General features: G+C 43.1%; 4 protein-coding genes and 1 long non-coding RNA gene across 9 annotated transcripts; 3 read left to right on the forward strand and 2 right to left on the reverse strand.

Annotated features, from left to right (window-relative positions):
* Nucleotides 1–1,508: 1,508 nt before the first annotated feature.
* On the reverse strand, nucleotides 1,509–3,587 carry LOC124000697 (POU domain, class 4, transcription factor 3). Its single transcript, XM_046307264.1, has 2 exons — nucleotides 3,365–3,587; nucleotides 1,509–3,075 (listed from the first exon to the last, which is right to left on the reverse strand). The coding sequence occupies exons 1-2, from the start codon at nucleotides 3,482–3,484 to the stop codon at nucleotides 2,179–2,181; spliced, it is 1,017 nt and encodes a 338-aa protein (XP_046163220.1). The 5' UTR covers nucleotides 3,485–3,587; the 3' UTR covers nucleotides 1,509–2,178.
* Nucleotides 3,588–14,370: 10,783 nt separating this feature from the next.
* LOC124000017 (RNA-binding protein 27-like) lies at nucleotides 14,371–35,430 on the reverse strand. Of its 5 annotated transcripts, none has more exons than XM_046306102.1 (21): nucleotides 35,177–35,430; nucleotides 34,342–34,460; nucleotides 34,060–34,187; nucleotides 33,868–33,950; nucleotides 33,411–33,607; nucleotides 32,344–32,646; nucleotides 31,263–31,493; nucleotides 29,269–29,430; nucleotides 27,283–27,429; nucleotides 26,894–27,035; nucleotides 26,495–26,678; nucleotides 26,044–26,271; nucleotides 25,748–25,879; nucleotides 25,482–25,610; nucleotides 25,293–25,367; nucleotides 21,992–22,153; nucleotides 21,737–21,841; nucleotides 17,683–17,901; nucleotides 17,387–17,470; nucleotides 17,149–17,268; nucleotides 14,371–16,892 (listed from the first exon to the last, which is right to left on the reverse strand). In XM_046306102.1, exons 1-21 carry the CDS (start codon nucleotides 35,233–35,235, stop codon nucleotides 16,812–16,814), a joined length of 3,090 nt encoding a protein of 1,029 aa, XP_046162058.1. In that variant the 5' UTR covers nucleotides 35,236–35,430; the 3' UTR covers nucleotides 14,371–16,811. The 5 variants fall into 5 exon arrangements, with proteins under 5 accessions (XP_046162058.1, XP_046162056.1, XP_046162054.1 ...); XM_046306100.1 differs by having other exon boundaries at nucleotides 25,748–25,876; nucleotides 27,274–27,429; XM_046306098.1 differs by having other exon boundaries at nucleotides 27,274–27,429.
* Nucleotides 35,431–36,806: 1,376 nt separating this feature from the next.
* LOC123999977 (leucine--tRNA ligase, cytoplasmic-like) lies at nucleotides 36,807–59,722 on the forward strand. The gene is made up of 32 exons (XM_046306036.1): nucleotides 36,807–36,948; nucleotides 37,203–37,324; nucleotides 37,428–37,515; nucleotides 37,626–37,706; nucleotides 37,795–37,935; nucleotides 38,050–38,211; nucleotides 44,578–44,690; nucleotides 44,783–44,846; nucleotides 45,423–45,490; nucleotides 45,683–45,908; nucleotides 46,068–46,155; nucleotides 49,349–49,425; nucleotides 49,549–49,602; nucleotides 49,718–49,858; nucleotides 50,058–50,135; nucleotides 50,323–50,408; nucleotides 50,616–50,681; nucleotides 50,832–50,914; nucleotides 51,400–51,538; nucleotides 51,855–52,067; nucleotides 53,003–53,060; nucleotides 53,233–53,296; nucleotides 53,926–54,109; nucleotides 54,239–54,329; nucleotides 54,429–54,569; nucleotides 54,692–54,832; nucleotides 56,279–56,389; nucleotides 56,859–56,969; nucleotides 57,380–57,484; nucleotides 58,191–58,286; nucleotides 58,559–58,691; nucleotides 59,042–59,722. Exons 1-32 carry the CDS (start codon nucleotides 36,943–36,945, stop codon nucleotides 59,245–59,247), a joined length of 3,537 nt encoding a protein of 1,178 aa, XP_046161992.1. The 5' UTR covers nucleotides 36,807–36,942; the 3' UTR covers nucleotides 59,248–59,722.
* Nucleotides 59,723–60,335: 613 nt separating this feature from the next.
* LOC124000320 (PLAC8-like protein 1) lies at nucleotides 60,336–67,021 on the forward strand. The gene is made up of 6 exons (XM_046306594.1): nucleotides 60,336–60,445; nucleotides 60,799–60,851; nucleotides 61,046–61,287; nucleotides 61,646–61,782; nucleotides 66,348–66,512; nucleotides 66,687–67,021. The coding sequence occupies exons 1-5, from the start codon at nucleotides 60,437–60,439 to the stop codon at nucleotides 66,477–66,479; spliced, it is 573 nt and encodes a 190-aa protein (XP_046162550.1). The 5' UTR covers nucleotides 60,336–60,436; the 3' UTR covers nucleotides 66,480–66,512; nucleotides 66,687–67,021.
* A 66,766-nt stretch (nucleotides 67,022–133,787) lies between these two features.
* Nucleotides 133,788–134,948, forward strand: LOC123999679. The gene is made up of 3 exons (XR_006832491.1): nucleotides 133,788–133,910; nucleotides 134,333–134,405; nucleotides 134,615–134,948. It is a non-coding gene; the product is annotated as an uncharacterized LOC123999679 (long non-coding RNA).
* Nucleotides 134,949–144,179: the final 9,231 nt, after the last annotated feature.

Here is a 144,179-nt window from a genome sequence, read left to right on the forward strand (position 1 = left end):
AGGATAAATAAGCTGCAGCCACATGTCACATGTTCCCAAGACACAGAACAAGAGAGAAAATGTCCATTAGGTTATCCTCATGAGCAAGTAGACGATCTATTATGTTGCTTTTGCCCCTCCTTCAAATGATCCTTTACTAAAATAAGTTACGCATTGCCTAAGAAATTAATCACATTTTAAGATCAAAGAGAACATTACAAATCCACTGATTTTATTTTCAAATGCAAAATATTGATCCTCTGGCTAAAATATCCAGAGAGCCTATTACACTTGGGAGAATACCGTGTGTGGCCTGTAACTTCAGGTTATAGTGAATAACTTACAGTATATTTAACAATATGTTATTTTTGTTTTTACTTAAAATTAATATATACATCGAATTTACACAAATTGAATCAAATAATGATTTTATTTAAAGTCTCGACCTGCTGTTCCACTTTTACAGAAAAAGTATCCAATACTAAATGACTCATACAACTGCACTTATTCATCAGGAAGAGAATAAAGACAAATATAATGAAGTGAGTTGGTATTATTACAAGTTCAAACAATAATAGTAGTTTCACATACTATTTCAAACTCCTATTGCATTGTTATTAGTATAATAATATATTTAACTTGAGCACAAAAACGCAGAATATAAAGGGGCAGGGGGAACGACACACAGATAAAAACCGTGGAAAATTCTCTTGACTTTCGTACTGGTTTAAAAGATACATTGAAATCTTCAAATCCTTACCTGGCATTGTGAGAGTCCCCTCTATCCCTCGAGTCACGAGCTCCCATACACTGTCAGCCCTCCACACAGCTCCAAGCTTCGTTTTATACCAATATATAATTAATATTGCATCATCATTACTTAATAATTTCAAACCCCACGATATAACCCAGTGACACAAGGGCATTAATTATTAACCAATCTAATTAGGACCAATGTCCTGGTAACAGTGCGTCAATGAAAGGAAAACATCAATTATATGTGCATATAATTGTTGCATTGTGTTTGACTTTGGTTTATCATTCAGCAATGAAATATGTACTTTTTTCAATCATATTTATGTGCTATATGAGTCGTTTTTAATCGCAGCAGAGAATTGGGAATTCCTAAATGAAACAAGTCATGTTCTCTGTGAACTCATGGTTTTACAATGATTGTATCGCCTGTAATCTTGAGGCAGGATTTATTCAGACCAGAAACAAACCCTGAGTTAATACTCCCCTAGTCCAACCCGAGAAACAAAATACATAGTTAAATACAATACTATCATAACCTCACACAAATGGCTAAATTATTTTAAGCTCAACCTACATGTTTTTAAATTGGTAATAGCCTGTTGTAATAGTGGTAATGGCCTGCAAATGTCTAATTCTCTACAGTTGACTAAAACACAAAATAATCATGCAAAATTTTATCGAAATAATAAATTGCTGATTCAATGGAATTTGAGAAAATATTCAATGATTTATTAATGAAGTTTGAACTTCACTCATTTTGTCAAGTGAAATCCAAGAGTGAAGAAAAATACTCATAGTATTTCAGTGATACTCCAAACTGTTTTACATTTTTCACATCAAAATAGTCCATGACAAAATATTCCGGTTTGACATGCCTTATTTAAAACTAGCCTATTAAAAAAATCAACTCGTGTTGCGTCATAAATAATGTGAATAGTATTTGCCTCGTTTACACATAACGGTAAATAAAGTTCAACTAGTTCACAAAGAGAGCACATTTATTATAATTTTTTTTGGTGGTTGTGTTACCCCTATGCAGTGAACACACATTCATTCCATCTTAAATATGAATCCTAAACGTCAAAATGGTTAGTGTAATTGATTAAATTGTCCAAACAACTAACAGGTTTTATGATCATTCAACAGGACATATCACACGAGAGAGAAGTCATTTTCTCCCTCTATTTGTTAGGCCCTATAGTTTAGTTCTGTGATTGAAGAGGTGTCATAGACAGTCACAAAATCAACAACGAACATTTCCTCCAAGAGACCTTTAGCACGATACGTTTAATTCCAAACTAAACAACAGGACAAAAAAGTGAACGAAATAATTGAAATGTAAATAAATCCTATAGAGTCTCAGTAGTAAATTCCAGTCAGGCATGAGATGTTGATAGATCCCCGTTATCTGTTCAAAATGTCGTATTTTAGGCATTATTTGAACTAATGCACAGCAGAATATTTCATCCTTTTCTGTTTTTGCCGTTGGTTGCAAAACCACACACGAACCACGTTCTTTTTAAGGTCCAGTTTTTCAGCAATTGCAGCGATTTTTTCCGAAGAGGGACGGGGCTGGATAGCAAAATATGCCTCCAAAGATCGTTTCTCAGGTGCGGCTATCGACGTGCGTTTTCGTTTGCGTTCGTTGCCATTGAAAAGGTCTGGCTTGCTGTTTTTCTCCCGGTAAGCAGCCTCAGCCTCCTCGAGCCAGGCTTGGAGGACAGGTTTTAGCGCAATCATATTATTGTGAGAGAGGGTGAGGGACTCGAACCGGCAGATAGTGCTCTGGCTGAGAGAGCCCACCCCAGGTATCTTCAGGTTGGCGAGAGCTGAGCCAACGTCCGCCTGGGTCACCCCGAGCTTTATCCTACGTTGTTTGAACCGCTCAGCGAAGGCTTCCAGCTCCCTAGGATCCGACTCCACGTCGTTGACACACGACATTCCGTTGTGCACAGACAAGGAGTGCGGATGACCAATGCCCATAGCTTGGTGAAGGTGACCCATGGTCTGGAGGTGGTGCTGGTGGGCTTGAGTGGCCATCATAGAGGAATCCGGAGCCCCCATCCCGCTCACAGAGAGACTGGACGAGATGTGATCCAGGAGATCCCCCTCCAAGCTCTGGTTGAGGTGGTGGTGGTGGTGGTGAGGGGTCAGGGTGGTGGAGTGGGTGATGGGCACCGTAGAGGAGTTGGGGTTGCAGGGGACACTACTCATGGTATGGTAAGTCACGTCAGGCTTGAAAGGGTGACTCTTGCCGTGAGAGACAATGTCAGCAGCCGCCAGAGCTTCCGCGCGTGCCAGTGGACTCTCATCAAAGCAACCGAATATATTGCCCTGAAGCTGCAAGCAAGAGTGCGCATATTGAAGTCAGTGGGGAATTCTGTCAACTCAGGATTAAAAAACATTTCATGAACAGGGAGAACCCTCTTCAAAGCACAGGTCATAAAAATTAATATGAAAGTAGCAGCTTTGCTTAAATAGACATGTGGATGAGAGAGAGGGAGGGGTTGTGAGGGAGAGAGAAAGAACAAGGACGGTAGTGGATAATAAACTCCTTCTGATCCACTTAAAACCTTTAAATGTCTATTTTTTATTATACATTTGTCCCTCAAATAAATGACTAACATACCTGCGGGGCAGGCAGACACACCCTGCGCATGCCTTCCGAACTCGCGTGCAGGCCAGAGTATTTGGGCTCCTGCAGCACCGGGTGCATAGAGAAATGCTGCTTGCCGTTCATGGTCATCATCTTCGTTGCGCACCTTGCAGGTAAGTGGCCCTGACATAGAGGCAGGCTCGGTTCTCTGGCTCGCTGCTGTTACTGAGCTATTTCAATTGGCAGAACCTCCCGGTTTGTCTCTCTCTCTCCCCCCACCTGCCCCTTTACTCAACTTACAAGTTACAAATCATGGGAATGGCCTAGGTACTGTGCGCAAGCGTGATGCGCGCTTGGAAGTGAACGCAATTAAATGGCCCATGAAACAAAACATTTGGGCCTATTAGGCATGTCCCACTGGGCGCAGACGTCATTTCAATAATCTCAATACCTTACTGTATCTAGGCCTCTGTATGTCTACATTAACTTGTGGTTCCAGGCTTAATGTAATGAACACAGAGAATATAGGCAGTCTATTTTTCTTAATTTGGTCATGTTTCTTCTCTCTTTGCATCAATGATAAAACAGGAGAGTGGTTAGCTTCAGCACCAGTCTTGGCGTCTCGTGATTCTCACAGTTAAATGAGGGAACATGGGCGCTCACATATTCCACACGCTTACATTGTAAATTCGTTTTTGTTGTATATCCCCCTTCCATTGAGAGTGAGGTCACGGACAGGGCTCAACAATTGTTGACCGCGACCATGGAGCAATTAGAGTTAAGTGCCTTGCTCATGGGCACATCGACATACGTTTCATCTAGTGGGTTCCGGGATTCGAACCAGTGCCCTTTCAGTTACTAGCCCAACGACTCTTAAACGCTAGGCTACCTGCCCCATCCACTCTTCAACAATCGGAGGGTGAGGAAAATTAATACCACACAAGTTGTGTAAAAATAAAAAAACATTTTGAAGTGTGTAGATGAAATAGCCAACACAAATAGACTAACAATTCCCTTACCCAATCAATTTATGCTGAGAATCTGAGACTGTGCAAAAAACACATTTATGTACTAAACCTTTTTCAAAACATTAAAAGAAACAGAAATACATCAAAACATTGTCAAACTTTTCTTCATTGATCAAACTTTCTAATTATAGATGAAGAACAATTGTACTTCACACTACATACTTTTTCAAAAACGAAAGAGCAATCTATTTCGCTTGGTTTATGTATAAATCCCATGGCTATCTCTCAAGCAACAGCTGGTAAATTGATGTTAACATGTTAACGACATTATTTGGATATGAGTTAACAGAATATAAAGTTTAAAGTTTGATTTTCACTGGCCAGTTACTTTAACAATTATTCTGAAACCACAGCCCTCTCCTATTTGCTCATACAGGTAACTGCCAAAAGTAAAAGAAACACCAACATAAAGTGTGTTAATAGGGCGTTGGGCCACCACGACCCACCAGAACAGCTTCAGAGTGCCTTGGCATAGCTTTTACAAGTGTCTGGAACACTATTAGAGGGATGTAACATCATTCTTCCATGAGAAATACCATCATTTGGTGTTTGTTGGTGGAAAATAATCTCAATTAGGTTGAGATCTGGTGAGACACAATTCTAATATTTTTTTTCCACTAATTGATCTTTTGACACGTTAGATCTTTTTACCTCAGAGCTTTTTCAGAGCTGATCTGATTAGTCAAAAAAACCAATGAGTGAAAAAAATATCAGAATTAGGCTATTAATTGTTAAAGTTAATTGCTACTACAGGTAGCTGCCAATATAAAGGCAACACCAGTAAATTAGGTATACAAGTATACTGAAAGCAGGTGCTTCCACACATGTGTGGTTCCTGAGTTAATTAAAGGGATACTTCTGGATTTTGGCAAAGAGGCTCTTTATGTACTTCCCTGCAGTCAGATGAACTCGTGGATACCATTTTTATGTCTCTGTGTGGGGATTGAAGGAAGTTGCTAACTAGTGTTTGAAGGAAGTTGCTAACTAGTGCTAGTACAATGCTAACTAGCGTTAGCGCAATGACTGGAAGTCTATGATTATCTGCATGCCAGCAGATACCCATGGACTTCCAGTCATTGTGCTAAAGCTACTTTGCTTTGGCTTGTGAAACTACACCTAACGTCCTTCATATTTGACATAGAGACATACAATTGATATCCACAAGTTCATCTGACTCTGGGATGTAGATAAGGACATTGCCAAAATCCTGAAGTATCCCTTTAAATGAACTGTATTTTCCCAGATAGCCAACAGGCTAAAGCCAAAATTATTGTAGTTTAATCAGGACTGACCCAAATAGTGATAACTTTTATGCTGATCATCCAATAGGACACACACTTGTTATTTACAGATATGTCTGGTCTTAATCCTCTTCATTGCATTGGGATAGTGTCAGTTCATGATTATCTACATTGGCTAAATCTGAATACTGGATCTTGTAGATACATAAGGCACCTACACACAACAGCAATGTTGGCTGGGCAGTACCTTGCTCTGCTCTCTATCCCCCATCCAGGTGAACACCTGTTCTTAGTGCATTATATCTCATGTGGCAGGCTGACTGTCTCTCCCAGCAGTAGAAAGAAGAGCCAGGCAGGCCAGTGACACAGTGCTTCCATCTGATCCGAGCCACCTTTCCTCCGGTTCCCCAGACAGTGAATAATTCAGCAGCACAGTGGCAGGCTTCCATTACCACATTGGCATGTTATTATTCATTATAGAGATTAAAACAGGCAAGGTCTTTTCTCACAAGGACCTGTTGAGAGAGAGAGAGAGAAGAGAGAGAGAGCACCTTGGCAGGGTACATACTCTTTTTGTATACAGTAGGCCTACTTTAAGGGAAGTCAGACTCCTCGAACTCCCCTTTATACTTGTATCATTGTCAAGCTGAGGTGCAAAGATGTTCAGAGATGAGTTCTGAATACACAGGACATTGTGTTATAAATCCATTGTGTCAAAAGAGCACTATCCTAAAACTTGCTTGATGTTGTTGAGACGGGGATGGGGATAGGGAAGATATTTCATTGGGGTTCAACAGTGAATTCTGACGTCCCAGAACCACCCCCCTCTATACCTACCCAGTCTCCTTCCCGCTTACTTTGGGACCCAGCTGGGGTATTTTCTCTTCAGCCAGAGCCACTGGCTATCCCTTTCAGCAGCCTCTGACACTGACTTGATGGCTTGGCGTAAGGCTGGGCCGTGGAAACCAAGGTCCTTCAGCAACCTGGTGGTAGATGTTGCCACAAATCCACAACAGACAACCTCCACTGGGCAACGCCTCACTTTCCAGTCTAGTCTCCCTGTTCTGCATCTGCTGCAAGCTTAGCATACTGCAGCCTCTTCCTCTCGTATACCTCGTCCATATTATCCTCCCAAGGCACTGTTAACTCCACTAAGTAGACAGCATGCAGAGAGTTGGACCATAGTACCAGGTCTGGTCTTAGGTGGGTAGCAGTTACAGTGGCAGGAAAAAGTATGTGAACCCTTTGGAATTACCTGGATTTCTGCATACATTTGTCATGAAGATCAGATCAAATTTTATCAAAGTCACTACAATAGACAAACACAATGTGCTTAAAGTAATAACACACAAACAATTATACATTTTCATGTCTTTATTTAACACCGTGTAAACAATCACAGTGCTGGGTAGAAAAAGTATGCGAACCCTTGGATCATTAAAATCCAGACAGAAAATATTTACACAAGAAGCAATCTAATATCACACAGTCAAAACTCTCCGTCGTTTAGTTAAGTTCACCATTCTGCGATTCTCACTGTTAATAAACATCAGGCGTTTAGTTAAGTTCACCATTCTGCGATTCTCACTGTTAATAAACAGTTGTTGTTGTGACTTAGATGAAGAGAAAAATCACAATTTCTAACCAATTTATGCAGAAATCCAGGTAATTCCAAAGGTTTCACATACTTTTTCTTGCCACTGTATGCCTGATGAATCTGACAGATTTTCCAGTCTCGGGCCACATTGAGCTGTCCAGCCTTTGTCCTTGGAGAGAGCTTCCTTTGTTTTTGCCTACTATGGACAAATGCTTTTCGTTGCACAGGGTCATATGGGGAGCACAATTGTCCCAGCGTCGTCCAGGTTAGGGGAGGGTTTGGCTGGGGTAGGCCGGCAATTGTAAAATAAGAATTGTTTCTTAACTGACTTGCCTGGTAAAATAAAAAAATGCTGCCAGGCACTTCAGTGCTTTACTGTGCCTCCATGTGTACCTTTCTTGGGAGAGGCTCACTTTGCTTCCAGTCAGGATGTGTCTGAGGGTTGCTGGTGTTGAACACGGGGGGGGCATGATGGATCTTCACCCAACCACTGGTTGGGATTTTGGGGTGACGGAAGCACATTATGTCGATCTTGTTACGGTCTTCCTCCTCTTCATCTGAAGAGGAGAGGCGATAAGGATCAGAGGACCAAAATGCGGCGTGGTATGTGTTCATAGTGAATTTTAATAAAGAGAACACTGAACACTGCAACACTATACAAAAGAGTAACAAAAACAATAAACCAATGACGACCGTGAAGCTTCAAATGAGACCTGTGCTGACACAAGCCACTAACATAGACAATCACCCACAAACAAACAGTGCAACCCAGGCTACCTAAGTATGATTCTCAATCAGAGACAACTAATGACACCTGCCTCCGATTGAGAACCATACTAGGCCGAAATGTGTGTTGCCGCTTTCCATGTTGTCTGTTGTCTGTAGCTTGTGAGGTGTGGAAACACTTTGTTGCTTTTATGAATTTTGTTTTGCTGCTTTTTGTTCTATGTTGCTCTGTCTGTATGCTATGTCTTGCTTGTCCTATGTTGCTATGTCTTGCTTGTTCTATGGTGCTATTGTCTATATTGTAATTGTTTTTAATAACCTGCCCAGGGATTGCGGTTGAAAATTAGCCGGCTGGCTAAAACCGGCACTTTTACTGAAACGTTGATTAATGTGCACTGTCCCTGTAAAAATAAAATAAACTAAACTAAACTAAACTAAACTAAACATAGAAATCCCAAATCATAGAAAATCAAACATAGACTGCCCATCCAAGTCACGCCCTGACCATACTAAATAAATACAAAACAAAGGAAATAAAGGTCAGAACGTGACAGATCTGACAAGGATTATGCCCTCCATGTTCTCCCACCTCATCCACTGCCCCTGCTTGTAAGAAAGCATTGGCACACCTTGCTGCTTATTCCTGACGGCGCACTTCATTCTTAACTAGCTTCCGCCTCTCTGGAGGTGTTGCCTTGTGCCATTAGGGCCGACTTTCTCTAAGACCGAAGCCTCCACTTCTCTGTTGCACTTTCCCTACGATGTCCCCGTGTCAGAGGGCTGCTTTTGCTTGTTGAACTGCTTCCCTTGGAATTCACTTCTGTCCCGTTGACAAGGTTGGTGAAGCATCTCTCGATGCTGTTTTCCGAGACGGTCAGTGTCATCTCTAGTCTTCCTTTAGTGCATTTGAACTCTGCCAGACCAGAGAGAAGCAGCTCAAGGACTCATTTTCCACAGAGGCCAATGTTGCTGAGGCATTGTGGAGCTCCTAACTATTTCCTCGTGTAGGAGCAATTCATCCTCCCCATCTTCTCAACCTTTGTGAGGGCACTGTCGTACACAGTTAGCAGCCACATCAGATGGGGTAACAGTCCAAACTGCAGGCACCAAAGCTTCAGCTTACCAGGAAGCATGGATCCGTCAATGCTCTCGAGGCCTCTGATGGTCTCCTGCCTTGAGGCTTGCATCATGCCGTCTTCCAAACATTTTGATGGGCTGCTCAGACACCCTTGGCATTGGTTCATCATCGATGAATAATCTTTTGTCAGATAGTTTACCTTTGGTGACCGAGATGCTTATTGACTTGCATGGTTTTTATCTTCATTCTGGCCCATTTGATGTTATCTTGAGGCTTTCCCAGCCGACGTCTTGTGCATGCCGTATTATTCAAGATGTTACCTTGAATTAAGTATAATGTCCTTCTCTCACATCACATGAACTCTTATTCTTTGACTTCTTAATAACCGTATGCATAATTCAGTAGTCATTGTGGTGTATTGTTGGCTTGTCATCTGTGTGCATTCCCATTCTGAAAATTCTATCAGACATGTTTTATGGATTTGTTTGGGGTGAGATGTGAAAGCAGCATTCCTCTCCCTGTAAAGCTCTAAAGATTTCCTCCTCCAAATGACCCTCCAATTGTTGTCTGCCTCTCCGCTCTCCTCGTCTGTCTCCACTTTGGACTCTTTGGCACGTGCATGTAGAGTGCTCATCGCCCGGGCGACAGGGGATGTGAGGATGACGAGTGGCTGAGATTGGTGGTTGACGTTCCGTCCCACGGGGAACCCAACAGTGCTTGCATTAAATCAAATAGACTCTGAGTGTTTTCACTTGAATTCCTAAAGTAAGGAATGTTCATGCATTATTCATTAACATTTGAATATGTCAAAGTCACTGAAGCAAAGTTAAGTTCTCCCTGTGTTGGAATTCTGTTTGGGTGGGTGTCATGGAATAACCTGTTCTCCCATTGTCATACAAATACATCTATAATTAAGCAATAAGGCCCGAGGGGGTGTGGTATATTGCCAATATACCATGGCTATGGGCAGTCCTTATGCATGACGCAACGTGGAGTGCCTGGATACAGCCCTTATCCGTAGTAATTTGGCCATATACCACATACCCGAGGTGCCTTATTGCTATTATAAACTGGTTAACAATGTAATTAGAACAGTAAAAAGTAATGTTTTGTCATACCAGTGGAATACGGTCTGATATATCATGGCTGTCAGCCAATCAGCATTCAGGGCTCGAACCACCCAGTTTATAATGTGGTTATATACACCGTGTACAAGGTCTCGAAAGTGTTCCACAGGAATGCTGGCCCATGTTGACTCCATTGCTTCCCACAGGAGTGTCAAGTTGGCTGGATGTCCTTTTGGTGGTGGACCATGATACACACGGGAAACTGTTGAGTGTGAGAAACCCAGCAGCGTTGCAGTTCTCGACACACTCAAACCAGTGCGCCTGGCACCTACTACCATACCCCGTTCAAAGGCACTTAAACATTTGTCTTGCCCATTCACCTTCGGATTGTGTATGCGTGCCATTCAATCTCAATTGACTCGAGGCTTAGAAATCCCCTTCATCTACACTGATTGAAAAGGGATTTAACAGGTGAAATCAATAGTTTTCACCTGGTCAGTCTGTCATGGAAAGTGTTTGTTTTGTATACTTAGTATCTAGCAAAGTCTATGGCTGTCTGGAGTGGTTCTCAATCAGAGGCAGGTGTTTTTCGTTGTCTCTGATTGGGAACCATATTTAGGCAGCCATATTCTTTGAGTTTGTCGTGGGTGATTGTCCTTAGTGTCTTTGTTCCTGTGTTAGTTGACACAAGTATAGGCTATTTTCGTTGTTTACATTCTTTGTTTTGTAGTGTTTATTCGTGTTTACGTTGTTTATTAAACATGGATCGCAATCTACACGCTGCGTTTTTGTCCGACTCTCCTTCACACCTAGGTATTCTGTATTCTGACAAAAGAAGTCCCTCCTTATTGCTTAGAGGTGTTAAGAGTAAGTAAATAAGTAATATTGTGCCAGTGTAAGACAAGTAGGACTAAGGCATTAGGGACCTGACAGTGTTAGATGCCAGTCTAAACAGACAGACATTGCTGTACCAGTATGGAAATTATTGTAGTAGTTTAGTGACCTGTAGAACCACTGATTATCAGTGACACAGTTGAAGTCGGAAGTTTACATGAGTCTCAGCCAAATACATTTAAACTCTGTTTTTCACAATTCCTGACATTTAATCTTAGTAAAATTCCCTGTTTTAGGTCAGTTAGGATCAGCACTTTTATTTTATGAATGTGAAATGTCAGAATAATAGTAGTGATTTATTTAAGCTTTTATTTCGTTCATCACATTCCCAGTGGGTTAAAGTTTACATACACTCAATTAGTATTTGGTAGCATTGCCTTTAAATTGTTTAACTTGGGTCAAACGTTTCGGGTAGCCTTCCACAAACTACCCACAATAAGTTGGATGAATTTTGGCCCATTTCCTCCTGACAAAGCTGGTGTAACAAAGAGTCAGGTTTGTAGGCCTTGCTCGCACACAATTTTTCAGTTCTGCCCACAAATTTTCTATAGGATTGAGGTCAGGGCTTTGTGATGGCCACTCCAATACCTTGACTTTGTTGTCCTTAAGCCATTTTGCCACAACTTTGGAAGTATGCTTGGGGTCATTATCCATTTGGAAGACCCATTTGCAACCAAGCTTTAACTTCCTGACTTGATGTCTTGAGATGTTGCTTCAATATATCAACATACTTTTCCTTCTTCACGATGCCATCTATTTTGTGAAGTGCACCAGTCCCTCCTGCAGAAAAGCACCCCCACAACATGATGCTGCCACCCCCGTTCTTCATGTTTGGGATGGTGTTCTTCGCCTTCAAGCCTCCCCCTTTTTCACTCCAAACATAACGATGGTCATTATAGCCAAACAGTTCTATTTTTGATTCATCAGACCAGAGGACATTTCTACAAAAAGTGTCCCCATGTGCAGTTGCAAACCATAGTCTTTTTTAGATTGGAGCAGTGGCTTCTTCCTTGCTGAGCGGTCTTTCAGGTTATGTCGATATAGGATTCGTTTTACTGTGGATATAGATACTTTTGTACGTATTTCCTCCAGCATCGTCACAAGGTCATTTGCTGTTCTGGGATTCATTTGTACTTTTCACACCAAAGTACGTTCATATCTAGGAGACTGAATGCGTCTCCTTCCTGAGCGGTATGACAGCTGCATGGTCCCATGGTGTTTATACTTGCATACTATTGTTTATTCAGATGAATGTGGTACCTTCAATTTGGAAATTGCTCCCAAGGATGAACCAGACTTGTGGAGGTCTACATTTTGGAGGTTTCAGCTGATTTCTTTTGATTTCCCCATGTCAAGCAGTCACTGAGTTTGAAGGTTGGCCCTGAAATACATCCACAGGTACACCTCCATTTGACTCAAATTATGTAAATTCGCATATCAGAAGCTTCTAAAGCCATGACATTTTTCAATCTGTATCAAGGCACAGTCAATTTAGTGTTTGTAAACTTCTGACCCACTGGAATTGTGATACAGTGAATTATAAGTGAAATAATCTGTTATCAATTGTTGGAAAAATTTCCAACAACGCCCAACAACCTGCCCGCTCGACCCTATCCCCTCCTCTCTTCTCCAGACCATTCTCCCTTACCTCACCTCGCTCATCAACTTATCCCTGACCGCTGGCTACGTCCCTTCCGTCTTCAAGAGAGCGAGAGTTGCACCCCTTCTGAAAAAACCTACACTCGATCCCTCTGATGTTAACTACAGACCAGTATCCCTTCTTTCTTTTCTCTCCAAAACTCTTGAACGTGCCGTCCTTGGTCAGCTCTCCCGCTATCTCTCTCAGAATGACCTTCTTGATCCAAATCAGTCAGGTTTCAAGACTAGTCATTCAACTGAGACTGCTCTTCTCTGTATCACGGAGGCGCTCCGCACCGCTAAAGCTAACTCTCTCTCCTCTGCTCTCATCCTTCTAGACCTATCGGCTGCCTTCGATACTGTGAACCATCAGATCCTCCTCTCCACCCTCTCCGAGTTGGGCATCTCTGGCGCGGCCCACGCTTGGATTGCGTCCTACCTGACAGGTCGCTCCTACCAGGTGGCGTGGCGAGAATCTGTCTCCTCACCATGCGCTCTCACCACTGGTGTCCCCCAGGGCTCTGTTCTAGGCCCTCTCCTATTCTCGCTATACACCAAGTCACTTGGCTCTGTCATAACCTCACATGGTCTCTCCTATCATTGCTATGCAGACGACACACAATTAATCTTCTCCTTTCCCCCTTCTGATGACCAGGTGGCGAATCGCATCTCTGCATGTCTGGCAGACATATCAGTGTGGATGACGGATCACCACCTCAAGCTGAACTTCGGCAAGACGGAGCTGCTCTTCCTCCCGGGGAAGGACTGCCTGTTCCATGATCTCGCCATCACGGTTGACAACTCCATTGTGTCCTCCTCCCAGAGCGCTAAGAACCTTGGCGTGATCCTGGACAACACCCTGTCGTTCTCAACTAACATCAAGACGGTGGCACGTTCCTGTAGGTTCATGCTCTACAACATCCGCAGAGTACGACCCTGCCTCACACAGGAAGCGGCGCAGGTCCTAATCCAGGCACTTGTCATCTCCCGTCTGGATTACTGCAACTCGCTGTTGGCTGGGCTCCCTGCCTGTGCCATTAAACCCCTACAACTCATCCAGAACACCGCAGCCCGTCTAGTGTTCAACCTTCCCAAGTTCTCTCACGTCACCCTGCTCCTCCGCTCTCTCCACTGGCTTCCAGTTGAAGCTCGCATCCGCTACAAGACCATGGTGCTTGCCTATGGAGCTGTGAGGGGAACGGCACCTCAGTACCTCCAGGCTCTGATCAGGCCCTACACCCAAATAAGGGCACTGCGTTCATCCACCTCTGGCCTGCTCGTCTCCCTACCACTGAGGAAGTACAGTTCCCGCTCAGCCCAGTCAAAACTGTTCGCTGCTCTGGCTCCCCAATGGTGGAACAAACTCCCTCACGACGCCAGGACAGCGGAGTCAATCACCACCTTCCGGAGACACCTGAAACCCCACCTCTTTAAGGAATACTTAGGATAGGATAAAGTAATCCTTCTCACCCCCTCCCCCCTTAAAATATTTAGATGCACTATTGTAAAGTGGCTGTTCCACTGGATGTCATAAGGTGAATGCACCAATTTGTAAGTCGCTCTGGATAAGAGCGTCTGCTAAATGACTTAAATGTAAATATGACTTAAGTAGATGTCCTAACCGACTTGCCAAAACTATAATTTGTTAACAAGAAATCTGTGGTGTGGTTGAAAAACTAGTTTTAATGACCCCAACCTAAGTGTATGTAAACTCCCGACTTCCAACTATATATCATTCAGATCTATACTAAAGAAAGGACACAACACAGGTTTTAAAGGTAATATTTTTTGGGAATGGTTTCTCTCGCATCTTCGCAATGTTGAAATTTTAACGGTAAGTTTTTTTTAATTTTTTAAGTCTAATTCAAGTTGTTTATTTAAATGTATTTTGTTCCTAACACCATTCCTCCATGTTTATTGGTAAAAGCAAACATGCTAGTGAGTTAGAAATCCATTTTACAAACAGAATAAATCAAAAATACATACACTTCCTGAAAATATAAACAATAACAAAACCCCAAAAATATTCTTCCAATAAGTGTTTTACATTTTACACTACCATGTCATAGTAGCGTCCACAAGGTAGTACAAACATTGGGAGAAAATCCTCAAAGCAATTTCTGAAATCTCACTGAAGTAATAGTCCTGCCATTAGATTTCTCCTACTGAAGTTATCAAGCAAAGGGCTGTTCATATGTTGCTGTGAAATATGCAATCCAAACAGGAAAAGCACATAGCAAACAAGAAGGGTACTGTGCAGTGATAAACTACAATTTATTATTCTCTGCAATTGTCCTTCTAGAGCAGGGTTCTCCAACCCATTTCCTGGAGAGCTACCGTCCTGTAGGTTCTCACTCCTACCTTAATCAAACCCAAATCTAATCAGATGGTTGATAAGCGGAATCAGGTGTTACAGCTGGGATTGGAGTGAAATCCTACAGGAGGTTCGCTCTTCACGAACAGGGTTGGAGAGCCCTGTTCTGGAGTCTGACTGGCATCCCTTTCTCACATTCCAATGGGCTTTTTATTGATCTCCAAAAAGAAACATGTTGTGACCTAACTGATAAAGTTATCGCCAAGCCTCACACTGATAGGACAAGTCAAAGTCTAGAGAGGAGTCTTACTTTCCTGTTACTCTAATCTAACTTTCCCCAAGAAGACTGCAAAATGAACAAGGGTCAAAATCTTATAGGGGCTACGGCAACATAACCGTTTTGAGCACTTATATTGAATCCAATGGTTTAGTCTTGAGTTACAACAGGGTGGTTGGTCCTGGCCAAATATGAAAGCATAACACGCTATAGGGTTCAATATCTATACTTCCGGGGCATCTCTAAAGAATTTAAGCTCTCCCTCTCTTGAATAAATGTAAATACAGTATGGAAATATAGCTTTTGTTTTTCATCAATTATACAAGAGTTGATGTTAGTTAACACATTCAGAGCCACCAACGTTTCTCCACTTGCAGGGCGGTATGGGGGGGGATCCTCACTCATTAACATTAGGTGCCTCACTTATGTGGAAATGGATTAACTGCTGATGTATGTAAATTAAGATCCGAAACTGCATGGAAACATTACCAATCTGTAACAAATGACTGGTTATTTGACAACTGTCAAAACCATACATTTTCCCTTGAAGATGAATCCTGGCAGAGATGAGTTGGTATGAATGTGTCTTTGATGTTATGTGAAGTGACGCCACAAGGGTTGGTTTAAACACAAACCTATGTTAAATAAGCAGAGTAAGTGGGACCTCTTTTCCTGACAATGTCCACATTCATTCAAATGACTAAAAATGGGGGGAAAAAAGTATCAAAGTAAATCCTATTGCAAACATTTACAACATTTACAGAAGAAAATCACTCATCTCATAAAAAGTCAGCCCTCTGCTGATTACGTAAGGCAAAATTAGAGATACAAATCAAATGTTCAGTATACATTCAAACAACATTGTCTACAGAAATCCAACACGTTTGACAATAAATGACTAGCTCCTCATCCAAATATGTCTTTGGCTTTCAGATGACTAAGGGAAGATGACTTGGGAAAACAGTTGTTACACACCATCTCAAAAGTGCGTAACAGTCTTGGTGTTCATATGTACATAAAGTGGCACCACACATTTAGTCGACAGCAAAATACTCAGGGGAATATCAATTGTATCTCGAAATTCAAGACGGAGGTTGTATCTAATTTGCCAGGGCATTTCAACAGGGGACTGTAAACTTAGTGACCTCTGCTGTAGACCGAGACGGTGAGATCTGTGAGGGTGTGGCCGTCCCTGGACTGAGGACCTTTGAGCCTCAATTATAGACAACATTAGCCAAACAAGGGAGCGAAGGAAACCATAGCTTAAATATATATAAAAATAACTAGCTATTCACAGTAGTCACAAATGTTGTGTGTTACCGATTATCTAGTAACCACATCGAAACATACATCTATTTATAACGGTTTAGATTTTTTTTTCTCAGAAAAAGTGAGATTTGAATAATTATTCAGATGTTTGAAGAGACAAGACAGTCTGCCTTTTCAAGCTTCAAACGTATCATTAAAGGAACTGCTTTCTCTCATGTGTTTCATTCTTCAGTCTCAAAATACTGGAAATTGCAACAAACAAAAAAACCAAGTGATTTCGTCAAATCGGCTTGAATTTGTTTAAAAAAAATAAAGTAATTCCCACTAAAATGTGTGACGTTCGTATTGCATTCATCGCCTCCATGAACGACTCTCGTACTCATCATCCTCATCGTCGTCTTCCTCCATAAGCAGGTAGGGGCTGACTTCCTCCTGGAGGAATGAAATCAAAGAACATGCATTTTTGATGTCATTAAAACATTTGACTAAAAACGATCTATAATTCTGCAAAATAAATACAAAACTCACTAAATCAACCATTTTGCAATCGATAATTCGTATTCGGACACAGCTATGCTGCACTCTTATTTATATAATTTAATTCTGATTTAACATGACATGCTTTTCCAAAATGCCTAAATGTAAAAAAAAAAGGGAAATGTATGGGGAGAGATGTATAGTAACATACCTTATTGGCCTCATCCTTCAACCTCTCCTCTTCAGGCTCTGTGGACATGGATGGAGTCTTCGGCTTGTGCCATGAAATCTGTAGAACGCGACCTTTGAACTTTGCTCCTTGGTTTGCAGCCTATAAAATGTGAAAATGATCATGAAGGGTGAAATTCAATTCAAAACTTGTGTTAACTGTCTGTTATAAAGGCATCCAAATGTTACGAGCTACTGTGTGTCACATCTGCAGGACATACATTCTCTGCTTCACTCCGGGTCTTGAACGTTATGACAACGCTGGTGGCATCCTGATCATGAAGCTCCTGTATCTCACCAAATTTCTGTGACAAAGACAAGAATACGAAACAGCCGTAAGTGCCAGTGGAAACTCCTTTACACATCTTCTCAGGCATTGTTTTTACTACTATAACGATTCATGCTTTGTGCCACAGGATGAGTTCTAGCGCTGACTTTCCAATGTTAAAATAAGCCATTTTGGGGGAACCATGCAACTAGCTGGATAGGATAAGATGTGATGGTTGTATTTCCTTACCACAAAGTGAGGCAGCAGCTCCTCCTTCTCTTCCTGTGTGACTCCCATGATGGCAATGGCCCGGGGCCTGTGGTCCACCACCATGTGATTGCCCCCTCCTCTTCCTCCTCCTCTGTGTCCCCGTCCCCTGCCCCTGCCCCGGCCTCGGCCCCTGCCCCTGACGCCTATTGGATCGTCTACCTTCCCCCGCCCGGTCGGTATCAAGCCCAACCACGTGGCCTAGGGGAACACAGCCAACAAAGTCATCAGATCCACAGCTACTCCTCAACATCACACAAAATGAGGTGCCACCTGGCACTATTAGGAGAGTACCACAGAGACAGATGTGGAAGCAAGAAAGACAGTTGTGCCACCTGGCATGTCCTCAGCAAACAGTGCCATGCAGTGTCAGTATCTAGGAAGAAAATGTAATGCCACTCAGAACAAGTGTCCCCATCTTTAATGAGTCCAAGGGAATATGGACCAGCAGGCTGATTGTGATGGTCCTGATGTCTTGGAGCGGCAGGTAGCCTACTGGTTAAGGGCGTAGGGCCATTAAACAAAAGATGGCTGGTTCGAATCCCCAAGCTGACTTGGTGAAAAATCTGTCTGTATCCTTGAGCAAGGTACTTAACCCTAAATGCTCCTGTAAGTCGCTCTGGATAAGAGAGTCTGCTAAATAACTCAAAATGTAAAAATGGTGAACGCCAACACTCGTCCTTCCCCACCCCTCCTACTAAATGTCATCCCTCTATTGTCTTACAAGGAACACAAGCTCAAACTTTAATGAAATCAGATGCATCAATGTAGGATATGTGTTTCGTTAGGATTAGTTAGTGGGTGTCCTCTGGGCTTGGTAAGTGCCTGCAGTTTAATGTGCAGAAGAGGGATAAAGCCATGCATATTTCATGGAAGCTAATTTAAGCACACCAGGCTGGGAAAGCCATGCAGAGGTGTTGCCATGAGAAGAAAAAAACAACAACGAGTTTGTTGTTTAGAACCTGATCCTCTGACACCGAGGACGTGTTTTTCCTCTGGAATTGATTGTAGAATTTTTTCATGTTCCATATTTTTGGGGTGTGCCGGCAATGATTTTGCCCTGGCGCAGCACCCCAGCTAAATGACTGCAGAGGAGTTGTCTTGTCTGCCACTACTCTTTCAGCTTGCCAGAACACTGCTACATTCCAGACTAGCTTCAGAGTTCGTTCTTTTAGGTGACCTAAACTGGGATATGCTTAACACCCTGGCAGTCCTACAATCTAAGCTAGATGCCCTCAATCTCACTCAAATCATCAAGGAACCCACCAGGTACAACCCTAACTCTGTAAACAAGGGCACCCTCATAGACGTCATCCTGACCAACTGGCCCTCCAAATATACCTCTGCTGTCTTCAACCAGGATCTCAGCGATCACTGCCTCATCGCCTGTATCCGCCACGGAGCCGCAGTCAAACGACCACCCCTCATCACTGTCAAACGCTCCCTAAAACACTTCTGTGAGCAGGCCTTTCTAATCGACCTGGCCCGGGTATCCTGGAAGGACATTGACCTCATCCCGTCAGTTGAGGATGCATGGTCATTCTTTAAAAGTAACTTCCTCACCATTTTAGATAAGCATGCTCCGTTCAAAAAATGCAGAACCAAGAACAGATACAGCCCTTGGTTCACTCCAGACCTGACTGCCCTCGACCAGCACAAAAACATCCTGTGGCGGACTGCAATAGCATCGAATAGCCCCCGTGATATGCAACTGTTCAGGGAAGTCAGGAACCAATACACGCAGTCAGTCAGGAAAGCTAAGGCCAGCTTCTTCAGGCAGAAGTTTGCATCCTGTAGCTCCAACTCCAAAAAGTTATGGGACACTGTGAAGTCCATGGAGAACAAGAGCACCTCCTCCCAGCTGCCCACTGCACTGAGGCTAGGAAACACGGTCTCCACCGATAAATCCATGATTATCGAAAACTTCAATAAGCACTTCTCAACGGCTGGCCATGCCTTCCGCCTGGCTACTCCAACCTCGGCCAACAGCTCCGCCCCCCCGTAGCTCCTCACCCAAGCCTCTCCAGGTTCTCCTTTACCCAAATCCAGATAGCAGATGTTCTGAAAGAGCTGCAAAACCTGGACCCGTACAAATCAGCTGGGCTTGACAATCTGGACCCGCTATTTCTGAAACTATCTGCCGCCATTGTCGCAACCCCTATTACCAGCCTGTTCAACCTCTCTTTCATATCGTCTGAGATCCCCAAGGATTGGAAAGCTGCCGCAGTCATCCCCCTCTTCAAAGGGGGAGACACCCTGGACCCAAACTGTTACAGACCTATATCCATCCTGCCCTGCCTATCTAAGGTCTTCGAAAGCCAAGTCAACAAACAGGTCACTGACCATCTCGAATCCCACCGTACCTTCTCCGCTGTGCAATCTGGTTTCCGAGCCGGTCACGGGTGCACCTCAGCCACACTCAAGGTACTAAACGATATCATAACCGCCATCGATAAAAGACAGTACTGTGCAGCCGTCTTCATCGACCTCTCCAAGGCTTTCGACTCTGTCAATCACCATATTCTTATCGGCAGACTCAACAGCCTCGGTTTTTCGGATGACTGCCTTGCCTGGTTCACCAATTACTTTGCAGACAGAGTTCAGTGTGTCAAATCGGAGGGCATGCTGTCCGGTCCTCTGGCAGTCTCTATGGGGGTGCCACAGGGTTCAATTCTCGGGCCGACTCTTTTCTCTGTGTATATCAATGATGTTGCTCTTGCTGCGGGCGATTCCCTGATCCACCTCTACGCAGACGACACCATTCTATATACTTTCGGCCCGTCATTGGACACTGTGCTATCTAACCTCCAAACGAGCTTCAATGCCATACAGCACTCCTTCCGTGGCCTCCAACTGCTCTTAAACGCGAGTAAAACCAAATGCATGCTTTTCAACCGATCGCTGCCTGCACCCGCATGCCCGACTAGCATCACCACCCTGGATGGTTCTGACCTTGAATATGTGGACATCTATAAGTACCTAGGTGTCTGGCTAGACTGCAAACTCTCCTTCCAGACCCACATCAAACATCTCCAATCGAAAATCAAATCAAGAGTCGGCTTTCTATTCCGCAACAAAGCCTCCTTCACTCACGCTGCCAAGCTTACCCTAGTAAAACTGACTATCCTACCGATCCTCGACTTCGGCGATGTCATCTACAAAATGGCTTCCAACACTCTACTCAGCAAACTGGATGCAGTCTATCACAGTGCCATCCGTTTTGTCACTAAAGCACCTTATACCACACCACCCACCACTGCGACTTGTATGCTCTAGTCGGCTGGCCCTCACTACATATTCGTCGCCAGACCCACTGGCTCCAGGTCATCTACAAGTCCATGCTAGGTAAAGCTCCGCCTTATCTCAGTTCACTGGTCACGATGGCAACACCCATCCGTAGCACGCGCTCCAGCAGGTGTATCTCACTGATCATCCCTAAAGCCAACACATCATTTGGCCGCCTTTCGTTCCAGTACTCTGCTGCCTGTGACTGGAACGAATTGCAAAAATCGCTGAAGTTGGAGACTTTTATCTCCCTCACCAACTTCAAACATCAGCTATCCGAGCAGCTAACCGATCGCTGCAGCTGTACATAGTCTATAGGAAAATAGCCCACCCATTTTCACCTACCTCATTCCCATACTGTTTTTATACTGTTTTTATTTATTTATTTTTCTGCTCTTTTGCACACCAATATCTCTACCTGTACATGACCATCTGATCATTTATCACTCCAGTGTTAATCTGCAAAATTGTGTTATTCGCCTACCTCCTCATGCCTTTTGCACACATTGTATATAGACTGCCCATTTTTTTCTACTGTGTTATTGACTTGTTAATTGTTTATTCCATGTGTAACTCTGTGTTGTCTGTTCACACTGCTATGCTTTATCTTGGCCAGGTCGCAGTTGCAAATGAGAACTTGTTCTCAACTAGCCTACCAGGTTAAATAAAGGTGAAATAAAAATAAATAAAAAACATGGTCATTAGTTCTAGAGAGAGGTCTTCCAAAAGTATGGATACTCAGTCTACCCACCTCAACCTGCAGCTGACCCAGTTTCTGCTTCAGGTCTGTCGTGTCCTCTCCAGAACTCATCTTCTTGTGGAAATCAAGCTCTGCATCCAGAAGCTCCTTTTGTTTCTGAGGGAAAGCACAAATCAAACAGAACCATTGATATTATGTTTGGATTTCCACAATGCATGAACTACATAGTATAAGCAAATACTGTAAATGGCGGTGATGGCGCAATTAAGTAATTACAGCCCTATATGATATGGTAGGTAGACTCACATCTATCTTGGTCTTGGACTGGGCCGTGGAGTGGGAGGCTGGGTTCATCTCGTTCTGGAGCTGGGAGATCTTGTCGGTCAGATCCTTCAGAGTCTTCATAAGGTTGGCCCTCTCCTCTGGCTTCAATGTGGCCCGGTTCTTTTCAAGTCTGTTTATTAGAGCCTATAGGAGGAAGGACATGAGATTGACTAATCAGTGCTAGACGAGTATGGTTTTCCAGGACAACACACGGGCTCTTTTGGCCTTACCGGTATCCTTGGTTTTGATAGTGAATGGACAATGTGATGATGATCACTGCATGTGGCTTATGTGCAACTGTAAAATGGAAGGTGGTGATGGTGGTATCCTTTAAATTATTAACTACACTGGACAGAAATATCAACGCAACATGCAACAATTTCAAAGATCTGATCCGTTTATAAGGGAATCAGTCAATTGAAATAAATTAATTAGGCCCTAATCTACAGATTCACATGACTGGGAATACAGATACAATCCATTTGGAAAGTATTCAGACCCCTTCCCCTTTTCCACATTTTGTTACGTGACAGCCTTATTCTAAAATGAATTAAATCATTTTTTGCCCCTCATCAATCTACACACAATACCCCACAGTGTCAAAGTGAAAACAGGTGATTCGAAATTGTAGCAAATTCATAAAAAATAAACAGAAATACCTTATTTAGATAAATATTCAGACCATTTGCTTATGAGACTCAAAATCAAGCTCAGGTATATCTGGCTTCCATTGATCAACCTTGAGATGCTTCTACAACTTGGAGTCCACCTGTGGTCAATTCAATTGATTGGACATGATTTGGAAAGGCACATACCTGTCTATATAAGGTTCCACAGTTGACAGTGCATGTCAGAGCAAACACCAAGGTCAGAGACAGGAGAGGCACAGATCTGGGGAAGGGTACCAAAACATTTATGCAGCATTGAAGGACCCCAAGAACAGTGGCCTCCATCATTCTTAAATGGAAGAAGTTTGGAACCACCAAGACTCTTCCTAGAGCTGGCCGCTCAGCCAAACTGAGCAATCGGGTGAGAAGGGCCTTGGTCAGGGAGGTGACCAAGAACCCAATGGTCACTCTGACAGAGCACCAGAGGTCCTCTGTGGAGATGGGAGAACCTTCCAGAATCTCTGCAGCACTCCACCGATCAGGCCTTTATGGTAGTGGCCAGACTAAAGCCACTCCTCAGTAAAAGGCACATGACAGCCCGCTTGGAGTTTGCCAAAAGGCACCTAAAGGACTCTCGGACCATGAGAAATACGATTCTCTGGTTTGATGAAACCAAGATCGAACTCTTTGACCTGAATGTCAAGCATGGAGGAAACCTGACACCATCCCTACGGTGAAGCATGGTTGTGGCAGGATGTTGTGGAGGATGTTTTTCAGCGGTATTGACTGGGAGACGAGTCAGGATCGAGGGAAAGATGAACGGAGCAAAGTACAGAGAGATCCTTGATGAAAACCTGCTCCATATCGCTCAGGATCTCAGACCGGGGCGATAGTTCACCTTCCAAAAGGACAACGACCCTAAGCATACAGCCAAGACAATGCAGGACAATGCAGGAGTGGCTGTGAATGTCCTTGAGGGGAGCCCAGTCAGAGCCCGGACTTGAACCCAATCGAACATCTCTGGTTAGGCTTGAAAATAGCTGTGCAGTGTCGCTCCCTATCCAACCTGACAGAGCTTGAGAGGATCTGCAGGGAAGAAGGGGAGAAAGTCCCCAAATACAGGTGTGCCACGCTTGTAGCGTCATATCGAATAAGACTCAAGGCTGTAATTGCTGCCAAAGGTACTGAGTAAAGGGTCTGAATACTTAAGTGATAAGTGATATTTCCCCCAAAATGTTATACATTAGCAATAAATTCTAAAAACCAGTTTTTGCATTGTCATTATGAGGTATTGTGTGTAGATTGAGGGGGGGAAACTATTTAATCAATTTTAGAATATGGCTGTAACGTAACAAAATGTGGAAAAATGCACTCTATGCATCTGTTGGTCAGAGATACCTTGAAAAAAAAAAAGTAGGGGTGTGGACCAGAAAACCAGTCAGTATCTGGTGCGACCACCATTTCCCTCATGCAGCGCGATACATCTCCTTTGCATAGAGTTGAATCAGAATGTTGATTGTGGCCTGTGGAATGTTGTCCCATTCGTCTTCAATGGCTGTGTGAAGTTGCTGGATATTGGCATGAACTTGAACACGCTGTCGTACATGTCGATCCAGAGCATCCCAAACATGCTGAATGGGTGTACAGGTCCTTGCGACAAGGGGCTGTGCAATATCATGCTGAAACATGAGGTGATGGCGTAGGATGAATGGCACAATGGGCCTCAGGATCTGATTACGGTCTCTGTGCATTGAAATTGCCATCCATAGAATGCAATTGTGTTCGTTGTCCGTAGCTTATGCCTGCCCATACCATAACCCCACCATGGGGCACTCTGTTCACAACGTTGGCATTAACAAATAGCACTACCACACGATGCCATACATGTTGTCTGCCATCTGCGTGGTACAGTTGAAGTCGGAATTAATCTGTGTGAGAGCACACTTCTGCCAGTGGCCATTGAAGGTGAGCATTTGCCCACTGAAGTCGGCTATAACGCTGAACTTCAGTCAGGTCAAGACCCCGGTGAAGCACAAAGATGAGCTTCCCTGAGACGGTTTCTGACAGTTCTTCGGAAATTCTTTGGTTGTGGAAACCCCAGTTTCATCAGCTGTCCGGGTGTCTGGTCTCAGACGATCCCGCAGGTGAATTCAGATGTGGAGGTCCTAGGCTGGTGTGGTTACACGTGGTCTGCGGTTGTGAGGCGTGTTGGAAGTACTGCCAAACTCTCTAAAATGACATTGGAGGCGGCTAATGGTAGAGAAATTAAGTTAAATTATCTGGCAACAGCTCTGGTGGACATTCCTGCAGTCAGCATGCCAATTGCACACTCCCTCAACTTGAGACACGTGGCATTGTGCTGTGTGACAAAACTGCACATTTTAGAGTGACCTTTTGTCCCCAGCACAAGGTGCACCTGTGTAATGAGCATGCTGTTTAATCAGATTCTTGATATGCCACACCTGTCAGGTGGATGGATTATCTTGGTAAAAGAGAAATGCTCAATAACAGGGATGTAAACACATTTGTGCATACAATTTGAGAGAAAAATATGCTTTTTGTTCATATGGAACATTAATGAAATATTTTATTTCAGCTCATGAAACATGGGACCAACACTTCACATGTTGCGTTTATATTTTTGTTCAGTATATATGTAATATAAGCAACCATACCTTCTGGCATTCAATCTGTTTCTCAAGCATCTCCTGTTTTTTTTTCCTCATGTCCTGTTGCAACTTCAATGTCTCCTGAATGAACAAAGAACAAACCAAACAATTGATTAGAGTGGAATTTAGATTTTTGTATGAAAGGTGATGATACACTGAAGCTTATTCAAAATGCTAACAGCAAAACTGACTTGCCTGCTTCTTTTTCAAGATCTCCAGTTCTTCAAGTGCTTTGGCAGTTTTACCAAGTGACTTGGATGTTGCCTTGAGGACTGTGGACATGTAGGGTCCCTTCGGAAGGGCCCCAGAGGAGGCGAGGAGTGCCTAGGATGGAGAGAGGCAAACAGACCCTTTGATTACTACCTTACCCCCTGTGTCAATCCACTCTCTTTGCCATAATACAACACCGTGCTGCAGACATGTATAGGGGCACACTCAGACCATAGGAAATTACTGCTTACTGCTGCAGTGTCCGTGCTGGGGTGCAGGGAGTCCAGTTTGCCCCCGGCCACAGCCCCAACACCGTGGCAATGTTTGGGCACCGTCTTATTATTCAGCACATAGGCCCCTGGACTGTGCTGCTTTATCACCTGCTGGTTTATACAGAAAGATAGAAAGTAATGCATAGATGATGATCACTGCTGACCTGGAACTTAGAACTTCTCTGTTCAAAACCAAAACTGCTGGTTGAATGAATTAATGGTTTGACCAGCTAAGAAAAGTTTTTTTTTGCAGTAGTCACAAGTGTGCTGTTCACCTTGTGGACGTTGGGTTGCTGTTGCCCCATGGCAGAGCTCTGGCTCGGTCCGTCCCCCTGACCCTGACCCATGCTCTGTCCCTGCTGCTGGGTGTTGGCCTCTCGGTGCCAGTACACACGGATGAAGCGGTTGTTGAGCACCGCCTCAATGCTGGAGATGGCTCGCCGTGCCTCTTCGTTGGCTGTGTACTGGATTAGAGCTGCCTCTGGGTCACCACCAAACACCACCTATTGGAGACGGGACAGGTCAAAGAAGATACAGGAAGTAGTGATATAGGCAAGCAGGTGTGTCCTTGATTACCCTCGAAAGTATATAGACGCCCCAATAATGATCTAAAGAGTTCCTGTGTTTAGTGGTACAAATGATATCAAGAAATTGTGAGTAAAGTGCTGTCGAGATAAAAAATAAAAAAGCTAATGAAATAGTCAACTACAGTCATGTTACTCTTACCTGAATATTCACAATGGTACCAAACTTGCTAAAGTGTTCATTCAATTTGGTGATGTTGTTGAGATCTCGGGGGATTTTGCGAACTTCCAGCTTAGTGTTGACATAGTGATTCTTCTTGGGGAAGCCCCCGTGTTGGGGCTTGTTGTTGGGGAAGTTGAGTTGGTTGTTGGCCTGGTAGTTTGACCTGGAAGAGAATGACAGAAGTGAGTGACAGGGCAGAGGAGCCAATGACAGTGATCTGTGAAGCAGAGTTCGGGTCAAGTAACGAGTCATCTAAATCCAGGCTCTTACAGAGCTCAATTAAAACTGCCATTGAACTGGAATCGCTCACAATGCTGCAGTGGTGGAGGGTGGGTACTGTGAGTGTTCAGGGTGGCCCTTGTGTGTGTGTGTTCTTACTTGTCTATCCAGGGCTTTTTGGGCGGCTGGCCCTCTGTGGGCCCCATGGGCCTCTTCCTGCTCTCCTGCTCGGTGCTGCTGTAGCGGGACACACTGCTGGGAACACTGGCCACTGCCGGCTCTGTCTGGATCACTATGTTAGCTGCTGGGAAAAGGAGAAAAGCAGTCGGTCGTAATGACACAGTTCGAACCTGGACGACAATAAGGATACGTAAAGTGATTCTAGCTGTTCGATCATGTTCTCCAAATAAATTAACATATGGAACTCGTCTCATGTTTCGTATTGGTTAGGAGCAGAGGAAAGGACCAATCTAAATAACTAAAGTGACTGTGTTAAGTAAAAAGGATTGATTAATTAAAGTGGGACAGGATAGACCCACATGTGATACCTCTGGATCCCTGGCCATCTCCAGAAGTGAGGCCAATCAGGTTGGGTCTCTGGGTCTGGATGCGGGGGATGAACTGCCTGTACTGGGGCCGGCTGGCTGCAGTGATGCCTGGAGACTCTGGGTTGTAAGCCTCTGGGTCGTAATTATCTGGCAACACAAGGGATGGGACACATCATTAGAAGAACTAAAACAGCATTTTACACTGTGGAGAGTGACAATTCCCAAACAGGCATATCTGTAATAACACCTACTTTAACTGTATGCATGCATGCTTACAAGGAAAACCTAAGTATAACCATACTATTGAGCTCAATATTATAAAGTCTGATTTTTCTATATAATAGCCTATGGCTTGGGACTGTCAAGAATGCATGTACTAAACTAAAACATGGAGACACCCAGAGCAAGTAAAATAAATACACACACACACACACACACACAGAGTTCCTCTGTCAAGTGTCTGTGTTCTTTTGCCCATCTTAATCTTTTCTTTTTATTGGCCAGTCTGAGATATGGCTTTTCTTTGCCTAGAAGGCCAGCATCCCGGAGTCGCCTCTTCACTGTTGACGTTGAGACTGGTGTTTTGCGGGTACTATTTAATGAAGCTGCCAGTTGAGAACTTGTGAGGCGTCTGTTTCTCAAACTAGACACTAATGTACTTGTCCTCTTGCTCAGTTGTGCACTGGGGCCTCCCACTCTTTCTATTCGGGTTAGAGCCAGTTCGCGCTGTTCTGTGAAGGGAGTAGTACACAGCGTTGTACGAGCTCTTCAGTTTCTTGGCAATTTCTCACATGGGATAGCCTTAATTTCTCAGAACAAGAATAGACCGACGAGTTTCAGAAGACAGTTATTTGTTTCTGGCCATTTTGAGCCTGTAATCGAGTCCACAAATGCTGATGCTCCAGATACTCAACTAGTCTAAATAAAGCCAGTTTTATTGCTTCTTTAAATCACCACAACAGTTTTCAGCTAAGCTAACATAATTGCAAAATGGTTTCTAATGATCAATTAGCCTTTTAAAATTATAAACTTGGATTAGCTAACACAATGTGTCATTGGAAGACAGGAGTGATGGTTGCGGATAATGGGCCTCTGTACGCCTATGTAGATATTCCATACATTTAAAAAAAAAATTGTCCGTTTGCAGCTACAACAGTCATTACAACAGTAACAATGTCTACACTGTATTTCCGAACAATTTGATGTTATTTTTAATGGACCAAAAAAATGTGCTTTTCTTTCTTTTTCTTTCGTGGTCCTTCTGTAGCTCAGTTGGTAGAGCATGGCGCTTGTAAAGGGTAGTGGGTTCGATTCCCGGGATCACCCATACGTAGAATGTATGCACACATGACTGTAAGTCGCTTTGGATAAAAGCGTCTGCTAAATGGCATATATTATTATATTATTTCAAAAACAAGGACATTTCTAAGTGACCCCATACTTTTGAACGGTAGTGTGTGTGTGTGTGTGTCTGTGTGATATATATATATAATTATTGTTTTGTATTAAGAGTAGAGAAATGGACTGCATTTCAATTAATTCATTTTCTCACGTATGTGGGCAGGATTAGTCAAATATAGTTTGCACTTATCTCATGTGCACCTTACAGCACCAACAGTAGATTTCCAGTTCAGAAACAGTGTGACCCTCTGGTCAACATAAGTTATTGCACCCTAAATAAATGACTTGATCATGCAGGCAAGGCAGTTGGACACAAAAACAAAACTAACACCACCACCCAAAAAGGAAATAATTTGCAAAACGTGAATGAACCATAAACATTTTTAAACCAATATAATTTCTCTGTCTTTCCTCACTTACTACAGTCAAACTGAACAATACCATTTGGTTCACATAGATTTGAAAGATGCTGTATTTCAAAGAAAACGAACTGACAAAAAGTAAAATAACATGGGAGCTATGCTTAAAAGTACCACTTTTCCATGCCAATTGAGAATGCCAATTGAGATAATCATAGCTGCTTACATTCTGACTGAGAATATTGGGGGTGTAGAGAGACTGAAGAAGATGGAGGTGGTGGAGGAAGAGGAGGTAGAGGTCCCACTCCAGGCAGTCCCAGAGAGGAGGCAGAACTCGCTCCTGAGTTGTTGGGAGTATCTATCCCACTTGCTGGTATTAATGGGGGCCCTATGGGAGATACAAATCCAAGCTGAACCCAGTTAATACTAGACAAAGGCCATTTACTTAAAACTCCTGAACAGAAAAGGCTAGGTAAAGCACAGACATGCAGTATAGGGTGAGCACTAGTGAGGGTAAGACAACAACAAAGCCAGCTGTTTCTCTGAGGTGCGTATCTGCACTGAACAATTTCAAAGATTTTACTGAGTTATAGTTCATAGAAGAAATCAGTCAATTTAATTCAATTCATTAGGCCCTAATCTATGGATTTCACATGGCTGGACAGTGGTGTAGCCATGGGTGGGACTTGGAGGGCATAGGCTCACCCACTTGGCAGCCAGGCCCAGCCAATCAGAATAAGGTTTTTTCCACTAAAGTGCCCTATTACAGACAGAAATAATTCTCAGCAATGACATTGTAGGTAGCTTATGGTGAATATTACATTCTCTAGCAACAGCTCCGGTGGACATTCCTGCAGTCAGCATGCCAATTGCCTGCTCCCTTAAAACTTGAGACATCTGTGGCATTGTGTTGTGTGACAACTGTACATTTTAAAGCAGCCTTATATTGTCCCCAGCAAAAGGTGCACTTGTGTAATGATCATGCTGCTAAATCAGCTTCCGGCGGGAATGAAGCCCTCTACCTTAAACAAATGCTAACGGCTTCCTACTCAATGACGTAAACCAGTGGTTACCAACCTTTTCTGAGTCTAGATCACCTTGAGTCAAAATGCAGGTCGATTTTATAATATATATTTTTAAACGTGACTTAAAAAGACGTGAGCCTACGCAATAACCTATTAAAACAATTCTGTAGCAGAGGTTTGTATTAGGCTATATGCAGAATACATTATCCCTGCATATAGGCTATGCTTGAATTGCCCTGCCAATGTTCTTCTCAAACCATTTTGAAATGATATTTTAGGTATATGATCACACTGGCAATAGATAATTTGCTGAGCATAATAATTTTTATTTTACTGGACTGATGGCCTGCATCTGATGGTCAACCTGAGGGGAGGGAGAGCGTATCATTGAGGCTGCCTCTCACCCGACTCACCGTCCCTCCCTCCACTGAGAAAAGGGGACAGTCTTCCAGCAGATGGCGAAACTCAAGTCGAAGTAGGGAGAACGTTCAACACTTTTATAAGCCATAAAATGCACAAAGTGTTGACAGTGCTGAATAATAAGTTAAACATGAAGTTACTAATAAAATCAGCAGTGCTTTGCTGTATTCGTTGAATCTCTATCTAGTCATGGTTTTAAAAGTTTTAAAATCTCAGAGTATCAACTTTGCTGTGCGCTCAAGACTTATTTTTACAGTCTAAGAAACTGTGCAGTCACGGTGATCTGAGCTATCGGATTGGCCAGCAGTTGGCCTGTAGGTGCACTTGATTTGCACTCTGGGCCTGCCGGGTAGGCGGAATTCTACCTTCAGACACATGAAACGGTTCAAAATGGTCACACTTTGCCTTCCCAGCGCTAGGGCTGCTGAATCAAGTGCACCTACCGCCAACAGCATGAAGCGAATAAAAAAGAAAGAAACTTAATTGCCAGGCTTTATCGTTGTTTCTTTTTACAGAAATGTTTGGTGATCGACTAGGAACGTGATCGACCGGTTGTTGACCACTGATGTAAACAAACATCCATGCATCCTAAAATGACTCTCACCACATTAAGATCCAAAGTTAGGGCCCTGTGTTTTTCATAATTATGTGACCTGACCAGGAAAAACACTTGGCCTTAACCTATGTCAAACACAGACTGGTAAGTATTCAGGGATCAGGAGTGATGGTCGAATTGGAGACGGCATCATAGCAGAGACATGGTAACATTACTCACCAGGAGGAGGCATAGGGAAGATGCCCGGTGGGGGCGGCTGGCCGTGGGGGGGCATGGGCATCCTGATGGCAGGGGGCGGCTCGGTCATGGGTGGCATGGCCATCCGGGCCGGCGGTGGCATTCCAGGTGGGGGAAACGGGATCATAGCGGGCAGCGTGACGTCGTCCACAATCAGAGGATCATTGCCGTGGTCAAAGGGACAGAGGTCACCACGCACACAGAAACCTTTCTCTGCAGATGACAGACAGGAAGATCAATGAAAATTGTTTAAAAACGATCAATTACATTCTTACCATAATTGCACTCAGAATTGCTTTCCCCCAGTCATATAAAAAATGACATCAGGCCAAAATTAGATGCATCTACTTTGCAACCGTTTTGTTTAGAGCTCCTGATAACATCCAGGCAATTCTCTGAACCCTCAATGGTGGGGCAGAGTGAGAAATATCGCTGCGCTGTTGAGACTGTTGGATAAATATAAACAGTGTCCCATTGGAGAAGCGGCTCTAAGCCTGATCTGTACTCTCAGGGGAAGGATGTTGAACCTGGGTCATTAGTGGTGTTTTAAACCAGGCTCACACTTACTGAGGTTTAGAATGCAACCAACCTACCACATTTAATTTCTTAAACAAACAATTGGCTGATATTTGTACAATTTGACTACTGTAGACACATGAACTTAACACTCTACAGCTAAGGCTCCTAGCATATACAATGACTAGAAGGCCATCCAAGGCCACCTGCTTCAATTATTGAACATCCTTTCACAAGTTTTTGCATGTATATTAGAAACTATTTTGGATATGGATGAGTTAGTCTTGTCGTTCAGTCACTAAAACAGATAAGAGATGTTCAGCTACATAAACAACAGGTCATTATTGTAAAAGAGAATGGGTTCTCAATGACTTACCTGGTTAAATCAAGGCACAAGTAAAAGCCATATATTGTTGCTAGATTAACTGTAGGGCTAATAGACATTAGGTAACATCTAATTTCATAATATAGACCTAAGATCAGAGTGAAATAAGACTATTTCAGTTGAAAAGTCTTTCTCCGGAATAACCCAGAGGTGAGCCCTTACCGTCGTAGTCACGACAGCGGTGCTTGACTGAGGTGCTCTTGTTGAACAACTTGCCCTCCCTGTGATTGGAGTAGTAATTAGACCAGCTCTCCGTGGTGCTGTCGGGCAGGTGAGCGGGCGCTACCACGGTAACAGAGCTGGGGACAGCTTGGCCAGCAGAGGAGGGGAACGGGTGCTGCTGGGGGGTTGGCAGGAGAGGTGGCGGATGCTGGTGTTGCTGCTGTTGTTGGGTACCCAGGGACCCAGAGGTGGAGTTGAAACTCTCAGGCTCCTTCCTCTCCACTTCAAACTTTGACCTGTAATCTGTTGAACATACAGAGACACAGAGAAAAGCTTTAACCCAAAAGTCACAATGCGAACTTAACATTACTTTACACCACTGGTTCAAGGTTTAGTTTAAAAAACGTTGAAGTACTACTTAAGTCATTTTTTGGGGTAGCCATACTTGACTCCTATAATTATATATTTTTTACAACTTTTAACTCCACCACATACCTAAAGAAAATATTTACTTTTTACTCCCATACATTTCCCCTGACACCCAAAAATAATCGTGACATTTCAAACGCTGATGCAGAACAGCAATATGGTCCAATTCACACACCTATCAATATAACTTGTTGTAATCCCAACTGTAGTGTGCCTATCTGTACAAAAAAATAATAATTGCGTCGTCTGTTTTGCTTAATATAAAGAATTTGATGTGTAGCATTTACTTTTACTCAAGTATGACAATTTAGTACTCTTTCCACCACTGTACTTCAGTACATTTAAAACCAGATACTTTTAGATTTACTCAAGTAGTATTTTACTGGGTGACTTTCACTGGAGTCATTTTTTATTAATGTATCTTCACTTTTACTCAAGTATGACAATTGAGTACTTTTCCCACCACTGCCCAGAATTGATCAAAATCTTTATTATGAGACATCCACACCACAGAGGATCTCCCCAGTTTCTTGAATCTTGAATCTTGCCTCTTCTTAGCAAAGATTTGTTTTCAACCTTTTAGGTTAACATTTGAAGTGAAGCAGATTTATCCATGTCCGCGCCCCTGTGAGTCTCACCTCTCCCTCTGCTGTGCTCCTTGTCCCTGCTCATGTCTCGGCTCCCACTTCGGCTGCGGCTCCTGCTGCGGCTGTAGCTGCGCCCACGAGAGTTGCCTCCGCGCCGGTCATGCCTATCGCGGTGGGAATCTGTGCTTTTACTGTGACGGTCCATGTCACGCCGCTTGCGGTCGTCTCGTCTGCGGTCATCACGGCCCCTGTGTGGTCAGGCGATCAAGGCATGTTGGTTAGTTATTTAGCAGCACTTTTTATACAATACCAAACTTTTCATGGTAATTTGTACTACTGATGTGACTAGCATTTCAACAACAAAGACCTACATTGTGTGTCAAAGATCATTAGACATAAGGGCCTAATCAAACCAACATCTTGACCTCCAGAGAGCATCATCACTGTCAAGAGGTGAACTCACTGGAGAGAACCAGGAAAATAACAAAAACATAGATATCAGCCTTACCTTGACTCGTTGAAGTCAGAGCGGTTTCTCAGTGGACTTCTTCTCCTCCTGTTATCCCCCCTATCCTCTTCTACATTTTCAACCTTAAAATTAAGAAAATAACAATAATGAGCTATATCCCAACCATCAAAGACTGCAACATAAAACAACGGAAAGGATTCTGCATGAAGCCAGTTTAACAAATGCCCTTACCTTCACAGCCTCCTGTTTTAGTACAGGGAGTTTGGTGTCCTCTTTGGGAACTTCCTTAGCAAGTGGATTACCCAAGTAGTTTTTGGTGGTCAAACATTCAAAGAGCTTATCAACAAATCCAGTGGTTTCTGTAATAGGTGAAGTATCAAGGCATAAGACTTTTAGAAACATTTCTCTTGAATTATTTCAGACTATCATTCAGTCACCTAAATGTTTCCACAATGGAACTACTAGTTTATGTGATGAAAAACAACACTGACATTAATGAGTTGTGTGTCCTACCTTTTTGTAAGAAGACATCCAGTTGATCTGCACAAAGTGCTTTTAGCTCCTTCTCAGGTTTGTCCTTCTTTACCAAAGCCACAACATAATTGGCTAAAGCAGAGGGGTCAGCATCACATCTGCAAAAGCAACATTACCCATATTGCTCAGAACAGGGTTTGTATCAGACAATATCTGTCAATAATAATGTGTAGCCAAGCCAAGAAAGTTGCAATGGCAAGAAAGTTTGAGATTTTGAATTGAGGCAGCAGGTTAGACACTGATCTAGTTCTACCTAACATATGTTAGCAATGACAACACACACTTATATAAACTGGGATGTCAGGCTTTCTAACTGGCTAGCTAGCTGGTTGGCTACAAATGCTCGACGTCACCACTAGCAGTGTCTAGGGGTAGCTAAGCTACCTTAGTCACTACGCCAGTCTAGTTCATTTAATATCCTAAGTTACCCATACGTCACAAGCCACACTTGCTGTGCAATAGTAATATCAATGATTATCGTTGATTGGGACGATGTTGATTGAGTTTAACCAGCCAACTTTAGTTAGCTGGTAGTCAAAGTTAACTAGTTAGCTAGCTTTCCAGCTGGCTAGTTAGTTAATGTATTGCGGCAGCGACACCAAAACACATAACGTTATCTAGAATGCCTTCGTGTGATTAGTGTCTACAATTTGCCCAACATACCAGATATGCAGAATGTTTAACGCCGTATAATTTACACAAACGTTCAATTGGTATTTGCACTGCCACAGAGCAAGCTAGTGGTGGCGTAGCTAGTTAGCGTGCTAACTCGTGCAAGCTAGCTAGCTAAGTGTCATTTCAATTCATCACTCACATTGGCTCCAGGAGTTTTGCGAGCCACGACTTCAAAGCTTCCACATTTTCTATGATCATCGTGAAAACGGCTTAATAATACTGACTATAAGTTCAAGGTGTGTTGTGATATTCCTACTTTCATCGTCTATAAATGTATATTAAGCTTAGGCCTTTACTAATCACTTCACTTGCAGGTCGGACGAGTTGCTTTACGTTCAAACACAGGCATGGCAACATAAGGTTCATTGCTATTTTGGATCATTGGGACGTCCCAACTCTGACGTTACCCCCATTGAAATTGAAAATGTTAGGGTTTGATAAGGGTTAAGGTAAGATTTAGGGTAGTGATTAAGGTTCGTTCAGGTTAGGGTTAGGGTTAAAGGGTATGAACGTCCCAAGGATACCAGATAGCACTAACCGCGACATAACGGGCATGTCGTAAGCCAATCTGCTGGCCAAACCGAGGGGTTGTCACTAGTTATCACAGCCACAAGGTCTACAGAAAATCGTAAACATGAATGAAAACTAAAATGAGCTTTTTGGTCTTAATTTAAGGTTAGGGTTAAGCATACGTTTAGTAGTTTTGTCAAGGTTCGGTTCAAGGTTAGGTTTCAAATCAGATTTTAAGAAGACAAGTTGTATAAATAGGCGGGGTTTATCTATTTGTGGATGTGGTAACTAGTGACGACCAAACCAACTTTTGTAGTACGAAATATTTGTTTCTCTTTTGGTCCATTCAACAACAGAGCGATACGAACCTTGTTTCAGCAGGATGTTGTATCTATCTATACCTTATGTCATGCCTTATTGGAATGGATGTATTGATAATATCTGTTGGAAACAAGTTTGGATGTTGCCACACACATACCTACTTGTTAACAAAATTATAAAAGTTTCCTTTAAAATGATTCATAAATATTATCCTGCCAACCACTATATAAAGAAGTTTAAGGAAAATATCTACTAAAATTGCTCCTTTTGTAATGACCACCCAGAAACAGTGTTGCATCTATTTTGGCATTGTATTCATGTAAGAAAACTGTGGCAAGACATCAGTTGATTTATAATTGAACACTTTTATGAACGTCTTACACTATTGTGGGGAGATGTACTGCTTGGATTCTTTACCTACGATAGGAATAAGCTGAAACATTTTTATGTAATTAATTTAATTATTCTTTTGGCCAAATTTCATATTCACAAATGTACATTTACTAACAAAAAAACACATTTTCTTACCCTACAAAAATAAATTGAACTGTATTTTAAGACAATTAAATACTCTACTAATAAAAAATCTGTTAGAATTATAAGTGTATGTATGTCCCTTAAGGTCTTTGTGTAATGTGATATTGTACCCCCTAGCTCAATTGTCCATTGTATATAATCTATATATACTTGTGTTCCCTCATGTTCTCTCTGTATTGATTTGTTGTCAATAAAAAATAAAATAATAAAAACACTTTTGTAGGATTTCGCTCTGGGTTTTGCAAATTTATTTAAAAATTCAATTTCAAAGTTTCAATAATAGTGGAGCATTTATATGCATTTATATGCGTTGATATATGTGTGAAATATTCTTATTGTGTTTTTGTACTCCAGAGAAAGTAGTCTGTGTCCATATGCTGTAAAAGAGCCACTCGCTTATACTACATTTCCCAGAAGTCTGCATAGACTGTCCCTTGCTGTCGTGTAGATGTCATCAGCCAAGTGCCGAAGCTGTTGGCGTGGGTTTTCTTGACAGATTATCAGTTTTGACCGTTTTCTGCATATTTCTATATCAAAATGACGGTACGTCGTGGCTACTTACTCCACTTGTGCATGTATGATGCTTTTCAGGTTTAATGCTAGTCATGTTATGTATAACTAGCCAACTACTTTGTTAGCTAGCACTTAGCTGCATTAGCATTAGCTAACTTGAAGCTAACACGTTACTTAGAAAAGACGAAACTAGACCCCGGGACCTACGTCTAGTTAAGACGCCTATTTGATGTTTAATAATAATAACACATCTACATTTAAATGATACATTACATTAATTTTAGGAGCGGAAGGGAACAGCTAAGTTGGACTTCCTCAGAAAGATAGAAGAGGACATGCAGCAGAAATGGGAGAAGGAAAGAACGTTTGATTGTGATGCACCCACCACTATTGGGGAAAGCACCAAGTAAGTTACTGGGACTGTTATTTTATGATCATCAACGCTCTATTTTAGTTTTCATGTCTACTTTTCCCAACCAATTTCTAATGGGCCACCCTGTCCTTTGTAGCAAAAACAAATACTTTGTCACCTTCCCCTACCCTTACATGAATGGAAGGCTGCATCTTGGTCATACTTTCTGCCTTTCGAAGTGCGAGGTAAGATTTATATAGATTTGACTTACATTTAGCACTATAGGTCTTATGTTAAATATCCTCTGAAAGATTAATTTTACAATTTGCTGAGATATCTGTCTTTTTCTTTGTAGTTTGCTGTTGGTTTCCAACGCTTGAAAGGGAAGCAATGCCTATTTCCATTTGGGTTGCATTGTACAGGAATGCCAATCAAAGTGAGTTAATTCTAATCCCTTGTTTGTTGTGTACATTATACATGGTCATGGTTGGAAGTTAGACGTTAAAATGTATTTTAATCCACAGGCCTGTGCAGACAAGTTGAAGAGAGAGATGGAGGTTTACGGCAACCCACCACAGTTTCCTGAAGAGGAGGAGGAGGAAGAAGAGGAGAAGCCCAAGTTTGCAGATGAGTTCATCATCAAGGACAAAGCTAAGGGCAAAAAGGTGAACTTTAGATTAACATTTCAATTGATCCTCTGCGCTACTCATATTCTTGGGGGAAACTGTTCCCATTCATACACCATGTAATCTCATTGTGATCTCTTGTGTGATCATCAGAGCAAAGCAGTGGCAAAGGCTGGAGGGTCAAAATTCCAGTGGGACATAATGAAGTCTCTGGGGTTGAGTGACATGGAGATAGTGCCGTTTGCAAACGCAGCGCACTGGCTGGAGTACTTCCCACCCATGACCGTGAAAGATCTGAAGATGATGGGTGTGAAGGTGAGTGATAATGTCTCGAGGCTGCCTGCTGGTTCGACTTAGGAGGCGCGCACACCTCCAACTGCTTCCGAGTATATTACTTGCTAATGTTCAGTCTTTGGATAACAAAGTTGATGAGCTTAGAGCAAGGATTTCTTTCCAGAGAGACATCGGGCCTGTAACATACTTTGTTAAATGGAAACATGGCTCTCTTGGGATACTCTGTCTGTGTCGGTGAAGCCAGCAGTATTCTCAATACATCGCGCAGAAAGGAATAAATATCTCTCCTGGATACGGAGGGGTGTATTTCATGATTAACAACTCATGGTGTAATTTTAGGAACATTCAGGATCTCAAGTCCTTTTGTTCACTCGACGTAGAATACATCAATTAAATATCCACCTTATTATCTCCCAAGAGAGTTCTCTGTCATTGCCACGGCTGTTTACATTCCACCTCAAGCCAATACCTCGACAGCCCTTAAGGAACTTCACTGGACTGACTTTATGTAAACTGGAAACCACATATCCTGAGCCTGCATTTATTATAGCTGGGGATTTAAAAAAAGCAAATCTGAGGACTAGGCTGCCGAAGTTCTATCAACATATCGACTACTACTCGCGCTGCTAAGACTCTCTACGATTGCTTTTCAAACTTCCGGAATGCTAAGAAGGCCCTCACCCATCCTCCTTTTGGGAAAATCTGACCACGACTCCCATCTTGCTCCTCCCGTCCTATATGCAAAAACTCAAAACAGTGCTTCGAACTATTCAACGCTTGTCTGACCAATCGGAATCCACGCTTCAGGATTGTTTTGATCACGTAAGGTAGGTTGCGAATATAATCTAGATGCATACACAGATACGGTGACTGAGTTTATAAGGCAGTATATAGGAGATGTAGTACCCACTGACTATTAAAACCTACCCCAACCTAACCATGGATAGATGTTAGCATTCGCGAACCACTGCATTTAACCATGGCAAGGTGACTGTTTATATTCTGCCATATTACCAGTGTAGTTATTCACTCCGCCAGGCAATCAAACAAGCTAAACGTCAGTATAGAGACAAAGTGGAGTCGCAATTCAACGGCTCAGACACGAGAAGTTTGTGGCAGGGACTACAGACAATCATGGACTACAAAAGGAAAACCAGCCATGTTGCGGAGACCGACGTCTTGCTTCCGGACAGGCAACCGCAAGGCTCTCCAGAGGGTGGTGTGGTCTGCCTAACATATTACCGGGGGCAAACTACCCGCCCTCCAGGACACTTTCAGCACCCAATGTCACAGGAAGGCCAAAAGATCATCAAGGACATCAACCACCCGAGCCACTTCCTCTTCATCCAGCTATCACCCAGAAGGCCAGGTCAGTACAGGTGCATCAAAGATGGGACCGAGAGACTGAAAAACAGCTTCAATCTCAAGGCCGTCAGACTGTTAAACAGCCATCATTAGCACATTCGAGGATGTTGCCTTTAGGCATAGACTTGAAATCTCTGGCCACTTTAAGGAATGGAACACTTTAATGTTTACATATCTGGCATTACTCATCTACATTTACATTTACATTTAAGTCATTTAGCAGACGCTCTTATCCAGAGCGACTTACAAATTGGTGCATTCACCTTATGACATCCAGTGGAACAGCCACTTTACAATAGTGCATCTACATATTTTAAGGGGGGGGGGGGGTGAGAAGGATTACTTTATCCTATCCTAGGTATTCCTTAAAGAGGTGGGGTTTCAGGTGTCTCCGGAAGGTGGTGATTGACTCCGCTGTCCTGGCGTCGTGAGGGAGTTTGTTCCACCATTGGGGAGCCAGAGCAGCGAACAGTTTTGACTGGGCTGAGCGGGAACTGTACTTCCTCAGTGGTAGGGAGGCGAGCAGGCCAGAGGTGGATGAACGCAGTGCCCTTATTTGGGTGTAGGGCCTGATCAGAGCCTGGAGGTACTGAGGTGCCGTTCCCCTCACAGCTCCGTAGGCAAGCACCATGGTCTTGTAGCGGATGCGAGCTTCAACTGGAAGCCAGTGGAGAGAGCGGAGGAGCGGGGTGACGTGAGAGAACTTGGGAAGGTTGAACACTAGACGGGCTGCGGCGTTCTGGATGAGTTGTAGGGGTTTAATGGCACAGGCAGGGAGCCCAGCCAACAGCGAGTTGCAGTAATCCAGACGGGAGATGACAAGTGCCTGGATTAGGACCTGTGCCGCTTCCTGTGTGAGGCAGGGTCGTACTCTGCGGATGTTGTAGAGCATGAACCTACAGGAACGGGCCACCGCCTTGATGTTAGTTGAGAACGACAGGGTGTTGTCCAGGATTACGCCAAGGTTCTTAGCGCTCTGGGAGGAGGACACAATGGAGTTGTCAACCGTGATGGCGAGATCATGGAACGGGCAGTCCTTCCCCGGGAGGAAGAGCAGCTCCGTCTTGCCAAAGTTCAGCTTGAGGTGGTGATCCGTCATCCACACTGATATGTCTGCCAGACATGCAGAGATGCGATTCGCCACCTGGTCATCAGAAGGGGGAAAGGAGAAGATTAATTGTGTGTCGTCTGCATAGCAATGATAGGAGAGACCATGTGAGGTTATGACAGAGCCAAGTGACTTGGTGTATAGCGAGAATAGGAGAGGGCCTAGAACAGAGCCCTGGGGGACACCAGTGGTGAGAGCGCATGGTGAGGAGACAGATTCTCGCCACGCCACCTGGTAGGAGCGACCTGTCAGGTAGGACGCAATCCAAGCGTGGGCCACGCCGGAGATGCCCAACTCGGAGAGGGTGGAGAGGAGGATCTGATGGTTCACAGTATCGAAGGCAGCCGATAGGTCTAGAAGGATGAGAGCAGAGGAGAGAGAGTTAGCTTTAGCGGTGCGGAGCGCCTCCGTGATACAGAGAAGAGCAGTCTCAGTTGAATGACTAGTCTTGAAACCTGACTGATTTGGATCAAGAAGGTCATTCTGAGAGAGATTAGCGGGAGAGCTGACCAAGGACGGCACGTTCAAGAGTTTTGGAGAGAAAAGAAAGAAGGGATACTGGTCTGTAGTTGTTGACATCGGAGGGATCGAGTGTAGGTTTTTTCAGAAGGGGTGCAACTCTCGCTCTCTTGAAGACGGAAGGGACGTAGCCAGCGGTCAGGACGTAGCCAACATCTCATATGTATTTACTGTATTCTGAACTATGTTAGTCAGATTTGGGTATATGTTGAGTCATTTGTTAGATATTACTGCACTGTCAGAGCTAGAAGCACAAGCATTTCGCCACACCCGCAATAACATCTGAAAATCATGTGTATGTGACCAATACAATTTGATTTAATGACAAGAAACCAGTAAACTGGGCTTGATTCTTGTATGCAGTACCATGAATCCTGATGTTAAAGGAGCAAAAACGTAACATATGGATTTGTATTAGTACATGCATTTAAGTCTGAATTCAAGTTATAACTAATTTTTTTATTTTTCAAGTAATTACATAAAATGCCGATGTCATGCCGGACAATGTTTTTCCGTGGAGTGGGGTGGGTAATATGGACTGCCTTGCAAGCCAGCCTATTCCCCATACTGTGAACTCTTAACATAAATAACTTAAAATGTGTAACTTCAAATTAAACAATCGTTTGCGCTGATTACTACTGGTTTCAATAAAATGTTCAGGCAACTTACAAGCAAATACTTTATGAATTTGTTACAAATCAGCTCGCAAGGTTGTGAGCCAACTTGCCTGCTAACGTTAGCCCTACCAGCCAGTTGAGTCAGCCAGTTGCTATCAACACCTAGCTTACAGATGCAATAAAGTAAACCAAAGTTTAGGAAATGCATAATGCCATCTAACCAGTTATCAAGTAATGTTATATACAGTTGCCTTAACCAGCCAGTTAAAGTTAGATATTTTTGCCTGTTCGCTAGCCTAGCCAGCTAACTAGCCTAGCTAGCCAACCACCATGGTCGATATAGCTACGTAATAAGCCAGAAATCAACACCAACTAGCCTAGCAGAGGCAGGATCCCACAGAACACACAAAAGCCAGGCGATATAAAGCAGAGACTTACCGATTGACGGCTGAGTTAGGAGCGAGGCGCTTCAGAGCAAGAGACTGCTTCACTGGTCGAGGGAGAGTCAACTAATCCAATAGCGATATTGTGTGGTAAATCCAAGTAGATAGATTCCAGGGGCAATAATACATAGGAAGAACGGGTTGAAAAATTTACCAAACAAATTGGGGGATGAAAAATAAGTCCAGACAAGGTACTAAACAGTTCAATCAGGCAGGAATGATTTGCCAAAGGCAAGCCTGTTGCTGGTACAGGAGAAGTTAGAGCAACCCAGACTAGAAAAGCAGAGCAGGATCATCCATCCCCAATATGTGGGGAATCTGGCTGTTTAAGTCAAATTGTGATTGAATTGTAGCTCACCACTATCAATACTCGGTCTGCATGGCTAATGGTTAACGTTAGCCAGCTCAAGTTAGATAACGCAGAGTAGATTCTCCATATGATGAGTACATTGTGGGTAGTTTAGAAGATGTATCCTGAAATAAGTTAATAAATATGTAAAATCATAACTGTTTGAAGTTATAGGTAACCAGATCGTGACCAATGTTCCCCTAATTTTATAACTAAGCAAATTTCACGTCTCCTGGGCACTTTGTGGAAATTCTATGCAGCTTCCAGCTCACGCGTTTACTGTGAACACTGAGACTGTACCTGCTTTAAGTTAGTTTTAACAGTGGTCAAGTTGGCTACTGTCGCTATTTGATCATAATGTAGGCCTACCAGAGTGCCCTACCGTCAAGAACAATGGAGAAAATGCATCCCATAACAGCTTTAACATGGAAATAGCTGTTCTCATTCAGCCTACTGTAGCACCCAATGTATGGTGTTCAATGTAGGCCTACATTCCATGAAACTTTTGAAGAAAACACGCATGGCTTGATATTACCCTGTTTATCAACTTGTCCTTCAGACAAGGTGACTGAAAATGTTGTTTGATGCAAGAAACCACTTTCAAAATAAAATGGATAATTATTCGCATACCATTATCAGAATCTCATTATGCTACACTCTGCCTATAGGCTTCAATAAGCTAAGTGGCCAGTATGAAAATACAACACTGCCCCTTTAAGACAAAAGAAACGTCTCTTTACCGGACTCGCTTTTCAAAGATGTTTAGAAATGTACACATTTTGGCCTCCTGAGTGGCGCAGCAGTCTAAGTCACTTACAGATCCTGGTTTGATACCGGGCAGTGTTGCAGCCGGCCGCGAACGGGAGATCCATGAGGCGACGCAAAATTGACGCAGCGTCGTCCGGGTTAGTGAAGGGTTTGACCGGCTGGGATGTCCTTGTTCAATCGCGCTCTACCGTCTCCACTGGCGGGCCAAGCACATGCACTCTTGACACTGTCACCAGGTGTTTCCTCCGACACATTGGTGTGGCTGGCTTCCAGGTTAAGTGAGCATTGTGTTAAGAGGCAGTGCAGCTTGGCGAGGTCGTGTTTCAGGGGATGCATGGCACTTGACCTTCGCCTCTCCCGAGTCCGTGCGGGAGCTGCATTGATGGGACAATTGGATACCACAAAATTGGGGAGGAAAAAGGGGATACAAGAATAACATGCATGCACACATTTTATGCTCTTGAAGGACGCAATCACTCCCCTATTGCTGACTACAAATTATCTATAACTGGGCTAATACCTCAACTGGATAGAATATGTACAAAATGTGCACACGCGACTACATGCAGCTCTCGCTTTGATATCACAACAAGCGCATCTACTCACGACCACTAATGCTGTCAACACAGTCCAGTTCAAAATAAACGGCACCGATCCAGATCTGACAATGGTCTATTTGCATCTAGGCCTACTGCATTTCTGTTTGTTTATGCCGCACCGGTCTGTGTCGAGTCCGGGCTGAGTCGTGCCTGTCAATGCAATAGAATCCTACTTCGATGCTTTCTGCCTACAACAAAATATCTTGCATTGTTCATTTTGGTATGTTGCATTGAAAGTGGGTAATACTGCGTTGATTAGATCACCATTGCCGCAGTTAAGGGAAACGTTCATAGTGCTTAACAGGGAAAACTAGAACAGTGGTCACCAACCTTTTCTGAATCAGTGTAAGCCTAATCTAATGCTCAGATTCTTTTTAAACATGACTTAAATGTAAGCCTATGCAAAGTTAACCAATTAAAAACAGTACTGTAGCAATGACATCCATGTATGACTATTTGAAAGTTAAATGTGTGGTTCTCAAGTTAAGATTCAGACCTAAATGTACAGATCAACAACCATTACTTAATAATAATAATAATAATATATGCCATTTAGCAGACTTAACTTTGAAAGTATTTCAGGTGCTGTCCAGGTTCTTAAGCATAATTATAATCACAGGTGGACTGGCGACGCTCCTTCATCACAACCGATGTCAACCCATTCTACGACTCCTTCGTGAGGTGGCAGTTCATCACCTTGAAAGAGAGGAAGAAAATCAAGTTTGGTAAAAGGTATGTTTAGAACTTGGAAAGGTTTATTATAACCTTACAATGTGTAAACCTTGTAGCATTATTACATTGATTTACATTCAAACGTTTTGCAGGTATACCATCTACTCTCCAAAAGATGGACAGCCATGTATGGACCATGACAGGCAGACTGGAGAGGTGAGATTTTCTTGCCACTACATGAACTTTTATTCATCACATGCTTTGGAAAAAACGGGTAACAATGAAATTACAGGCCCTTTCCAACAATGCAGAGAGCAAGAAAATGGAGAAATAATAATAATAATAATAAATGTGCAATGAGTAGTGATAACTTGGCTATATACACAGGGTACCAGTACCGAGTAGATATGCAAGAGTATGAAGTAATTGATTTAGTACATATAACTTGGAATAAAGTGACAGATAATAAACAGTAGCAGCAGTGCATCTGATGAGTCAAAGTTAGTGGAAAAAGTGTCAGTGCATATAGTCCAGGTAGCTATTTGGTTAATTATTTAATCAACTATTTAGTAGACTTATGGCTAGGGGGTAGAAGATTTTCAGGGTCATGTTGGTTCTAGACTTGCTGTAGCAGAGGGAACAGGTTATGACTTGGGACACTGGAGTTTGACCATTTTTAGGGCCTTCCTCTGACACTGCATGGTATAGATGGATGGCAGCAACATAATCTCAATGAGGTTTTGTCCCTCTGTTGTGTAGCTGCAGCTCTATAATCAAGTTTTTACATTCTAGGGAGTTGGACCACAGGAGTATACCCTCATCAAGATGAAGGTTGTAGAGCCCTACCCTGCAAAACTAAGGTACTACATGTAGCAGACAAGACAGTGTTTTTTTTTAGCATGACCTACATTGTCATTGATATGATATACAATCAACTTTGTCACATTTTAGACCTAGCAGTTTTGCCTGATAGCAGGTAACATTTGTTGCTGGTTGGAGAAAGACTACCATTCACCTTCTGCAAATACTCTTCTGAAAACTGTTACCCTCAGTGGCCTTAAAGGAAAGAACATCTTCTTGGTGGCAGCTACTCTCAGACCAGAGACCATGTTTGGCCAGACTAACTGCTGGGTCCATCCTGACATCAAGTACATAGCCTTTGAGATGGCCTGTGGAGACGTGTTCATTAGCACGAGGAGGTCAGCTAGGAACATGTCTTACCAAGGCTTCACCAAGGAGAACGGCAAGGTTACAGTGATCATGGATGTTCTGGGAAAGGTGTGCACATTTAAATGACATCCTTATGTTTAAGTGTCTGCACACACATTTACCCAATAATGTACGTTAAATAGCCTGAGTTCCCTCTGACACACACGCACCTTGTGAGTTTGACCACACACACTCACAGTGGTAAATGTCTTTTTACCTTCTCTGTAGGATATTCTTGGATGTGCTCTTAGTGCCCCGCTGTCGTCTTACCAGACCATCTATGCCCTGCCCATGCTTACCATCAAGGAGGACAAAGGTATTGAGAATGCTCCAAATACCGCTTTTTTAACTGCATCCATCCTGTCTCTGCTAGAGCACATTGAGACGGCTTGAGGCAGTCCTCCTTTTGAAGAGCTAAAGTGAAGGAGACATAAGTCATTGTAGAGCACAGTGAACATTGCTGAAATGGACAACAAAGATGACTTTTTATTCGGGGGTAGATCAGCTTTAATATTACAGATAGATTATGGCTTCCATCAATGTAATTGCCTGCATCATTTCCAATCACCCATATTTTATTGATAAATATTTTTTTATGTGTCTTTATTATATTCCCCCAACACCACCACCCCTCCCTTAATTGAAGTAAACTAATGGAGAAAAACACTTACGCTTCTATGTGCATTCAGGAAGTATTCAGACCCCATGACCTTTTCCACATTTTGTTACAGCCTTATTCTAAAATGGATTAAATTGTTTCTCCCCCACCTCAATCTCCACACGATACCTCATAATGACAAAGCAAAAAGTGGTTTAGACATTTTTGATAAATTATAAAAATAAATCATATCACATGTAAGTATTCAGACCCTTTACTCAGTACTTTGTTAAAATCAAATCATATTTTATTGGTCAAATACACGTGTTTAGCAGATGTTATTGCAGGAGTAGCTCAATGCTTGTTTCTTGCTCCGACAGTGCAGTAATATCTAACAATTTCACAACATACACACATCTAAGTAAATGGAATTTAGAATAATGGAATTAAGAATATATATGGATGAGCAATGTCAGAGCGGCATAGATGAAGATACAGTAGATAATATAGAATACAGTATATACATATGAGATGAGTAATGCAAGATATGTAAACATTATTAAAATGACTAGTGTTCCATTTGATTAAAGTGGCCAGTGATTTCAAGTCTATGTATGTAGGCAGCAGAGACTGCTAGTGATGGCTATTTAATTTTGATGGTCTTGAGATAGATATAAGCTGTTTTTCAGTCTCTCCGTCCCAGCTTTGATGCACCTCTACTGACCTCAACTTCTAGGTGGTAGTGGTGTGAACAGGCAGTGGCTCAGGTGATTATTGTCCTTGATCTTTTTGGCCTTCCTGTGACATCGGGTGCTGAAGGTGTCCTGGAGGGCATGTAGTTTGCACCTTTGGCAGCGAGTCTTCTTGGGTATGACGGTACAAGCTTGGCACACACTGCAGGTCCTCTCAAGCTCTGTCAAGTTGGATGGGGAGCGTCGCTGCACAGCTATTTTCAGATCGCCGGAGATGAGGTACAAGTCCAGACTCTGGCTAGGCCACTCAAGGACATTGAGAGACTTGTCCTGAAGCCAATCTGGTGTTGTCTTGGCTGTGTGCTTTGGGTTGTTGTCCATTTGGAAGGTGAACTTTTGCTCAAGTCTGAGGTCCTGAGCGCTCTGGAGCAGGTTTTCATTAAGGATTTCTCTGTACTTTGCTCCGTTCATCTTTCCTTCGATCCTGACTAGTTTCCCAGTCTCTGCCGCTGAAATACATCCCCATAGCATGATGCTGCCACCACCATGCTTCACCGTAGGGATGGTGCCAGGTTTCCTCCATACGTGACGCTTGACTTTCAGGCCAAAGAGTTCAATCTTGGTTTCATCAGACCAGAGAATCTTGTTTCTCATGTCCTGAGAGCACTTTCGGCTCCTTTTGGCAAACTCCAAGCAGGCTGTCATGTGCGTTTTACTGAGGAGTGGCTTCCGTCTGGTCACTCTACCATAAATGTCTGATTGATGGACTGCTGCAGCGATGGTTATCCTGGAAGGTTCTCCCATCTCCACAGAGGAGCTCTGGGTTCTTTGTCACCTCCCTGACCAAGGCCCTTCTCCCCAAATTGCTCCGTTTGGTCGGGCGGCCAGCTCTAGGAAGAGTCTTGGAGGTTCTAAACTTCTTCCATTTAAGAATGATGGAAGCCACTGTATTCTTGGGGGACCTTCAATGCTGCAGACATTTTTTGGGACCCTTCCCCAGATCTGTGTCTCGACTCAATGCTGTCTCGGAGCTCTTCTGACTATTCCTTCGACCTAATTGCTTCGTTTTTGCTCTGACATGCACTGTCAACTGTGGGAACTTGTATAGACAGCTGTGTACCTTCCCAAATCATGACCAATCAATTGAATTTACCACAGGTGGACTCCAAGTGGTGGAAACATCTCAAGGATGATCAATGGAAACAACATGCACCTGAGCTCAATTTAGTCTCTGAGCAAGGAGTCTGAATACTTGTGTTTAATGTTTTATTTTTAAAATACATTTGCAAAAACATTCTCAACCTTTTATCTAGTTGTAATTATGGGTATTGTTGATCCATTTTAGAATAAGGTTGTAACGTAACCAAATGTTGAAGAAGTCAAGTGGTCTGAATATTTTCCGACTGCACAGTAATATGCATTTTACGGACACAGTATATTTTACAATAGGTATCTTTTGTTTTTAGTCCCATTATTCAGCTCCCCTCAACCCCCTCCCATCAATCTCTGAACACCATCCATATTTTTAGATATATATTTTTTTACTCTGCTGTGATGTTTCACACAAGTTCTGAACCTTCCTAATATTGTTTCTACAGATTGTAAATTAAAGAGATTTTTTTGCTAAGAGTATTATATTATTGATCGATTGACTAGGACATTTAAAGTCAACCAACAGTGCGATTTGCAGCGTTGGTTCCGGGTAATGTTGCAATTTTTCATCCATTCCTGAACCTGCGACCAAAAAAAATGCTAAATTTAGAATCCGGTGTCGTTTTGTGTATCAGTTCATCGCTATATGGCACAGAGGTGACATTTTTTTGTCCTTTTAAAACTGGCCTACCTTTTTGTTTATCAAACATTTCTTTAACCAATTTTGGTCTTGAATGCAGGGCCGACAGACAAGTTGTGACTTACTGATGTACACCTGAGGGGATGCTGCACTATGAGTCATTACAATTATAATTTTGGCCCGCTTTGCTCCAGGCGTTTACATCTGCATCAAAAGGGTGTGGCTGAATTGAAATATCAGAAAGCAGATATCTATGGCTTTGTTCGCTCTAATGCGCATCATCCTGTGTTTGATAGAAAAGGCAATGACTTCCTCAGAGGACACAGCAGGGGCATGTCTTGTGGTTTGTAGATGTTGGTTTTGTTTGTCATGTGACTCTGGTCCACTTGTTTTGTGACCCCCCCCCCCCCCCCCCCCACTCCCCCAGGCACTGGAATTGTCACCAGCGTACCGTCCGACGCACCTGATGACATCGCTGCCCTCAGGGATATCAAAAAGAAACAGGTGACACTAACTGTACAAAACTGTGCCTGTTTGTGGCTACTGGTCTATTTTAGTCAACCTATGCATTGCAAAATGTGTTTTGGTTATTGATGTAATTGGAGATTACTTGGATTCCTCTTATAGGCCCTGAGAGAGAAATATGGTATCGAAGACAAGATGGTCCTACCTTTTGAGCCGGTAAGCTTAAGTCACACTGACACCCTCGCCTTGCCTCTCACGTCCTTTTTCCGGTCCCTAAATGATCAGACAGTGCAGTGTGTGCCTAATATTCACTGCTGCCCTACTCCTCCAGGTGCCCATCATTGAGATCCCTGGCTATGGGAACCTGTCTGCTCCTCTGGTGTGTGACGAGTTGAAGATCCAGAGCCAGAATGACCGTGAGAAGCTGGCAGAGGCCAAGGAGAAGGTTTACCTCAAGGGCTTCTATGAAGGGGTGAGTCCTAATGGCTACACAGAACATCTCCACTATGCATACGTATAATACAATGCAGCTTTATTTATCCCCATAGAACAGTTCAGGATACTGGGGGCTATAGATGTGCATCAGAGGTATTCAACAACATACAATGATATATGAAAAATCAACATCTACATGTTCTCTGATTTTCTAATGAATGGTCCTCTTTTCTCAGATCATGCTGGTTGAAGGCTACAAGGGCCAAAAGGTGCAGGATGTCAAGAAACCCATCCAGAAGATGATGGTGGAGAAGGTACCCTGGTTGAAATCAATTATTTGATAGCAATCTATTTATTGCGTTTCTGTTTATTTTCTGCAACTATGTTTACAATGTGGTGCTGTATGCTACTGTTGGTTCCTTCTCTGACCTGTATGATGTGTTTGATACGGTTCTTTATGTTTCTCTGTTTTCTAACTGGGATCTCTACCAATGTTCCCAGGGCCAAGCTTTGATCTACATGGAGCCAGAGAAGCAGGTGATGTCACGCTCTTCAGACGAGTGTGTGGTGGCACTATGTGACCAGTGGTGAGTATGGGAGCCTGAAAATACTCCCTGATGTATGGTAGTTTTTCCTGTTTATTCACTGATAGCAATGGTGAAATGGTGCGATGTTCAGGGTGGATCCAAGGCTACCTGACAGCATAGACAAGTATCTAAGGGTAATTATTAGGGAAACTCTAAACTGAACATTTCTGAGCTGAATTCCTAAAGTATGTGGTGACTGTCTGACAGGTATCTGGATTATGGAGACAAAGAGTGGAAACAGCAGGCCATGGAATGCCTGAAGTCACTGGAGACGTGAGTCATTCCGCTGTTCTGTCGCTCAACTGCCCCAGCTCCCTCCAGTGACTATACCACTGCTAACAAGCTCCTTGTCAAAGCAATATGTCAGTGTGTTGACGATTTTGTTGGTCAAACTGTGCTTCCTGTATATGTTTGACTCTTTAGGTTCTGTGACGAGACGAGGAAGAACTTTGAGGCCACTCTGGACTGGCTCCAGGAGCACGCCTGCTCTCGTACCTACGGACTGGGTGAGGAGGGTGACGGGAGTTGGAGGAGGGTGACGGGAGTTGGGAGTTAGTTTGTCACAACACAGCGGATTCTGTGCAGAACCAGGAGGTTTTACTGACCATGTGGCCTTACAACTCTGGGCCTAGTTATAGCTATAAAATACAGTCTATAACTAGACCCCATAGAGTCACATTGTCAGAAAACATTCTGGGACCTCTCACGTCCAGAGCATCTTTTGAGACATCAGTAACCGTTCAGAGCCTTTTTGGAATTTGCAAGGACTTAAGATAAAGACAAAATACCCACAATAAGAAAGCATTTTTTAGTAAGTCATGTGCCATACTGCAAGGAAGGACACGTTTCACATGCTTAATGATCAGTTATCCATTTCATTGGTGGACCCAGCATGCTAAGACATAGTAATGATATGATAATCATATCCCTTACCGTTCACATTAAGTGTTTGATTGTTGATGTTTTTTGTACGGTGTGCTTGTTGCCATAGGTACAAGGTTGCCATGGGACCAGCAGTGGCTGATCGAGTCCCTATCTGACTCCACCATTTACATGGCCTACTATACCGTGGCTCACTTCCTCCAGGGGGGAGTGCTCAACGGACAGGGACCTTCTCCTCTAGGGATCAAGTATGGGCCACTCGACTCTCACACGCGGTTGTCTTATTTAGCGGCGATAGGCATCTTTAGATGCAGATGGAAGATATTGCAGCATGTTCAGATGTCCTTTTAAACATATTGCAATGGAGAAAGTTTGTATTTTAGTAGTTGGAGATGTATATGAACATCATGTACTGTTTTGCACATGTATTCCTTTTCGAGGAAGAGGATAAATGCGCTGTGCCAGATTTTTAAATCCCTATTTGGTTATGGATACAGTACTATTGGAGCCACTACATAATCTGAGTCTGTGCCTGCTCTCTCTCTCTCTCTCTCTCTCTGTAAGGCCAGAGCAGATGACCAGGGAGGTGTGGGACTTCATCTTCTTCAAGAGCTCTCCCTTCCCCAAGACGGACATCCCCAAGGAGCACCTGCAGAGGCTGAGGAGGGAGTTTGAGTACTGGTACCCCGTGGATGCCCGTGTGTCTGGGAAGGACCTGGTGCCCAACCACCTATCCTACTACCTGTACAACCACGTGGCCATGTGGCCCAATGACAGGTGAGACGTACCACCTTCCTGCCTCTGCCTGCCTGCCTCTCTGGTTCTAGGGCTGCTGCAGGGGTACAAGTCCGGTATTCTTCCTAATTAATATAATAGTTTAGATAGATTTAAACGTTTACATGCTTAGTAGCCTTACATAGAGCAATTTGAACTTTGAAATGAAACGAGACAACAACCATTCAAAAAAGTAGTTTTGTTTTTGTTTAATTTTTACCCCTTTTTCTCCCCAATTTCGTGGTATCCAATTGTTTTAGTAGCTACTATCTTATCTCATCGCTACAACTCCCGTACGGGCTCGGGAGAGACGGAAGGTTGAAAGTCATGCGTCCTCCGATACACAACCCAACCAAGCCGCACTGCTTCTTAAGACAGCGCGCATCCAAACCGGAAGCCAGCCGCACCAATGTGTCGGAGGAAACACTGTGCACCTGGCAACCTTGGTTAGCGTGCACTGCGCCCGGCCCGCCACAGGAGTCGCTGGTGCGCGATGAGGCAAGGACATCCCTACCGGCCAACCACTCCATAACCCGGACGACGCTGGGCTAATTGTGCGTCGCCCCACGGACCTCCCGGTCGCGGCCGGTTACGACAGAGCCTGGGCGCGAACCCAGAGTCTCTGATGGCACAGCTGGCACTGCAGTACAGCTCCCTTAACCACTGCGCCACCCTGGAGACCCAAAAAAGTAGTTTTATGGGTAATATTTAAAAAAGTAACTGGTGTACATTGTTATAAACTTATCGTTATCGTGATAATTCAGTACATTTATCATGATATGGCTTCTTGCACATATCGCCCAGCTTTAAGCCTAATGGCCATTCACTGCAGGGTCTAATCAGTTATGGGTTTGACGACTTGCCGATTGTATGGAATGTAAAGACAATCCCTCCAGAGAGCCCCATGATTTTCAAGGAGATTATCTTTGTGTACACAGCGGAAAATGGCCGCAGGCAGTCCGAGCCAATGGTCACCTGTTATTGAACTCTGAAAAGGTGCGTTTATTTCCTTCTCAAATTGATTTTGTTAACTGCAATGAACTCTCCTTTTCTGTCTCCTGCTCTGGCATGATGGGAGCGGTGTGTTTGTCTTAAGACGTCAGTGTCTTACACAAAAAGCGTGTGTTTGCGTGTGATCCTCCTAACGATCTGTGTTTGTATTCATCAGATGTCCAAATCCACGGGCAATTTCCTCACTCTGAGTGAAGCCGTCGCCAAGTTCTCTGCTGACGGTAAGCATTCCAGCCTCTTACCACAATGCTTCCTAATTGCTAGGAGGCTTGATGAGAGGAGCAGTCCTTTATTTCCGGAAGTCGTTAGCATAATCAATGAGTTATTCTTTACTTCTCAATGTTTCCTTCTGTTTCTCCTCTGATGGGAGGGTGGCTAGCTTTATTTGAGGAACAGAAGAGGAAGGGGGAGCAGAGCAGCGGGATAGCTTCTCCTGCCTTCCTTTTGATCTCCTCTTCCTACTTGGAGAATAGAAATCAATGCCATCTGTCCCAGAGTGGTGATGGGAGATGAATCATTTTGAGATGATGCCATGCCTGTGGCTGAGTGCTTCGTTCTGGTTATTTATGTAGAAGTTGGACTGCCTAAATACACTGCGCTCTTCACATACTTTTGTAGTAGACAGGAGAGGATGGAGGGGAAATGTTTTGAAGCTCTGATTGTTATTATGCATCATTTAACAAATTGATTGGACTCTGCTTTTTTAGTGTCAAAGTGCTTGTTTCTAGCAGTGCCACTGTAATAGTGTGTCTGTGTTTAACACTCAGGGAACGCACACAGTCTTACTGTGTTGTGTGTGTGCGCCCTGATTGTTAAACAGTCTTACCATGTTGTGTGTGCCTTTGCCCAGGGATGCGCATGGCCCTGGCGGACGCGGGAGACACAGTGGAAGACGCTAACTTTGTGGAGGCCATGGCCGACGCTGGCATCCTGCGCCTCTACACCTGGGTGGAGTGGGTCAAGGAGATGATAGCCAATCAGAACAACCTGAGGACCGGGCCAGCCGACACCTTCAACGACCGCGTGTTCGACAGGTACAGTCCAATGAGACACAAATTTGTGTGGATTCGTCATCCAAACTCCAACTAATTGATCTCTAGCGAGGATAAATGTCTGACCTTAGCATAATTCTAAGACTTGTTGACTTATTTCCCCCTGTTCAGTGACATGAATGCAGGCATCATGAAGACCGAGCAGCACTATCAGAGGATGATGTACAAGGAGGCGTTGAAGAGCGGCTTCTTTGAGTTCCAGGTAACAAGCTGACATCTGTCAGTGTTTGGGCTGTGTGCAGCATTCCCAATCACCAGTGATGAGACCCTAAACTGTATGTGTGTGTGTGTGTTCTGGCAGGCAGCCAAAGATAAGTACAGGGAGCTGGCCATCGAGGGGATGCACCGTGACCTGGTGTTTCAGTTCATTGAGAAGCAGACCCTGCTGCTGGCCCCCATCTGCCCACACCTCTGTGAACACACCTGGGGTCTCATGGGCAAGGTAAGGGGGACAGGGCTCACAATATGACAACCTCTAAAGGCCATACATCCATATCAGAACCTTGTCGGGATGGAAGGCTATGGTCATAAATATTGCCATAATACCCCCTCCTCTCTCCCCAGACTGGCTCTCTGATGAAAGCATTGTGGCCAGTGGCAGGTCCAGTAGACGAGGTGCTGATGCGCTCTTCTCAGTACGTCATGGAGACAGCACATGACCTAAGAATACGTCTCAAGGCCTACCTGGCACCCCCCAAGAGCAAGGTAAGACCTATAGCTACCTGGCACCACACTAAAATCAATGTAAGACCTATAGCTACCTGGCACCCCACTAAGAGTAAGGTAAGACTTATAGCTAGCTACCTGGCACCCCACTAAGAGCAAGGTAAGACCTATAGCTACCTGGCACCCCACTAAGAGCACTGTCACATTAATGTTCTGCCAAGGTGCAGAGAGATCTGGGCACACAGCCAACAGGGAACTAGCCATTTTATTGCAATGACAATACATTTGTACCAGTACCACAGTAATACCGTGAGTGAATATTAATGTGTGCTTTATGGAGCTGAACTAACCACTTTTGTGGTTCATGTTTGATGAATAGTCTTAATTGTTAAATGAGACACAATAGTCCTGCAGAATCTTCTCCCTTTCACAGAGCACATTGAGCCAGAAAACAAGTCACTTAATTAAACCGTGACAATACCAGCCTTGGCTACAGGCAAATCTCACTAAGTTGTGCAGCCATTCCCCATTAGTGACATGTTAGATCTCATTGTTTTAGTAATGTTCTCACAGCACTGCAGAGACTAATGAGCTCTCACACTCAAATGGATACAGTCCTAGACAGATGTTAAAATGTCAGGCTCCATCATCAGGTTATCCTGTGTAGTATTCTGTTTTAGGGACATGCGTGTATGGCGGAGCGCTATATAGTCATAGCTTCTAGCATGTATGTTTATTTTTCAACCTTGTCTACATTTTGACATTCCATTAGTAAGTGCCTGGAGGCAGCAGGGAGCACAGATCCTATAATTCATATATAGTTCTAGCTATATCTAATTCTTTGGCAAAGGAGAATATTATTAACAACTTGAAGCTCTCGCTTTCATACATTTTTTTCGTTGTCTTTAAAAAAAAAAGTTTTTTTTACTATACTTGAATTTGTATACTCAATCGGAAATTAACCCATACGTTTCAATCGCACTATATAGCTGAACGTCCGCGACACGGATTGAATCGTGCCCTTAGTGAGAACAGCTCTACTTCAGAGACCATTAGAGTAGCTGTAGCATCCTGCCTTGGAGACTAGACATATTTAATGTGTGGCTCACACACACCCTCCACTACTCATCTAAGAAGAGAGGGGGGGATGACCGTGAAGGCAAAGTGTCTAGTATGGTGACTGGAAGAGACGACAGCTGTCATGTAAAATGAGTTCACGGATGCCCGGCTCCACTTGGCACAGAGACTAGTTCACACAGTAGCTTTTAGAGCGGGAGCATTAACTAGAGTGACTTTTCTCAGTCATGTCATGTTAACCCAGGTGGTGTGATAATGGATGTCAGGCTGGATCAGGACTGCCTGCTCTGATGCACATTGCAGCCAGGGTAATGCTACTGCTGTTGTTTAATAAGACTGGACCAGTACTAGCAGACTGACTGAGCTCTCCGTTTTCCGTCTCTCTGTCTGTGTCCCTCCCCTCAACAGAAGGGTGACGTGAAGCCCACGGCCAAGCCCTCCCACTGCACTATCTACGTGGCCAAGACGTACCCCTCTTGGCAGCACAGCGCCCTCTCGCTGCTGGGAAAACACTACAAGGCAAGTACCAACCCCCAGGAATCTCCCTGATGGGGAATCATACAAGGCAGACCGAGGGAATCTGGGGGAAATAATCCACTATGAACCTGACTCAACTAGGTTTTTAACCTGAGTCCCAAAACATACCCTATTTCCTATGTAGTGCACTACTTTTTACCAGGGCTCATAGGCTGGGTCCTATAGGTTTCTGGTCAAAAGTAGTGCACTATATAGGGAATAGGGTGCCATTTGTGAGACATCCTAAGTCTGTTTAGAAATAGATAGTTATAAAATGTGAGTTCAAGCTGTTCCCTCCTGTTGTTTTGGGGTGGAGTTGCAACAGAATGGAGAGACCCTACTGTGAGCTGTGATCTGCCCAGAGGCAGAGAATGTCATTCTGCTGACAACCTGGAATCCCCTTGATGATAGACTCTGACCCCCTCCCCCTGTACGTGTGTGTGTGTTCTTCCCTGTGTGTGTGTGTGTTCAGAGCAACAAGGGCGCTCTGCCTGATAACAAGGTCATTGCCATGGAGCTTGGCGCCCTGCCGGAGCTCAAAAAGTACATGAAGAGAATGATGCCATTCGTGGCCATGATCAAGGTGAGGCTGAGGACAGGAGGGTTGGCCCTTTTCTGCTCTCCCAGGGCCCTGATCTGTGGTGGGGTGGGGGGGGTCTCACTATAACAGGGTTCTCTGCCAGGCTCTGCATTCTCACAAGGAGATTAATAAAAATAAACATCTCTCTGTACAGTTATTAAGCACATTGAGGACAAGATTTCCTTCATTAAATCAATTGTATTCATACAGGGGCAGCACAACAGTGATTTGCTAGCCTTACTCAGTGGTTCAGAGCTCAGCATGGTGTATTGCTAGAGGTATGGCTGTGCCAAAGTGATCAAACAAACAGTCTTCCAAGCCAGATGATTGCCTGTGTTGACTGTAAAATCGTGCTGTTTGTGGATGTGAACACGAGCGCTTTAAGGCTAACTGCTGTGTGTTGTGTTCCTCAGGAAAACCTGGAGAAGAATGGCGCCAGGGTTCTGGACCTGGAACTGGAGTTTGACGAGCGAGCCGTGCTGCTGGAGAACCTAGTTTATCTGACTAACTCTTTGGAGGTACACCAAACACTCTTCCCTCACTTTCTCCCAGTACTACACGTTTCATGGAATATGTTGTGGAGGACAGACTCCACAACCTGATGTTCGTTCTCTAACTCTTAGCCCCCTGGTCATCACCGAAACAAGTGTGTACATCAATCAAGCTGTTGTTTTTAAACATCCCTAGTTCCTGTTGACTTCTCTTTTTTTTAGTTTGCCTGTTCATTTATCCATCACCTCGAGGGTGGAATGCAGCTATTTTGTATCTGCTTACGAGCACTGCTGTCCATACAGCCCTATGTGTTTTATCAATCTAACCTATTTCCCACCTCATTCATTATCCAAGCTAATTCCCCACTAGAGAAGTGTACTTTATTAGTACTGTATTGACCAGAGTGATTCAGCCAGCCCCCTTTTATTTAGAGGCTTTTGACACACAAAGATCTAGTTTGTAATCCCCTCTGTAGCCAGTCTCAATTATACTGAAACGACAATAGTTGCCTTGAATGTGCAATCAGGGTAATTTTGCTGCAGCGCCAATCGCATCAGGATTTCAGGCCAATGCCAACACTCTTTTATTTGCACTCCACCTGTTCACCACAGTATGAATTCACAATGCCTCAAACACACTCTGCATGTCACACTGGCTACTGTGCTAATCGTTTCTCCCTCAATCTTTCTCATTCTCTCTCTTGCTCTCTCGCTCTCCTCTTTTCATCCCCAGCTTGATCAGATAGATGTGGTATTCGCATCAGAGGCAGATGACAAAATAAAGGAGGACTGTTGCCCAGGGAAACCGTTCAGTGTCTTCAGATCCGAAGTAAATCCTTCCACTATTTCTGCTTGATTAGTCCTCCACACAGATTTTTGCATCGTTGTAGTTGCATCATCTTTTTATTTTTAGACCTTTCATTATATTTTCTTAAACCACAATGTGCACTTCAACATTTGACAGCCATGGTAAATAATTCCTTGACACTAAAACATGTGATTTATGACAACATGCATATGTATGTCTATATAATGATATGAACACTTTGTGAAATGATGCATTCAGTTCAGACCAGTGAGCTGTGTGTTTGTGTCCCCTAGCCCGGTGTGGCAGTGTCCCTGCTCAACCCCCAGCCATCCAACGGTCTCTTCACCACCACTATTGACATCCGGCAGGGCGACAGCAGAGACAGCATCATCCGGAGACTATCCAAAGTCAACAGATTCATTAAAGGTATGTTATTAAACCCCTAAAGACCTTGCGACTTCACTGCTTTCCTATTGATACCGTGTAATTGAACCATATTTTATCAAGGTTTGTTAATAGCCTGCCCTGGGCTATTGCTGTTTCCTTGAGTTAACTCTTAAAGTAAACTTTACTGAGAGTATACATTGTTCTTTTAGATGTTCTAATTGTTTAAGTCTAGTAGTAATTAGATGAGTACCGTGCTCTTAGTTTCCGTACAGTAACTTCTGATCATACAATTAGCAGAATTTTGTTATTTTAGGTTGCTGTTCAACACGTCCCTTATGTCCTGTAGACCTGACGTGAAGTATTTACATTGTCTTCCTGTCCCCTTGCAGACCTGTCCAAAGTGAAGCTGATGCGCTTTGAGGACCCTGTCCTGGGGCCTCGCCGGGTGCCCATCCTGGGGAGGGAGGAGCAGGGCAAGCTGCCTATCTCTGACAAGTCGTCCTTCAGCATCAGCCTGGCTGACAGGAAGGTCCTTATGACAGACAATGGCCTCAGCGTAGACATAGGAGACACCCTGGTGTACCTGGTACAATAGAGCACAGGTCTTGGGTCTGTTTCAATACTTTTACAATGCTTCCATCCTTGAGGAAACTACTGGTCTTACAAGGGTTAATCTAGTCTCAAAGATATCGGTAATTACCTCAAGGAAGATAGGAAGGATGCATGTTAAAAAACATTTGAACAGGGCCCTGCTCTCTCTGTAGGGGTGTGGGACTGAACAGCAGGAGGCTGTAACAGAATGACAAGACAGCATTTTTCTGCTGTAGATGTTACTATGTGCTATGACCTACACAGCTCTGTGGAGTACAGCCAGGAAGTAGTCTTGCCTTCACCGTTTCTATTCAAGTGGTTAAAAGAAATAGAATGTACTCGTGTCTTCTCCTCCCATCGTATATGAAATGCAATTATGTTTCAGCGATTGTGTCTGTCATGATGTTTTAAAGAATGGACGAAAGAGTAATTGTACAAGGTGACGTGAATTTTCCTAAAATAAATCAATCTTTAACGTATTTGGGTGGCGCATTTCTTTATTTTCATCCATATTGGGATATATGTCCCGTATTATGGTCACATTGAGCTCCCTCTGCAGTGGTCCACTAGATCAGGGTTTCCCAAACTTGGTCCTGCCCCCACTCCCCTAGGTGCACGTTTTTTGCCCTAGCACTACACAGCTGATTCAATTATCCAATTCCAAAAACCACAACATGCAACGAGTTTGGGAAACCCTGCTCTAGGTTGCCAGTTGGGTGGGATGCTCACATGACCAACCTAGAAAACACAACAATGAATGAAATGGAAAAACATCTAATGGACTGAAGTCAATCTACTGGCAGTGTGAGCACAGCTAATTAGATCCCCTTTGGAAATCAGTCATGTAGTTGAAACGGTCTACCTCTGTCTCCTACTTTGTAGTGTGTGTTTATAGAAACATAATGCTTTTTTGCTTTCAACAGGAAATGTTCTCAGCTGTTCAGAGAATCATGGTGAGATGTTTCTTATTTGACCACGAGCCTCCCCAGCCCATTACTGTCATACTGTTATTACTGTCAACGACGGCACCAAGAAAAGCAGATGTGATCAGGACGATGTGCGCTCATTAAGAGGAAATGCTTTAAGGCAGCAACCACAAGAGTACATGCAGGCGCTCGCTTAGTGTGCGTCTTTGGTTGTGAGTGAGTCATTTGCCGTTACTACAGCTCTCTAGTAGCACGTAGCTGGTGTCTATGATTAAGGTAAGTCGTGTGTTTTCTTTTACAATGGTTTTCTTTTAGGCACTGCTGTCAATGCCTGGGTGAGTATTCTTTATCTTGGGAAGAGCTCTCTGTGTTGGGGGTATGAACCTTCTCATCCGCAGGCTCTCTAACTGGCTGGCTAGCTCTGGCCTGGCCCTGGCCCCTACACTGGTGGTGTGCCATTTGCACTGTATTAAGAGGGCGTTACGAGCCCCTAGAAAAGGAGGACCAAAATGTGTTATCTTCCCAGAGCAGCCACTGGCAGGGCTGCTGCGCTCCAGCCCTATCTGGAAGAGCACACCCCATATTAGTGGGAAGCTCACCCAGTCTCCCCCTCCCTCCTTCCCTGGCAGGGAGCAGTCAGCATGGAGGATACCACAGCCATAGTCACAGCCACCACAGACCAGTAAGTGTTAGTCCCTTATCACACCCAACAATGGTAATCTCTACTGATATGTCATTCCGACATGTTCTTAAGCCCTTTTTGAGGTGTTATGTTTATTTTTAACCCCTATTCGAGCCACATTGCAGTACTGCTAATCCTACATTAATTTCTATACTTTAAATGCCACTGCCGTTTGTTTGTCTTGTTTATCTCAGTTGTGCACCAGTCACTAAAGCAGCATTGCAGCAGGCCCCAGGTTATGGGGAGGAAGCCGGGGGCTGGGACATAGGAACAGGAAGTGCAGGTTGGAACCCACAGAGTGCTGCTGCTGCAATGGAACTTCCCGTTCTCACGCAGCCTGGCTTGGGGGTAACCAAGACGACAGTGACCACGATCACTCAGACTGGAGGGGACTGGAACAGCAGCCTGTTCAACGTGTGTGGAGACAAGACTACATGTGAGGCAGACACAGCCCTGGGCTTATCTTTGGTTGTTGTACACACACTCGGGCTAAGTGTGAAAGTCAAAGTTACCAGTTTGGGTAACTCAACGGGTCAAATGGTGGATGGCTATACTGCTGTCTTACATAGACCTACTCCCTGTTATGTTCTACCTTTGTTAATTAAGGAAACTCCGTGTTTTTTATGGAGGATTTATCATGGAGATGACAATTCTCTTGCATGATACCACATCAAATCTATCAACACTCTGTAGGGTTGCTAAACATGTATTTAAATTAAAGTTGTCTAACCGACTACTACTGTATTGCGGAGAACTAAACTAAGTCCTGTATTTCTCTCTTTCTGCCCATGCAGGTCTCTTAGGGGCCTTTGTGCCCTGCTGCCTGGACCTGAGTCTGGCCCACCACTATGGGGAGTGTCTGTGTTTGCCCCTGCTTCCTGGCTCCACGTTTGCCATGCGGGTGGGCATCAGGGAGAGATACAAGATACGGGTGAGGATTGTTACGCAATAGTGAAGATGTTTATTGGGTGTTATTGAGGTCGATGTCCGTGTGGAAATTGGTGATGTCATCACGTTTGATTAAACATAACACTGTGGGTCCATACTTGCAAGCTTTTCGAAAAAGTTTAAGTTTAAAATGTTTCTCCAAATGCATACCAGCCAATTAAAATCATTGACATAGTTGCACTTGATAAAACACTACATGTTAGCTGTTCCCAAAAGATTAACTGAGATATTTAGTCCGATACGAACTTCACCAGCCGGCAGTCATTATTTCCTGTAGAAAATTAAGCATCAGCCAATTACAAATGTTGATGTAGTTGGATGTGATCGAACACTTCCATGAGAGCGTCCTTGACAGATATCAAACGACACCATCTGCTAATCGAAGGTACTAAAACACGTACTAAATTTCAACTGGAGGAATGACTCAGTGTAGTGAGCCTGGCTCCTGGTAGTTTTTGCAGTTTGCTACAAGTTTGAATCCCAGGTGAGGTATTGTTTTTTTTCCTTTGAAATGTAGAATTACATTTAGTGTGTAGTGACGGGAAGTGCAGCCAACACATTGAAAATGAAGATTAAGAATACATGTAATGAGGAACTGCATCTTTCTATAGCCTTGTAGACAAGCACTGCTAATAATCAAGTTTATTAGGCCTACAAACACTGAGTGTACAAAACATTAGGAACACCTTTGTAATATTGAATTGCAACCCTTTTCACCTCAGTTGGCTGAATGTCCTTTGGGTGGTGGATCATTCTTGATGCCAGTTGGCTGAATGTCCTTTGGGTGGTGGATCATTCTTGATGCAAGTTGGCTGAATGTCCTTTGGGTGGTGGATCATTCTTGAAGCACACATGGGAAACTGTTGAGTGTGAACAACCCAGCAGCCTTGCAGTTCTTGACACACTCAAACCGGTGAGCCGGGCACCTACTGTACTACCATACCCCATTCAAAGACACTTACATCTTTTGTCTTGCCTATTCACCCTCTGAATGGCACACATACACAATCCATGTCTCAAGGTTTAAAGTCCTTCTTAAACATGTCTCCACCCCTTCAGCTACACTGATTGAAGTGGATTTACCAAGTGACCTCAATAAGGGATCATGGCGTTCACCTCGATTCACCTGGCCAGCCTGTCATGGAAAGAGCAGGTGTACCTAATATTTTTTTACACTGTATATTGCATAGATGTGCAAGCTACACCTACGTGTACAATGTTTTATATACATTATTAGAATCATCCACTTCGTCACATATGCGTAATTTAAATCGAGCGTTGAGGACCTCAAACCCACAGTTAATGTATCCAATTGAATAACAATTGACCTGTTTAGTGGTGTACTGTATGCCACCTGGCAGTGGTTGTAATGGAGCTACTTGACAGCTATTTGCCCTTGACCATAAGGCTCTTCCACCTTTTTTACAATGTAGGATACACTTCAATGTTGTATAGATCTCATTTGATCTTTTTCCCAAAAAAGCACATGGATGTGTTTTGAAACGGATAAGTAAAAACGTGGGATTTTGTCATATGTGCAAAAACCTGCCTCTTGAACATTAGTAGCTCGTAGCCTAGTCAAGGATGCACCATGAGATATTGTCACACTACAATTGTGATTGGCCAAGTGGAACAAAAGAATACCTTAAAATATCCCTCTTATGGCCAAGTTGACCTATTTTCAGAAATGGATAGCTTGGGGCTATAAGATTGTATCTGCATCTTTGTCAAAGTGTTGTTATTGACAGCCTTGTTCTGTCCAATGTCCTCTACCTATATAGTACTCTAAATACCCAAATTCATGTTAAGTTCAAGATAAAAATTGCAGCATTTAAACCAATAAGGGTTTGGGAACTTTAAAGCCAATTATCACAGAATCATCTTTTTGCAGATAGAACCTTATTGTCCCAAACTCTCAAAATACCATTAGTTGGTGGATTTAAAGTCTGTCTTTGATAGGCTGATGCAGAATTGTACATAATCACTGCCAGGAGGTCAGGTTAGCATAGGGCTAAATGTGCCATGTAATCTAATGGGAACAGATAACATGCAGTGTTTTATCACATTCTACTTTAATTGGCAGAATGTTTATTTAAATGTAAACTTTTTGTAATGTTCATAAGTATGGACCCCGGGTGTAAGCAAACGTTTGAGTATGACCTTGAGTGTGTTGACGCTAGAGACTTCCTGTTTCTTTGCATGGGCTCCGTCTCAATCCACTGAATCCGCTGGTGTTGGCCATTCGCCCTAGCGGTAGACAGGCCTTTCCCAAAATCGGTGTTTGTCAGACATGAGAGGATGCAGAAAGGTTACTTCTCACAAAAACATCTGAAGTTCGAACGGTTTGAGCCAGAAACGATTTGGACCCCACCATCAAACTAAGACTCTCAGGAACACGGATATGGCGGCTGTTTCGCAAGACTCTTCTGACTGTAACCCAGTACCGGACAGTGAAAATGAATAGGAGATACTGTAGAATGTGCCAAAACTAAAGGGGTCAAATTTGAAAAATAAATATACAGTGGCAAGAAAAAGTATGTGAACCCTTTGGAATTATCTACATTTCTGTGTGAATTGGTCATAAAATTTCATCTGATCTAAGTCACAACAACTCATATAGGTCACAACAACAGACAAACACAGTCTGCTTAAACTAATAACACACAAAGTATTGTATTTTTCTTGTCTATGTAGAATACATAATTTAAACATTCACAGTGTAGGTTTGAAAAAGTATGTGAACCCCTACACAAATGTCTTCACGAAAAGCTAATCGGAGTCAGCTGACCTGGAGTAAAATCATTGAGACGAGATTGGAGATATTTTTTAGAGGTGCCCTTCCCCATAAAAAATATTCACAAAATTTGAGTTTTCTATTCACAAGAAGCATTGCCTGATGTGAACCATGCCTCGAACAAATAAGATATCAGAAGGCCCAAGATTGTTGACTTGCAAAAAGCTGGAAAGGGTTACGAAGGCATCACTGAATGCCTCGATGTTCATCAATCAGTCCAAAGTTTGGACACTCCTACTCATTCAAGGGGTTTTCTATATTGTAGAATAATAGTGAAGACATCAAAACTATGAAATAACACATATGGAATCATGTAGTAACCAAAAAAGTGTTAAACAATGCAGAATGCTGTGGTAGCCATGCTGGTTAAGTGTGCCTTGAATTCTAAATAAATCACAGACAGTGTCACCAGCAAAGCATACCCACGCCATCACACCTCCATGCTTCATGGTGGGAATCACACATGGGGAGATCATCCGTTCACCTACTCTGCATCTCACAAAGACCAAAAATCTCCGATTTGGACTCATCAGACCAAAGGACAGATTTTCACCGGTCTAATGTCCATTGTTCGTTTTTCTTGGACCAAGTAGGTCTCTTCTTCTTATTGGTGTCCTTTAGTAGTGGTTTCTTTACAGCAATTTGACCATGAATGCCTGATTTTAGTCTCCTCTGATCAGTTGATGTTCATATTTGTCTGTTACTCAAACTCTGTGAAGCGTTTATTTGGGCTGCAATTTGATGGGCAGTTAATTCTAATGAACGTATCTTCTGCAGCAGAGGTAACTCTAGGTCGTCCTTTCCTGTGGCATCCTTATGAGAGCCAGTCATCATAAAGCTTGATTTTTTTTTTTGCGACTGCATTTGAAAAAACGTTCAAAGTTCTTGAAATATTTCAGATTGCCTGACCTTTATGTTTTTAAGTAATGATGGACTATTGTTTCTCTTTCCTTATTTGAGCTGTTCTTGCCATAATATGGACTTAGCCCTATTTGGTAAAAGACCATCTTCTGTATACCACCCCTACCTTGTCACAACACAACTGATTGGCTCAAACGCATTAAGAAGGAAAGAAATTCCACAAATTAACTTTTGACAAGGCACACCTGTTAATTGAAATGCATTCCAGGTGACAACCTCATGAAGCTGGTTGAAAGAATGCCATGAGTGTGCAAAGCTGTCAACAAGGCTATGGGTGGCTAGTATGAAGAATCTCAAATATAAAATATATTTTTTAGATGTTTAACACTTTTTTGGTTACTACATGATTCCATAGTTTTGACGTCTTCGCTATTATTCTACAATGTTGAAAATAATAAAAATAAAGAAAAACCCTTGAATGAGTAGGTGTGTTCAAACGTTTGACTGGTACTGTAATATCATTGAAATTATGTGGAAACGACGTTGATTCAATCAGTGTGTGCCCCGTGGGTGGTGTCATGGGCACAAAAGCAGTGTTCACTCACAGAAAGAACAATTCAGTATCACTGTCTTTATTTCAAGATATTTAGGTTGGACTTTGTGCTAGTGTACAATGAAATGTTTCACTCACATTTACTTTCGCTCTCTCTACTATCAGTGGATCACTTTATTTATTTTGTATGGCATGCGGTTGGCAATTCGTTTATGATTTGATTTGAAAATACTATGCCACCACATTTGTTCTGCAGCCAGGCTTAAGATAGCTAAGCACCCTTTCACCGGAGACCAAATGTGACCAGGCCCTGTGTGTGTGTGTGTGTGTGTGTGTGTAGGGCAGTGTCTGTGAGGACTGGACCACGGTGTACTGCTGCTACCCCCTGGCTGTCTGTCAGATGATCCGAGAGATGAAGAGGAGGATGAAGAGCCAGACCTACCAGGTGTCCACTGCACTGGAGTGCTCCTGACAACATGGCTGTGGACTAGGTTCATTAATCCAGGTTAGGACAACATCGCATTCATGTATGTTATGGGATATTAGAATATTCATGACCTACCCTTGGTATCTAACAACCTTGGCTGTGTATAGAACCTTCATAGGCTCATGTCACTTCCTTTGTACATCACGTGTCTGCATATTACTATGTCACAGATGTTTATGTTAATTATTGCAGGTGTCTGAGGGTCATCATACCACAGGTGCCCATTTGGTTTCTTATGAGCTCTCATTATCCAAGGTTTCTGAAGACTTTCCTGTTAAAGACAAGTCTGTATATGTGAAATGAATGGTGAGTTTGGTTGAGTCAAGATTCATTTGGTTAGTGATACTTTTCTTTATTTGCGAGTGGGGACTTGCAGTAGGTTTAGTGTTTTAGCCCATTTAGTATCTGTAACATCAGAGCTACTTTACCAGACAAGGGTTCTAGATGTTTGTAAATTAAGTTCACAGCCAAGTTTATGAAACAATCCATGTACGCCATGAAATAATAATAAACCTATTTGCATATTTGTTTTATTTTCTCATTTTATCTATGACAATACCCTGCGGCTGACAATCACGTTAATCTAATTTTGTACGTTCCTCTCTAAACCTCTTGCTAGTCAGCACCAGGATAGGAAAATAGTATTCATTTACAAAGCTGGGATGTATCTAAAGGCTGAGTATGCAATTTGTGAAATGTTATTGATGTTTTTTTTAAATTTGACCTTTTATTTAACTAGTTAAGTCAGTTAAGAACAAATTCTTATTTACAATGAAGGCCTACACCAGCCAAACCCAAGTTCCTTTGGTCTGATGTACATCGACTGTTTATTGCTTCCTACAGCATTATATGTCGAATATGGAACTCATTTTAAAAGTCTACTACAATGATTTCATAAAAGGAAGTGTAAGTATCAAAATAATCCTTGCCATTTAATCTCCCTGGATTAGAACAGCTGTCTTTACGACAGCCTGTGAAGAGGATGGCTAGCTGGGAACATGGTGATAGTAGCATGGGAATGCTAGGGTTGCAGAGCTACTGGTATTTTACCAAAGTTACCATCTTCGTTAATCTATGGTAATGTTGGTAATATACAATACCAGTCAAAAGTTTGGGGACACCTACTCATTAAAGGTAAAAAAAAAATGTTTTTACTATTTTCTACATTGTAGAATAATAATGAAGACATCAAAACTATGAAATAACACATGAAATCATGTATTAACCAAAAAAGTGAATTATATGAGATTCTTCCAAGGAGCCACCCTTTGCCTTGATGACAGATTTGCACACTCTTGGCATTCTCTCAACCAGCTTCTTGAGGCAGTCACCTGGAATGCATTGCAATTAACAGGTGTGCCTTGTTAAAAGTTCTTGTGGCATTTCTTTCCTTAATGCATTTCAGCCAATCGCGTTTTGTGACAAGGTAGGGGTGGTATACAGAATATTTGGTAAAATACCACATTTTGATATCTTCACGATTATTGTACAATGTAGAAAATAGTAAAAATAAGAAAAACCTTGGAATGAGTAGGTGTGTCCAAACTTTTGACTGGTACTGTAAACTTGAACAACTATGTGTTCATATATAGTATTACTTTTTATGTGTCCATGTTGTCCATGAGTTTCTTGTGGAGAGATCATATGCTTCAATAGAAAATAGCCGAATTAATGAAAAAAGCATCTAATAAAAAAATGGCATCGCCAATTAACTCTGCAACTATTGCATTTTTTTCACAACTGCCACCAGTTTGGTGTCAAAATATTTACAACAAAGACATATTGACATGATAAAATAAACAATTATAAAAAGGAAACAAATTATATACACACACCAATGGTTTTCACTCAGTTAATGGTTTATATTTAAGGATGTGTTACAGATTTCTCATTCTATTTTCTCTCTTATTATTTTCTATATTTGACATATAAGGCCACACAGAGGGCCATAGATAATAAGACACCTGGGTTAATCTGAAGTATCCAAAAGTGTTGGGGCAGTAACCGAAAGGTCCCTGGTTCGAATACCCCCAGCTGACAAGGTGAAAAATCTCTGCCCTTGACCCTAATATGCTCCAGGGCTGACCCTGTAATACAACACTTTTCACTGCACCTATTCAGTGAATGTGACAAAACTTTAAAAAAAAAATGTTTATGGTAAAATTCTCCAAAAAACATTAAAGTTACAAAACCTCTGGTAGTTACTGGTAAACAAAGTTTCCAGTAATATACTCTTCATTTGCAAACCTAGGTATTACCGTATCATGATTTCATAAGACTCCAGTGGTGATTTAGACTCATACCCTCATTATTGAAAAGGTTTCTCAGTCAAATAACAATCTGGTTTGAGCCAGATGGACAGGAAAACCTGCCGTATCGCCCAATGCTTGACGCATGCACCCAGGTCGAAACTGTTCAGGCATATGTTATGACGAAATGTGATGTTTTTGTTCATTTTGGTGGTCGTGCACACACAATTTGTTCCGAAGGCAAGTCTAAGTTCAGTAGCCGAAGTCTACGCCTCTTCATCTTTAGGGAGTATGCGAGCACAGGTGTTTGCCTCGCCTTGCGGAGTTAAACTATCCACAAACCGAACCTATGCATGCGGACACCTGTAAAGACAATGATTGATTGTCTTTATGCTTGATTCGAGGCTCCATAGGCATGCAGAGGACAAAATGAATCGCCATATACCTCCCAAATTTTGTAACAATGCGGAGAGCTCCATATTGCTCTGCATTGACATGTTTGGTGGGCGGGAGGTCCTGTTTAAACACAAACTCACTTACTTGACAACAGGGTATGAATGCCCTGACTGCAGAGGCCTTTAGACCAGAAATGGCTGCACTACCAATGTAGACGTCGGATTGACCATGCAAGCGAGCGCATTTTAGTGATCCGTGTCAACAGCAGTTGCATCCAACCCCCTTTACATATACCTACCAGCAGATGGCAATGTTGCCTCAGAGCTGCAGAACTACTGCTGCTGCTCTGCTGCCCCCTTGGCTTTGCATGGAAACGGAAGGGTGTGTGTGTGTGTGTGTGTGTGGTGTCCCGCTTGGTGCACCAGGTGTGCAGGTGATGCTGTTGGTCTGTGGTGAGACCCCTGGGGTGCGGGACTGCTGGATCCAAACTACTGCAGAGCCCATGAGATGATGAGAGGGAGGGGAAGGGAAAAACAACAACAGCAGCAGTGATACTGTAGATGCATGCACAGCCTCCCTTTGTAGTCTTCTCATACATTTCACAGCGTGGATAGGTTAAATGTTTTATATTTTACACACGCTGTCTCTACGCTTTTACGTTCCATGCAGTGATGTTACAACTGCTCCTGCTTGTTGGTATTCAAATTCCGTTTAAAGGATTGCTTTAAGTGGAATATGCCACTGGGTTTATTGACATTTCTGCAATCCAAGAAGGTTTTCCTCTTAGCTGCCATACCATCCCTCCTACAGAGCATGTCTGTCAATCAGCTTCTAGTAGCACAACTTTATGCTATGAGTAAGACAAAGGAAGGAAAGGAGGTGTGGTGCAGGGGGATCTGGGAAGTTGGCACAGTGAGTCCCCTTGGTGACTCTATCCAGGGTAACAACAGTCACCTGGGGCTTACGTAAGAATCCACTTCCCGGGCGGCACCAGCAGCACACGCAGGAGGAGGGCTGTTCTGATATTCGGAGCCTGGCAGTCAGCAAGTTCTGTAGCTAAGTAGACAGCTCTACACGGTATAGATTGAAATCACCCTCCTTTGGCAAAGGCAATCTGTGAAATATTTCAGTTTATTCCCGGCTGGGAAAAAAAGTTGAAACGGGAGGTGTATTTTGTGTTACGCATGTTTTATGCATTGTCAGTCAGACTGTTCCCCAAGGCGGTTAGAGGTTGACAGTCATTATTCAGCCTATTTACCACTGTCATGGTTTTGGAGGGCGAGTCTGCTCTGTTTTTCCCTGATAGTGCCATGGTCCACTGCGTCCGTCTTGGCTAGGGGCATGTCTTTGCTGCTTCCCTCTGGAATCCATTTCATCTTGTTTTACCCCCTCCGGCCTTATGATGAAGGGATGGAAGAACAGGCATGCCTAGTTGGTTAGCAGGACCCCATCTGTCTCTCTTCCTCGTCTTGGCTCACACCTCTAAGCTAAAGTGACATCATCACATGTTGTGGTTTGTTGTTCTGGGACCTGTTGTTGAATAAAAGTGTCGTATCTTGCTCTACATACAGGCTTCTTAAGGTTGTGGCTCCATTGATGTTGTTGCTCTTTCATCTGCCATGACTGGTGTCTCGTGTTGTTAAAGGCTTTCACTGTGGCGAGTGGAATTGATGCTGTGTGTGTGTGTGTGTGTGTGTGTGTGTGTGTGTGGCACTGATGCAGAGGATAGATCATAGCACCTCTCTCATTGCTCCTCCCCTCCCTGGATTTGGATATGGTCCAAAAAGGTTTGTTACCTTGACTGTAAACAGATGAGGACAACTACAGAAAAGTGATCAGACTACCAGACAGGTAGAATTTATTTTACGATTCTAGATCCCCGACTGGAGTTATTCATTGTGTTCTTAGGGAACATTGTGATCGGATCTTGTCCGACCCATCACTCTCTAAACTACTCATACAATCAGCATATCACCCAGCTCTCATTTAATCATAACAACCACACCGCATAACCCCTCACACTCTGTGTACTGCTCGGTTGGTGACATAGTTTGATAAGATAGTGACTGTCGTAGCATGAGGGTAAAGAACCTGACGACAGCACAGCATAAGGTATGCTTGCACTGACGCACACATGCAGATGCACCAGATTTATGCAGAACATCAAAACAAACAGCTATGTGGAGCTCAAAACACATTCATATCCCTAAAATAAACCATATTAATCAAATTATGAAACGCGCGCGCGCGCACACACACTCACCCTCATTGTGATGGTGTAACTGTCCTACTGAATGTCACAGTAGGATCCTAAATCAACATTTTATAACAGATGGACTACCACACCTCGGCATCATTGACATCCTTTCAACAAAGGAATTAAAGTAGAACTGCTCCCTCGACAGGGAAGGCATCCAGATTTGAACTCCAGCAGGGAATTAACTCAATGGTCACAGCACTGAACAGCCATTTCATGCAGAAGCCTAGCTGGCTGCGTACATATGTTGTCAAATCAAATACACTTACCATGAAATGCGTACTTACAAGCCCTTAACCAACAATGCAGTAAAATAAATAGTTAAGAAAATATTGACTAAATAAACTAAAGTAAAAAATAAATAAAATACAATTACATTACAATAACGAGGCTATATACAGGGAGTACCGGTACCGAATCTATGTGTGGGGGTACAGGTTAGTGGAGGTACTTTGTAAAGTTACTATGCATAGAAAATAAACAGGGAGTAGCAACAGTGTAAAAACAAAGGGGGGGGGTCAATGTAAATAGGCCGGGTGGCCATTTGATTAATTGTTCAGCAGTCTTATGGCTTGGGGGTAGAAGCTGTTGAGGAGTCTTTTGGTCATAGACTTGGCAGTGTGTGCTGTGCGGTAGCAGAGAGAACAGTATGACTTGGATATCTGGAGTCTTTGACATTTTCTTGTGCCTTCCTTCCTAGTATATACAGTATCAGTCAAGTTTGGACACACCTACTCATTCAAGAGTTTTTCTTTACTTTACTATTATTCTACAATGCAGAAAATAGTCATAGACATCAAAACTATGAAATAACACATATGGAATCATGTAGTAAACCAAAAAAGTGTTAAACAAATCTAAATATATTTTAGTTTTTATATTCTACAAAGTAGCCACCCTTTGCCTTGATGACAGCTTCACTTGGCATTCTCTCAACCAGCTTCATGAGGAAAGCTTTTCAAACAGTCTTGAAGGAGTTCCCACATATGCTGAGCATTTGTTGGCTGCTTTTGGCTCTGATGTCTAACTCATCCCAAACCATCTCAATTGGTTTGAGGTCGGGTGATTGTGGAGGCCAGGTAATCTGACGCAGCACTCATCACTCACTTGATTAAATACCCCTTACACAGCCTGGAGGTGTGTTTTGGGTCATTGTCCTGTGGAAAAACAAATGATAGTCTCACTAAGCGCAAACCACATGGGATGGAGTATCGCTGCAGAATTCTGTGGTAGCCATGCTGGTTAAGTGCGCCTTGAATTCTAAACAAATCACTGACGGTGTCACCAACAAAGCATCCACACACCATCACACCTCCTTCTCCATGCTTCACGGTGGGAACCCCACATGGGGAGATCATCCGTTCACCTACTCTGCGTCTCACAAAGACAGTGGTTGGAACCAAAGGACAGATTTCCACCTGTCTAATGTCCATTGCTCATGTTTCTTGGCCCAAACAAGTCTCTTCTTCTTATTGATGTCCCTTGATAGTAGTTTCTTTACAGAAATGTGATCATGAAGGCGTGAATTCATGCAGTCTCCTCTGAATTGACCTCTGAAGCATTTATTTAGGCTAGGATCTGAGGTTGGTAACTCTGACAAACTTATCCTCTGCAGCAGAGGTAACTCTGGGTGAACTCTGCACAAGTTTTGGGACACGGTAAAGTTCCTGGAGAATAAGAGCCAATAAATCCATGATACTCAAGAATTTCAATAAGCATTTCTCTACGGCTGGCCATGCTTTACACCTTCAATGCCATACAGCACTCCTTCCGTGGCCTCCAACTGCTCTTAAATGATAGTACAACTAAATGCATGCTCTTCAACCTGATCGATGCCAGCACCCGCCCGCCCGATTTTGCAGGTTTTCCTACTTACAAAGCATGAAGAGGTCTGTAATTTTTTCTGATAGGTACACTTCAACTGTGAGAGACGGAATCTAAAACAAAATCCAGAAAATCACATTGTATGATTTTAAAGTAATTAATTTGCATGACATAAGTATTTGATCACCTTCCAACCAGTAAGAATTCCGGCTCTCACAGACCTGTTAGATTTTCTTTAAGAAGTCCACCTGTTCTCCACTCATTACCTGTATTAACTGCACCTGTTTGAAATGGTTACCTGGATAAAAGACACCTGTCCACACACTCAAACAGACTCCAACCTCTCCACAATGGCTAAGACCAGAGAGCTGTGTAAGGACATCAGGGATACATTGTAGACCTGCACAAAGCTGGGATGGGCTACAGGACAATAGGCAAGCAGCTTGGTGAGAAGGCAACAACTGTTGGCGCAATTATTAGAAAATGGAAGAAGTTCAAGATGACGGTCAATCACCCTCGGTCTGGGGCTCCATGCAAGATCTCACCTTGTGGGGCATCAATGATCATGAGGAAGGTGAGTGATCAGCCCAGAACTACACAGCAGGACCTGGTCAATGACCTGAAGAGAGCTGGGACCACAGTCTCAAAGAAAACCATTACGCACTACGCCGTCATGGATTAAAATCCTGCAGCGCACGCAAGGTTCTCTTGCTCAAGCCGACGCATGTCCAGGCCCGTCTGAAGTTTGCCAATGACCATCTGGATGATCCAGAGGAGGAATGGGAGAAGGTCATGTGGTCTGATGAGACAAAAATAGAGCTTTTTGGTCTAAACTCCACTCGCTGTGTTTGGAGGAAGAAGGATGAGTACCATCCCAAGAACACCATCCCAACTGTGAAGCATGGAGGTGGAAACCTCTTTCTTTGGGGATGATTTTCTGCAAAGGGGACAGGACAACTGCACCGTATTGAGGGGATGATGGATGGGGCCATGTATCGCGAGATCTTGGCCAACAACCTCCATTCCTCAGTAAGAGCATGGAAGATTGGTCGTGGCTGGGTCGTCCAGCATGACAACGACCCGAAACACACAGCCAGGGAAACTAAGGAGTGGCTCCGTAAGAAGCATCTCAAGGTCCTGGAGTGGCCTAGCCAGTCTCCAGACTTGAACCCAATAGAAAATCTTTGGAGGGAGCTGAAAGTCTGTATTCCCTAGTAAGTCTGTACAGCCCCAAAACCTGAAGGATCTGGAGAAGGTCTGTATGGAGGAGTGTGCCAAAATCCCTGCTTCAGTGTGTGCAAACCTGGTCACGAACTACAGGAAACGTATGATCTCTGTAATTGCAAACAAAGGTTTCTGTACCAAATATTAAGGTCTACTTTTCTGATGTATCAAATACTTATGCCATGCAATAAAAGGCAAATTAATTACTTAATCATGCAATGTGATTTTCTGGATTTTTGTTTTAGATTCCGTCTCTCACAGTTAGTGTACCTATGATAAAAATGACAGACCTCTACATGCTTTGTAAGTAGGAAAACCTGCAAAATCTGCAGTGTATCAAATACTTGTTCTCCCCACTGTAAATATCTGGCTAGACTGTAAACTCTCCTTCCAGACTCACATTAAGCATCTCCAATACAAAATAAATCTAGAATCGGTTTCCTATTTGGCAACAAAGCCTCCATGCTGCCAAACATACCCTCGTAAAACTGACTATCCTACTGATCCTTGACCTTGATGATGTCATTTACAAAATAGCCTCCAACACTCTAGTCAACAGATTGGATGTAGTCTATCACAGTACCATCCGTTTTGTCACCAAAGCCCCAAATACTACCCACCACTGCGACCTGTATGCTCTCATCGGCTGGTCCTTCCTACATATTCGTTGCCAAACCCCCTGGCTACAGGTCATCTTTAAGTCTTTGCTTGGTAAAGCTCCACCTTATCTCAGCTCACTGGTCACTATAGCAACACCCACCCGTAGCATGTGCTCCAGCAGGTATATTTCACTGGTCATCCCCAAAGCCAACACTTCCTTTGGCCGCCTTTCCTTCCAATTATCTGCCGCCAATGACTGGAACAAATTGCAAAAATAACTGAAGTTGGAGACTCGGTGAAACATAAGATATTACCATTTTTATGTCCCATGGGTAGGATAGTCTTAGTCGTAGATCGTCCTGTTTGTTTTCCCAAGAAAACATGCCCAATAATACGAAGGGAAGTGGGGATTCACCTACTCGTCGGCAAATTCTTAAAAGGCACCTTCGCGTTGGACTCATTAAAGAAAAAATCTTTACCCAGTTTGAGGTGAGTAATCCCTGTTCTGATGACCAGAATATATTTTTGGTCATAAGAGACGGTAGCAGCAACATTGTGTGCAAAATGAGTTACAAACAATGCGTAAAAACAAACAAAATATCACAGTTGGTTAGGAACCTGTAAAGCGGCAGCCATCCCCTCCGGCGCCATACCTGTTGTCACTCTACTCTCAGCGTTTCTCACCAAACTCCATTTCCCATACCACGTCATTATTTTCTCTTTATTAATAAGACAGATTGTATCTCAGGCAAGTATTTTCATCGCTGTCTTTGTCTGTAGCGGAATAGGGATTTGTGGGGAGGTAAGTCAGATCACCTTTTATCCAAGAATCTCTGTAGTTTTCTAACACAGAACTAGAGGGTTCATCAAGTCAACTTATTTCACACTGACACTTTCATCAGCAGCTGATTAAAGCCATGTGGAAAAAAGAGGTGAGGGAAATCTGTTTTCAAACAATGAAGACTTGAAGTAAAGTAATATTCTGGGTTGCAAGCCGCGGGGGGGTATCTCCTCTACGATGTAGGAGAAGAACAGCTGGATTCCATACTCAGTGCATTTTTATACCTAATGCAGTAAATGGCTTAGCTTATCACTGAGCTGCATGTATGATCCCGTGACTGCGGGATTCTCCTCGCAGGCCAGGGGTCCGCTTCAAGCTTCCACTCTGGAAACACCTCATATTCCCTTCAATGGAATGCCAGCCACTGCCACTATGTCAAAATACACCAGTGGAAAAACAGATATCACCTTTACAGAAGTATTCAGACCCTTTATTCAGTGCTTTGTTGATGTACCTTTGGGAGCGACTACAGTCTAGAGTTTTCTTGGGTATGACGCCACAAGCTTGGCACACCTGTATCTGGAGAGTTTCTCCCATTCTTGTCTGCAGATCCTCTAAAGCTCTATCAGGTTGGATGGGGAGCGTTGCTGCACAGCTATTTTAAGGTCTTTCAAGCAATTGTTCGACCGGCTTCAAGTCTGGGTTCTGTCTGGGCCACTCAAGAACATTCCGAGACTTATCCCGAAGCCATTCCTGCGTTGTCTTGGCTGTGTGCTTAGGGTCGATGTCATGTTGGAAGGTAAACATTCACCCCAGTCTGAGGTCCAGAGCACTCTGAAGCAGGTTTTCATCAAGGATCTTTCTGTACTTTGCTCCGTTCATCTTTCCCTCAATCATGACTAGTCTCCCAGTCCCTGCCGCTGAAAAACATCCCCACAGCATGATGCTGCCACCACCACGCTTCACTGTAGAGATGGTGCCACAGAGGAACTCTGGAGCTCTGTCAGAGTGACCAACGGATTCTTGGTCACCTCCCTGACCAAGGCCCTTCTCTCCCGATTGCTCAGTTGGGCTGGGCGGCTAGCTCTAGGAAGAATTTTGGTGGTTCCAAACTACTTCCACTGTGTTCTTGGGGACCTTCAATTCTGCAGAATCTTCTTTGCTACTCTTCTTCAGATCTGTGCTTTAACACAATCCTGTCTCGGAGCTCTATGGACAATTAATTTGACCTCACGGCTTGGTTTTTGCTCTGACATGCACTGCCAACTGTGGGACCTTGTATAGACAGGTGTTTGCATTTTCAAGTCATGTCCTATCAATTGAATTTACCACAGGTGGACTCCAATCAAGTTGTATAAACATTTCAAGGATCATCAATGGAAACTAGATTCACTAGAGCTGAATACTTATGTAAATAATGTATTTCTGTTTTTTAATAAATGTGCACAATTTTATAAAAAACCTGTTTTCGTTTGGTCATTATGGGGTATTGTGTGTAGATTGTGAATTTTTTATTTAATGAATTTTAAAATAAGTCTAACGTAACAGAATGTGTAAAAAGTCTAGGGGTCTGAAAACTTTCCGAATGCACTGTATAGGCAAATCAGAGAGATTAAATGTTACGGGCAGGCCTTGTCTGGATCAAAATGGGAATTTTATTTGTCCAGAAATGAGTGCCAACAAGAGTACAAGCCTTATCGTTCCACTAGAGTAGCTTATTTAAAGATCCATAGCTCTTGTCAACTCATCATACCATTCCCTCATCAGAGAGTAATACTTTCACAGAACTCCAAAAGTATGAAGCACTAAAAATACACTAGCACTGTCTATATTCGAATAGACAACAAGATCCTAGAAGCATGTCCAATTTAGGCTTGTGAGTGATCTAAACATCTTTTGTGGATGACATGTCACTCAAGTGAACAGAGTACAATGGAGGGTGATGAAGCATCATGACTGTTTGAGTTGCAATAGCTCAGGCTTCACTCAGCACACAAACCCCTGTCTGGCTGCTTATTCTCACACACAGACAGAGACGGAGAGAGCGCAGGCAGGCGAGCTGACCTGAATACTTCTAGAAAAGGAGACTTTAGAGAGTGATGAGAGAGTGGCATCTGGGATTCAAATATACCATATTTGTGCTGGTGTCCACTCTGGCGTACGTTAGCAGACGACAGCCTGTCTGCAGCGAGAGCAGAGGGGTACATGAGGACCTCTCACACAGTGGTGGAAAAGTAAAAGTGAAAGTCACCCAGTAAATTACTACTTGAGTAAAAGTCTAAAAGCATTTGGTTTTAAATATACTTAAGTATCAAAAGTAAAATTTTAAATCACTTCACATTCCTATACTAAGCAAACCAGATAGGATAATTGTATTATTTTTTTGTAAGGATAGCCAGGGGCACACTCCAACACCCAAACATAATTTACAATTGAAGCATTTGTGTTTAGTGAGTCCATCAGATCAGAGGCAGTAGGGATGACCATGGATGTTCTCTTGAGAAGTGTGTGAATTGAACCATTTTCCTGTCCTGCTAAGCATTCGAAATGTAACTATTTACTTTTGGGTGTCGGTGAAAATGTATGTAGTAGAAGGTACATTATTTTCTTTAGGAATGTGGTGAAGTAAAAGTAAAAGTTGTCAAAAATGTCAATAGTAAAGTACAGATACCCCAAAAACGACTTAAGTAGTACTTGGAAAGTAGTTTTACTTAAGTACTTTACACCACTGCTCTCACATTGCACTTGATGACACTTCAACATAGACATGTTTGCATGCAAGTCGGTCCAAGGGGGACAGAACCTTGACTTGGACCAAAGTAATGTGAGCCTCATCTATACTTCAGGTAGAGCTAGATGCATGCATGCTTGCCGGATAATTGAAGAGGACAGACCTATTTTTTTGTGTGTGAGCCAAAGTGTGCATCATTCATCCTTTCAGCGACCCAAAGAGGGAGGGGAGGAATTGGGGCAGAGTTGTATTGGTGGGTAGAGGACTTTGAGATCTTAGGAAATAGTTAAATTGGGGGAAAATAATAACCTGGGTGGACTAGACTGGAGAAATGCCTAACTTAAATGACCCGCTATCAAATCTTCCACCAAAAACAGAATATTCATATATTAAAATTTTAATAAAAGTTAGTAGCTATTGATTGCAGTTTTCTTTGACGTCGTCATTATAAAGAAAATAAGTGAAGAAATCCCAAGGATGTCTCACAGCCTCTTTAGAACATACTTTACCTTCAGACACTGGTCAAAACTATAAAATAACACATGAAATCATGTAGTAACCTAAAGTGTTATACAAATCAAAATATATAATAGCCACCTTATAAAGTAGCCACCCTTTGCCTTGATGACAGTTTTCCTCACTCTCCAGCTTCACCTGGTTGAGAGAATAGTCTTCAACAGTCTTGAAGGAGTTACCACATATTGTGGCATGTTTAACATCTCATCCCGTTTACTTTTGTTTTTTTGCAGTCTGCGCAGGCGCAGTTTCACATATTATGGGTGTTTGTGTGATGTTTTCATCTGATTGTCAAATCACTTAATTGAAAAGACGTTGAGGTTAGGTTTAATTTAGGTGCTGAATGAAAGGTGGAAATAAGTATTTTCCGTATGTTTAAAATGTGTTACAAACGTCAAATTTCGAAGTGTTTATGGTTAAGGTAAGGTTCCAGATCTGGGCTGGCTTAAAACAAAAATCTCAAAAACAACTTTATTTCGCTGGATTCAAACATGCAACCTTTGACACCAGAGGCAGATACTTACACCCATCCCCAAACACAAAACTGAATCTTACTACTTGAAGGTAACAGCGCTCACTGTTGCCCCTAGTGGCTGGTTTCCATATCATCTTCTGACGTCCTCAGACATGGATGGATGTCGATTAGTGGCGTTACTTTGGTGTTGAAGGCTGAGCTGTAGTCGATGACCTGGCTGGGCTGAGCACACACCTCTGTGGGGCCCCCAGAGTAGCAGAGGTGTTGTTGCCTACCTTCACAATCTTGTCAGGAAGTCTAGGACCTGGTTGCACAACGCAGGTTTCAGACCCAGGGCCCTGAGCTTAGTGATGAGCTTGGAGGACACCACGGTGTTAAAGGCTCAAATGTAGTCGATATACAGCATTGTTAAATTCCTCGTCCAGGTGAGATTGTGCAGTGCAATGGCGATTGCGTCGCCTGTGGCTCTGTTGGTGCTGTATGCAAATTATAGTGGGTCTAGGCTACCGGGTAAGGTGGAGGTGATAGGATCCTTAACTAGCCTCTCAAAGCACTTCATGATGACAGAAGTGAGTGCTATGTGGCAATAGTCATTTAGTTCAGTTACCTTTGCTTTTTTGGGTTCCTGGAACAAATGTGGACATTTTGAAGCAAGTGGGAACAACAGACTGGGAAAGGGAGAGATTGAGTATGTCCATAAACACTCCAGCCAGCTGGTCTGCGCATGCTCTGAGGATGCCGCTTCAATTTAATACCTATTTTATCTACATGAATATTTATCAAGGTAGATCAGGAACTATGAGAGCATGGATTCTAAAGCCCTTACACGTTTTCTCCTGCGCACTCCACTGGGCCTGTTGTGGGTCATTTGCCTGTTAAAGTGTCATCCATCCGCCTGTGAACAACAAATAGCAACACTTTTAGCCTCTCTCCTGTTGGTGTGCCAGAGCAAGGAGGGGAAAACCTGTGTGGGGATGGGACTGCTGAATTATTCAGAGGTTGAGGCATCAGTTCTAGGCAGGGCACAAATGGCTTATCTATATATCCCGCCCTGCATCGCTACTGTTTCTCAAAAGCCAACGCCTGCAGGAGGTCTCAGTAACACTGTTAAAACCCAATGAGCTCACAGCGTGACTCTGTCTCTGTTTCCTGTAATAAGGCTGGCACATTGTGACACAGTGGTCTGGGCTGGTGTGAGCCTGGAGAGCAACATCTGAGAGGTCAGCAGCAGTGTGGACTTGACACACGTGCTCACACACACACACACACACACACACCTCATCTCCCACCAGGTGTTTATGTGAAGGTTCACTTTGAGCCACAGGACGCCATCCCTCAAGACAGGTGGAGCTCGTTAGGAATGCATGAGAAACTCAGTGATTCTATTTAATGCTGCCAACGTTTATCAGTGAACTGTAAGTGTGATTAATGATGGAGCGCCTGTCCCCTGTACTACTTAACCAAACAGCCACGGAAGTCAGTCATTTACAGTAATGCATGGGGAGAGTTGAGACAAACTCATGTGAGTCCTGAAGGCAGGTGTGCGCAGTAGCTTACACATTTCTGACCCAGCTCAACCTCCACAGACAGTACTTTAATGTTATTGACTTTGTCCCCATGGGGAAATGTTGTTGCAGTGTCATGTACACATTTACAAATTGACTGTACAACTTTCATAAGTTACATACCAATAAAAAGAGACGAGCCTGCTGGCCTTACTGGGCCGGAAAGGAACATTAGCCCGAGCTATTTAGGAGGGATATCACATCTGGCACAAATGATGTCTAGTTCTGATTTTCCTGCAGAGGGGTGCCATTTACCTGCACCCAGAGGGGAGCAGTTCAAAGTCCGGGTGCAGGGGGTGGCTTGGGTCTAAAATTATTTTGTGAGCCTTGCGGAATGCCCTGACCTTAAAGATCTCATCCAGGCCTGCCTGTTTGACTCCAAGTACCTTGCTTGCTGTGGTGATAATCCTTCTCAGCATGTTTCTCTGGCTGACAGTGGCATTGCCAAACAAAAACAATGCAAAAAGTTGAAATACTCTCAATGAAAGATTTGAGTCAGTATAGTACAGTCAACATTAAAAGATCCCAGTCTCTGTTGACTCTCTTTGTAGATCAGGTCTGTACATTTACTCCACTGAAGTATATTGTTCAAGAGGACACCCAGATATTTGTATCCCTCTACAATCTCTGTGTTCTGACCTCTGATAGATGTTGCAGAGGTACTGTAGGTGTTGTACGCTTACTGAAGTCTATACAGTGCCTTGGGAAAGTATTCGGCCCCCCTGAACTTTGCGACCTTTTGCCACATTTCAGGCTTCAAACATAAAGATATAAAACTATTTTTTTGTGAAGAATCAACAACAAGTGGGACACAATCATGAAGTGGAACGACATTTATTGGATATTTCAAACTTTTTTAACAAATCCAAAACTGAAAAATTGGGCGTGCAAAATTATTCAGCCCCCTTAAGTTAATACTTTGTAGCGCCACCTTTTGCTGCGATTACAGCTGTAAGTCGCTTGGGGTATGTCTCTATCAGTTTTGCACATCGAGAGACTGAAATTTTTTGGGTTAGAATCCCAGAAATGACTAATACAATACATTATGGACAGTAATTTTCAGTGATCTACACTGATCAAAAATATAAATGCAACATGTAAAGTGTTGGTCCCATGTTTTATGAACTGGAAAACAAAAATCCCAGAAATGTTCCATATGCACAAAAGGTGTATTTCTCTCAAATTTTGTGCACACATTTGTTTACATCAATGTTAGTTAGCATTTCTCATTTGCCAAGATAACCCATCCATCTGAAAGGTGTGGCATGTCAATAATCTGATTAAACAGCATGGTCATTACACAGGTGCACCTTGTGCTACAGATATAGTATAGTTTTGAGGGAGAATACAACTGGCATGCTGACTGCAGGAATGTCCACCAGAGCTGTTGCCAGATAATTGTATGTTCATTTCTCTACCATAAGCTGCTTCCAACGTAGTTTTAGAGAACTTGGCAGACCATGTGTAACCATCCCAGGACCTCCACATCCAGCTTCTTAAACGCCAGGATCGTCTGAGGGGAGGTGGCGGTGCTGAGTATTTCTGTCTGTAATAAAGGCATTTAGTGAGGAAAAAGCTATTCTGATTTGCCATGCCTGGCTCCCTATTGGTTGGGACTGGCTGCCAAGTGGGTGGGCCTATGCCCTCCAAGCAGGGTTGGGTAGGTTATTTTCTAAATTTCTAATCCGTTAGTTACTAGTTGCCTGTCCAAAATTGTAATAAGTAACGTAACTTTTGGATTACCCAAACTCTAACAATGTAATTACATTCCGTTAATTTTAGATTACTTCCCCGCCATTAAAAGAAGACGAAAATATGTTACCAATTGAACGACATCTATTGCAGGATAAATCAATGTTAAGGTTTACAAAGCTGGCCATATATGGACATAACATTTCATTTATTGGTTGGTTACGCTGGCTTTTTCTAACCAATCACTTTCTACTACATAAAATAATTACATTATATCTTTACATTAAAAACCAAAGTCAGAATTCCAGTCATTCCAAAACAATGTTATACCCCTTGATCTTCAAGAATAGGACTTGGAGATATGGAAGTATAGGTTAGCCAAATTGTTTTACCTAAGCATGACCCCAAAACTAAGGACATATTAGCCAGCCATACTCTGTTGTTAATGATTTTCTTGTCATGGAGGACTGATTGGGCTCATTGGTTCTGGGTTGAAAAATAAATGCTGCGCTCATGAAATGGCATGCTTTGAGCACTACTGAAAAGTGCTATATGCAAGTGAAAAATGAATGCCATGTGCTGCATTTGCTATAAGCATATTGTTTACCTTTTTGTCGGTGACACTGATATCAAATCAAATTGATTTATATAGCCCTTTTTACATCAGCTGATAGCTCAGAAACCCAGCCTAAAACCCCCAACAGCAAGCAATGCAGGTGCAGAAGCACAGTGGCTAGGAAAAACTCCCTAGAAAGGCCAAAACTAAGGAAGAAACCTAGAGCGGAAACAGGCTATGAGGGGTGGCCAGTCCTCTTCTGGCTGTGCCGGGTGAAGATTATAACAGAACATGGCCAAGATGTTCATAAATGACCAGCATGGTCAAATAATAATAATCACAGTAGTTGTCGAGGTTGCAACAAGTCAGCACCTCAGGAGTAAATGTCAGTTGTCTTTTCATAGCCGATCATTAAGAGTATCTCTACCACTCCTGCTGTCTCCAGAGAGTTGAAAACATCAGGTCTGGGACAGGTAGCACGTCCGGTGAACAGGTCAGGGTTCCATAGCCGCAGGCAGAACAGTTGAAACTGGAACAGCAGCACGGCCAGGTGGACTGGGGACAGCAAGGAGTCATGATGTCAGGTAGTTCTGAGGCATGGTCCTAGGGCGCAGGTCCTCCAAGAAAGAAAGAGATAAAGAGAGAATTAGAGAGAGCATACCTAAATTCACACAGGACACCAGATAAAACAGGAGAAGTACTCCAGATATAACAGACTGACCCTAGCCCCCCGACACAAACTACTGCAACATAAATACTGGAGGCTGAGACAGGAGGGGTCAGGAGACACTGTGGCCCCATCCGATGATACCCCCAGACAGGGCCAAACAGGCAGGATAGGATATCTTGATAATATTCAGGGAAAATCCACAGATGAAACAATAACAAAACTGTCACTCCGCCTCTGTTTTGGTAAAAAGCAGAGAGATGCGCCTGGAGAAATGTAACCACTGAAATTAATTGACATTGCTACGAATGCAAAGACTGACAAATCCATGATATACAAATTATTGTTAAACTGTATTATGAGGCTAAACTGTATACAGTGTTTGTTTACATGTACAATGTTTACAAACATTGGAGTAAAACAAGCTTACATTTTGGGTTCTCATGGAGTGTGACAGTTAAACTAAGCTCATGAGGCATTTATAAGTTATATTATTCAAGACTAAATGTATATATATATATATATATATATATTTTTTATTTTTATATTTTTTTATTTTTTATATACAGTACCAGTCAAAAGTTTGGACACACCTACTCATTCCAGGGTTTTCTTTATTAAAAAAAATGTTTTCTACATTGTAGAATAATAGTGAATATATCAAAACTATTAAATAACACACATATGGAATCATGTAGTAACCAAATAAGTGTTAAACAAATCAAAATATATATTTGTTATTCTTCAAAGTATCCAACATTTACCTTGATGACGGCTTTGCACACTCTTGGCTATCTCTCAACCAGCTTCACCTGGAATGATTTTCCAACAGTCTTGAAGGAGTTCCCACAAATGCTGAACACTTGTTGGCTGCTTTTCCTTCACTCTGCGGTCCAACTCAAACGACACAATCTCAATTGGGTTGAGGTCGGGTGATTGCAGAGGCCAGGTCACCTGATGCAGCACTCATTCACTGGTGAAATAGCTTTTACACAGACTGGAGGTGTGTTGGGTCCTGTTGAAAAACAAATCATAGTCCGACTAAGCGCAAACCAGATGTGATGGCGTTTCGCTGCAGAATGCGGTGGTAGCCATGCTGGTTAAGTGTGCCTTGAATTCTAAATAAACTTCCTCCTCCATGCTTCATGGTGGGAACCACAAATGCTGAGATCATCCGTTCACCTACTCTGCGTCTCACAAAGACACAGAGGTTGGAACCAAAAATCTCAGATTTGGATTCATCAGACCAAAGGACATATTTCCACTGGTCTAATGTCCATTGCTCGTGTTTCTTGGCCCAAGCAAGTCTCTTCTTCCTATTGGTGTCCTTTAGTAGTGGTATATTTGCAGCTATTCAACCATGAAGGCCTGATTCACACAGTCTCCTCTGAACAGTTGATGTTGAGATATGTCTGTTACTTGAACTCTGTGAAGCATTTATTTGGGTTGCAATCTGAGGTCCAATTAACTCTAATGAACTTATCCATGCAGTAGAGGTAACTCTGGGTCTTCCATTCCTGTGGCGGTCCTCGAGAGAGCCAGTTTCATCATAGCGCTTGGTGCTTTTGGCGACGGCACTTGAAGAAACTTTCAAAGTTCTTGAAATATTCCGTGTTGACGGACCTTCATGTCTTAAAGTAATGATGGACTATCGTTTCTCTTTGCTTATTTGAGCTGTTCTTGCAATAATATGGACCACCGTTACCTTGTCACAACACAAGTGATTGGCTCAAATGCATTAAGAAGGAAAGACAATCCACAAATGAACTTTTAAGGCACACCTGTTAATTGAAATGGATTCCAGGTGACTACCTTATGAAGCTTTTTGAGAGAATGCCAAGAGTGTGCAAAGCTGCCATCAAGGCAAAGCGTGGCTAGAATCGCAAATATAAAATATATTTAGATTTGTTTAACACTTTTTTGCTTATGACATGATTCCATATGTGTTGTTTCATGATGTTGATATCTTCACGATTATTCTATAATGTAGAAAATTGTCAAAATAAAGAAAAACCCTGGAATGGGTAGGTGTGTCTAAACGTTTGAGTGGTACCATGATCCGGGAGACCCATGAGGCAGCACACAATTGGCCCAGCATCGTCCGGGTTAGGGGAGGGTTTGGCTGGCCGTAATTTCCTTTTCCCATCACGCTCTAGCAACACCTTATGGCGGGCCGTGCGCCTTTAAGCTGACTACTTTCGCCAGCTGGACGGTGATTCCTCCGACACATTGTTGTGGCTTATTTAAGGGTCAAGCGACCTTTGCCTCTCCCCAGTCCGTATGGAAGTTGCAGTGATGGGTCACACCTGTTACTACCAATTGGATATCATGAAATTGGGGATAAAAAAGGGGTACCTTTTTTAAAATAAGAATGTGATATTTCTGTTATTTATTTACTTGTTTTTGCGTGGGGGGGGGGTGTAAAAAACAGCTTTTTCTTTGTCATTATGGGGTATTGTCTGTTAATTGATGGAAAAAAATACAATTCAATCCATTTTAGAATAAGGCTGTAACGTAACAAAATATGAAAAAAGTCAAGGGACCGCATACTTTCCGAATGCACTGTATACAGTTGAAGTCAGAAGTTTACATACATACCTATTTCCTTCAGCATCTTCACAAGGTCATTTGCTGTTGTTCTGGGATTGATTTGCACTTTTCGCACCAAAGTACGTTCATCTCTAAGAGACAGAACGCGTCTCCTTCCTCAGCGGTATGACAGCTGCGTGGTCCCATGGTGTTGATACTTGTGTACTATTGTTTGTACAGATGAATGTGGTACCTTCAGGCGTTTGGAAATTGCTCCCAATGATGAACCAGATTTTTTTTCTGAGGTCTTGGCTGATTTCTTTTGATTTTCCCATCATGTCAAGCAAAGACACACTGAGTTTGAAGGTAGGCCTTGAAATACACCTCCAATTGACTCAAATGATGTCAATTAGCCTATCAGAAGCTTCTAAAGCCATGACATAATTTTATGGAATTTTCCAAGCTGTTTAAAGGCACAGTCAACTTAGTGTATGTAAACTTCTGACCCACTGGAATTGTGATACAGTGAATTGTAAGTGAAATAATTTGTCTGTAAACAATTGTTGGAAAACATACTTGTGTTATGCACAAAGTAGTTGTCCTAACTGACATGCCAAAATTAGTTTGTTAACAAGACATTTGTGGAGTGGTTGAAAAATGAGTTTTAATGACTCCAACCTAAGTGTATGTAAACTTCCAACTTCAACTGTATGAACATTTGATAAATTATATAATTGCGTGATATGATAGCATTTTGCCAACCCGGTCCTCTTGTTGCCCCAAGATAAGTGGTTTTGACCTCTAAGGTTTTGCTTCACACTATTGGTCTAAAGTTAACTAGAAATCACAAGTGTCTATCAAGATAATGAAAAGAAAATTCAAAGAACATATAGTTTCAAGTCATTTGCAGTGTGCATGATTATGAGCAAAGAAAGTCATTGTGACCTATCATTTTACTTCCCCTGTAAGAATCATGAACACGGGCTGACACGGCTTTTCTGTATTGCAGCCGAAGCTTGCCAGCAGCCTACCAAAGGTTGCACTGTGTCCATTCCAATGTAGAAAAACATATTAGCTGTCTTTCAATAGTCATCCATAGCTTAATCTATTATTTCAAACTATTTCTATTGCAGATTCACGGCCGCAATTTATGGAAGATGACAAAACTTTGGAGACAACAATAGGATGGCAAAGCCAAAGATAGTCTATTGGTTTTTATCTGTGGCAAAGTTTTCACTTGATCTATGCTTATGACAAATCCAGCTCCAGGACTAATCTTTTGAATCTGGTGTAGTAAAAAAACAAACAGCAATAGCATTAACTAGCACGATAAGGTTAGCAAGATAGCTAGATAAGGTTAGCATGCAAGCTAGCCACACTGACAGCTATCAAGTGTCCTATTTGTTGATCTTTATCAACTCCATGTGGAAATTCCCACACCCCATTTGTGAATATGTACAGTATACCTTAGTCATTCTTCAGATGTGGAACCTAAATGTGCATTTCATCTCTAGGACATGAAATGATGTCTAAATAGTAGCGGCAACTATTTAGACATCATTTTGTGTTTTGTGTTTCTTTATAAAGAAAATAGAGGTGGCTGAACTCTCACTGGGTAATTTTACCCCATTCTCCCGCCAGAAGTCAATAACTTTTCCTTTTACGCTGTCGTTTCCCTTTTAGTTACAGCATGTCACCGAATGCCTCTTGTATATTTTTTGTCAATAAAGAAACCTCTGATTATGAACTGGGCTTCGTTTGTCACTTGAGCACTTCAAGACTTTGCTGTGACATAGGAAATATGTCACTTCTCATTGTTATGGGAAAGGGATATAATGGTATAACTGAAGAGAAACAGGCACTGTTGCATTTTCCAACCCTGATTCCATGTTATTACATAGAAACTACTATCTCAGTTTCCAGGTAACAAACCATGGCTAGTTAGGAAAGGATTGGGGGGAAACTTCATTGGGAACTACCACTGGTAACGAATTGTAATTACTAGCTAATTACTTAGTAAATATGTCGTTATTACCCGAGCTGGACTATAAAACGCTCCCAGTTTTTCTTACATTTTTTTTCTCTTCTGTTTGAAATGAAAAATGTTAACAGAAAATGTAAAATGGTGACTCTGCTCAGTATTTCAATGCTGCCATATATCCACGGATTCCATTTGGATAAGTTCTAATCATCAAAGTGAGAACCAATATCCCCTATAGACTCGATTATGTTGTCCATTGGATAACCTTAATTTTTTCCTACACCTCGCTTGACCAAGTACATATAATACAGAATTCTGACACAATAGGCCTCTGCCTATAGGCTGCCGTCTTATCAGCGGCAGCCTGGCTGGGTTGTCCAAACAGCAGCCTCTGGGTGTCTTCTCTGCCCATGGCATCAGGCCTGCCATTCTGTACCTTACGGACTCTGCCCTGGATTACTGACCTCCGTCTGCCCTTGACCTGTCGTTTGCATGCCCCGTTTTGTAAATAAACTTCTGTGATTCAAACTGTCTGCATCTGGGTCTTATCCTGAGTTCTGATAGTACGAACTGGCCATGACTGACACACCGTCTCCTCCCAAGGAGCCACCATTGGGAGACACGAGGAGTTACTTCAAGGTCTTTTGGAACCATTCCAGAAATGACGGAATGTCATGAATGTTCCTTGAATACATTGCTGGAGCAATTCCGCGGATTGTCTCTTAGGCAGCCGGCCACAACGGTAACCTCCCAGTCCCTTAGTAACCTCGCAGTCAGCAGCACATCTCCCCAGGCCACCCTGGCATCTCCAGAACTCCACTTACCTCCTCCAGAACGCTTCACTGTAGAGTCAGGAACTTGTCGGGTGTTTTTCTCCCAGTTTTCCCTCATCTTCGAGCTGCAGCTCTCTTGTCGTTTCCCTCTGACCGCACGAAGATAGCATACCTCATAATGCTGATGTCCGGGAGGGCCCTCGCCTAGGCTATGACGGTGTGGGAACAACAATCTGCCGTGTGCTTCAGTCTGGAGGAGTTCGTGGCTGAGGTGAAAAATGTTTTTGATTCTCCATTGTCTGGGAGAGTGGCTGCCTGGAAGTTACTCCAGCTTTGTCAAGACTCCCGCGGTGTGACAGACTATGCGATTGATTTCCGCACATTGGCTGCCAAGAGTGCCTGGAACCGGAATCCCTGTTCGACACATTCCTCCACGGATTATTGGAGGAGGTGAAAGATGGGCTCACAGTCCGGGAACTGCCTATGGATCTCAACTCGCTCATCACGTTGACCACAGGAACGTAGGATGGAGAGGTGGTCTGATTCCGGTCCCACTCGATCGCCCAAGGATCCCACCTCGCCTCTGAGGAATCCCGGAAGTCCACGGAGTCTACGTTTCCGAGTGAATCCGTGGTTACCCGAGTTCCCCTAAGAGTCTCCGAGGTTTGCCGATACAACTCGGCAGAGCTAGGTTGTCTCCAGCCGAATGTTTACGCAGACGTAACACCAAAAGTTGTCTGTATTGCGGGACTACCGGTCATTATGTATCTACCTGTCCATTAAAAGACCAGGCTCATCAGTAGGTACGAGTACTCTGGTGGGCCATACAGATAATTTTCCTTCTCCCCTTACTCGTAACCCTCTCCATGCCATCCTGCGGTGGGGCCACCAGTCGAAATCTCTCCGTGTACTCATTGACTCTGGGGCAGAGGAGAGTTTCATGGACACTACCCAGGTGTCAGAGCTGGGCATCCCCACTCAGCCCCTCTCCAATCACATGGACGTTCGAGCGCTGGATGGGCACTCTATAGGCAGAGCTATCAACCTGTGAGTGTCAGGGAACAACAATGAGACTATGTAGTTCATGCTCATCATGTCTCCTCAGGTACTCGTGGTATTAGGGTATTCGTGGCTCCAGCGTCACAATCCCCTCATCGACTGGACTGCTGGTGTTATTATGGGCTGGAGCCCGTTCTGCCATGCTCATTGCCTGAAGTCGGCATAGCCTGCCCTGGGACATCTTCCTGTGGGCTCGGAAGAAGCCTCAGACTTCTCCACCATTCTTGCAGAATACCAGGACCTCCGGGAGGTTTTCAGCCCAGCCTGGGCCACTTCGCTTCATCCCCATCAACCCTATGACTGGGTGATTGACGTTCTCCCAGGCACTACTCCCCCATGGGGATGGCTGTATTCACTGTCAGGTCCGGAGAACAAGTCTATGGAAATGTACATCAAGGAGAAGGCCCAGCTCATGGTGCTGCACAACTTCTGGATCCTTTGACTTCCGGTCAACATGGTCTCCAATCGTGGTGCTCAGATCTCGTCCCGGTTCTGGAAGGAGTTCTGCACCCGAATTGGGTCGTCGGACAGCCTGTCTTCTGATTTTCACCCCTAATCTAATGGCCAGTCACAGAGAGCCAATCGGGACCTGGAGACGGAACTTCGTTGCCTCGTCCCCGCCAACCCCACCACCCGGAGCCAGCAACTCGTGTGGGTGAAATATGCCCGTAACACCCTTCCCTGCTCGGCCACTGGTCTCTCACCCTTTGAGTGTTCCTTGGGATATCAGCCCAAGGAACACTATGTTTTGTACCTTTTGATTACTGCCCTGGATTACTGACATCTGCCTGCCCTGACCCTGAGTCTGCCTGCCCCACTGTTTTGTAATCATTTCAGTGATTCGAACGGTCTTTATCTGGGTCTTATCCTGAGTTCTAATTGCATACACATGACCATAGACAACCATAGCTAATTAATAGATCAACTTTGTGTGAAGATTAAATATTAATATGAGAAGGACTAACCACATTTTGTCATTTGATAGATACTGTAATTAAGATAACGTTTACTCAATTTTTTTGTTTGTTTTTAAATAAAAGCCTAATAGATCACCTACTCTGTAAAGATCTAATATTTGTGATTTTTTGGCCCCCCTGCTCAACAAACTCCTTTAACACATTGGAAACTCCTGAATCCTCGCTTTGTCTACTTGCAAAATAAACTTGTTCCATTGTGCTGAAATAAACCGGGTGTCAATCTCAGTCCAAAATAATTATGTATTGAATCAGTTCAGCAATAATTTAAGACAGACATGAATATTTCATGCTCATCTGTAGCTTCCCATCTTGTCAGAGGATGGAGTGTGATGACAAAGTCAAAGTACAACTTCAATTCCATGTGCAAGACAGTAATAGACCCGTAATGTCTGCCTAGAACAAATCACTTGCAATGCATTATGGATGAGATTCTGAAAGGGAACAGAGACTATATTGGCTGCTATATTGTCTTTTCTGGGACTAGACCCACATAAGCCAACGAAGTCCGTTTACAAAAAGGAGTTATTCATCAGTAACTCTGCTAGGGCTCTCTCAGTAACTTTGCCACTGTCAGTGAATTCATAATTTCAGAGATTTTCAGAGACATGTTCTATTAGGATTATATGACTTGACACATGGGTCTCCTTGAAATTGTGTTCAATCCTATTTCCAAATGATGTGCAATTCATGTATTCAGTGTAAAACCTTGTAGCTGTCTTCAAAACTGTTCTGAATTACTTTTTAGATAGTCATGACAAAAAAAATAGTGTTTGTGTTTTAAGACATATACTAATGATTATTTAGCCCAGACATAGCATGTGTTTGTTGTATCTGCAAACTCATGCTGAGGCCAGGCAGAGTGATGCCTTGCGGAAGGTCACTGAAAGCGATGATTTATTATGACTATTGAACACATTTGAAATGCATCAGTGGAGTGTTAAAAGGAAATAATAAAAAACATCAGAGCTACATTGAGATCACAGTGGCAATACTTTCAACCAAACCAGCAGGATTCCTTGGACATTAAATCATTCCTTTACTGAGATGCAACCAAAACTATTTATCTCATGACCGAGCCCATGGTTCTACTGCAATCAGATTACACAGACTTGGACAAAAGAAACAAAAGGGGGATCCATCTAAGCCTTGCATTGACTCACAATATAATAACAGTTATCTGTGGAGATAATTGCCAGATTGATTTAAACATGCATGGGGGTTAATGGCCGCTATTTGTTAGATTAGTCGGCCTATCTAAAAGGGCTCCCCACAGGCATATGGCCCAACCCTAAAAGCTAACACTGATATTTGTGATTTCTAAACAGAGATACAGTTGAAGTCGGAAGTTTACATACACTTAGGTTGGAGTCATTGAAACTTGTTTTTTCACCACTCCACAAATTTCTTGTTAACAAACTATAGTTTTGGCAAGTTGGTTAGGACATTTGCTTTGTGCATGACACAAGTCATTTTTCCAACAATTGTTTACAGACAGATTATTTCACTTATAATTCACTGTATCACAATTCCAGTGTGTCAGAAGTTTACATACACTAAGTTGACTGTGACTTTAAACAGCTTGGAAAATTCCAGAAAATTATGTAATGGCTTTAGATGCTTTTGATATGCTAATTGACATAATTTGAGTCAATTGGAGTTGCACCTGTGGAAGTATTTCAGGGCCAACTTTCAAACTGTGTGACTCTTTGCTTGACATGATGAGAACATCAAAATAAAGCAATTTCCAAATGCCTGAAGGTACCACTTTCATCTGTACACACAATAGTACGCAAGTATAAACACCATGGGACCATGCAGCCGTCATACCGCTCAGGAAGGATATGCGTCCTGTCTCCTAGAGATGAACGTACTTTGGTGTGAAAGTGCAAATCAATCCCAGAACAACAGCAAAGGACCTTGAGAAGATGCTGGAGGAAATAGGTACAGAAGTATCTTTATCCACAGTAAAATGAGTCCTATATCGACATAACCTGAAAGGTCGCTCAGCAAGGAAGAAGCCACTGTCCAATACCACCATACAAAAGACTATGGTTTGCAAGTGCACATGGGGACACTTTTTGGAGAAATGTCCTTTGGTCTGATGAAACAAAAATAGAACTGTTTGGCCATAATGACCATCGTTATGTTTGGAGGAAAAAGGGGGAGGCTTGCAAGCCGAAGGAACCCCATCCCTACCGTGAAGCACAGGGGTGGCAGCATCATGTTGTGGGGTGCTTTGCTGCAGGAGGGACTGGTGCACTTCACAAAATAGATGGCATCATGAGGAAAGAAAATTATGTGGATATATTGAAGAAACATCTCAAGATATCAGTCAGGAGGTTAAAGCTTGGTCGCAAATGGGTCTTACAAATGGACATTGACCCCAAGCATACTTCCAAAGTTGTGACAAAATGGCTTAAGGACAACAAAGTTAAGGTATTGGAGTGGCCATCACAAAGCCCTGACCTCAATCCTATAGAAAAATGTGTGGGCAGAACTGAAAAAGCGTGTGCGAGCAAGGAGGCCTACAAACCTGACTCAGTTACACCAGCTCTGTCAGGAGGAATGGGCCAAAATTCACCCAACTTATTGTGGGAAACTTGTGGAAGGCTACCCAAAACGTTTGACCCAAGTTAAACAATTTAAAGGCATTGTACCAAATACTAATTGAGTGTATGTAAACTTCTTACCCACTGTGAATGTGATGAAAGAAATAAAATATTAAATACATCATTCTCTCTACTATTATTCTGACATTTCACATTCTTAAAATAAAGTAGTGATCCTATAACTGACCTAAGACAGGGGATTTTTATGAGGATTAAATGTCAGGAATTGTTAAAAACTGAGTTTAAATGTATTTGGCTAAGGTGTATGTAAACTTCTGACTTCAACTGTATATCCTACACACTCCATGGGAGCATGATAGTATATTATAGTCTGAACATGTATGTGCCATGGGATGAAACACATGTTGTCAGAGCTAAATGGCTGCTGATTGCATAGTACTGGACTGGAGTGCAACATCAGTACACCTACATTTTCATGTGTCCATTCCAAGCATTCATGCCAATGGTAAAACATCACACCCACAATTCTTCTTTTGACCAACATGCCACTACTCCCACAAACATTATTATTTGATGATATGGTCTCAGTGTCCCCAATGAATAATTTACTGAATAATTCAGCTGTGGTAGATAGAGACAGACAGCAGGTAGAGGTAGGCTGATCTCAAGCAGTCCGTGGACTCCAAATCTTACAAGCTCATTGTTCAGGTAGGTACATAGGGTCTCAGACAGATTGTCACAGTCACATTTCCCACCAGCAGAACCATCGAGGAGCTCCAGAGGAACCTGGACAAGAAGTATGACAGCAACCAGAGGTACCACAGCAAGTCCAGGAAGGTGAGGTTCAAACTGGCCTCGTCGGCCAGTGGCAGGATGCTGAAGCATGTGTACGAGGATGGCCAGGAACTTGACAGCCCAGAGGAGAAGTACCCCCACAGCTTCCACAGCCACAACATGCCCAGACACCTGGAGATGGTGCAGCTTTGTAGCTTCCAGGACATGCAGGACCAGGGCCCACCTACCGGACCGATGACCCAGAGGATTAACATCTACAGCGGGGGGCTAACGATAGACCCCCTGCCCGCAGCGATGCGCCAAGGCGAGACTCCAACGTAAGTAGTAGCGGTGTTGTTGAAAAACTATGCTATGAAAACTGTTGATTTGTAGCTTAATACACTACCTCAAGAGTCCCCTTCAACCCACTCCTATTTAGTGTCATTACCTTTTGTAGTGCATGCTTCATGGTTTTCGATTAGTAATTCATTCTCTTCTGACGGGTGGATGCTTGTCTATGAGATTCTCTATATGCCTCAGAGGTGATTGAACCAAGTGAGTTACACTCATTCAGCATTAAACAAAGGGAAGAACTTTAGCAGAGGAAAACAGGGCCAGCGTTATGAGCGGGCCTTAGGCGGCCTGGCCAGACCTACCGTACATTCTTGCCCATCCAAATAAAATATTTAAATGTTGAACATTTATTTGACCGAGACACACAACGACAGAAAGACACAACAATCTCAGATGAAGCATGCAAGCAAGTGAAGCAGCACCCCTCTTTCTCAATATGTGTTGAGCAATGTAATAAAGTAATGACTGTAATGAGCGTTTAAAGCACATTCTGGACGCTCTGGCCCAGGAGTAGGGTTGATCTGAGCGTTCTGACCTCACAATCGCAGTCAAGCATCCAAGCTAACTGGCTAACGTTGGCTAGCTTGCTAGCTACTTGAAGACACAAATGAGAGAACACCTCACTCTGATAATTTTACTCGCCCGAGCAGAGCTGGTTAGGCTGTTTTCATGTTATCCAGAGCGTTGGTGACTGTAACTGTGCTGCTGGCAACAATTTAATTACGATGTTTATTGACATATTCAACAGGTCATATTCAACAGGTGTTGAGCGTTGGTAAATTCATCAGTTATTCTGTGCTTTGGCACACAGATGAGAGTGCTCTGAAATCGGAGTAGAACTTCAGAGTGAATTTACAAACACAACCTATTGAATTGATTGTTCAAGCCATTCTTAGCTTAGCTAAGTGGTATAGTCGGTGTGCGTTCTTAATGGACATTGTATGAAGTCGTATGATTTCTAGCTTGTAATTTGTTGTGCTAACAAGCTGGCAAGAATTTGCATAGCAACAGCATCAACTTCCGGTAGACAGGAGAAGTGCTAGTACGCTCAACTGAAAGAATACCATTCGTTTACATTATACTAAAATGAACTAATAGTAGGTTGTATATACTCATTAAGTGTGTAGTATACAGTATGTTACATGTAGTATGGGTATTGGAACACAGCTACAGTCTTTTGTTTGGAGTGCTTCGTCCTGATAACGTTGAGGGAGTGTGCACGCCTGAGCACGCATAGAAGTAGGCTTACCTGACATGCTACATGCAAATGTAGGAAAGTGCCTATTTGGCAATGTCTGATTTCTGATTGTCTTAATTCACCATGTCCACCACAAATAAACGGAGCTTCTCAGTCATTTTTTCTTCACCTCACACATTGTAAACTAAGTCTTTTTTTTAACATCCATTACAAATGATAGTTCCTCAGTATTTGAGAAATCTTTCCAACTCTCCCGGCCTCGATAATCGGTGTGAAAGAGCAGTGGGAAACTCTGAGGGCCATACAATGGATAGGATCCAGTTGATGAATTTATGCAATGTTGCACTTTACCAGTAATAGTCTAAGTCAAGAAAGATAGAAAGGGAGGCAGACATGTGGAGCAGAGAGATGAATGTGATTGAAAGAACCAGAATCTTTATCAGGATATTTTCTTCTGTTTTTATTTGTAGGCTTTGGGCCTATGCATTTACTTAGTTGATGATGGAAGTTATAGGCCTACTGCTGCATTGGCCTATAGGCTATCTCTGAGTTCTATGCGCTCATTTCTTTAGCCGCCATTGGACCACAGTCTGTCAATGAGTCCATCTGGCAGATGCTGGTGATCACACCTTAGTTGAATTTTAACTTTAAGATTTTTATAATTTTTCTTCAGATTTGTATGATTAACCACTTGACAATGATTTTGAGAAACAAACATTTTATTACTGAAAAGAAACTGTGCATTGTCACGACTTCCACCGAAGGTGGCTCCCCTTCCTGTTCGGGCGGTGCTCGGCGCTCGTCGTCAACGGTCTACTAGCTGCCACTGATTCCCTTTTTCCTTTTCTGTTGGTTATGTCTTATTGGTTTCACCTGTTCCTCATTTGGGGTTTGGTTTAGGGCTATTTAAGCCTGGTATGCCCACCTGCTTGTGTGCGGGCTTGTTTCTCTGTTCTGTTGTGTGGATGGTATAGTTTGTATTTTTCCCGGGCTGTTTGGGTCCTGTTTTGGGCCGGTCATTTATTCGCCTGTTCTGGCATGACTATTTATCACTGGAATAAATATGGTTGTCCTTAAACCTCTGCTCTCTGCACCTGACTCCGCACCCACCACTCCCAGTTCCGTAGCACGCATCATAACATTCACGCAGATGGGAAGGAATTTTAGGAAAACTGTAAGCTTCCCCAAACTCTAAACCCACAAGCTGCCTGTGGTCTTTACTATTGAACCCAGTTAAGGAAACCTATACTAAATCTGTATTTTGCGGTGTTAGTGAACCCTTTATTAGTCCATATTCCCTATTAAATACGGTTGTTGTGTGACACAACACTAGCCATTCATTTTTACTTGCACAATCATATGCTATGATGGCATAAGATTCAATGGCTCGTCTTATAACAGTTCCAATATGTTATTTCATATGAGCTGTTGGCCTATCGAACTGTGTTAAAACCAAAGACAAAACCAAGTTTTTGTTTTATGCTGTCATTTGCCAACCTCAATGTGTCTGCAATATTTTATCAATACAGCAATTAAGAGTCAGCTGATCAGATTACAGTCACCTCTTCAGTATTTTATTTACTGGAGCGAGTCAGGAGAAATGTCTCTACTGTAGTCTACCCGCTGATGTTCAGACTAGACAATATACGAAAAGAAAAAGATGTTTACTTTCATCACTATGTCAAATTTCTCCAAATGACTTAATAAAAATGCCTTTGAATAAATTACAAGGCATGTATCACACAGTCCCATAAACAATTTATGATAGTACACTTACAAAGCCCCTCAGAAAGTCGTGTCTGCTGAAGCAAATAAAGACACAGGCCATAACCACTAAAACATCAATTCATATTCGAGTTTTGTCTTTATCAAAATCTTTATACTGAGTAATGCACATCATTGACCAGGCTTTTTGTTTTGTGTCCTTTGGAAAGATAATAATCTACACCAGCAATCTGCGGATCATCCGGGCCTATCAGAGTGAAGGAAGGACATGGAGACATCCTCAGCTCCCTGGGGGAATGGGCGAGTACTCACAGGGATGCCCAAAGCCCTCTGTGCTCAAAGGGAGGGGCAGAGCACCGATCGACCGGACAAGGTAATGGTGCCTGACCAGACCATCTTGTGCCTCTCTCTAACCACATTGTCTCATCTGCCTGCTGACTGTGCACAGATAGTGATGACTACTCAGGTTTCTGATCCTTATGAGCTGGGATACTCTCAGTAATTCCCCATGGTCACTTTTACTGATTGCAGGTTTCTTTCTCTCTCGCTCTCTCTCTCTCCTCTCTCTTTCTCTCTCTCTGTCTCTGTCTTTCCATTCCTAACTCAATTCTCTTTCTCTCACTAGTTTTTGTCTAATTTGTCTCTTTTTCTCTGGTTTTATGGTTGCCTTTTTCGCAATCTCAGGACCCAGGTCGTGTTTCTTTTACTTGTAATATTGCGGCTAGGGTTACAAAACTACCGGTAATTTACCAAAGTTACCGTAATCTTCAGTAATTTTGTTAATCAACAGAAAATCTCTGGTAATCTATCGTACCTTTGGTAATTTGCACTTGAATATCTTTTAGAAAATGTATTAATATAAAGTTTTAATTAGTTATGTCTGTGTCCATATTGTCCATGAGTTTCAAATAGTCAGACTGTATGGTTCACGAGAAAATAGCCTATACAGTGCATTTGGAAACTATTCAGACCTCTTGACTTTTTCCACATTTTGTTACGTTACAGCCTTATTCTAAAATGAATTAAATACAAGGCAAAAACTGGTTTTAACTATTCAGACCCTTTGGTGTGAGACTCTAAATTGAGCTCATGTGCATCCTGTTTCCACTGATCATCCTTGAGATGTTTCTACAACTTGATCGGAGTCCATCTTTGGTATATTCAATTTATTGGACATTATTTGGAAAGGCACACACCTGTTTATATAAGGTCTCACAGCTGACAGTGCATGTCAGAGCAAAAGAGCTCAGAGACAGGATTGTGTCGAGGCACAGATCTGGGGAAGGGTACCAAAAACTGTCTGCAGCATTGAAGGTCCCCAAGATCACAGTGACCTCCATAATTCATAAATGGAAGACATTTGGGACCACCAAGGCCCTTCCTACAGCTGGCCGCCCAGCCAAACTGAGCAATCGGGGGGAGAAGGGCCTTTGTCAGGGAGGTGACCAAGAACCCAATGGTCACTCGGATCGAGCTCCAGAGCTCCACTGTGGAGATGGGAGAACCTTCCAGAAGGACAACAATCTCTGCAGCACTCCACCAATCAGGCCTTTATGGTAGAGCGGCCAGACTAAAGCCACTCGTCAGTAAAAGGCACATGACAGCCCACTTGAATTTTGTCAAAAGGCACCTAAAGACTCTCAGATTATGAGACACAAGATTCTCTGGTCTGATGAAACCAAGATTGAACTCTTTGGCCTGAATGCCAAGCATCATGCCTGGAGGTAACCTGGCACCATCCTGAGACATGGTAGTGGCAGCATCATGTTGTTGGTATGTTTTTCAGCGGCAGGCACTGGGAGTCTAGTCAGAATCAAGGGAAAGGTGAACGGAGCAAAATACAAAGAGATGAAAACCTGCTCCAGGGCACTCAGGACCTCAGACTGAGGTGAAGGTTCACCTTCCAACAGGACAACAACCCTAAGCACACAGCCAAGACAAGGCAGGAGTGGCTTCGGGACAAGTATCTGAATGTCCTTGAGTGGCCAGCCAGAGCCCAGACTTGAACCCTGGCACCCATCTCTGGAGAGCCCTGAAAATAGCTGTGCAGTGACACTCCCCGTCCAACCTGACAGAGCTTGAGAGGATCTGCAGAGAAGAAAGCGAGAAACTCCCCAAATACAGGTGTGCCAAGCTTGTTGCGTCCTACCCAAGAAGACTTGAGGCTGTAATTGCTGCAAAAGGTGCTTCAACAAAGTACTGAGTAAAGGGTCTGAATACTTATGTAAATGTGATATTTCAGTTTTTTTCTCTTTTTTTACATTTGCACACAAAAAAACATTTTGCTTTGTCATTATTGGTTATTGTGTGTAGATTTATTAGAGAAAAAAATGATTTAATCAATTGTAGAATAAGGCTGTAACGTAACAAAATGTGGAAAATGTCAAGGGGTCTCCCCTAGAGCGACTTAGAGGAGAAATTAGGGTTAAGTGCCTAGCTCAAGGGCACATCGACAGATTTTTCACCGAGTTGGCTCAGATATTTGAACTAGCGACCTAGAGGTTACTGGCCCAACACTCTTAACTGCTAGACTACCTGCTGACCATTTTTGACCTCTGAAACCCGTCCAACAATCAACTTTCTTCACAACTGCCACCTGTTTGACCCCAAAACATTGACAACAAATACATATTTACATTATAAAATAAATTAGTGTGTAAAAAGAAAATATTTCATGCTGAAACCCTCATATTAAACGTTAATGGTATTGACTAAGTTGATGGTTTATATTTAGGATAATGTTTTACAGCTTGGTCATTCTATTTTTTAAATATTTTTTTAATCATCTTATTTAATTATTTCATATATTTTAGATGGAATAAGGCCACACAGAGGGCTGAACATAATTACAGATGCCTGTGATAATCTGAAGTAACCAAAAGGGCCACTAGATGTCTTGTGATATATTTAATCAAATCCTTGAAAGATACCAACATTCTGGTTGGTTAAGGGTAAACTTAGAAAGTTTTCAGTAATATACCTTCCCTTTGCAACCCTACATTTGCCACACCATTTGATCAATACATTAGTTATGATACAGTATCTTCTATGAGTTTACATAGGTGGCAGTGTCCCTCTGTGTTGTTTGTGACACTGTGTGTTTATTTGTGTGCCTCCAGCAAGATGCTGCATCCAGCTGCCAGCATTGTGGAGGTTCGGGATGTCCCCTGCTCTTTGTGCCATGGCAGCTGTCCATACTGGCCAACCGCTTCAACGAGTCTATCAGTGTGCTGTGATGCCAGTCCTGCTACTCTGATGGACTGGAGAGGTGCCAGTCCTGTACCAAATGACACCAACCACTGGCTGTGTGTGCCAATGGTACTGCTGCCTGAGGTAATATCACTGTAATACAAAATGCTTATGATGGGTTTGGGAGCACTGTGTGTGTTTTTGTAAGGAATCAGAATTCAATTTTTGGAAAGGAAGGATCCTACCATACATGCAGCCGCCTGAATTATAGAGAACAATTTGTGTGTGCAGTGAATATTGCATATGATAAGACAACATATTCACTCTTTTGGTGGTAGCTGGTGCATCTGAGTCCCTACAAAGAAAACATATACCTTCAACTGGTTTCTTCATGACAACATGTCATTATAAGAAAAATATTGTAAAACCATTGCATTTTATTTTATCCATTTACATTTACATTTACATTTAAGTCATTTAGCAGACGCTCTTATCCAGAGCGACTTACAAATTGGTGCATTCACCTTATGACATCCAGTGGAACAACCACTTTACAATAGTGCATCTAAATATTTTAAGGGGGGGGGAGGGTGAGAAGGATTACTTTATCCTATCCTAGGTATTCCTTAAAGAGGTGGGGTTTCAGGTGTCTCCGGAAGGTGGTGATTGACTCCGCTGTCCTGGCGTCGTGAGGGAGTTTGTTCCACCATTGGGGAGCCAGAGCAGCGAACAGTTTTGACTGGGCTGAGCGGGAACTGTACTTCCTCAGTGGTAGGGAGGCGAGCAGGCCAGAGGTGGATGAACGCAGTGCCCTTGTTTGGGTGTAGGGCCTGATCAGAGCCTGGAGGTACTGAGGTGCCGTTCCCCTCACAGCTCCGTAGGCAAGCACCATGGTCTTGTAGCGGATGCGAGCTTCAACTGGAAGCCAGTGGAGAGAGCGGAGGAGCGGGGTGACGTGAGAGAACTTGGGAAGGTTGAACACCAGACGGGCTGCGGCGTTCTGGATGAGTTGTAGGGGTTTAATGGCACAGGCAGGGAGCCTAGCCAACAGCGAGTTGCAGTAATCCAGACGGGAGATGACAAGTGCCTGGATTAGGACCTGCGCCGCTTCCTGTGTGAGGCAGGGTCGTACTCTACGGATGTTGTAGAGCATGAACCTACAGGAACGGGCCACCGCCTTGATGTTAGTTGAGAACGACAGGGTGTTGTCCAGGATCACGCCAAGGTTCTTAGCGCTCTGGGAGGAGGACACAATGGAGTTGTCAACCGTGATGGCGAGATCATGGAACGGGCAGTCCTTCCCCGGGAGGAAGAGCAGCTCCGTCTTGCCGAGGTTCAGCTTGAGGTGGTGATCCGTCATCCACACTGATATGTCTGCCAGACATGCAGAGATGCGATTCGCCACCTGGTCATCAGAAGGGGAAAGGAGAAGATTAATTGTGTGTCGTCTGCATAGCAATGATAGGAGAGACCATGTGAGGTTATGACAGAGCCAAGTGACTTGGTGTATAGCGAGAATAGGAGAGGGCCTAGAACAGAGCCCTGGGGGACACCAGTGGTGAGAGCGCGTGGTGAGGAGACAGATTCTCGCCACGCCACCTGGTAGGAGCGACCTGTCAGGTAGGACGCAATCCAAGCGTGGGCCGCGCCGGAGATGCCCAACTCGGAGAGGGTGGAGAGGAGGATCTGATGGTTCACAGTATCGAAGGCAGCCGATAGGTCTAGAAGGATGAGAGCAGAGGAGAGAGAGTTAGCTTTAGCAGTGCGGAGCGCCTCCGTGATACAGAGAAGACCAGTCTCAGTTGAATGACTAGTCTTGAAACCTGACTGATTTGGATCAAGAAGGTCATTCAGAGAGAGATAGCGGGAGAGCTGGCCAAGGACGGCACGTTCAAGAGTTTTGGAGAGAAAGGAAAGAAGGGATACTGGTCTGTAGTTGTTGACATCGGAGGGATCGAGTGTAGGTTTTTTCAGAAGGGGTGCAACTCTCGCTCTCTTGAAGACGGAAGGGACGTAGCCAGCGGTCAGGGATGAGTTGATGAGCGAGGTGAGGTAAGGGAGAAGGTCTCTGGAAATGGTCTGGAGAAGAGAGGAGGGGATAGGGTCAAGCGGGCAGGTTGTTGGGCGGCCGGCCGTCACAAGACGCGAGATTTCATCTGGAGAGAGAGGGGAGAAAGAGGTCAGAGCACAGGGTAGGACAGTGTGAGCAGAACCAGCGGTGGCGTTTGATTTAGCAAACGAGGATCGGATGTCGTCGACCTTCTTTTCAAAATGGTTGACGAAGTCATCTGCAGAGAGGGAGGGGGGGGGAGGATTCAGGAGGGAGGAGAAGGTGGCAAAGAGCTTCCTAGGGTTAGAGGCAGATGCTTGGAATTCAGAGTGGTAGAAAATGGCTTTAGCAGCAGAGACAGAGGAGGAAAATGTAGAGAGGAGGGAGTGAAAGGATGCCAGGTCCACAGGTAGGCGAGTTTTCCTCCATTTCCGCTCGGCTGCCCGGAGCCCTGTTCTGTGAGCTCGCAATGAGTCGTCGAGCCACGGGGCGGGAGGGGAGGACCGAGCCGGCCTGGAGGATAGGGGACATAGAGAGTCAAAGGATGCAGAAAGGGAGGAGAGGAGGGTTGAGGAGGCAGAATCAGGAGATAGGTTGGAGAAGGTTTGAGCAGAGGGAAGAGATGATAGGATGGAAGAGGAGAGAGTAGCGGGGGAGAGAGAGCGAAGGTTGGGACGGCACGATACCATCCGAGTAGGGGCAGTGTGGGAGGTGTTGGATGAGAGCGAGAGGGAAAAGGATACAAGGTAGTGGTCGGAGACTTGGAGGGGAGTTGCAATGAGGTTAGTGGAAGAACAGCATCTAGTAAAGATGAGGTCGAGCGTTGCCTGCCTTGTGAGTAGGGGGGGAAGGTGAGAGGGTGAGGTCAAAAGAGGAGAGGAGTGGAAAGAAGGAGGCAGAGAGGAATGAGTCAAAGGTAGATGTGGGGAGGTTAAAGTCGCCCAGCACTGTGAGAGGTGAGCCGTCCTCAGGAAAGGAGCTTATCAAGGCATCAAGCTCATTGATGAACTCTCCGAGGGAACCTGGAGGGCGATAAATGATAAGGATGTTAAGCTTGAAAGGGCTGGTAACTGTGACAGCATGGAATTCAAAGGAGGCGATAGACAGATGGGTAAGGGGAGAAAGAGAGAATGACCACTTGGGAGAGATGAGGATCCCGGTGCCACCACCCCGCTGACCAGAAGCTCTCAGGGTGTGCGAGAACACGTGGGCGGACGAAGAGAGAGCAGTAGGAGTAGCAGTGTTGTCTGTGATGATCCATGTTTCCGTCAGTGCCAAGAAGTCGAGGGACTGGAGGGAGGCATAGGCTGAGATGAACTCTGCCTTGTTGGCCGCAGATCGGCAGTTCCAGAGGCTACCGGAGACCTGGAACTCCACGTGGGTCGTGCGCGCTGGGACCACCAGATTAGGGTGGCCGCGGCCACGCGGTGTGGAGCGTTTGTGTGGTCTGTGCAGAGAGGAGAGAACAGGGATAGACAGACACATAGTTGACAGGCTACAGAAGAGGCTACGCTAATGCAAAGGAGATTGGAATGACAAGTGGACTACACGTCTCGAATGTTCAGGAAGTTAAGCTTACGTAGCAAGAATCTTATTGACTAAAATGATTAAAATGATACAGTACTGCTGAAGTAGGCTAGCTGGCAGTGGCTGCGTTGTTGACTTTGTAGGCTAGCTGGCAGTGGCTGCGTTGTTGACACTACACTAATCAAGTCGTTCCGTTGAGTGTAATAGTTTCTGCAGTGCTGCTATTCAGGGGCTAGCTGGCTAGCTAGCAGTGTTGTGTACGTTACGTTGCGTTAAAAGAACGACAATAGCTGGCTAGCTAACCTAGAAAATCGCTCTAGACTACACAATTATCTTTGATACAAAGACGGCTATGTAGCTAGCTATGTAGCTAGCTACGATCAAACAAATCAAACCGTTGTACTGCAATGAAATGAAATGAAAATGTGATACTACCTGTGAATGCGACCGGGTTGTTGAGTCTATTCGGTAGACGTTGGCTAGCTGTTGGCTAGCTGTCGGCTAGCTGTTGTGAGGTTCTGTCAAAGCGGCAGAGGTGTGACTAATTGCCTCGTTAGCTCCCCAAGAAATTGTATTGATTAATTGTGTTCACCTGTATTGTATTTAAGCCTTGTTTCTTTTTGTTTGAGGGACGGCTGCGCACAGGAGGGAATACAGGCCAGAGGTATGGTTATTTCAAGGAGCATGGAGGTAATGGAGTCTGAAACGTTGGAAGTTATGGGAAAGAAGATGGACTCCTGCCCCCTTTTGTTTCTGTTCAAAACAAATTAAATGTTATTTGTCACATACACATGGTTAGCAGATGGTAATGCGAGTGTAGCGAAATGCTTGTGCTTCTTGTTCCGATAATGCAGTAATAACCAACGAGTAATCTAACCTAACAATTTCACAACAACTACCTTATATACACAAGTGTAAAGGGATGAAGAATATGTACATAAAAGATATATGAATGAGTGATTTTACAGAACGGCATAGGCAAGATGCAGAAGATGGTATCGAGTACAGTATATACATATGAGATGAGTAATGTAGGGTATGTAAACATTATATTACGTGCCATTGTTTAAAGTGGCTAGTGATACATGTATTACAAAAAGATGGCAAGATGCAGTAGATGGTATAGAGTACAGTATATACATATTAGATGAGTAATGTAGGTTTATGTAAACATTATATTACGTGGCATTGTTTAAAGTGGCTAGTGATACATTTTTTACACCAACTTTTCCAATATTAAAGTGGCTGGAGTTGAGTCAGTATGTTGGCAGCAGCCACTCAATGTTAGTGGTGGCTGTTTAACAGTCTGAAAGAAGCTGTTTTTCAGTTTCTCGGTCCCTGCTTTGATGCACCTGTACTGACCTCGCCTTCTGGATGATAGCGGGGTGAACAGGCAGTGGCTCGGGTGGTTGTTGTGCTTGATGATCTTTATGGCCTTCCTGTGACATCGGGTGATGTAGGTGTCCTGGAGGGCAGGTAGTTTGCTCCCGGTAATGCATTGTGCAGACCTCACTACCCTCTGGAGAGCCTTAAGGTTGTGGGTGGAGCATTTGCCGTACCAGGCGGTGATACAGCCAGACAGGATGCTCTCGATTGTGCATCTGTAAAAGTTCGTGAGTGCTTTTGGTGACAAGCCAAATTTCTTCAGCCTCCTGAGGTTGAAGAGGCGCTGCTGCGCCTTCTTCACCATGCTGTCTGTGTGGGTGGACCAATTCAGTTTGTCCGAGATGTGTACGCAGAGGAACTTAAAACTTACTACCCTCTCCACTACTGTCCCGTTGATGTGGATAGGGGGGTGCTCCCTCTGCTGTTTCCTGAAGTCCACGATCAACTCCTTTGTTTTGTTGACGTTGAGTGTGAGGTTATTTTCCTGACACCACACTCCGAGGGACCTCACCTCCTCCCTGTAGGCCGTCTCGTCGTTGTTGGTAATCAAGCCTACCACTGTTGTGTCGTCTGCAAACTTGATGATTGAGTTGGAGGCGTGCATGGCCATGCAGTCGTGGGTGAACAGGGAGTACAGGAGAGGGCTCAGAACGCACCCTTGTGGGGCCCCAGTGTTGAGGATCAGCGGGGGGGAGATGTTGTTACCTACCCTCACCACCTGGGGGCGGCCCGTCAGGAAGTCCAGTACCCAGTTGCACAGGGCGGGGTCGAGACCCAGGGTGGAGGGTACTATGGTGTTAAATGCTGAGCTATAGTCGACAAACAACATTCTCACATAGGTATTCCTCTTGTACAAATGGGTTAGGGCAGTGTGCAGTGTGGTTGCGATTGTGTCGTCTGTGGACCTATTGTGGCGGTAAGCAAATTGGAGTTGGTCTAGGGTGTCAGGTAGGGTGGAGGTGACATGGTCCTGACTAGTCTCTCAAAGCACTTCATGATGACGGAAGTGAGTGCTATGGGGCGGTAGTCGTTTAGCTCACTTACCTTAGCTTTCTTGGGAACAGGGACAGTGGTGGCCCTCTTGAAGCATGTGGGAACAGCAGACTGGGATAAGGATTGATTGAATATGTCCGTAAACACACCAGCCAGCTGGTCTGTGCATGCTCTGAGGACGCGGGTGGGGATGCCGTCTGGGCCTGCAGCCTTGCGAGGGATAACACGTTTAAATGTTTTACTCACTTCGGCTGCAGTGAAGGAGAGTCCACAGGTTTTGGTAGCGGGCCATGTCAGTGGCACTGTATTGTCCTCAAAGCGAGCAAAGACGTTGCTTAGTCTGTCTGGGAGCAAGACATCCTGGTCTGCGACGGGGCTGGTTTTCTTTTTGTAATCCGTGATTGACTGTAGATCCTGCCACATACCTCTTGTGTCTGAGCCGTTGAATTGTGATTCTACTTTGTCTTTATACGGATGCTTAGCATATTTGCTTGCCTTGCGGAGGCAATAGCTACATTGTTTGTATTGGGTCATGTTTCCGGTGTTTGAAGTGTGGAATCAGATTGGTTGGACCAGCGTTGAACAGAACGGGAGCTTCCTGTTTTAGTCTCTGTCTATAGGCAGGGAGCAACAAAATGGCGCCGTGGTCAGCTTTTCCGAAAAGAGGGCGGGGGAGGGCCTTATATTAGTCGCAGAAGTTAGAATGACAATGATCCAGGGTTTTACCAGTCCTGGTAGCACAATTGATATGCTGATAGAATTTAGGGAGTCTTGTTTTCAGATTAGCCTTGTTAAAATCCCCAGCTACAATGAATGCAGCCTCAGGATATGTGGTTTCCAGTTTACATAGAGTCAAATAAAGTTTGTTCAGGGCCATCGATGTGTCTGCTTGGGGGGAAATATATGTGGCTGTGATTATAATCGAATAGAATTATTTTGGTAGATAATGTGGTCGACATTTGAATGTGAGGAATTCTAAGTCAGGTGAACAGAAGGACTTGAGTTCCTGTATGTTGTTATGATCACACCACGTCTCGTTAATCATAAGGCATACCCCCCCGCCCCTCTTCTTACCAGAAAGATGCTTGTTTCTGTTGGCGCAATGTGTGAAGAAACCAGCTGGCTGTACCGACTCCGATAGCGTGTCTCGAGTGAGTCATGTTTGAAACAAAGAACATTACAGCCTCTTACGTCTCTCTGGAATGCTACATTTGCTCGGATTTGATCAACCTTGTTGTCAAGAGACTGGACATTGGCGAGTAGTATGCTCGGGAGCGGTGCGCGATGTGCCCGTCTCCGGAGCCTGACCAGAAGACCGTTTCGTCTGCCCCTTTTACGGCATCGTTGTTTTGGTTCGCTGGCTGGGATCCGATCCATTGTCCTGGGTGGTGGGCAAAACACAGGATCCGCTTCAGGAAAACCGTATTCCGGGTCGTAATGATGTTGAGTTGACGTTGCTCTTATATCCAGTAGTTCCTCCCGACTGTATGTATTTAAACCTAAGATTACCCGAGGTACCAATGTAAGAAATAACACGTAAAAAAATAAAATAAATAATGCATAGTTTCCTAGGAATGCCAATTGAGGTGGCCATCTCTGTCGGCGCTGGAAGTAATTGTGTTTGGTGATAGGAAACTGAGGCTTTCTGAAGGCCTTGGAGCGTTCACCAAATTGTGCCGTAAAATGGTTGGTCACAATGCTCATTAGTGACATCTGCTGGTCCGCTTTAAATAACAGCATTTGATTATAAGATGTTTTTTCAACTGTATTAATCAAAACTCTGTTGCACAGAGTTGCAATACCAGGTTTGCATCTTACATCATGCTTTAATTTTTTGCCTTTGTGTTTACTAATTTTCATAAACTGGATCTATGGTAGAATTAGGATGGTTAAGACAGACGCGTATTCTATATGAAATAATAATGATTATTTGTACAACAATGTGCAGAAAGTGGGGTTTCACATGAAACAATTTTCAAAATAGTGTACCTTGACCAGGATCCGACCCCATACCCTCACATCCCTGAATATTCCACAGTTCCCTACTAAACCTGCCAAGCTACCAGTCAGAAGAAACTAGTAGTAAAAAATCCTAACTATATTTGTAAGTACTGTACAGTGTCTAGTAGAGGTCGGTGTTTGAAAGCGGCTTGGAATCTAAGAAAGCACCGGAACTACGGCGAAAACAGTGGGATCTCGCATTTTGCAGCACACAGTTTGAAAAAGCTTGGGACATCATTGATGACGTGCATCTGATAGTGATACACTGCTTTGATCTTGAACGCATCCCCCGGCGCTCCAGAATCGAACATAACATCACTAGTTGAGTTATTTGGTATGTTTAACATTCGCATGTTTTATTTATTGTGTTCTTGGGCCAACCAGAGGGGTATCCTATGAAGCAAGCTCGATCTACTCAGGGTTTTCTAAAGCTGACCAGCTTCAGTTAGCATCACATTCCAGCTCAGGCTTCATCTGTACTAAGACGGTGGATATTGGTTGTCCGGCTGCCACTAACTCTAGCAGGCTTTTAACTGCATGTTCATGTCACACATGGCTAGTCAAACGCTGAACTCTTCATTGAGACAATGCTGAAACATCAATCCATGGGCGAGTCAGTGCTTTTGCTGACTTTTGTGTGCACAACCACAAGCACCTTATTTCCCGCTCCTATCGATAAAATAATTTATTTAGCTAAGTCATACAAGTGTTAATGTGCGTGAAGTGTAAGATGCATTACTGTTTTTTAATCCACAAAAAAACATTTGATTAATAAAATGTTTAATCAGTCGTCTTCCTCAAATGAAGAGGATGGGGATCTTAATTTCATTTGGCCTCAACTCAGCTCAGTCATTTCATTTAGGATGAGTGGAGATATCTTTGAGTTAGCCTGCCCCGGAGTAGGTTAGTTCTGAATAATTTGTTGCTATAGAAATGTACCAAATTAATTTGACTTGGTAAAAATCTGTTTTATGGACCTAACTTGCTTACAACTTTTTCCATGTGGTTTCTTCCTTCATAGACTCCATTGAAATGATGACCTAAGTTTTGGTCAAATTATTCATTTTGTGTATGATTTCCTAGAAACAAGGATGGCTTAACTTACCCCTTTGGTTCGATTTACCCCACTCTTCCCTACTGAAGACGTTGTTGTCTCTGTGCTGGAACCTGGCCAAAGACACTCAGCTTGGACAATTTTCCTAAAAAGTATCCTATGGTAGTGCCCCTAGGCTAACAATGTTCCGAGCAGACCATGTTTTTTGTTTGCTGTACCACATACCATTTATATGGAATTGTTTTAAAAATATCATACCAAGTATCATTTAGCTATTTGATTTGGGATTTTAAGACCCGTTGAACCTTGAAGTAAAAAAAATATACAGTATACGTATAAAACGTGTATTTGATAAAAAAAATATCTTTGGCCTTACTTCTATTAGACCATTGAATAACAGGTTCACTACATGGAACAACAGACAGTCCCAAACAAATATCAAAAGGACGTTTGTTCTGAAGTGTCTCTCCTATATCTGAGAGATATAAGAAAGATCAGGAACCATTATTATTATTATTTTTTTTACATGTATTTAACACCATAGTTTTGGCATTAAACAGTCTCCATATATACTTCCAGTAATTTTTAAAGCTGATAGCGGAGGACCTTCAGATGAGTTTTGTGAGATCTGTGGGCGTCCTAGAGCAAAACAACCAACAAGTACAGTACCGATCAAAAGTTTTAGAACACCTACTCATTCAAGGGGTTTTATTTATTTTTACTATTTTCTACATTGTTTAATAATAGTGAAGACATTGTCCTGATGATAAACAAATTATACTGTAGTCCCACTAAGTGAAAACCAGATGGGATGGCATATCGCTGCAGAATGCTGTGGTAGCCATGCTGGTTAAGTGTGCCTTGAATTCTAAATAAATCACTGACAGTGTCACTGGCAAAGCACCCCCACACCATAACACCTCCACCTCCATGCTTCACGGTGGGAAATACCCATACGGAGATCATCCGATCACCCACATAGCGTCTCACAAAGACACATTTCCACCGGTCTAATGTCCATTGCTCGTGTTTCTTGGCCCAAGAAAGTATCTTCTTAATATTAGTGTCCTTTAGTAGTGGTTTCTTTGCAGCAAGTCGACCATGAATGTCTGATTCACATAGTCTCCTCTGAACAGTTGATGTTGAAATGTGTATGTTACTTGAACTCTGTGAATAATTTATTTGGGCTGCAATTTCTGAGGCTGGTAACTCTAATGAACTTATCCTCTGCAGCAGAGGTAACTCTGGGTCTGCCATTCCTGTGGTGGTCCTCGTGAGAGCCAGTTTCATCATAGCACTTGGTGGTTTTTGTGACTGCACTTGAAGAAATGTTCAAAGTTCTTGAAATGTTCTGTATTAACTGTCTTAAAGTAATGATGGACTGCTGTTTCTCTTTCTAATTTGTGCTGTCCCTGCCATAATATTGACTTGATCTTTTACCAAATATGCCTATCTTCTGTATACAACCCTACCTTGTAACAATACAACTGATAGGTTCAAACGCAAGAAGGAAAGACATTTCACAAAATCACTTTTAAGAAGGCAAACCTGTTAATTGAAATACACGAAAAATAAGAAGAAATATGAAGAACACAATAAGTAAGCAAGCAAGCATACTATATACAGGCTCAGTTTCAATACCATATTTACAATGTGCAGGGATACTGGAGTAATGGAGGTAGATATGTATAGGGTTAAGGTGACTAGGCAAGGGGCTATATAATAAACAGAGTAGCAGCAGTGTGTATGTGAGGAGGTGTGCGTGTGTGTAGAGTCAGTATAAATGTATATGCATGTGTGTTTGTGAGCAGATTATGGAGTGAGTGTGTGTGTGAGTGTGAAGGGCCCTGTGAGTGTGCATAGAGACAGGGCAAAAATAAAAATGTCAAAGATACAAGGTTAACTCAGATAGTCTGTATATCTATTTTGTTAGCTATTTATCATTCTTATTGCTTGGGGATAGTAGCTGTTCAAGAGTCTGTTGTTGTCAGACTTGATGCACCGATACCGCTTGTCATGCATAATCAGAGAGAATAGTCTTTGGCTTGGGTGGGTGGAGTCTTTAACGATTCTCCGGGTCTTCCTTCCACACTGCCTGATACAGATGTCCTGGAAGGGAGCTCGGCCCCAGTGATGTACTGGGGTATCCACACAACCCTCTGTAGTGCCATGCGATCGGGGGTGGGTGGTGCTATTGCCATACCATGCAGTGATGCAGCCAGTCAAGATGCTCTCAGTGGTACAGCTGTATAACTTTCTGAGTATTTGAGGGACCATGCCAAACCTTTCCAACCTCCTGAGGGGGAAGAGGTGCTGTCGCGCATTCTTCAAGACTATGCTTGTGTATTTGGATCCTTTTAAGTCTTTTGTGATTTGGACACAGAGGATCTTGAAGCTCTTGTCCTGCTCTACTGCAACCCTGTTGATGTGGTAATTTTGACTCCGCAGAGGTCATAGAGGGAATTCTTGTACTTGTTGCTGTCCTCAGACTTAGCCTCAGGGTCCTCTACGATAGCTCTGTGTGCGGTAGCCCTGTCCTTTAGTTTAGTGACAACCTTGGTGTTAATCCATGGCTTTTGATTGGGGTAGCAGTGTGCCCTCACCGTGGGGACAATGTCGGCCGATGCATTTTCTAATGAAGCCAATGATGGAGGTGGTTACCTCGTCAATGTTATCAGTGGAGTCTGAAAACATATTCCAATCAGCGCTAGCAAAGCAGTCCTGTAGCATAATATCTGATTCTGGTGATTGCAATATGTAACTGTTTGGGCTACCTGACAAAATTGACATTGAAATAAGGGGATACCTAGTCAGTTGTACAACTGAATGGGTACAACTGAACGCATCTACTGCATTTAACCCAATCCCTCTGAATCAGAGAGTTGTGGGGGGCTGCCATAATCAACATCCACATCTTCGCCACCCGGGGCCTTGCTCAGGGGAAAACGACTTTTTTACCTTGTCAGCTCAGTGATTGTCAGCAACCTTCTGGTTACTGGCCCAATGCTCTAACCACTAGGCTACCTGACGTATTATAGATCTGTCATTCTCATTGAAAGCAAGGCTAAGAAGCAGTAGATCTGTTCTATGTGTGCTATTTCTATGCTTCCTGTTCTTAAGTTTCATTTTTGTGTCTTTAACTTTCAGTTTTGTGCACCAGCTTCAAACAGCTAAAAATACAATATTTTGGTTATGGAAAAGGCATTTATATAATTTAACCGAAACTTCTTATTTCCATCATAGCTGTCGTAATTAAAAAAAAAATTGGTATGACTTTACTCACATAAAAACTGTGGATGGAAACGTGGTTACTTCTAGAGACTACTTTTCTATTGTTGAACATCTTCACTTGCTGGCAATGCAATATTCTATTGGCAGAAAACCAAGTTTCCATGAATGCAAATTTGAGAGAAAAAGACTCCTGGCCAGGTAAAGTAGTTTGTTCAAGCCACTTTAAACTGGTTTGGGACTTTGCAAAGTATTTGATATGTAAATGACAACAAGTCACCTGATTATGTCAGGACCATCAGCAATATGTAATATTTCTCATCGAGAGTAAATGACTGTTCAGATCAGTAGCTCGATATTTAAGGTAGGCCTATTACAAATACCTGGTCTATTCCATATGGCTACAGAAAGTATTTATACCTCTTGACTTATTCCACATGTTGTTGTTGTGTTACAGCCTGAATTAAAAATGTATAGCATTTTTGTTCCTCCCCCATCTACACACAATATAATGACAAAGTGAAAACATGTTTTTAGACATTTTAGCTAATGTATTTGAAATGAAATACAGACTTCTCTCATTTACGTATGTATTCACAACCATTTGCTATGACACTCAGCTCAGATGACAGCTCAGAGGCATCCAGTTTCCTTTGACCTTCCTTGAACTTTATTGGAGTGCACCTGTTGCTAATTCAATTGTTTGGACATGATTTAGAAAGACACACACCTGTCTACATAAGGTCCCACGGTTGACAGTGCATGTCAGAGCAGAAACTATACAATGAAGTCCATGTCTATAGATCTCTGAGATAGAATTGTGATGAGACATATATACGAGTAAGGGTATAAAACAATTTCTAGAGCGTTGAAAGTTTCTAAGAGCACAGTGGTCTCCATCATTGGAAAATTGAACATTTGGAACTACCCAAACCGGGCAAGAAGGACCTTGGTCAGGTAGGTGACCAAGAACCCAATGACCACTGACAGAAGTACAGAGTTCCTTGGCTGAGATGGGAGAACCTGCCAGAAGGTCAATAGTCTCTATAGCGCTTCACAAATCTGGGCTTTATGGGAGAGCGGCCAGACAGAAGCCACTCCTGAGAAAAAGGCACATGACAACACGCCTGGAGTTTCCAAAAAGGCATGAGAAAGACTCTGAGAGCATAAGGCAAATGATTCTGTGGTCTGATGAGACAAAAAATGTACTCTTTGGCCTGAATGCAAAGCGCTATGTCTGGAGAAAACTAGGCACAGCTCATCACCCGACTAACACCATCCCTACCCTGAAGCATGATGGTGGCAACATCATGCTATAGGGATACTTTTCAGCTGCAGGACAATGACCCCAGGCATACAGCCAAATAAATGCTAGAATGGCTTCAGAACAAGAATGTGAAAGTCATTGAGTCGCCCAGCCAAAGCCCAGAACTGTGGAATGACTTGAAGATTGCTGTACACTGCCGCTCCCCATATTATTTAACAGAGCTTGAGAAAATCTGCATGTAACAATGAGAGAAAATTCCCAAATCCAGATGTGCAATGTTGATACAGACTCAAAGCTGTAATCGCCGCCAAATGTGTTTCTACAAAGTATTGACTCGGGTGTGAATACTTTTGTAATTGATATATTTCTGTATTTCATTAAATACGTCTAAAAACATATTTCCCTTTGTCATTATGTGGTATTGTGTGTAGATGGGTGAGAGAAAAACATCAATTGAATCCATTTTTAATTCAGTAACACAATAAAATGTGGACTAGGTCAAGAGGTATGAATGCTTTCTGAAGGGACTGTATATCATACTGCAAATAGAAATCCTACTGAGCAAATCATATTGAATGAAGAATAGAATTACAGAAGTAGCATCTACAATGTTTATTCTTATTTTGCATTTACTATAAATGTCTGGACATGATAACAATGTGTGTTTGAATGTGTCAAAATGAAAGCCTTCAGTTGTGCTGATGTGTCCTTTGTTTCCTTGTTGTACACAGTACAGACTGAGCTTATACAACATACATTATATGTTTTGAGGGATACTGGATAGAAAGAATGGGATGAATAAAACAAACCATATTATTGTGCTTTGAAGGAACTGATATCAGATTTGCCATTTACTGCTTCTCTCCTCAATCCGTCCAAATACCCCTCTCTTTCTGAGATCAAGGCCACAGACGACCATCAGCCCTCAAAGCCAATCATTTCACAGTTACTTATCATCTCTCCACCGAAACTGAATTGAGATGAATCTTTATTAATATTATCTGTGTGTTAGGACTGCCAGGGGAAGATGTGCACCAAGCAGTGGCAGTTTAAATGGGCTTATCTGATACCTGCCTGGATCAGAAGGACTTTAACAGGTATTCAGGGGATACTGCAGTGTAGAAGTTATGGAAGGCTTCTTTGATTATTTTTGGAATGACTCCAGGCAAGTCCGTCTGTGCTGTTAAAACAATTATATGGCTCAATGTCCAACCTTGATTGAAGTGCTTACTCACAACTGTTGGCTTGGTGAATAATATATGTTCAGGATTTTTTCACCCCTGCTATATTGCTTTTCTCTATTACAGTATGACATATGAGGAGAGTGTACATTCCCGTGAGAAACATAATTTAAAAAAAATACCATTTATATGTGTTGTTAATGGTACTGCGACAGGATCAGCACCATGCACAGCTCCAACATTTTATAAGAGTACTCGCCACAACAAATACAGGGGATAAGCCAGCCAAGAGTACTGATTGGATCAGCCTTTGAAACCACTCCACTGTACAGTCAAGGATAATGGAAACTCACTTAGAGTTGATAGACAAGTGAGAAGAGTGGAGTGCAGTCATTGTTACCTCCATGAAGGACCTCATGAGCATACAGTCCTCCTGCCTGCTGCTTCTCTCAGGTGAGGCCATCCTAGCGGTGTCACCGCCACCCGGGCCATGAACTCGGGCCATTGAGTGATATGTTGCAGGCCATTTGGTCACTAGATTTGATTTCCTCCTCTATCTATAGGTATTTTTTATTTATTTTAATTTAAATTTTAATTTAACCAGGCAAGTCAGTTAAGAACACATTCTTATTTTCAATGACGGCCTGGGAACAGTGGGTTAACTGCCTGTTCAGGGGCAGAACGACAGATTTGTACCTTGTCAGCTCGGGGGTTTGAACTTGCAACCTTCCGGTTACTAGTCCAACGCTCTAACCACTAGGGACCGTGCGGTCTCGGGAAATGTGTCCTTCAAAGTGATGCTTGGCCTTCAAAAAGGAGCCACTCCCCACAGACTCAGTTCACCATTGGCTTAGAGCTTCTCTACAAATGAGGCACCAAAGCAGTTTGAAAAACAACATCGGCAGCTTGGTTCTGGTGATTCTTACATCTTTCAACTTGTGTAGATGTTAAGGGTCGGCTGAAATCCTGGGGTAGTGTACATCAATGGAATTCAATGGGTCAGTCGTCTTAGACCGCGTACACATGACTGGTTAGAGGATGATGGAGATGTAGAGAAAATAAGGTTGTAAAGCTTTAGATTTGCTTTGTGTATAGAAATATCCACATGTACATCTACATTATATAATTTACCATCCAATTAAAATGAATTAGATAAATGAAATCTATTTCATGAGGCTGTTTGTCAACTGTTAAAGGCCTTTGATGACTGGTAAGTGAAGGCGGTGTTCATAATATTGCAGAAAATAAGAAATATATACTCAGTGGCACTTAGTTTATTAGGTACACCTATCTAGTACTGGGTCGGACTTGAATGTTGCTCAATTGGTATCAAGGGACTTAACGTGTGCCAGGAAAACATTCCCCACACCATTACACCATCTCCGCCAGCCTGGAACGTTGACACCAGGCAGGATGGGGCCATGGATTCATGCTGCTTACACCAAATCCTGACTCTGCCATCAGTATGATGCAACAGGAACCAGCATTCGTCGGACCAGGCAATGTTTTTCCACTCCTAAATTGTCCAGTGTTGGTGATCACATGTCCACTGGAGCCACTTCTTCTTGTTTTTAGCTGATAGGAGTGGAACCCGGTGTGGTCGTCTGCTGCAATAACCCATCTGTGACAAGGACCAACGAGTTGTGCGCTCCATTCTCCTTCGACCTCTCGTCATCGAGCTGTTTTCGCCCACAGGACTGCTGCTGACTAGATGTTTTTTTTGTTTGTCGCACCATTCTCTGTAAACCCTAGGCACTGTCATGCGTGAAAAGCCCAGCAGGCCTGCCATTTCTGAGATACTGGAACTGGCCCTCCTGTCACTGACAATCATACCACATTCAAAGTTGCGTAGGTCACTTGTTTTGCCCATTCTAACGTTCAATCGAACAGTAACTGAATGACCTCGATGCCCGTCTCCCTGCTTTACTGTACAGTGACTCACTATCTGTAGGAGCGAACCATTTTCGTGAACGGGCCACTGAATGTATTTCACTGTGGTATACATAATAAATACACTAGACTATATTTTGTAAGTGCAGGATTTGTGGGATACCTTTGGTGAGCATTGGAAGCACATCAGCCCTGCACATCCTCCTCACGTCAACACCCTGCTCCAACTCTAACCTAGTAGGACAAGTCTTAACATTTCTATACACCCTTTGGTAAATGAACCATTGACCTGACACCAACTTTAGCCTGCCTTTTATCTGTTGTGTGAAATAAAACAAGATGGTCAGGAGGCAGATCAAAGCCAGGCACTGGCCAATCAGCTGTGTTGATATTGTTGAGCGATCCGGATCACAGAGTTCAAGGTGCCTTTGCCCCTGGGTGGCTGGCTCTCTGGTCTTCCAGGAGTTCGTTAGCTCTGGAGCTCTCGTCGCCTCACCTTATAGTCAGATGGATGTGCAGCTTTCTGTTCTTCTTTTGTTGTCCATTAAATTATCCGTAACAATTAAACCACTTGGAGGGTGCATGGCTCCATAAAAAGTGTATCCATAAAAGTGATATCAGTAATGATTTTGCAAGCAACAGGAAACGATATGGTGGACTGCTCACACTACGAATAGCATGAAGATGTCTAAATGTTTACTGTAGAGGCTGTTTCTTTTGCTGTCTCTGTGCCAAAAGCTTTTAATTAATCTGGTCACTGGTGAAAGTCATTGCGTAAAAGGTGTCAACGTTGACGTGTCCTATCAGTAAGATCAGAGGCGGCTATGACAGTGTGTGATAGGTAAGACCCAGGGGATATGGTTTCCCTATGGTCCTGATAAACCACTGTGAGTGCCAGTCGCACTGTGAAACCCTTATCTGTTTAGTGACTCAAAAGGGATCCCGTCACAGCTTAGGATGGGAACTATGGGGTTCTCCATGATGTCACTGAACACATTTAACATAACATAATGTGCCTGCATCCACTGCAAGTTATTCCGATGTCTATTTTCCAGACATTGTGTTGCATGCAGAATGGAGGTAGCTGACATTCCAGCCCTTGAGAGGTTATTTCTGTGGTCCAGGCCATCGTGCACATAAGATTAATTTCAGCAGAAATTTATGAAAATGTGTTTATTCCTAAACTAATGAGGCTATACGATCCATTATTGGACTCAAATGAGCACACTGCATGGCATTCACATTCATTATCATTCTCTTCAGGCCCATTAACTCAATTGATTAATCTAATAGTAGTGTTGAGACATGTGACCCATAGACATATACAAATTGTCAAGTTCTCACATATCGATAAATTGTTTTCGCACAGTCACCATCCCATAACTGTATCTCTATGCATTATACTGACAAAAACCTGTTCCACCTGACTCTTCAATCCGCTATGTAACAACAACATTGAAGTAGCCCATTTGCCTCTCACTAATAATTTGGTCTATTTAACCCTCTTAATTTCATCTAATGTTCTGACTGTTCTACTGTAGCCTATGACCTGTTTTAGAGAAATGCAATAATCAAATATTGTAAGAGCTTTCATTGTCTGCTTATATGCCCCCTTTATTTACCCTACAGGGAGAGCACTGTAAGAATTGCCCATGTTCTGAATTCTGCCGCTGTTGTCGTGTCTTTGGCTATATTGGATTAAGTGATATGACATGCTATTATATAAAATAATTTCTCCGTAATTAATATTACCTGATTGAGCTAATCATGTAAATGTAATTAACTAGAGAGTCGGGGCACCACAAAATAATATTTATAGAGCTGTTATCTTCCGAATAAACTCTTAAAGACCTAGTAATATTTGACATCAATAGCAGTCAATATTAATCGTCATCTTAATTCAGTCTCATCTGAAAGTTGTAAATTCTTGGTTATCTGCACGAACCCTGGCTAACAAGTTGAAACAGCAATACAAAATTATGTTTAATGGTTTATTTAATAAATACCTAACTAATCACACAGAATTACACATACACATAAATCATAACTTGATTACAAATTACGTCATAAAGGAAAACCTAGTGGGCGGAACAGATATGACAGATGGTTACGCAAAAGAAAAGGGCTGGGTTGAGTGAAAGAGCGGGAAGACTGAGGAACAAAGGACGAAGCTGTGCTATCGCAAATACAGAATCTTATGCATTCTAAATTACCGGCCATTTGGAAAAGGAAAATCCATTAAATATTTACTCTGAGCTGCGCTTCGGTAGGCTGGTGGTAGATGGAATGCTGTGTTGCCCAACCGAGTACTTTGAAGAATGTCTCTGCTGGTAAATTGGATACGTTGTAGTAATGTTGTTGTGTGGCATATGGGATACATTTACATTTACATTTAAGTCATTTAGCAGACGCTCTTATCCAGAGCGACTTACAAATTGGTGCATTCACCTTATGACATCCAGTGGAACAACCACTTTACAATAGTGCATCTAAGTATTTTAAGGGGGGGGGTGAGAAGGATTACTTTATCCTATCCTAGGTATTCCTTAAAGAGGTGGGGTTTCAGGTGTCTCCGGAAGGTGGTGATTGACTCCGCTGTCCTGGCGTCGTGAGGGAGTTTGTTCCACCATTGGGGAGCCAGAGCAGCGAACAGTTTTGACTGAGCTGAGCGGGAACTGTACTTCCTCAGTGGTAGGGAGGCGAGCAGGCCAGAGGTGGATGAACGCAGTGCCCTTATTTGGGTGTAGGGCCTGATCAGAGCCTGGAGGTACTGAGGTGCCGTTCCCCTCACAGCTCCGTAGGCAAGCACCATGGTCTTGTAGCGGATGCGAGCTTCAACTGGAAGCCAGTGGAGAGAGCGGAGGAGCGGGGTGACGTGAGAGAACTTGGGAAGGTTGAACACTAGATGGGCTGCGGCGTTCTGGATGAGTTGTAGGGGTTTAATGGCACAGGCAGGGAGCCCAGCCAACAGCGAGTTGCAGTAATCCAGACGGGAGATGACAAGTGCCTGGATTAGGACCTGCGCCGCTTCCTGTGTGAGGCAGGGTCGTACTCTGCGGATGTTGTAGAGCATGAACCTACAGGAACGGGCCACCGCCTTGATGTTAGTTGAGAACGACAGTTTGTTGTCCAGGATCACGCCAAGGTTCTTAGCGCTCTGGGAGGAGGATACAATGGAGTTGTCAACCGTGATGGCGAGATCATGGAACGGGCAGTCCTTCCCCGGGAGGAAGAGCAGCTCCGTCTTGCCGAAGTTCAGCTTGAGGTGGTGATCCGTCATCCACACTGATATGTCTGCCAGACATGCAGAGATGCGATTCGCCACCTGGTCATCAGAAGGGGGAAAGGAGAAGATTAATTGTGTGTCGTCTGCATAGCAATGATAGGAGAGACCATGTGAGGTTATGACAGAGCCAAGTGACTTGGTGTATAGCGAGAATAGGAGAGGGCCTAGAACAGAGCCCTGGGGGACACCAGTGGTGAGAGCGCGTGGTGAGGAGACAGATTCTCGCCACGCCACCTGGTAGGAGCGACCTGTCAGGTAGGACGCAATCCAAGCGTGGGCCGCGCCGGAGATGCCCAACTCGGAGAGGGTGGAGAGGAGGATCTGATGGTTCACAGTATCGAAGGCAGCCGATAGGTCTAGAAGGATGAGAGCAGAGGAGAGAGAGTTAGCTTTAGCGGTGCGGAGCGCCTCCGTGATACAGAGAAGAGCAGTCTCAGTTGAATGACTAGTCTTGAAACCTGACTGATTTGGATCAAGAAGGTCATTCTGAGAGAGATAGCGGGAGAGCTGACCAAGGACGGCACGTTCAAGAGTTTTGGAGAGAAAAGAAAGAAGGGATACTGGTCTGTAGTTGTTGACATCGGAGGGATCGAGTGTAGGTTTTTTCAGAAGGGGTGCAACTCTCGCTCTCTTGAAGACGGAAGGGACGTAGCCAGCGGTCAGGGATAAGTTGATGAGCGAGGTGAGGTAAGGGAGAAGGTCTCCGGAAATGGTCTGGAGAAGAGAGGAGGGGATAGGGTCGAGCGGGCAGGTTGTTGGGCGGCCGGCCGTCACAAGACGCGAGATTTCATCTGGAGAGAGAGGGGAGAAAGAGGTCAGAGCACAGGGTAGGGCAGTGTGAGCAGAACCAGCGGTGTTGTTTGACTTAGCAAACGAGGATCGGATGTCGTCGATCTTCTTTTCAAAATGGTTGACGAAGTCATCTGCAGAGAGGGACTTTGAGAGGATACTCCTATATGTCCGTCTATTCCTTCCTAACCTGCATTTGCAGCTGCTGTTGCTAACTCAACGGCGAGGGGGTATCACTTCTGTAGTGAATAAGAGTTCAAAGTTCATACCATTCGCAACCAAAGCTCACGCTGATGTTGGCTTCATTCTGTAGTTATTATTTGTACCATTCTGACATCGGACCGTCATCCTCACATCCTCGGAACATGAGGTTACATTGTCGTCAAGGCTTTATATAGGAAGGGAGAGGAGGGCATGTTTGAAAAGTTTTATAGCCCATGTCCCTTCACAGGGGCGGGCCACTGATTGAGCATATCCCTAACCTTATGCAAACCCAAATCTCACATTTTAGAAGCTAAAATCACATTTCATCCCATCACGAATAATTTCATATTCAAACATTTAAATTGAACAAAAATTCCTTGTGAATCCGATAACTCTGATGTGTAGACATTCCACTGTAGAGTTTATGACATCTTGTCATTGATGAGAATGTCCCAGATGACAACCGAACTGACATCATATTCATTAAGTACCACCGCATATGTTCAATTGGTCAGATTACCAGAATATTGTTAATTTCCCCCCACCTTCTGATGTTCCCAGAATCTCTATGTTAACCAAAGGAGTTTGCTAATGTAACATCAGTAGGGTAGAGAGAGGAAAAAGTGGGGAAGAGGTATTTATGACTGTCATAAACCTACCCCCAGGCCAACGTCATGACACTGTACATTTTAAAAGTGCTAAACAAATAGTTATATTGACTAACGTTACGGCCGTCCTAGCTAGCTCATTGTCTTAATCGAAATTATGGATGATCTCTTTTCCACTTGTTGTCCCCTTATGCCATAGTTTGTAAAATCTCAATTGTCAGTAGAAACCACATTTGTTTAAGCAAGTCAGCCATATCAGCTATGTTTTAAAAAAAAGGCAATAAATGAGCCTGAAAAAAACATTTCACTGCCAGACAAAGCGCCGCTGATAGCCAGATGTAGCAGTGGTAAGATGTTGGGACTGCTGTTGGGGCAGCTTTCTTTAGACCCTAACAGTTTGTGGGCACCGTTTGTCACAGTTATTGTACAAAAGATGTATTGTTTAGTGTTGTGTTGTGTAGTGGCTTTGCTGACATGCATTCCACTTACTTTTTTCCCCCACACCAAGATTTACATGCTAAAATTGCCACTGCATTGAGTCCGGCCTACTTGGGTTCAAGCATTGTGATCTCAAGTTTGGTGGTGGTACAGAGTTGTTACTGTTAGGCTGCGGGTTTGGAAGGTAAGATACTGCATTCAGTCAGGTGCGGACTTGGACAAGAAATCGGCTCTGGCATTTCTAAAACACCTGCCCATTTTTCTTTCACTTGAGGCCCCCGTTATTAGCTAGATAAAGCAACAAGTTCAGTTATGAGGTAGACACACTTATTGCTAAAAGAAATGTCAGTCTATCAGACATCTTATTGCATTATTACTTCAGAGTTCTAAACTGATCCCATGACCCAATATCAATCATGAGAGAAATGAACAGCTCATTTTCTCTTCCCACCGTCCAGTGCAATTCAGCTTCTCTCTGTCAGGGCCCAACTCTCTTTCCACCTCAGCTCAAATATTCATATTCTAAAATGAATGCTCCCTTGCCCTGTTATGAGGAGGAAAAATGTATACATTTGACCTGATAGCTAATAAACATTCACAAACACACCAGCTCACAAATCAGGGAAAATTATTCCGTTATTTAGTCTTCCAAAGACATAACAACATATAATTTTACAGGGACATTCATTAGCATATTCATGCAGCAGGAGTGCAGATACATGGGCAAAGCCTCTGTATTAGTCCCAACCAAAGAGTACTAGTTCTGCCATGGAGGGCGCAGACTCACCGAGCTGAGACTAAATATGTACTGTAGTCTCCTCCTGTCATCCAACGCCCGTGTGTGGTCAACCATGAAGTTTCCAGAGCAACTCGACCAGAACTCTTCACAGCTACACTGTAGCTGAGCCATTTCATGCTACCTCCCGCCTCTTGAAAGATGAAAACCTGTGCAGGCTTTGTTCGGTTCCTCTTGAATTAGTAAGAGATGTAGGGTTGTTAAACCTAGCTCTAGATGCACACTATTTCATTTTAGCCAATTGCTCCACTGTCATAGTCACACCCAATTTACACCTCTTCATTAGAGCAGATTAGCAGACTACTGGAAATCTCGGAGTTCTGAATGGTTCACATTTTATTTTGAGTTATTTTCCCATGGGCCTCTACTTCAGTTTTCATGGGTAAAGGAACACACTAGTGATGTTGAATAAAACAGTCTCAGAGTCGTCTATAAATTAAAAGTTGGTGTTTTATACCACGCAGAAGGCTTGCATTTACTCAGTAGATTACAGCACTCTGTCCAGTGGTGCCAGACAGAGGAGAGCAAATTTGCAGTTTGGTAAACAACTTTGCAATTAGAGTCATTCATTACACACCTGGCTCAGTCGACCATGAGATGGCTATGTCTGTGAAGGCAACATTTTGTCAATCAAATTTCCATTTTATTACTGGCAGTTGTTTCTCTAATATAGGCTCAGAAATGATGGAGGATTGGATTTCAGATGAGGATAATTACAACAAAGCTATTAACTTTGTTCCCTCAGGCAAGCAGTGGTGTAAACGTCAACACACGTACCCGGAATGCTTAGATCATAGGTTACCAATTCTGTAGAGTCCATCTTAGCTAGGTATGTGCGGCACATGGAGATGTGTGAAATTTACTCCTCAGCCTGAAGTGTCCCTACTTGTGCCACCGAATAGCTAGCTTTTCTGGTGGGGCTGACTGGTAAGATGCTTCAGGAGGGTGGTCACATGTGCTAGCAAGGCAGATGACCTGGGTTTTAATCAAGGTATGAGCTGAGGAGGAAGTGGTACTCGCTAAGCAAGCAGAATGACGTCCTTTATACATGCGCTATTCACATGAGTCTTGGGGAGTTTTTTTCTGACCACTTGACCTGGTACCAATAAGTCCCAGTGTTTTTCCTGGTCTGGTCACATTTTAACATGCTGTACTATGAAAGCATGTTTTATTTATTTAACCTTTATTTAACTAGGCAGGTCAGTTAAGAACACATTTTTATTTACAATGATGGCCTACCTCGGCGTACCTGGATGACGCTGGGCCAATTGTGCGCCGCCCTATGGGGCATAATGTGAAAATGAAATGAAACATTGCCCTAAAAACCATGAAAATAATGTGTTATGTATGTACTTGGCATGTAAAAACACTGTATTGTGATGATAATAGCCTATTAGGCAGTAGACCTTAAAAGCGCAACAGAAAGGAAATAAACAAACTAATCTGATAGAAAACTGCATCGATATTAGTCAGAAATATTTATTCTAGTGTCAAATTTGAACACAATGTGTAAATAGGATAATTTCGTTCATGAAGTCAGTCTCGTCCAAAACTAAGTTTTGTAAATGAATTCGTCATGACTTCCTTAGGGGTTGGGTTTTGATTTCGACAAAGCTCACTTGCCCACTAACACAGGATACACAGCTGTGGTGATTGCGATCAGACTGCAATCTTATTTTTCTTAATGAGCATTCAGTCGCTCTTTAAGGCTGCATGGTATGGGCGTGGTCGGAGGCGTGTCCGACCCACAGTTGCCATCTTGAATTAGGATTATGTCCATGGTTTGAGAAAATTTGAATAAAAAAATTGAATCAAAGTTTATTGGTCTCGTACACAGTTTAACAGATGTTACAGAGGGTGCAACGAAGTGCTTACGTTACTAGCGTCTAACAATGCAGTAAAATATCAAACAGGTACACAAATAATCAATGAAAAAAAACAAAAGAACTGAAAGAACAACAAGAAATCAAGAAATGTCAAATAGCACTGTAACTGTAACTTTACACAAGATATACTATGAATGATATGTAGCACAGTAGACATAGAGTCAAGAATCCAATATATAAATTCATATGCGGTATGTATAAACAGTGTAACTAAAATGTAATGTACAGTAGTAGAAATATTAGAATGAGCTATGTTGAGAATACAGTATGTAAATACACGGTACAAATTCACATAGCGAAATTGATAGAACTGCAGGAAATTAGCTTCTGGACCTGAGTGTAACGATGTGCTCTGAGAGCCGGGTAGCAAGTTCAAGGAGTGAGTGTTTTAATAAAGAAACCCAACATAACACAAAACAAGAAACACAAACAACACACAAGACATGATCCTGGAACAGAAACAATAATGCCTGGGGTAGGAACCAAAGGGAGTGACATATATAGGGACGGTTATCATGGAAGTGATGGAGTCCAGGTGAGTCTGATGACGCGTAGGTGCACGTAACGATGGTGACAGGTGTGTACCATAACGAGCAGCCTGGTGACCTGGAGGCCGGAGATGAAGCACACGTGACACTGTGAGTCCGGAATAAAAATAATATATACACTACCGTTCAAAAGTTCGGGGTCACTTAGAATTGTCCTTGTTTTTGAAAATAAGCACTTCCATTAAAATAACATCAAATTGGTCAGACTTTTTATTTTAATTTAAATAGGCAAGTCAGTTAAGAACAAATTCTTATTTACAGTGGGTTAACTGCCTTATTCAGGTGTAGAACAATTTTTACCTTGTCAGATCAGATCTAGCAACCTTTTGGTTACTGGCCCAAAAGCCAGTAGGCTACCTGCCGCCCCAAATACAGTGTAGACATTGTTAATGTTGTAAATGACTATTGTAGCTGGAAACGGCAGATTTTTTATGGAATATCTACATACAGTAGGCAGCTTCATTAAATAGTACCCGCAAAACACCAGTCTCAACGTCAACATTGAAGAGGTGACTCCGGGATGCTGGCCTTCTAGGCAGAGTTGCAAAGAAAAAGCCATATCTCAGTCTGGCCTATAAAAATAAAAGATTAAGATGGGCAAAAGAACACAGACACTTGACAGAGGAACTCTGCCTAGGCCAGCATCCCAGAGTCGCCTCTTCAAATCAAATCAAATCAAATTTATTTATATAGCCCTTCGTACATCAGCTGATATCTCAAAGTGATGTACAGAAACCCAGCCTAAAACCCCAAACAGCAAACAATGCAGGTGTAAAAGCACGGTGGCTAGGAAAAACTCCCTAGAAAGGCCAAAACCTAGGAAGAAACCTAGAGAGGAACCAGGCTATGTGGGGTGGCCAGTCCTCTTCTGGCTGTGCCGGGTAGAGATTATAACAGAACATGACCAAGATGTTCAAATGTTCATAAATGACCAGCATGGTCGAATAATAATAAGGCAGAACAGTTGAAACTGGAGCAGCAGCACAGTCAGGTGGACTGGGGACAGCAAGGAGCCATCATGTCAGGTAGTCCTGGGGCACGGTCCTAGGGCTCAGGTCCTCCGAGAGAGAGAAAGAAAGAGAGAATTAGAGAGAGCATATGTGGGGTGGCCAGTCCTCTTCTGGCTGTGCCGGGTGGAGATTATAACAGAACATGGCCAAGATGTTCAAATGTTCATAAATGACCAGCATGATTGAATAATAGTAAGGCAGAACAGTTGAAACTGGAGCAGCAGCATGGCCAGGTGGACTGGGGACAGCAAGGAGTCATCATGTCAGGTAGTCCTTGGACATGGTCCTAGGGCCCAGGCCAGTTGAAACTGGAGCAGCAGCATGGCCAGGTGGACTGGGGACAGCAAGGAGTCATCATGTCAGGTAGTCCTGGGTCATGGTCCTAGGGCTCAGGTCCTCCGAGAGAGAGAGAAAGAAAGAGAGAAGGAGAGAATTAGAGAACGCACACTTAGATTCACACAGGACACCGAATAGGACAGGAGAAGTACTCCAGATATAACAAACTGACCCTAGCCCCCCGACACATAAACTACTGCAGCATAAATACTGGAGGCTGAGACAGGAGGGGTCAGGAGACACTGAGGCCCCATCCAAGGACACCCCCGGACAGGGCGAAACAGGAAGGATATAACCCCACCCACTTTGCCAAAGCACAGCCCCCACACCACAGCCCCCACACCACTGTTGACGTTGAGCCTGGTGTTTTGCGTGTACTGTTTGATGAAGCTGCCAGTTGAGGACCTGTGAGGCGTCTGTTTCTTAAACTAGACACTCTAATGTACTTGTCCTCTTGCTCAGTTGTGCACCGGGGCCTCCCACTCCTCTTTCTATTCCGGTTAGAGACAGTTTGCGCTGTTCTGTTAAGGGAGTAATACACAGCGTTGTACGAGATCTTCAGTTTTTTGGCAATTTCTCGCGTGGAATAGCCTTCATATCTCAGAACAAGAATAGACTGATGAGTTTCAGAAGACATTTCTTTGTTTCTGGCCATTTAGAGCCTGTAATGGAACTCACAAATGCTGATGCTCCAGATACTCAACTAGTCTACAGAAGGCCAGTTTAATTGCTTCTTTAAATCAGCACAACAGTTTCCATCTGTGCTAACATAATGATCAATTTGCCTTTAAAAATTATAAACTTGGATTAGCTAACACAACCTACGATTGGAACACAGGAGTGATTGTTGCTGATAATGGGCCTCTGTACGCCTATGTAGATATTCCATTAAAAATCAGACGTTTCCAGCTACAATAGTAATTTACAACATTAACATTGTCTACACTGTATTTATGATCAATTTGATGTTATTTTAATGGACAAAAAATGTGCTTTTCTTTCAAAAACACAGACATATCTAAGTGACCCCCAAACTTTTGAACGGTCATTTAATTCTCAGCCATTTATTCTGTTACTGCAAGTTATTGCTAGTTTGACCACCAGAGGGCATCTTTGAGAAGCATTTGATAGTATTCCGTATTGGCATTACCAGAGAATTTAAAACCTTTTTGCAATAACAGAGTATATGGGATTAATTTGATTAGTATTATGAAAAACAAAACCATTAGGATGGAATGGAAAATATGGCGCTGTACAACGTGGTTGTTGGGAGTAGACTACAGGATTGGAGAATTCTAAATTGTTTGCCTTCATTAGACAACTTTTTCCAATATTTCGGTAAATTAGTGATATTTGTTCCCATAGTAATTCATTATGGATCCATAACTAAATCAACGTCTGTAATTTGAAAGAGTATTTTTTATCTTTATTTTATTAATGAAATGTGGTTATTTGTTTATTAGGCTACTATGCAGTCTACAATACATACTGTAGTAAACATGGGAAAGTGCCTAGTTCCTTAAATAAGGGAGAGCAAGCCATGTCTGTACTACAGAATGCAGGGCACCGGGAGACCGGTTTCCGTTAGGATGAAACAGAAAATATGGCGCTGTACAATGTGACGCTCATACATTCAGAGCATTGTCAGTTTCTAAATTCAGACTGTTTCGCTCTCGGATCGAACACTGAACGTTCGGGCCGAGGAGGAAGGTTCATTTGAGCATTCTGGCCTTACAATGGCAGTCAAGCACCCAAGCTAACGTTGGCTAGCTACTTCCAGACACAAATGAGACCACTCTGCCCATTTTACTCACCCTAGCAGAGCTGGTAAGGCAGTTTTCATGTTACCCAGAGCGTTGGTGACTGTAAATGTGCTGCTGTAAACGATTTAATTACGTTTTTGCCCCCGACGTTTACTGACACCGGCCATATTCAACGGGTGTTGAGCACTCGTAAAGTAATTATTCTTCGCTCTGGTACACTCAGACGAGAGTGCTCTGAAATCGTATAGATAGTAGGCTGGACATATTACATTTTTAACAACAAAAAAATTCAGATGAAAACTAGTTCATTGCATCCGCCGTTTAGCCCAATTTCATAATATGACCATATTTACCAGCTACTTGCTGTCGTTTTGAAGTAATCGTGAAACAACAGGCCTTATTTTAGTGCATTTTCCACCATGCCATGCCAGTTCTATTGACCACAATGGCACCAACTCGCCTTCCGAACATTCTATTCGCAGCTTATTGTTCAACGTCACAATGCCTGCTTCGCTATTGTTGGCAATGAGATCTGCTCATGTTGTTTTATAGTTAAAATGTAAACAACAAAAATAATATTGGAACTCTGCGGTCTTCCCATTGTTTCCTATTGGGGAAATATAGGCATGTCTGTCTATTTCGCCAAATATCTCGCAATGTGTATATTTAGATTTTTTTGGCTAGCTAGTTAGCGGGGTGCGCGCTAATAGCGTGTCACTCGGTCTGAGACCTTGAAGTAGTTGTTCCCTTTGCTCTGTAAGGTCTGCGGCTTTTGTGGAGCAATGGGTAACTAAGTCTCCGACCACTGCCTTGTATCCTTTTCCCTCTCGCTCTCATCCAACACCTCCCACACTGCCCCTACTCGGATGGTATCGCGCCGTCCCAACCTTCGCTCTCTCTCCCCCGCTACTCTCTCCTCTTCCATCCTATCATCTCTTCCCTCTGCTCAAACCTTCTCCCACCTATCTCCTGATTCTGCCTCCTCAACCCTCCTCTCCTCCCTCTCTGCATCCCTTGACTCTCTATGTCCCCTATCCTCCAGGCCGGCTCGGTCCTCCCCTCCCGCTCCGAAATGGAGGAAAACTCGCCTCCCTGCGGACCTGGCATCCTTTCACTCCCTCCTCTCTACATTTTCCTCCTCTGTCTCTGCTGCTAAAGCCACTTTCTACCACGCTAAATTCCAAGCATCTGCCTCTAACCCTAGGAAGCTCTTTGCCACCTTCTTCTCCCTCCTGAATCCTCCGCCCCCTCCCCCCCCCTCCTCCCTCTCTGCAGATGACTTCGTCAACCATTTTGAAAAGAAGGTCGACGACATCCGATCCTCGTTTGCTAAGTCAAACGACACCGCTGGTTCTGCTCACACTGCCCTACCCTGTGCTCTGACCTCTTTCTCCCCTCTCTCTCCAGATGAAATCTCGCGTCTTGTGACGGCCGGCCGCCCAACAACCTGCCCGCTTGACCCTATCCCCTCCTCTCTTCTCCAGACCATTTCCGGAGACCTTCTCCCTTACCTCACCTCGCTCATCAACTCATCCCTGACCGTTGGCTACGTCCCTTCCGTCTTCAAGAGAGCGAGAGTTGCACCCCTTCTGAAAAAACCTACACTCGATCCCTCCGATGTCAACAATTACAGACCAGTATCCCTTCTTTCTTTTCTCTCCAAAACTCTTGAACGTGCCGTCCTTGGCCAGCTCTCCCGCTATCTCTCTCTGAATGACCTTCTTGATCCAAATCAGTCAGGTTTCAAGACTAGTCATTCAACTGAGACTGCTCTCCTCTGTATCACGGAGGCGCTCCGCACTGCTAAAGCTAACTCTCTCTCCTCTGCTCTCATCCTTCTAGATCTATCGGCTGCCTTCGATACTGTGAACCATCAGATCCTCCTCTCCACCCTCTCCGAGTTGGGCATCTCCGGCGCGGCCCACGCTTGGATTGCGTCCTACCTGACAGGTCGCTCCTACCAGGTGGCGTGGCGAGAATCTGTCTCCTCACCACGCGCTCTCACCACTGGTGTCCCCAGGGCTCTGTTCTTGGCCCTCTCCTATTCTCGCTATACACCAAGTCACTTGGCTCTGTCATAACCTCACATGGTCTCTCTTATCATTGCTATGCAGACGACACACAATTAATCTTCTCCTTTCCCCTTCTGATGACCAGGTGGCGAATCGCATCTCTGCATGTCTGGCAGACATATCAGTGTGGATGACGGATCACCACCTCAAGCTGAACCTCGGCAAGACGGAGCTGCTCTTCCTCCCGGGGAAGGACTGCCCGTTCCATGATCTCGCCATCACGGTCGACAACTCCATTGTGTCCTCCTCCCAGAGCGCCAAGAACCTTGGCGTGATCCTGGACAACACCCTGTCGTTCTCAACTAACATCAAGGCGGTGGCCCGTTCCTGTAGGTTCATGCTCTACAACATCCGCAGAGTACGACCCTGCCTCACACAGGAAGCGGCGCAGGTCCTAATCCAGGCACTTGTCATCTCCCGTCTGGATTACTGCAACTCGCTGTTGGCTGGGCTCCCTGCCTGTGCCATTAAACCCCTTCAACTCATCCAGAACGCCGCAGCCCGTCTGGTGTTCAACCTTCCCAAGTTCTCTCACGTCACCCCGCTCCTCCGTTCTCTCCACTGGCTTCCAGTTGAAGCTCGCATCCGCTACAAGACCATGGTGCTTGCCTACGGAGCTGTGAGGGGAACGGCACCTCAGTACCTCCAGGCTCTGATCAGGCCCTACACCCAAACAAGGGCACTGCGTTCATCCACCTCTGGCCTGCTCGCCTCCCTACCACTGAGGAAGTACAGCTCCCGCTCAGCCCAGTCAAAACTGTTCGCTGCCCTGGCCCCCCAATGGTGGAACAAACTCCCTCACGACGCCAGGACAGCGGAGTCAATCACCACCTTCCGGAGACACCTGAAACCCCACCTCTTTAAGGAATACCTAGGATAGGTTAAGTAATCCCTCTCACCCCACCCCCCCTAAGTTTTAGATGCACTATTGTTAAGTGACTGTCCCACTGGATGTCATAAGGTGAATGCACCAATTTGTAAGTCGCTCTGGATAAGAGCGTCTGCTAAATGACTTAAATGTAATGTAAATGTAATGTAATGCTTTGAAGGTGGCTGTTGTCTATGTGTGCGGAGGGTCCCTGGTTGGAGCCCAGGTAGGGGCAAGGAGAGGGACGGAAGCAAAACTGTTACACGGACACCATTTTAATCCTCTTTGTAAGTCTGGGCAGCGAGCTCGCTTGTCATCGATCGCTAGACCAGAAATATACGTTTGATTTCTTCCCCTATTTTTTCATTGCACAGTTGACACCATCGAGGTGCGGATGTTTACTTTCTACACAAGTTGTTTTTTTTACAGTTTCGTCCGATGAACAGATTGTAGTGGTAAAATTAAAAGACATACATTTTTAATGTTATCACTCCAGTCAAAACAGGCTCTGCGAACGTTCGGTTCCATTAATTTGCTATGGGCTTGCGGTAGTGTTCCAGTTTAGCCAACGTTCTTTAAGACGTTTTTCAGCCTTGGGTGAATTTTGACTCATTCTATTGTCAAGCCTATAGATAGCCATAGCGAATTTACGAATGTACCCGAATGTACATTGAGAAAGCACAACGACTATACCATTTAGCTGAGCTAAGAATGACAAGAATAATATAGTCAATAAACCTTGGGTAGTTTGATAGCCTATAATAATATACTGGCAAGATTGATGTATAACTACTAACGTTAGTTAGCTAGCTGACATACCGGTTCATACTGCTGTAATGATATGCTATGTGGTTCGTAATGACAGCAGAGCTAACAAATTGTCAGCCAACATAACATGTAAGGTAACTTATTTGACCCCTTGGTCATTCGGGCAAATCTGGTCTGATAGGAGTTTTTTTTTCCACCCCTAGCTCGGCTATTAGACGGTTCTTTAGTGAAGGTTGAATAGTCTATTGTTCCCCTACTTGCAACAAATTGTTGTTTCCATCTCATTCCTTTCCCTCTTCCACACGTCATCAGTCTGCTCATGAGTGGCTTGTGGGTGTGCTGGCAGGATATGGCAGCATCTTCGGTTATGCGTCAAAAATTCTGCATACAGTCAAACGTTTGTAGGAAATTGTGGTTATTCACAGGCAAATTGTTATATGCTAAGCAGGTACATTTGAGTCTTTTTGTCAAGAGCAAAACCTTTTTTATTTTCAATCGAAAATAAATGTTCTGAAAGCAACTTATTTTCCGACACAAAGGAAGTCAAAGCTGACACCTACGAAGTTGGCATCTCTGATAAGCAGCACTGGACTGTATTGACGTATCCTGAAATGACATCTGCTGCTTTAGATTGAACGGTCATATCTCAGTTATTGTTTTCATATCTATAAAAAAATAAGCTGTTTTCTTTACTTTCAGAGAGCGAGCTGATCAAGGGGTCGAAAATCTAGATATTGCCAGATGTTCACGGTCCGAGGAACAGGCTGTGGAAGCTTATTGCTGGAAAAAGTGTCCATAACCAGAGGTAATTAAACTGTTCTCTGTTCTTTTTCTCCATCTCTGCCTGTCTTGTTGTACATGGAACCTGTCTTACATGCATTAATTTAAAAACCCTTAAGATGTCAGCTGCTAATTTTCAGATCTACACCACATAAACACAGCCATTTTCACTGGACTATCAAGTCATGATTTCCCTGGGGGTTAGCCTTGCAATATCCAAGTGGTGAGACACATAGCCCTCTATATTAAAATGTTTCAGATACACTCCGATAGGTGTCTGCGTCACATCTTCTATTGACATATCTATTATCGTTTGTCCTCATGTGTCTGTTTTTCAGCATAAAGTACTCTGTAGCCACTTGTAGAAACTAGGTGAGACCACACACACACAATAGCAGTCTCTCTTCTTCACTTCATCCCTCTCCCCCTTCTCCCTAAATCCTCTAGGTTATATCAGCTGTTTTGGTGAACCCCTCCCGCATCTGAACTTGCTGACACATAGGGCACAGCATGATCATAGGTGAGATGTCACTTGGTCGGGTCACCAGGAAGTATTATTAAAGAGATGCTTGACATTGAAATACAGACAGAGATGTAGTAGTCCCAGAATTAATGATCCAAGGTCAGTTTTGCATTTCACCTCCTGATTATGATGGCCGACCGTGTTAGAATAAAAAAAAACAAGGTTGAATCATTCTCTCTCTCTTTCCATCTGTCACTCGTCTGCAGGTATGTTTTGATGTGAGAGAAGAAGCCAGTCCCGCCATCACCACCTTACCCGCTCTTAAGATAACCTTATGGCCAACTGGGGGCCCAAGGCTGGTTAGGAGACACCGCAAATGTGATGAACTGAGAGAATATTAGGGTAGCGGTGTAATTCAATGAATCATATGCTGTCTGCCGCTGTTCTTACCTATTTCCCTTTCTGTATTCTACACCTCTCTCACCACCTTGTCTTTCTTCCTTATTTTATAATGCACACCATATGTGCATTGAAGTACAGAATGAACTTGTATTTATAAACAATTGTTGGAAAAATTACTTCTGTCATGCAGAAAGTAGATGTCCTAACCTACCAAAACTATAGTTTGTTTTAACAAGAAATTTGTGGAGTGGTTGAAAAACAAGTTTTAATGACTCCAACCTAAGTGTATGTAAACTTCCGACTTCAACTGTAAATTACTTCCAGACTAGAGAAAGTTATTTTTCTCACTATATGTTTATTGCTGTATGTTTAAAAAGCTTATCCACGCATGACTTGCTGATGTGGTATGAGGCCACACACTGGACACATCTGTAACGAAATCCGTCTTCCTCTGACGAGGAGTATGAAGGATCGGACCAATATGCAGCGTGGTACGTGTCCAAGTTGATAATTCATTAACATTGAACACCAAAAACAAAATAACAAGTAGAACGAACGAAAACGAAACAGTTCTGTCTGGTAATTACACAGAGACAGAAACAATCACCCACAACTAAAAAGGGTGAAAACAGGCTAACTAAGTATGATTCTCAATCAGAGACAACGAACGACACCTGCCTCTGATTGAGAACCATACCAGGCCAAACACATAAACACAACATAGAAAAAAGAACATAGACTACCCACCCCAACTCACGCCCTGACCAAACTAACACAAAGACATAAATAAAGGAACTAAGGTCAGAACGTGACAACATCTGCTGATAATCATGTTGGCAAATTGATATAGCGAGATGTATAACCTTCTGAAGTATCACTAGGGGACAGGCTGAGTGGCCGTGCATCTTCCTCAGCTCTACCTCTCCTGTCAGTTATGATATGAACTAGCAATGAATGTATTTAGACATGTATAGAGGCTACAATACCATGCTCTGAGACACCATGCCAGATATATTCACCAGGCAACAGGGTGTGGAATAAGGGTTTATTTGACAAACATATGTGACCGACCACGTTGATTCGGTCTTATGGAGCAACATTTTTTTTTTTAAATATCGGATAAAAGCAGACATAGAGCTACACAATGGTACAGTCGAAGTCGGAAGTTTACATGCACTTAGGTTGGAGTCATTAAAACTCGTTTTTCAACCACCCCACAAATATCTTGTTAACAAACTATAGTTTTGGCAAGTTGGTTAGGACATTTTGTGCATGACACAAGTCATTTTTACAACAATTGTTTACAGAAAGATTATTTCACGTATAATTCACTGTATCACAATTCCAGTGGGTCAGACGTGTACAAACACTTAGTTGACTGTGCCTTCAAACAGCTTGGAAAATTCCAGAAAATTATGTAATGTCTTTAGAAGCTTCTGATATGCTAATTGAAATCATTTGAGTCAAATGGAGGTGCACCTGTGGATGTAATTCAAGGCCAACCTTCAAACTGAGTGCCTCTTTGCTTGACATCATGGGAAAATGAAAATAAATCAGCCAAGACCTCAGAAAAAAATTGTAGACCTCCACATGTCTGGTTCAGTGCAAATCTATCCCAGAACAACAGCAAAGAACCTTGTGAAGATGCTGGAGGAAACAGGTACAAAAGTATCTATATCCATAGTAAAACGAGTCCTATATCGACACAACCTGAACAGCCGCTCAGCAAGGAAGAAGTCATTGCTCCAAAACCACCATAAAAAAAGCCAGACTACGGTTTTCAACTGCACATGAGGATAAAGATTGTACTTTTTGGAGAAATGTCCTCTGGTCTGATGAAACAAAATGTTTACTATTTGGCCATAATGACAATTGTTATGTTTGGAGGAAAAAGGGGGAAGCTTGCAAGCTGAAGAATACCATCCCAACCGTGAAGCATGGGGGTGGCAGCATCATGTTGTGGGGGTGCTTTGCTGAACGAGGGACTGGAGCAATTCACAAAATAGATGGCATCATGAGGAGGGAAAATTATGTGAATATATTGGAGCGACATCTCAAGACATTATTCAGGAAGTTAAAGCTTGGTCGCAAATGGGTCTTCCAAATGGACAATGACCCCAATCACACTTCCAAAGTTGAGGCACAATGGCTTAAGGACGACAAAGTCAAGGTATTGAAATTGCCATCACAAAGCCCTGACCTCAAGCCTATAGAAAATGTGTGGGCAGAACTGAAAAAGTGTGTGCGAGCAAGGAGGCCTACAAACCTGACTCAGTTACACCAGCTCTGTCAGGAGGAATGGTTCAAAATTCAACCAACTTATTGTGGGAAGCTTGTGGAAAGCTACCCAAAACATTTGACCTAAGTTAAACAATTTAAAGGCAATGCTATCAAATACCAATTGAGTGTATGTAAACTTCTGACCCACTGGGAATGTGATTAAATAAATAAAAGCTCAAATAAATCATTCTCTCTACTATTATTCTGACATTTCACATTCCTAAAATAAAGTGGTGATCCTAACTGACCTACGACCGGGAACTTTTACTAGGATTAAATGTCAGGAATTGTGAAAAACTGAGTTGAAATGTATTTACTTCCGACTTCAACTGTATATCGTACACTGCATTTGAGGAACAACGGGAAAGTAATTCTGATTTGAAAGTTCACAAACTTGTAATCTCAGTTTTGAGAAAATGGCCTTTCAATGTTTTGGTACCTACTGGAGAGCTCTTCTTTGTCTACACCCATTCAGCATGATTCACACCCTCTTAAGCTTTGGCCCCACCCATTTCTTTAAGGGTTTATCTGAGCGTTCTGTCCTAACAACAACAGTCAAGCACCCAAGCTAACTGGCTAACGTTGGCTATCTTGCTAGCTACTTCCAGACACAAATGAGAGAATAGCTCACTGACCATTTAACTCACCCTAACAGAGCTGGTTAGGCTGTTTTTATGTTATCCAGAGCGTTGGTGACTGTAACTGTGCTACTAGCAACAATTTACATTTTTTTTGTCAATGTTTACACACACCGGTCAAATTCAATGGGTGTTGAGCGTTCATACATTCAGCAGTTATTATTTGGGCTGGCACACTCAGAGTGCTCTGAAATTGGAGTAGACAGCCAGAGCAAATTTACCAGCCATATCTAGCAACAGTTGTCCCAGTGACATTCTATTGAAATGGTTAGTTGCATAGTGGAGTCTTTTGTTAAGAGATGTAGCTAGGTAAACAATTAACCATAATCCCAACTCATGACGTTACGTGATGTAGCTAGCTAGCTAGATAGGTAAACAATGAACCATAATCCCAACTCATGACATTACTACTCTGCATGAATCTAATGTTAGCTAGCTAACATTAGGCTATAACTAGCAAAGCAAAGCAAATGGCTCTGAGATACGAATAATAAGGTCATACATGTAATGTTAGCTAGCAAGCCAGCCAGCTAATGTTAGCTGCCTAGCTAACAGGACACTTTAACCAAATTAGAAACTTGCAATATCTGAAAATGTAGCTAGCTAGACTATCTTATCCATATACATCAGGGATGGATGCTTCTTCCTGTCACGGATGCCATGGTTGCCCTTAGTTTGAAGATGTAATCCGGAGGCAGGTGTTTTCTCCATTTCCTTAGCTATCATACTCTAATTCCACTGATTTCAAAACTCGGTCCTCCAGAAAGTGGAGAGCAACACTTATGCAGTTCTACTACACAATGCATTTTTAAAAAGCTGCATTTGACAGGATTACCTACGCACACTGACCAGCTCAAACAGACAGAAGTGTGCTATATGGCAGACTAATCCGAACTCATCTCTCGGCATGTCCAGCCCACTCATTATCTCAGCCAACCATGGTTAGTGTAAAGATTGCTCTCTTATTCTGTGGCTAAACCAACTAGGCTCATAATGTAACAATTTTATTCTTATTTACAGATGACATACAAGTTTGTTATTAAGGCACATGAAAGTTCACATGTTCCAGAAGGCATTTCTGCCAAAAAACGAGGAGGGAGGATAATGACAGTTCACAGAAGTAACAAGTAAAGGTAATTGATTTATAAATGTTTCAATTATTTATAAAGGTTTATGACTTATTAAGGGATTAAAAGACGGAAATTGAATTGGAATTCATAGTCACAAAACATAGTTGGGTCACCTGCTATACTGTCCTCCCTTCCACTGGCATACTGTTATGTTCAACTCATAACTATTTTTTTCACCCTCTTTCTGTTGTTTGGTGGTCAAAGTAAAACTGTAAAAAATTGTCTGGACAACTCCTCCCTATCACTGTCTCTCTCTCTTCTCACTCTCTTTAGTTAATGACACCTCTCCCAGCTCTTCCTGACACCTACCACCTACCCACTTTCCATTTACTGTAACAAACATCCCCACCCACTGAGCACCGACTGACACTGGACGTCAATGGACTTTGAAAAGTAGTTGAAATTGGGTCAGTCCGCCCTGGCCGGACCAAATCTCAACCAATCATAGACGTCTATGTTTCACAAGTTTGGACAGTACAGTACAGCAAAGCACAGCACAGTAGAGAACAGTAAATCAGTACAGTACAGTAGAGCATACTATAGTAGAGTACAGTATAATGTACTGTATTGTACTGTACTGAACATATCTACTTTACTGTACTGAACTCTAATATGCTGTACTGTAGTCTACTGTGCAATGCTGTGCACTACTGTGCTGTACTGTGATGTCCAAACTTGTGGAACTTAGACTTCTCTGATTGCTTTAGATTTGGTCCGGTTCGGACCAACCAAATGAGGTCTTATTAAGGAGCTCATTACAATAATAACCAGTGTGTAGAATAATACCCAAATATGCAAAATAAAATTCTATTCACATCCATAATTATGCATTTCGGTATAATACAGATCAGGAACCCATGAGGAAATCCATTACTGTAATTCCGTTATCTGCTTCACCTACTGTAGTTCAATAACCAAAATACCACTTTTCAAACTCAGTGTCATGTTATAGCTGACACCTCATTCTTTCTGCAGACATTTTCTAAATCTTAATTCGGCGCAGATATTTAACCGAGTTTTTGAGAAACGTGGTAGCTGCATGTGATTGAGCATTTGATGTTGATGAATTCTGCAATTTCATCCAAGCATAATGGTTTCTGGGAAGAATAAAAACAAGCTAAAATTATAGTCAGCCATGCGACACCACATGCTGCCCCCTATGTTCTACCTCCAATAGTGCAGTCTGATAGAGTCATCTGGCCTCTAATTTCTTTCTCATTAGGCAGGATAATGAGGAGGCTTCGCACAGGCAACAGTATTCGAGGGATATTCATACCCGTGAAAAAAAGCTAACAAACACTAACAATTAGCTTCATGTTGACACAGAGGATACTAGACACATCTGCTCTAAATTACCCCAGACTGGGGACAATACCACACTGTGTATCTCACACTTTCGAGCAGGCTTTAGTAATTAAATGGGAATTCAATGGTTCTCTCACCGGACATTTTGTCAGTAGACAATATTGTTATTTATTTACAAAATGTAAGATGGCAGCTTCAGAATGTGAGTAATCACCTGTAGTTTGTGACTGATGGCAGGGTTTGCTGGGAAGCCTACCAGGCAAGGGCACTCCATGCTGACTTCATGTTCACCCTTTATTTGTACTTCTGTCTAGTGTGGGAAATGAAAACCCTACAAAAGTAAAATTAATTCAGTTGAGATCTCCCTCTACCTCTGTCTGTCTCTTTCCCTCTCCCTGACAACAGTAATGTACAAAATATTCTATTACTTTGATCACTAGCTGATTTAGAATGTATTTCTACACTTTGTGGTTTTGATATATTGATATACACTATATATACTCAAAAGTATTTGAACACACATTCAAAATAGTGGATTTGGCTATTTCAATCACACCAGTTGCTGACAGGTGTATACAATTGAGCACACAGGCATGCAATCTCCATAGTCAAACATTGGCAGTTGAGTGGCCTTATTGACGAGCTCAGTGACTTTCATCATGGCACCGTCATGGGATGTCATCTTCCAACATGTCAGTTTGTAAAATGTCTGCTCTGCTAGAGCTGCCCCGGTCAACTGTAAGTGCTATTATTGTGAAGTGTAAATGTCTAGGAGCAACAACGGCACAGCCGCGAAGTGGTATGCCACACAAGCTCACGGAACAGGACTGCCGAGTGCTGAAGTGCGCAACACCCTACCAAGTTCCAAACTGCCTATGGAAGCAACGTCAGCACAATAACTGTTCGTTGGGAGCTTCATGAAATGGGGTTCTATGGCCGCACACACGCCTAAGATCACCTTGCTCAATGTCAAACGTCGGCTGGTGATGTAAAGCTAGCCTCCATTGGACTCTGGAGAGATGAATCACGTTTCACCATTTGGCAGTCCGACGGACAAATCTGGGTTTGGCGGATGCCATGAGAACACTACCTGCCCCAACTGTAAAGTTTGATGGAGGAAGAATAATGGTCTGGGGCTGTTTTTAATGGTTCGGCTAGACCCCTTAGTTCCAGTGAAGGGAAATCTTAACGCAACCGCATACAATGACATTCTAGACTATTCTGTGCTTCCAACTTTGTGGCAACAGTTTGGGAAAGGCCATTTCCTGTTTCAGCATGACAATGCCCCGTGCACAAAGCGAGGTTACATTTACATTTACATTTAAGTCATTTAGCAGACGCTCTTATCCAGAGCGACTTACAAATTGGTGCATTCACCTTATGACATCCAGTGGAACAGTCACTTTACAATAGTGCATCTAAATCTTAAAGGGGGGGGGTGAGAGGGATTATACAGAGGTTCATACAGAAATGGTTAGTCGAGATCAGTGTTTAAGAACTTGACTGGCCTGCACAGAGCCCTGACCTCAACACCATCGAACACCTTTTGGGATGAATTGGAACACCGACTGCGAGCCAGGTCTAATCGGCCCACATCAGTGTCCAACCTCACTAATGCTCTTGCAGCTGAATGGAAGCAAGTCTCCACAGCAATGTTCCAACATCTAGTGGAAAGCCTTCTCAGAAGAGTGGAGGCTGTTACAGCAGCAAATGGGGGACCATCTCCATATTAATGCCCATGATTTTGGAATGAGATGATAGACAAGCAGGTGTCCACATACTTTTGGTCATGTAGTGTATATATTTGATATGTTGCTCATTTTAGAGCTAGAACTGGTAATACTTCAATATTTTTCATGAATCTTATTTATAAAGTATTTGCAGCTTTTTCATGTTATCGCAATTCATCACAGCCTTGGGGTAATAAATGTCATACAATTAAAAGTTTTCCTCAACAACTTCCCTTCCGTTCTACTCTCCTCAAAACAATGCTCAGTCCAATGCTTCCAAGCAGCCAAACCATCATGATATATTATATCATTACATTCTCAACCATGGTTGCAAAGTTGAGGAAACTAAATAATTCAGTGTCTACCTTATTATGAATAATTTATAGACTAAATCAGTTCAATCCCTTCTCACATAATGGGACTTTCAAAATCAAAGAGAGAGGCACTTTAAACCACAGCCGCTCCCTAATTGGGTAAACAATACAAGGATCTATAAGAAGTTAGATCAACACTTCGCTTATTCTTATGCGGCTCACCTCTTGTGTCTTGGCACTGGGCACGTGCCCCCTCAGATTTGTCCTGTTTACATTCTTCTTCTTCTTATTCTCTAATATTACTAGCCACCTAGTAATTTACACAAAGTTGGCTTTAGCTAGCCCAGATATGTTCCCAACCTCATAACTAGTTACTAAGAAGCTATTTCAGGCTATCCATCAAGTTAGAGTAGCTAGCTTGTCTAATTTTTTTAAAAACTAAATGTTTTAAAACACCATCCACCTGCAGTAAAACCGCTCAACTGTCCTCAGCCCCCCCCCCCCCCGAACACCTTCCCCTCCCCAAACCCCACCATCTCCACCCCTTCCGAGCCACCATCGCCACCACCCAACCAAACACCTACCCGCCCGGAGTGCCAAAGACCAATACAAAAAAGAAAACAACATAACAATAGTTGTCTTACTATCTTAGCTGGCATGCCTGCTGGCATGTAATTAATAAAATTAACATTCCTTTCAATAATTTATCCAGCTTTTTAGCAAAGAATCAAATTCAGTTTCTTTAAAAAAAGAACCACCTTTCAGGAGGATACAGACAGCTCAAGAATGTGCATTTTCTTTTACACAGAATTAATTATAATGAATATGGCTCTAGACTGCAGGAAAACGCTGTTTCATGTGTTTGAATAATACTAAATGTTACAATTTATCACCTCGCCCCGTTCTGGACCACCCCCTAGCCATCCTCACGTACTTTGTGTCCCCTCAGATTTCTACATGACCCCCTAAGTCTGAATCTCTGTGAGGTAGGCTACTGTTGCGCCCCTGAAAAAAGATCCATCTATAATTGTCAATATTCTTGCCAAACTCGACTCACACATTCCAATTTATAGACCTTGAGTGTGCTTCCTGAATCAAAGCAATCAGATTAATTTCCTGTTTAGTGCACAAATGACATGATACAAATGTTTAGCTCAAGTGAGACTGTATTGCTGAATCATGTTTCGGGTTCAAAGGGAGGGTACACTGTAAGACCTTTCTGTAATTTCTACAGTTAAAAGCAAGAATGCACAGTAAAATACCGTAAATCTGTTTCACAACATTAATGCTGTAGATTGCGCTGCTTTATGGGTAAAATGCTGATAATTACTGTTATTAACTGTAATTGTAAACTTTCAACTGGTTACCCCACTGAGCAATGAGTCGGAGTCAGATGCCGAACATTCTCGGGTCTCTCGTCCATCTCTTACAGGGTCTGAAGCCAATGACAGATGTGGTGTACTCCTCAATGCCATTGGAAGATTTCCGGATTCTAGTCTGTGCGAGCAAAACAGTCCTGTAGCTTAGCATCTGCTTCATCTGACCACTTTTTTATTGATCTAGTCACTTGTGCTTCCTGCTTTAATTTCTGCTTGTAAGCAGGAATCAGAATGATGGAATTATGGTCAGATTTGCCAAATGGAGGGCGAGGGAGAGCTTTGTATGCATCTCTGTGTGTGGAGTATAGGTGGTCCAGAGTTTTTCTTGTTTGCTTATGGCGGAATACAGCTCATTCAATGCCAGCCTCTGACTGTGGTGGTATGTAAACAGCTACAAAGAATAGGTAGGTAGTGTGGACTACAGCTTATTATGAGAAACTCTACCTCAGGCGAGCAATAGCTTGAGACTTCCTTAGATATCATGCACCAGCTGTTGTTTACAAAAATACATAGACTCCTTGTCTTACCAGACACCGCTGTTCTATCCTGCCGGTTTGTCGTTTCTTTGGCATCTTTAAAGGTGAAGACTGTTACTTTATCAAACCAATTCTCTCTAATTAGTATTAGGTGATTAAATAATGTAAATTTCATTA

Source organism: Oncorhynchus gorbuscha, linkage group LG16 (genome assembly GCF_021184085.1).
Source record: "Oncorhynchus gorbuscha isolate QuinsamMale2020 ecotype Even-year linkage group LG16, OgorEven_v1.0, whole genome shotgun sequence".
Lineage (NCBI taxonomy): Eukaryota > Metazoa > Chordata > Actinopteri > Salmoniformes > Salmonidae > Oncorhynchus > Oncorhynchus gorbuscha.

Bases quoted from the DNA above. Each gene is read 5' to 3' on its own strand.
- LOC124000697 (XM_046307264.1), bottom strand. From the start codon at position 3,484: ATGATGACCATGAACGGCAAGCAGCATTTCTCTATGCACCCGGTGCTG. The intron at 3,076-3,364 runs GTATGTTAGTCA...TCTTGCTTGCAG, and splicing joins TGTGTCTGCCTGCCCCGCAG to CTTCAGGGCAATATATTCGG.
- LOC124000017 (XM_046306098.1), bottom strand. From the start codon at position 35,235: ATGATCATAGAAAATGTGGAAGCTTTGAAGTCGTGGCTCGCAAAACTC. The intron at 27,036-27,273 runs GTGGGTCTATCC...TTTTCCCAGCAG, and splicing joins GGGATCCAGAGGTATCACAT to CTAACATAGTGATCCAGACA. The intron at 22,154-25,292 runs GTATGGTTGCTT...TTCCTCCTATAG, and splicing joins AACAGATTGAATGCCAGAAG to GCTCTAATAAACAGACTTGA.
- LOC123999977 (XM_046306036.1), top strand. The intron at 37,325-37,427 runs GTAAGTTACTGG...TGTCCTTTGTAG, and splicing joins ACTATTGGGGAAAGCACCAA to CAAAAACAAATACTTTGTCA. The intron at 58,692-59,041 runs GTATGTTATTAA...GTCCCCTTGCAG, and splicing joins AGTCAACAGATTCATTAAAG to ACCTGTCCAAAGTGAAGCTG.
- LOC124000320 (XM_046306594.1), top strand. The intron at 61,288-61,645 runs GTGAGGCAGACA...CTGCCCATGCAG, and splicing joins GTGTGGAGACAAGACTACAT to GTCTCTTAGGGGCCTTTGTG. The intron at 61,783-66,347 runs GTGAGGATTGTT...GTGTGTGTGTAG, and splicing joins GGGAGAGATACAAGATACGG to GGCAGTGTCTGTGAGGACTG.